We start from the raw sequence: 131,995 nt of genomic DNA, 5'->3' as shown, positions 1-131,995 counted from the left end.
GTTTGAGGACCAGGACATCCATAGGGATACCACGGTGCTTGTTTATAAAGCTATTGTTCTCCCAACCCCGCTATATGCCTGCGAGACGTGGACTGTCTACAGACGTCACATGCAACTCCTGGAATGATTCCATCAGTGCTGCCTCTGAAAAATCCTGCAAATCTCTGGGAAAGACAGGTGGACAAATGCCGGCGTGCTAGAAGAAGCAAAGACCACCAGAATTGAAGTGATGGTCCTCCGCCATCAACTCCGCTGGATCAGCTACGTTGTCCGAATGCCCGATCACCGTCTCCCAAAGCAGTTACTCTACTCCAAACTCAAGAATGGAAAACGGAATGTTGGAGGACAAGGAAAGAGATTTAAAGATGGGCTCAAAGCCAACCTTAAAAACTATGGCATAGACACTGAGAACTGGGAAGCCCTGGCTCTTGAGCACTCTAATTGGAGGTCAGCTGTGACCAGCAATCGTGTAGAATTTGAAGAGGAACGAATGGAGGGCAAATGTGCCAAGAGGAAATGTGCCAAGAGGAAGGCATGTCAAGCCAACCCCAACTGGGACCGCCTTCCATGTGGAAACCAATGCCCTACTGCGGGAGAACATGCAAGTAAAAAATAGGGCTCCACAGTCACCTTCGTACCCACCGCCAGGACACCGCACTTGGAGGACAATCTTACTCAGACAACAAGGAATCGCCTAAGTAAGTAAGTACACCAGGCAGTGCTTTTGTACTGGTTCATGGTGCTCACTATAATCTGCAATGCCATTGGAGGGAGGACCTTTGATGTCTCCTGAGACTTGGGAGCTATAACTGTTTGTGGAGGTAGGAGCTTTTCTGTGTAAGTGAACACCCCAGGTACTCATACATACATATTTTCACTTTTATTATGTGTATAGATAGCTAGATATGAAAGCTGATTCCTGTCAGTTCTTTGTTTTTTGCTCAAGTCTGCTGACAACCTGTTTTCCCAGACATAGGCAATAAACTATCATTTGCACATAAAAACTTTTATAATTTCTTTCGCCCTTCTACAAGATGTGATGGGCATTTTTAAAGGCACCAGGAACAACCACAACCTTTCTGTATGCAACATATTCTTCCCTATGCCAGTTGAATTAATCTGCCTCAATGCATGAGTAGAAGTAGGTTGCTGTGGAGAAAGATAATAGGTTATAATATAAGATAACCTCATAGCTCCAGTCTGCTTGAGGAGAAGATGTAGAATATAGGCTTGTGCATTTCTGCTAAATCTCCACCTGTTCCTCTGGCTGGATACTGGTAGACCCCATATCCATTTTTTCACGACTCCCAAAAACAGGTGGGTAGCTGGATAGCCGTTTTTGGCCCATAGCTGAAAAATGTGTCTAGATCGAGTCTATTGGCAGCAGTGAGAAACATATGAAGTTCCCCTTTCCGTTCCTGCCATCCATTCCTTTTTCCTTTCGAGGGAACCTGGGTATCAGCAACAGGGTTAAGAAAGCACCCTATGTGTGTGTGAGAGAGAGGCGGGGGGGGGGGGAGAGCTATCAACCTGGAGTTATCTCCCTGGGCTTCCTTAAAAAGCCCCTCTTTTTGCTCTACTGCAAGCCCTGTCTAAAGTGGGCATGCTTCAATCTGGGTTTAATGCTTCCTTAAAGCTGTTTCTTTCTACTCCAGAGGAGACAGGGTGCAGGCTCGCATGCTCTCTCCCTGCACACAGTTTTCCAAGGCATTTAAGGTGGCTTAGACTTCCCAGGGAAAAAAGAGTAATCAACCTGGAGCTATCTCCCTGGAGGGCTTCCTTTAAAAACCCCTCTTTTTGCTTTACTGCAGGCATGCTATAGTCCCAGTTTAATGCTTTCTTAAAGCTGTTTCTACTTTCTACTCTAAAGGAGAGGTAACTAGGTCATAGTAGTTTTCAGAGAATGGGGGTTTTCTTTTTCTTTGCGGGAATTTATTATTATTATTATTATTATTATTATTATTATTATTATTATCTTTTAGAAATATTTGAAGGAGAGGAAGGGAAGGAGAAAAAAAAAGCGAAAAGGGTAACTATCCCAAGCCCTCCACCACCTGTCCCCAACTCCCAGCAGTCCCATTAAATAAAAAGAATCAAGAAAATAAAGGAAAATAAAGGAAAATCAAGGAAAATCAAAAAGATTAAACTATGGTGCTGAATAGGGGAGGAGGAGCTGATATGGCAAATGCCTTAGCATCACCGAAGCAGCCGGATTGGTTGAAGGAACTGCTAAAGACGGATCCAGGCCGTCTGCAAGGATGTTGCCCAGGAGATACCCGGGTGTTTGGTTTTTTTAATGTTTTACCATGGGGAGCTGGAGCGGACAGAGGGAGCTGATCCGCGCTTTCCCTGGATTCGAACCTGCAACCTGTCAGTCTTTAGTCCTGCCGGCACAAGGGTTTAACCCATTGTGCCACCAGGGGCTCCTTAGCATTAATAAATATTTACTTCTTTATTCTTTTTTATAACCATGTCTTACTACAGTGAAATCACTAAACCATACACCCACTAGGCCATATATGCAGGGCCAGCATGGAGAGGGGATCTGTCATGCTGTATTGTCATTTTCTTCATGTTTTTTTTCATTCTATGTAAGGTATATAATGTCTCATTTTTAGATCTCAGGTTTTGGTGTTGGAGTCTCAAGATCCAGGATATGGCAATCATAGTGGGAGCTTCACATATGACTTCGTTTCACAAATGAATAAAATAAAGTGGGGATACAGGTGAAGCACCTGGCGAAATAGTAGAAATTACTTTCTATTGTTCTACAACAGTGGTTCTCAATCTGTGGGACTCCATATGTTTTGGCCTTCAACTCGCAGAAAGCCCAACAGCTGGTAAACTGGCTGGGATTTCTGGGAGTTGAAGACCAAAACACCTGGGGACTCACAGGTTGAGAACCACTGATCTACAAAATGTTTGTTCTCTGATTTCTCACCTTGAAGCATTTCAGGCCGGAACAGGAATGTGAACATTTTTGGTATCTCCTCTCCTCCCACCCAGTTTCAGGTATTAATACAACAGGCAGTTTAAAAAAGTATCAGAGAACATTCATACTACGCGCTCCGATGGCTTAAATTGTTATCCATCCTCTTCTTGCCTCTCTTAGCCATTTACATCATCAGGGTCTTATCTCTGATGCTGAGCTAGTCGTCTGAGAGAGGTGGGGAGGAGTTTTATTTAAAGGAAAGCTGCCTTAAACATATTGGATTGCCCATCATGCCCTTTATTGTGAACTCCAATTAGGTTTCAAGGTTCTTAGGTCTGATCTTGGGTCTAAGGTCTTAATTCTAGCTTCTCCAGTTTTCTTGAAGAGTGGGGAAAAAATCTGGAAAATAGTGCCACTTAGAAAATTGTGTGTGAGAGAAAAAGTCTCAGAGAACAACAAGCTTCAATTGGTTATAGATGACTTTGTGGAAGACTTGCAGTGAAATTTTACCAGGAACATAATTCTAACTGTTGGCTTAGAAGGGTGGTCCTCAAACTCTGGGCTTCAAGGTGTTTGGACTTTCATCCCCAGAATTCATGACTGACGGTGGAGCTGATATCGGGCCTTCTGGGGACTGAAATTCAAAACACCTGGAGGACTGAAGTCTGGAGACCACTGGCTTAGAAGTAAACCCTAGTGGGGTGCTTGACTAGGATACTGGGAGACCAAGGTTTGAATACCCACTTGGCCATGGAAACCCACTCAGTGATCTTGGGAAAGTCACTGTCTCTTATCTGCAGAGGAAAGCAATGGTAAGCTTTTCTCTAAACTTTGGGATTCCACGTGTTTGGACTTTCATCCCCAGAATTCATTACTGGTGGTCAAGCTGGGATTGGGGCTTTTTGGGAACTGAAGTTCAAAACACCTGGAGGATTGAAGTCTGGGGACCACTGGCTTAGAAGTAACCCCCATTGGGGTTGCTAAACTACGATAATGAGAAACCAAGATTTGAATTCCCACTTGGCCATGGAAACCCTCTCAGTGATCTTGGGAAAGTCACTGTCTCTCATCCACGGAGGAAAGCAATGGTAAGCCCTTTCCCAAAACTTTGGGCTTTCAGGTGTTTGGACTTTTATCCCCAGAATTCATGACTGGCGGTCGAGCTGGAATTGGGGATTTGAAGGGCTGAAGTCCAAAATACCTGGAGAACTGAAGTCTGGAGACCACTGGCTTAGAAGTAAACCCTATTGGGATACTAGACTAGGATACTGGGAGACCAAGATTCGAATTCCCACCTGACCATGGAAAGTGATCTTGGGAAAGTCACTGTTTCTCAGCTGCAGAGGAAAGCAATGGTAAGCCCTTTTCAAATGTTGCTTTAAAAAACCCAAATCTTGTGATAGGGCACCACAAGAATTTAACAACAAAGACCTATTGAGGTCTGTGAAATGTAGCTCTTCATGTTTAGAACTTCACCCTTCGGGGACATCATCTCCCCGCTGTGTGTTCATCTTGATATTATAATGCTGCCTTGTTCCTAGTGACCATTTTGTGCCTGACTTGTGGCCACTTAAAGCTTTCATGCCAGAAGCAAATCACTTACATGTTTTCTATGCAGATTCTCTAAACAGCTAAGAAAGAACAATCTTCTCACTTTAACTGGAGCTGGGAACACCCACTTTAGCTAAGGCTCGCATCTTATTATCCAACATGGAAGCATTCCAATCTGTTCATCTTGCATTTGAATAATATAATTGTGGTTGAAACTTAATATATTGTTTAATTACATTTGCTAGGGCTTTGGCCATGAATTCTTGAGCCTGGAATACACCTGATTTGGCACCACTAAACTGGCAGTGTTTCTTTAAGGCAGTGTTTTTCAACCTTTCTAATGCTGCGACCTCTTAATACAGTTTTTCATGGTGGTGACCTCCAATCATAAAATTATTTTCATTGCTACTTCATAACTGTAACTTTGTCCTAAATGGTTCCGGCCCAGTTTACCTGTCCGAATGTATCTCCCTCTACGAACCATCTAGGACCTTAAGATCATCTGGTGAGCCCCTACTCTCGGTCCCACCACCATCACAGTCACGTTTGGTGGGGATGAGAGACAGGGCCGGCTCCATGGTGGCCCCTTGGCTGTGGAATGCCCTCCCTAATGAGGTTAGATCTGCCCCTTCCCTCCTGACCTTCCAGAAGGAACCTAAATCCTGGTTATGGGATCAAACGTTCACAGAATAGTTTGTTTTACTGGCGAAGACATGATTTTATTGGACCGTACTTGGACTGATTTGGACGACGATTTTAATTCTGGTGATTTTAATCTGGTGAGCGGGTTCTAATGTATATTTATAATTATTTTAATTGCATATAGAAGTATTTATTAGGTGTTTCATATTATGTTTGTCATTGAATTGTTGCCTGTTTGGAAGCCATTCTGAGTCCCTCCCCGGAGGTCAAGAAGGACGGAGTATAAATGTTTTAAATAAATAAAATTTGCTACTGTTATGATTCGTAATGAAAATATCTGATACATGCAGGATCTATTTTCATTCACTGGACCAAATTTGGCACAAATACCTGATACGCCCAAATTTGGGGATGATTGATTTTGCTATTTGGTAGTTGTAGTTTCTGGGATGTATAGTTAATCTACAATCAAAGAGCATTCTGAACTCCACCAATGATGGAATTGAACCAAGCTTAGCACATAGATCTTCAATGACCAACAGAAAATACTGGGAGGGTTTGGTGGGCATTGACCTTGAGTTTTAGAGTTGTAGTTCACCTACAGATGCTCTCACTCGCCCACACATGCGCACCATGCTACCATGCGCCAAGCACGCCTGCTTTCTCACTTGGAGTCTCAGAAAGAGCCCTCCTTTTGCTGAGAGGACAGTCAATCACAGCAGAGGAGGGCTTTTGGTTGGACTATTCACCATCTGTTTCGGAAAAGGAAGAGAAAGACAGGCGGAAAGATCTTCAGCCTTCTCTGCCAAAGGAGTCCCTAAGACCATCAGAAATATGTTTTCTGATGGTCTATGGTGACCCTGCTGAAACCCCCAGGTGTCCTGACCTCCAGGTTGAGAAACGCTGTTTTAAGGTATCATCCAAGGTTATTCACATCCAAGGACAGCTCTACCTTTAAGCAATGGGAAGCAAGTGCCTCAAGCAGAAGATACCGGATGGTGGTTGCAAGGTGTGGAAAGTCAAAGCTACAGGTTGTGTCACCTGCCTTGCTTCCTCTAAGCAACACTGCTATCTTCAGATACAAGATTTTGGCCAAATGGTAGAAGGACAACTGCAAATCCCATTCACAATCTTGCTCTTTGTTTCAGATTGCAAAATGTCGCAAGCCAGTCTTTTTCACCTTACCTGCTATTGTTCCTTTCAATATGAAATGCCAGGATATTAAGTTTCTAACACACTTGTTTGCAAAACATGTGCTCTGTCTCTGGGCTGTGGTCCCTCCTACTTGTTGACTTGTTGGCAAGGAGCACTTGGGGGAAATAGAAGTCCTGTGCCTTGCCCACAGCAGGCCTCCCTCTTTGACTAGGTGGAGCCTCAAAAATTATTTCCTCATGAATAACCGAAACGTCTATAAATCTGTTGCCTAGCCCAAATTGATTGTACACATTTTATAGCCTCTGTGAGTTGTTAGCATAGGCAACATGCAAGCCGAACAAGAAGCCGAGAAGCTTTAACCTACATATACCTCTGTTAAATATGTAACTTGCACTTTTTACTGCTGGAGTGACATTTTTTCCATGCAAACAACATTCAAGAGTTCTTGAAAAATCAGAGCTAGGAAGAATCCTAATGGATAGAGATGGAAAAACAACCACAATGAGCGAGTGGTGGTGGTGTGAATTCAGGTCAACTCTGATGGATTTTTTTTGGTGACAGGAGCAACTTGTATTATTACAATATAATAATTATTATTCTATATTTTATATTACATGTGATATTACTTACTATATTGCTGTATACTGGTATAGTATAATATAGTAATATATAATACTTTTTTTTGTCGTGTCAGGAGCGACTTGAGAAACTGCAAGTCACTTCTGGTGTGAGAGAATTGGCTGTCTGCAATGACATTGCCCAGGGGACGCCCGGAAGATTTGATGTTTTTATCATCTTTGTGAGAGGCTTCTCTCATGTCCCCGCATGAGGAGCTGGAGTTGATAGAGGGAGCTCATCTGCCTCTCCCCAGATTCGGACCTGCGACCTGTCGGTCTTCAGTCCTGATGGCACAGGGGTTTAACCCACTGTGCTACCGGGGTATATATAATACTAATATTGGTCTATGCTAATAATATAATATATTGTATGTCCAAATCACTTGTAAGATGCTCTGAGTCCCCTTCAGGGTGAGAAGGGCCGCATATAAATGTTGTAAATAAATAAACATGAGAAACTGCAAGTCGCTTCTGGTGTGAGAGAATTGGTCATCTGCAAGGACATGGTCCAAGGGACGCCCGGATGTTTTACCATCCTGTGGGAGGCTTATCTCATGTCCCTACCTGGGAAGCTAGAGCTAACAGACGGGAGCTCACCCTGTTCCCCGGATTTGAACCACCGACCTTTCAGTCAGCAGTCCTGCTGGCACAAGGGTTTAACCCATTACGCACCTTTGACTACCTTTAGTTTGCCCAGTGAGCACAGCGAGGATGGGTTATGCAACTTGATGGCAAATGCCTTAGCATCACAGGCTAGCAGCTTGATGTGGCAAGTGGTTGATTGTTGCACTGGGGCTGGAAGGAAGAAGCATGGTGTTCTGGAGAAGTGGGTTATTAAAGCCACTTCCTGTATGAAGTTTCCTTCACCTGGATGAAAGAAATTTATAATTCAGTAGAAATGACGCATGGTGACCTTATCATAGGATTTTCTTGGCAAGAATGTGAATCCTGGTCTCTCAAGAGTCATAGTCCAACACTCAAATCCCTACATTGTGCTAGCTCTTTGAAGAGAAACACGAGTGGCCATCATTTCTCTTCCAAAACAAACTCTGTCATGGATTAGAAGGTTTTTTCCTCCTACTTTTTTCAACACAGGCTGGGTGGACCAAGGTTATCTGTAGGATGATGCACCACACTGGACAGCTCAAAGTCCTTGTTATTCTGAAGTGGAGGGACACTCAGGGAAGATGCATCATCCTTGCCTGAGGGGCAACACCTTGCCTTGTCATCCTTACCATTCTTGAAGGTTAGGGTTAGCCTGGGGAGGAAGAGAAGACTGAAGGGTGGGGCAAAGGCCATCTCTAATTTTAGTCTGAGGAGAGGCTCCAGAACACCATGAGTCATGCCTGAAGTCACATTGTAACCCGATGACTACCTTTAGTTTACCCTGTGAGCACAACGAGGATGGGTTATGCAACTTTATGGTAAATGCCTTAGCATCACAGGATGGAGCTGGTTGTGGCAGGTGGCTGGTTGAAGCACTAGGGCTGGAAAGAAGAAGGCCTGGGCCTTTTGGAGAAATTATTGGGGAATTGGGTTATTAAAGCCACTTCCTATATGAAATTTCCTCCATCTGGATGAAATAAATTTATAATTCAGTGGAACTTGCAGTGTGTTTTCAAGTTGCTTCTGACACAATAAAAAAAGTGGAAATTAGCATCCAAGATGTGGTAAGATGCAAAAGACGAAATATATATAAAGCAAAGGCCAACTGGCAAAGCCAACATGAACTGAGTCCTGAATTTGAGGATCACAACTTCTGTGTTTTCTGAAACTGGAATGGGTGGGTTTCAGTCTGAGATTTCCAAGCCAAAGTCCTTAGCATTCTACGACAATGTAATAAAAGGTAAAGGTAAAAGTTGCCCCTGACGTTAGATTTAGTCGTGTCCAACTCTGGGGAGTGGTGCTCATTTCCATTTCTAAGCCAAAGAGCCGGCATTGTCCATAGACACCTCCAAAATCATGTGGCCAGCATGACTGCACGGAGCACCGTTACTTTCCCGCTGAAGCGGTACCTATTACATCAAACATTTGCATGTTTTCGAACTGCTAGGTTGGCAGAAGCTGGGGCTAATAGCGGGAGTTCACCTCACTCCTTGGATTCAAACTGCCAACCTTCTGGTCAGCAAGTTCAGCAGCTCAGTGGTTTAACCTGCTGCGCTACCAGGGAGCCTTTCAACAATGTCATAATTATTAATATTAATACTAGAAAATTATATTTGTAAAGTGGAAAGGGAATGGGTCAGGAGGTCACACAGGGATTAGGAACTCTTGATAGAGCTGCAGACATAATAAAAAAATAATAATTGTTCTTCTAAAAAGAGCCAACTAATGCAGTATCCAGTATCCTTATACTGGGCTTGGCCCCATGTAAGCTTTCCAGAGATGGAGGCGGGGTATAAAATAAAGTTATTATTATCATTATCATCATCATCATCCAACTGCACAAAAAAGTTCAGACAAGGCCAGGATTCAAATCCCCACTCAGCCATTGAGACCCACTGGTTGACCTTGGGCAAGTCACACTCTTGGCCTCAGATGAAGGCAAAAAGCAACCTACCTATAAATAATCTTGCCAATAAAATCCTTAGTATAAGTTAGAAATTGAGGGCACACCATCACCACCGTCTATCTATTCCTCATCGAATTACCAATCTTGCTTTAAAGGCATAAATGATAATGGCCATCAGTTCCCCTTTAAAACAGACCTTAATGTTTATAGGATCGTTGGCTTTCTTCCTGTTGATGCCAACATTTTTATAGTTAAACATTGAGGCAGCTTCATAGTCTTGATTATTTGTTCAAAATAACTGTTATGGGACTTTCAGGTCACTCTTGACTTACCTCCATAAAGTTTTCTGGGAAAGATTTATTCTGAGGAGGTTTGCAGCTGGAGGAGCGTGACTTGCCCAACTCCCCTTGCAGGCTTCCATGACTGAGCACTGATTCAAATCCTGGTCACATGGAGTTCTAGTCCAAAACCTCAAATCACGACATCATGCTGGCTTTCTATCTAAATAAATTAGACTCGAATAGACAGACCAGAAGCTGAGTAATAGCACTGAAGAATTCTGTCACGTTTTTATTCCACAGTTGGTCCAATGTCAAGGTGATATGCATTTAAAAATATTTTAAAGATCTGTTGCCAAATCATACTATCCACTAGAGGTGTGTGCAGTACTCATTTCATCCATTCTTTCGGTCCTTTCGGTTCATTTGGGAGCACAAAATGGAACCCCCACCCCACCCTGGAAAGAAAATGAACGCGATACGAAAGCAAGAGGGAGCGGGTACCGTTTCCTTGCCTGCTTTTTGTGAGCAGTTTAATATTTGTTATTAATCCCCTAGCAAACAAAAAGTAAACCCTTATTTACTCTCCTCTTCCAGGAGGTCATCCCTCTTCCTTATCTGGAAGTGGGAAGCCTTAAAATGTATTGTCGAAGGCTTTCATGGCCAGAATCACTGGGTTGTTGTAGGTTTTTTCAGGCTATATGGCCATGTTATAGAAGCATTTTCTCCTGCCATTTCGCCGGCACCTATGGCAAGCATCCTCAGAGGTTGTGAGGTCAGGAGAGAATGCCTCTAGAACATGGCCATATAGCCCAAAAAAACCCTAGAACAACCCAGCCTTAAAATGCCTTGGAGAATGTGTGATGACCAAGGCCTTCTTCTTCTCCCTCCTTCTAGGCTCTTGGAGCTGCCACCTTGGGTCATTACTTGCTGGGTGCCTTCCTCTCCTCCTCCTCTGTCTCTCATGCAAGGAAGGCACCTCTTAAGCGGTGCAAAGAGGAGGGGGGCTGGAGGTGCCTTCCTTGCATAAGAGATGGAGGAGGAGAAAGAGAGGAAGGCGCCAAGCCAGGCAACAGCAACAGCAATGAATGGCCCAAGGTGGCAGCTCCGAGGAGAAGAGGACCTTGGTCACTTTTTCCAAGAAGAGTGTGTGTGTGGCGTGCAGGAGCACCTCCTCTAGAGTAAAAATAGCAGATAACAAAACCTCTTTAAAACATGCACCAGGAAGGGGATCTGGATGGGAAGCCTCTATCATGGGCCGAAAGAAAATATATCTTTCGGACCCAGAGTGAAAACAGATAACTGCCCTCCCAATTTTGGGAGGCTCGATAAAAGCAGATTGGGCCCCCCCAACAAAAGCCAGGACACTAAATGGGTTTACCCCAAATGCACAACCCTACTATCCACAGCACCACAACTGAGAAGCTTGTCGTCCCTTGAATGCTGTGGCTTGCACCTCTTAGGAGCTTCACCCCCCATGACCAACTGTGGGATTTGTAGTGCAAAATATCCAGCAAACCAAATGTTTTTTCCCCTCTCTGACACACTACACCAACTCAAATCTTTTAGACTAAAATTTAATCAAACAAGTTCATTGCATATGAAGAAACAAGCAGTCAAGGACCAATTTTTCATCATTTTTAATTATAGTCAAACATGGTAACTTTCATTTCCCTGTCCTTTAAAACAAATGCAGCTGAGCTGCTGAATAAACAAGTACAATATAGAGACTTCTTTGGAAAAAAAATACTCATGCGATATTGCACATTTAGGTTTTTCTGCATTTCTTCTTCTTGTTTTTGTTGGCGATGCAGCCATATAGAAAATACTTCTGTTATGTACAGATATGTTTGGGGAGGGGAATTCATGGACCAAGGCAGGTGGAGGGGAAGGAAGGGGAATGGGAATAAAAGGGTGGGCATGGCAAAAAGGAATGGATTACTTATTTTGGCAGAGGAATCTTGGCTCATGATAGCGCAGGAAAAACACACACATACACACACACAGGATTTTCAGGGTAGTACTTTGGACCCGTTTCTCTTGGAATTACTTCTAGCCCTCAGTTTCACTTGGAAGTACTTCTAGCCCTCAGTTATAACGTTGAAAATATTTGATTGTGTGCGTGCAGGAAGAAGAATGCGGGAGAGACATGTAGAACCCCGCACAGCCTCTAGGAAAGCAGCAGCGGAGTCCAGGGAGGAGTCAAGGAAGCAGAGCTTCTGGAGGAAGAGGAGCGGGGAGTCAAAGGTTGGCAATTAGGGCAATGTCAAATGTGGACGCTGGATTTGGCCTCTGTTATCCATGCCAGACACCAGGATTATAAACATTTGGACCACCTTGCAGCTGGACTGGGTAGTGTCCAGAAGGTATAAAGAGAAAAGGGAACACTTCTTTTGGGCTTGGCCTTAGACCTGATTCTGGCAAGGAAGGAGTACAAACGGCCTCTGGAGTCTGGCCTAACGCTGGACAATTGAGGGCCAAACTCACATTTAAACAAAACAAGGTTGTGGAAAAAGGACAGGAGTCAAAGTCAATTGCCCGAGGGAAAGGAGCAACTGTAACCATACCCCTGGTTCTGTCTCCCTTCACCACAACTATGGCACTTCACACTCATCTCAGCAATTAATACTATCCCATCTGCTATTTAATGCCCTCTCAGCGCTCCCCCGTCCCTTTAGTTCGAGACAACCGAAAGGCAGACAATCACACACACCATTTAAAAAATAAAATAACAGTCAACTTGATTCTCCCTCTGATTAAACCGTACAAGGCCTCAAACAGGCTGTGGCTACAATGCCTCATACAATCACATTTCCCCACCCACCTTCCCCATCGACCTGTTCTAAGCTGCTTGCTTAGGTTTTCCAGGTCACAGACCAGTTGCCTGGCTCTCTACAACAGGGCTGCACAATCTTTGTCTTCTGCATGTGGTAACAGCTTGGAGCCACATACACACACCGATCTCCACACAAAAGCTTACATTCTCCTAAACACATCTTGGAACATTCCCATCCTCTAGCAATATTCTACCAAGATCATGGTCTATGTGGCGCTACAAGTAGCATGAAGAGAGCGAATTGGGGAGCTGGAGAACGGCACTTCTACCACCACTATCCTTGCAGCCCAATTAATTGTTACGCTACAGAGAAAAGTGGATGGAGTTCCACTCGATTTTCAAGGCTACATGGGATGTAGCCACAGGCTATGGGTTGTGCTCCCCTCTGCTACAAGTGTCATTTACTAAATGCAACCTTTGCACCCTACAACTTTGAGTCATCTGCCCTATGGCAGCATTTTATGCAATGACCAATTAATTAAGTCTTCATCATGCTGTGAGAGCTTGCATGGACTGAGTCCAGACAACCTCTTTCCCATGCCATGGGATGACCAGTGCCGGGACAATGCTGCTCTTGGGTTCAAGCCTGCAGCCTAAGGACCCTTTTCCCATTGGGGAGCAAATCATGTAGGCCAGACTGTAGGCTTCCCATTAACCCTACTCTTCGCACAGCTTCTAAAGTCTGGCCTTTTGCTTCCAGGCTGTTGTTTCACCTCCCCTATTGCCAGAGAAGCTGAACTGGATTGTGGCCACGCCACTTCTACAAGCCTCCAAAAAGCATGGCTCCTATCACCCTCACTCCCTTTGTTCACTGAAGGAAAAGCAACAAGCAAATAACATCACTGTAAGGAAGCCACAAAATAAATACTGTCTCTGAAGTGGGAAAGAGAAAAGAAAAAGGGGGAAAAGAAAAAGGGTACGTGCAAGACATTGTTTCTGATGACAAACTTGGCCTTCTCTGTAGAAAAGCATAGTTGGTGGGCTTCTGATTGGCTGATGCTTGGAAGAGCCCAAATCTGGAGTGTTTTTGGTGGCGATACAAACTTGGCTGCCCCTCTCCTCATGTATTTCTCCTGTCCCCACTGAGGATCTGGTGCGCAAGAAGGAAAGCGCAGAATTAGGCCCCACTTCATCAAGGGGCCATGGCAGCAGTGGTCACTTGGAGAGTTTGCTGATAACGCGGATAAGAGCGGCATTTTCGTCTTTGAGACGCTGGTTGTCGGCCTTCAAATCTGAAAGAGCCTGTGAGACAGAAGGCAAAATCAAAAACCCAATGGATCTGGTGCAAACCTTCATTGCTGCGCTCCACAAACAGACCGAAACAAAATACTCTCAGTTTATGGCAGCCCTCAGAACGAGACCCCAGTGTCATCCAAACAGATGGGAATTACCTTCAACTCTTCCTCTAGCTCTGCGGCTTTCCTCTCCAAAGCTCGGCGTTCCTGGCGAGGCAAGGGGAAAATAGAGTGTGTCAAAGCTTTTTAAGAAGCATGCTATGCCATACTAATGAAGCCCATCTCAACAGAAGAGAAGTAGGCTGACTTCAGTCTTGTGTAGCCTAAAATTACTTCAGTCCACCCACGCATGCAAAATTAGAAAAAAACAAGAGTGCTGAATCAGGAGCCTGTCACAGGCAAAACTTAAGACAGGGGAATCAAATGGTGAGAGCCCAGGGGCCATTTCCACCCACCAATTTTTTTGGAGGGAGTAAACAACATCTTCAATCCTTGGGGCACAATTCTGAGCCTATTTCAACTCTCCCCTGCTATCTTTTTTCAAACCTGGAATGGCTATGTTTAGAAAATACAAAACAGCTTTTTGGTTACTTCTGGCTTCTAGAAACACAATTTTAGATAGCGAGTGGGGGATTGGGCAATATAGCTTTTAAATAGCAAATCATCTCCCATTTTCCATCTGGCACAGAAAGGAGCTGCACTGAAACTTCTGGAGGTCTGCAAGCTGCTCTTTGCCCACCCTTGGCATGAACCACTCTGCTTAGAAATATGAATAGCATTCTAGAAACTAACAATCTTTACAAGAAGTTTGAGAATGAGCAGGCTGAAGTTTGAGAATGAGCATGGGAAAATGCCAGACGCCTCCCGGAATCTATCTGTAATATAGGATATTCTTTAATGACAACCTCAGAGAAGCTCCCACAGTAAAATCTCCTGAGTCCAGAAAGATCCTTAGAATGTAGATTTTGTGATGCAATATCATCTAAGTAAAGGTAAATGTTTCCCCTTGACATTAAGTCTAGTCGAGTCTGACTCTGGGGGGTGGTGCTCATCTCCATTTCTAAGCCGAAAACAGGCATTGTCCATAGACACCTCCAAGGTCATGTGGCCAGCATGGCTGCATGGAGCGCTGATACCTTTGCACCAGAGCAGTACCTATTGATCTACTCACATTTGCATGTTTTCAAACTGCTAGGTTGGCAGAAGTTGGGGCTAACAGCGGGAGCTCACTTCACTCCCCTTATTTGAATCGCTGACCTTTTGATCAGCAAGTTCAGCAGCTCAATGTTTTAACCTGCTGCGCCATCGGGGCAAAATTATCTAGAAAAGGGCAAAGAAAGAAGAGCTGTGGAATGAGGTACTTACAAATCTCTCTAGCTCAAGGAGAGCTGGCCGCTCAGCAAAACGCTCTTGCCTCTGTAGGTGAATAATGACACAAAAAGACACAACATGAGAATCATAATGACGGCAAACTAAGGGGTTGAAAAGTACTCATATTCGAAAGGATGGTCTTCGGTTAGAATGCAAGTACAGAAAGGGCCCCGTTGCTGGTGGTCTGTCTGGGCTCTAAGAGCAAGCATTTCTTTAAGCACGGTATCTGTTGAAGACCATAATACTTAGACAAGAGATTGTGGAAGAAGATTGAATACCTTGTTCTCAGGCCAAGAAGCATTTCTATTATACATTTCAAAATGCTTCTTAACTAAAGGCCCTTCCACACTGTCATATAATCCAGAATATCATGACAGAAAATCCCACAATATCCGCTTTGAACTGGGTTATCTGGAGAGTTAAAGTTACAAGAGGTGACTTAAGACTTGCCTCAGGTCACTCAGGCCCCTTCTGCACAACTAAATAAAATCCTACATTTTCTGCTTCGAACTGGAATATATGGCAGTGTGGACTCAGATACCCAGTTCAAGGCAGATATTGTGGGGTTTTCTGCCTTGATATTCTGGGTTATATGGCTGTGTGGAAGGGCCCCTAGTATGTGCTTTCCTTATTACCATATTTTATTTACTTTATTTATTTATTTACAACATTTATATGCCGCCCTTCTCACCCTGAAAGGGACTCAGAGTAGCTTACAAGATACACACACACATATATACATAGAATATATTATATTATTAGCACAGTGCAATATCAGTATTAAATATTACTATCTTGTACTATACCAGTATATTGTAATATTAGTAATATTACATGTAATATAAATATATGATTATAATATCATATTAGTATTATATTGCACTACATTATAATATTATATGTATATACAATATATTATATTATATTATATTATATTATATTATATTATATTATTAGCATAGCACAGGAGACAAGGTGGAACTGTCCCGTGGCCCCCTCTCTCTTCACTCTGGTCAAGAGCACCAGTTGGTGCTGGGGGAGGAGTCCCCAGCTGATGTCATATGCAGGAGACAAGATGGAACTGTCCCCTTCCCCCCCCCCCCCGGCCCAGAGCAGCAGTTGGTGCTGGGGGAGGGGTCCCCAACTGATGACATATGCAGGAGACAAGATGGAACTGTCCGCTCCCCCCCCCTCCCCTTCACTCTGGCCCAGAGCACCAGTTGGTGCTGGGGGAGGGATCCCCAGCTGATGTCATATGCAGGAGACAAGATGGAACTGTCCGCTCCCCCCCCCCCCCTTCACTCTGGCCCAGAGCGACAGTTGGTGCTGGAGGGAGGGCTCCCCAACTGATGACGTATGCAGGAGACATATGTCTTACTGCTGAGTTAAAATTGAAATAATATTAACTTTTGCCTAGTTAGTAGCTCATACTTTTAACCACTAGGCTATATTAGTTCACATCCAATCCTAATAGGTATACATTGGCCCGAAGATAAAATATAATCACATATATTACGGACTTCTCTGTTCTCTTTCTATTTCTTTGCCACATTAGCTATGTCTGCAAATCAGGTTATCCATGTTTGTGTTATCTATGTTTTGTTGCTTAAGCTGTGAATGGCTTTTGCAGACAAAACAAACCACAATTTGTTTTCCTCACTTTTGATCTGGTTTTCTTCCAACCTCTTTTGTTAGCTAAAGCTACCTGATGAAACAAACCAGGGAGAGACCATAATTTCATCAATCCACAGCTCATAAGACACGGTAATCATGGCTTCTAAGCTTGATGCTTGTTTTAAAAATACCCTGGTTTGTTTTCAGGGACTGATTGACAACATACCCGCAACTGGCTTCCTATTATATGTAAAATTATCACTCTATCCCTCAGTGGCCACTCCCCACCCATACCTGCCCCACCCATACCTGAGTCACTCTTTCTAGCTCCAGCTTGATTTGCGTCAGCTGCAGCTGTGCTTCTTGTAGTTGTTCCTTTAGTTTTTCATTCTCTATCGAGAGATCTTCATACAACTTAGAAAGACACAGAGGGGAAAATGAAAAGCACTGATATCACTAAGCCAGCATCCCTTTGCAACAGTCTCCTCCCAGAGGAAGCATGTGCTCCAGCTTAAATCACTAACTTTCTTATAATAGTGATCGGGTTCCTCTTTGCAACCCGATGAAGCGCTGTTCCGTCTCTGGCAGCTGTAGGGAGCTGTCCGGTTTGGTAGGAGGTTATTTAGGTGCTCACTGAAAAGGGACAAGGAAGCTAGGGTCATGGATCTCATACACCGATAAAGATTTAATAGCAAACTGAAAGGAAAACAAAAACTTGTTCCCATATTTGCATATTATTGGATTATTCAGAATTGATTTTGACTGCATGGTCAAGGAAAACCCTATTTGTAAAAATATATTTTGTACTGGGAAGACAAACTGCCATCCAACAGGGAATGCATGAATCCACACCTACTAACGTATTCTGCACAACCCAGCTTAAACTGTTGAATCCTCTCAAGGGGATCTACCTGCCATGTCCAGAGGGATCTTCATTGTTGACTTGCTCAGCATCTTCATCATCTTCACCCTGGAGGAGAGAAAGAAATTGGGAGTATATGAGCTCCTCTAGAATGTTTGCAAAGATAATGTACAATATTTTCTAAGTTCTCCATGGAGTGTAAATCACCCTCTAGGTAAGGACTCAAGGGAGATAGCATCACCCATAAGACAATGTTTTTCTGAAGAGAAAGTGGTTTCCCCTCAACATTAAGTCTAGTTGTGTCCAATTCTGGGAGGTGGTGCTTATCTACTTTTCTAAGCTGAAGAGCCGGTGTTGTCTGTAGACACCTCCAAGGTCATGTAGCCAGCATGACTGCACGGAGCACTGCTACCTTCCTGCCGGAGCAGTACCAATCTACTCACATTTGCATGTTCTGCCAAACTGCTAGGTTGGCAGAAGCTGGGGCTAATAGCTGGAGCTCACCCCACTCCCCGGATTCGAACCATCAACCTTTAGGTCAGCAAGTTCAGCAGCTCAGTATTTTAACCCACTGAGCCACCGAATAATAATAATAATAATAATAATCTTTATTTATACCCTGCCATCATCTCCCCAGTGGGGACTCGGAGCGGCTTACATGGGGCCAAGCCCGGACAACATATTACAGCAATAAAATCAAAGCATAAACAACAAACAACAACATCATCAAAATTTCATAAGAAAAAAAAGCAGTCATAAAATAACATTCTAATAAACACAATCACAGTAACAATAACAATATAAAAGATAAAACGAAATCACCCCCTGATGCTTGAACTTCACTGTGCCTTCCCTCCACCATAGCAACCCTATTTGAAGCCCTCTCTTCCATTCACCTCTGAATTTCCGCCCAATCCGGTGATGCGTCTCTCTCGACGGCCTTTCCTGCGGTCCCGAATAGCTAATCTGTTCCGGAGGTCTGAATCTGCCTCTGAACTGGTCTCATCAGCTTCGGAGCCTACAGGACACAGTGAGATGTGAAGCTTACATCCAGGTTCCTGTTCCCCTCCATGTGTTCAAACTAGTACAATATCAACTATGTTGTGTGGAAGGGAACTAGTAAGAAAGTTAAAGATTTCTCTAGAACATCATTGCAGCAAACATATGCCTAAATTTGCTTTAATAATAAAAGTTTATAGGAGGTTGTAGTTGTACATAAGTTAGTATACGTCCAAAGTTCAAAAAATTAAACAGGCAAACAAAAACAGAGAAAGATATATAAATTATCTACTTGAATGGAGCTATTACCCTTTCTGGGCTGCGAATTCACCACTAATGGATTCACAGTATAAACTGAAGCACTGTCTGAACTGGAGAGCCGGAATCTTCTAGACGAGTCCTGAAAAGGGAAGAAAAAAATTGGAAACTTGTCACAAGTGTATTAAACAAGGGTTTATTTATTATATTTACATACACGCTAATTGGAATATGCCCCCTTTTTATAATTTTAGAAGTCTAAAAATCCAAGAAAAGCAATCAAACAAAAATAGGGCCTATTTCAGTATTAAAATATTGCTTTATGAAAAATCAAAAAATAGAAGCAATAATAGCAACTAACGAATTAAAATGTAAAATGCGTTCTGGAGGAGAAATTTCTTAGTTTTGCATCTATCTATCTATCTATCTATCTATCTAGTTGCTGAGGCTCGGATTTGTGATCTGGAAAATAAAGTAATGTGAAAGTGTTGGTTTCTAATATATGTAATTTCTTCATGCTTGTGGGTAAACAGTATTTCTTGTTGTTTCTTTGTCAGTGTTGATGTGGAGAGTGTCTGGTTTGCCTATTCTGGAACATGCAACATATAATTGCCCTTCTTTTAGGGGTCCCTTTCAAATCTATGATACTATATCAGTGTGTATGTGAATCATATCTATCTATATCTATGGCTGGATGGCTCTTTGTCAGGAGGGCTTTGATTACGTTTTCTTGCCCTGGTGAAGGGAGTTGGACTCAATGGCCTAAGTATTTTCTGTTTGTTGTGGGGGTTCTGTGGGGACGTTTGGCTGAATTCTCTAGTTGGTTCAGAATGCTCTTTGATTGTAGGTGAACTATAAATCCCAGTAACTACAACTCCCAAATATCAAGGTCTATTCCCCCCAAACTCCATCTGTCTTCATATTTGGGCATATTGAGGATTCGTGCCAAGTTTGGTCCAGATCCATCGTTTGAGTCCACAGTGCTCTCTGAATGTAGGTGAACTACAACTTCCAAACTCAAGGTCAATGCCTACCAAACCCTTCCAGTATTTTCTGTCAGACATGGGAGTTCTGGGTGCCAAGTTTGGTTCAATTCAATTGTTGGTGGAGTTTGGAATGCTCTTTGATCGTAGGTGAACTATAAAGCCTAGCAACTACAACTCCCAAACGACAAAATTCATTTTTTGAGTGATGGTCACTCCTTGGGTTAGTAGGTGTCTTGTGTCCAAATTTCGTGGTAATTCGTCCAGTGGTTTTTGAGTTATGTTAATCCCAAAAATGAACATTACATTTTAATTTTATAAGATGAGGATACCAGGCAAATCCACCTAGGCTAAAGAAAGAAGAAAAGTGTATTGTAGAGGGACGACCATAAGCTTGAAATGTCTGAAAAGAAACACAATGTGATCTTCAAAACCAGAACGGATTCTTGGCCCAAATGCAAACAGCTCTAAACAAAGAACTTACATTTTATAGGCTACAGGATGGATATATCTCTCCCCTTTCCCTATTACAATGGTTAGTAACAAATGTTATGTAATTTGGCAAAAAAAAAAATTCCTAATCTTTTTCTTTCGGATGTATTTTAGGTCTTATCCTGAAATATGGGGGGCTAATATAACAAATCAATTCCATTCTAAATTAGACCACAGGACTTGTATCATGACAAGGACTTGTATCTATGTGTCAGCCAGAAGTTCCTACAGGAATGAAAGGCCTGAATCCCACCCCAGCCTCTACCGTAGTCTCCTGGGCATGCTGCTCTCCATCTTTGTCATGCTTCTCATCCTCTTTGCTTCGCTGTTCTGACACGGTTTTGGAATCCCCAGTCCGGCCCATGGTCTTCTCCGCCTCTTTTAGATCTGTGAGGGTAACACCCTTGAAGTATTGGAAAAGAGAAGCAGAGGAGATGCATGAAAAATGGGTCCAAAGGAGAAGCACAGTGACATCTATAGATTGCTCTTGGCACTACAGGTACATCTCAGATCTTGAGTAATGCATTATTTGTATAGTCAAGGGCTTTCATGTCCGGAATCACTGTGTTGTTTGTGTTTTCCAGGCTGTATGGCCATGTTCAGCATTCTCTCCTGACGTTTCGCCTGCATCTATGGCAGGCATCCTCAGAGGTTGTGAGGTCTGCTGGAAACTAGGAAAATGATATATATATATATATATATATATATATATATATATATATATATATATATACACACATATATATATAGGGTACGGTTGTTTTTTGTAATAATTGTGCATTGTAATTGCTTATTGGTAATTTATGGATAATGTGTTAAGTCAATTGTTATATGTTGTATGGAACCACTGCTGTTTCTACTGTTTTTACTGTTTGTGAACCGCCGTGAGTCGCCTTCGGGCTTGAGATACAGCGGTATATAAGCAAAGTAAATAAATAATAAATAAACCCCATTTTCCATGTTTCCAACAGACCTCACAACCTCTGAGGATGCCTGCCATAGATGAAAGCAAAATGTCAGGAGAGAATGCTTCTGGAACATGGCCATACAGCCTGGAAAACTCACAACAACCCAATACATTCTTTCTTTAGCAGAAACTCTGCTACCAGAGACAGAAACAAAATGAAAAAGATAGGGATAGATTTCTATACCACAAAACAGGTCAAAAAGCAGGTCAACATGTTTCCACAATTATTTTTTTTACTGTAACTAACATTATGAACATGTGAAATGAAAGATTTGGGTCAGGTAAACCTTGCATAAGCAAAAGCATGTTGAATCATCTAAGACCACTTCAAAGCTTCTTCTAAAATGCAGCTTGGGTTATTTTTTCTTTCTTTCACCAGGCTTCACCTTTATTATGATTTTCATTTTGTCATGAAATGTATGGGTTTTTTTTAAACCTTCCAGGGTAGCTTGTGAAACAAGTTAATCCCTTCCCTCTTTTCTTTCAGTTTTTCTCCACAAACAACTGTTTATCTTGCACACACAGGGAGTCCCAGTGATGCAATGGGTTAAACCCTTGTGCCAGCTGAACTGCTGACTGAATGGTTGATAGTTCAAATCGGGGGGTGGGGGGTGGGCATGAGGTGAGCTCCTGTCTGTCAGCTCTAGCTTCCCATGTGGGGACATGAGAAAAGCCTCTCACAAGGTGTTAAAAAATCTGGGTGTAGTGAGTAGTGAGGATGCTTGCCATAGATGCCATAGATGCAGGCGAAATGTCAGGAGAGAATGCCTCTAGAACATGGCCATATAGCCCGAAAAAACTTGCAGCAACCTAGTGATTCCAGCCATGAAAGCCTTCGACAATACATTATTGCACTGTTTCCTGCAGAAATACCGCTGCAACTGAACTGTAAAAGTCTGTCTTTGTCAAGCCTGCCATCACCACAGGCTCTATGCCAATGCTGCAAAATAAAGTATCAGCTAAAGAGAGGGTAAAAAAGAAAGATGGGCTGGGCTGGATGCCTATAAAAAGATTATGTAAAAAAGAATTCTCTTTGTTGATGCTTTGTTAATTAATGGATGCCCCGTATCACTGATCCACAGTGTAACATTTTCCAAATCTCCAAGCTCAGCCAAAAAAAAGAGGATGTCAGCATCAGTTCATGCTGCCAATGCTTCCTCCCATCTTGCTTTGAGCCGAAGCAATGGGAACTTGCTCTCTTGGGCCGGCTTACCTGCGTGGAGCGTCTGGACTGCCTCATGAGCCTGGAACGGGCCTTCCTCTGGGATTCCGACTCTTCATCTCGCACCGGCGTCTGGTATGATCTGAAGCAGATGGTTGCATAGCATTTAAATGGTTCTGATGATGCCCTTCATCTCTTTTGTGGGAGGTCCCTTTTCGTTCAGACATAGAACCTTATCTCAGATGGTTCAGTGATGGGAAGGAAGCCTTTAATTCTGCCTTTTCTCACCACCTAAAGCCCCCTTCCTAAGCCAACAAAATGGCCAGTAAAGTTTGAAGAATCATTACTGATGTTCCTGGAACAAAATGACTGTTTACCTGGACTGTTTACTTGTCTATCCTCCCACCGATGCCCTCCCTCACTTCATTGTATAGTGGTGGCTCCTTCTTTGGAGGCTTTTAAACAGAGGCTGGACGGCCATCTGTCAGGGGTGCTTTGAATGTGATTTTCCTGCTTCTTGGCAGGGGGTTGGACTGGATGGCCCATGAGGTCTCTTCCAACTCTATGATTTTACTATTTTGTCTAACCTGGCAGGGAAATATATGGGCCAATAGATCTCTAAACATGCTGAAGCCCCCTGATATCAGAAGTGGCTGGAGGTCTTGAGAATGGCTCTTTGAACAAGCTATGCTCCCTTGGCACGAAGATGTGGCTGCCTTTGCAAAGAGGCTGAATTAACAGAAATACAAAGTCATAGAAATTTGAGGCACAGAAGCTGAGAATGAGATGTGGCTGAAGAGACAGGGATTTCTCCTGTGATACCCAAATCTTCTGTATTTGATCCCTGAGACCCTGTATGGTGGTTTTCAACTGCTTTCCGCTCTAGCTGCCCCTGGCCTCACCAACCCTCACCTTCGGCGATCCTGGGGATCCATGCCAGAGCTGATGGCAGTGGAAGAGAGGGACTGGTGTGGGACAAGGGCTGTATCTATCTTCATCTGAAGGCCACCTTCTAAGTTTCTGTGGGAAAGGAGCAAGCAAAGAAAGGAAAGAGAGGAAGACAGAAAGAGACAGCACGCGCAAGAGTGTGTTTAGAGAGCCCCTCCTGAAAAAAAAAAACCTTCCAGAAAGCTTCAGCAGTCTAACCCTTGGCTATTCAGAACTCAAGAATTTCAACTCAGAAGCCTCCCAAAATTGTATGTCAGTCCTCTCTCACTGATGTTGCCTGCCTGAATTCTACACCGTCTTCCCACCAATCAGTCCAGCATCATAAGCAGAACTTACTTTCAAGCTTTTTCTCTCTAATGTTGTCATTGATTTAGAAATTACTCTATGATTGGGTTGTTGTGAGTTTTCTGGACTGTATGGCCAAGTTCCAGAAGCATTCTCTCCTGACGTTTTGCCTGCATCTATGGCAGGCATCCTTAGAGGTTGTGAGGTTTGTTGGAAACTAGGAAAATTGGGTTTATATATCTGTGGAATGTCCAGGGTGGGAGAAAGAACTCTTGTCTGTTTGAGGTAGGTGTAAATGTTTCAACTGGCCACCTTGATTAACCTTACTGCCTTTGTTGGCCCTGATTTTTTGATGTCTGGAATTCTACTGTTTTTGAGTGTTGTTCTTTATTTACTGTTATGATTTTAGAGTTTTTTAAAATACTGGTAGCCAGATTTTGTTCATTTCTTCAATACTGGGGAACATTTAAAAACAGGGGAATTCCATACAAGAAACAATCAGGGCCAGCTAATCACCACCCAACAAAGGATTCCCCCAGGCAGTAAGAAGCCAAACCTTGAAACTGCTAGACCATTAAATACTAATCAAGGTGGTCAACTGAAACATTTACACCTACCTCAAACAGACAAGAGTTCTTTCTCCCACCCCGGACATTCCACAGGTATGTAAACCCCATTTTCCTAGTTTCCAACAGACCTCACAACCTCTAAGGATGCCTGCCATAGATGCAGGCAAAACATCAAGAGAGAATGCTTCTGGAACATGGCCATACAGCCCGGAAAACTCACAGCAATCCATGAAAGCCTTTGACAATATATTATGATTTTTAAAAAATGTTCTGTCCTCATTTCACAAGACATTTTAACTTAAACCTATGAGTACAGTACATAAGTGAGAAGAAAGTCACATTTTGAAAACAACACAGCTGATATCGAAGTAGGAACATGAACTCTGATAGAAGTTGCTCAATTATACTTGCTTGCTTTTTCCAATCATGCATTTTTACTAATAAGGGAAAGAGTTACATAAAACATTGAGATAAATTAATCACTCTTAAAATACAGTTCTAACATGTCTTTAGTAGGGAAATGTAAGGGAGGGTATCACTGTAAGCTTCAAGTTACAAATACTTGGGGGAGGATCAGAAGTACTTGCTTAAGATCAACAACAAAATTCAATTTGCCCTGCAAAGCTGAACTGGGTACACTGGGACCATATACCATATTCTTAATCCCCAATAAGGTATGTGGATGTTGTTGAAACAAATTCTCTGGAAGCTTTCTGTGCTCTTTTCAAAACTATATAAGTAGTTATTTAATTTCACCTGATCCTATGCTTCTGTCCCTGAAAAAAGAAATAAGGTTTGGCTCATCCAATGTAACTGGGGATATTCCCAGGTGTTCTAATACACCATGAAGAGCGGGGAGAACACATGGACCTCCAAAGGTTGCTAAGACAATTGATCATGCCTAGCCAAAATGATCAATTGTAAGGAAAGACATCCATAGGGAGTCAATCAACATGTGGAGGGACACAAGTTAGGATGACAATTTGGCCTCTTGGTTTCCATTATTAAGCAACACCAAGGAGTTTGGGGTTCAGTATCCTTGATTCAAAATTCCAAAATCCAAAAATGTCCATATGGGTGGCTTTCTTTTCGGGGGATTCAGTATACACAAACTTTGCTTTATGCAAAAAAATATGCATACAATTACATTCAGACAATATGGATAAGGTAGATATGAAATATCAGTGAAATTGGTGTTTAGACTTGGGTCCCATATCCAAGAGATCACATTATGTATGTGCAAGTACTCAAATATTCAGGAAAATCCAAAATACAGAATGCTTCTGGTCCCAAGTTTTGGAGATATGGGATGCTCAAACTTTATTAAACTATAGCTTGCATTTTCCTCAAAATCTTGAAGCATCAATACCAACAGGACTCAAAGGTTCCATAGATTTGACATGTGGGTTTAATTCAATATATGTGAGTCTAAAGTGGTTTATTTTGGGTACTGGGTGGTCTGTAAATGTATCTGTAGTTTTTATTGTATAGGCATTGAATGTTTGCCTTCTGTTGCTGGAATCTGCCCTGAGTACACTTGACCCAGCTAATCACTTCCTAGGGCAAAATATAAATAAAGTTATTTATTTATTATTTATCTAGATATGATCATAAATTTAGTAGATTTTTATCTAGATATGATCATAAATTGAGTAGCTTGGTTGCAAGGACAGCAAGGAGTAGAGATAATAACTCTGCAAAGGATCTTATTTGAACAAAGGTGGTAAGTTATGTTTTGTGGGTAAATGAGGATTCAAACCCAAGCCTGACACTTTGGCTCACCAGTGGCAGATTACTCACGCTCTCCGGGGATCTCTGTGGGGTTCTGTGTCTGGAAGGGCAAATATCCGCCGAGTGGGTGTTGGGGTTACCCGAGCCAGGCGTGGTTCTTTGCTCTGTTAAAAGGAAACATAGGAACTGAGTGAAAATCCACATGTGGCTGATGATGGAACATCATTTCATGGAGTGGCCACGAGGGGGAGCTGCTCAGAGGCCAGCTAGAGACTCAGGAAATATTTTATTTTTATTTCAGCCCCAGTGGCACAGTAAATTAAACCCTTGTGCCGGCAGGGCTGCTGACCGAAATGTCCGTGGTTCGAATATGGGGAGCGGGGTGAGCTCCTGTCTGTTAGCTCCGGCTTCACATGCGGGAACATGGGAGAAGCCTCCCACATGATAGTAAAACACCTGGGCCTCCTCTGGGCAACGTCCTTGCAGATGGTCAATTATCTCATACCAGAAGTGACTTGAAGTTTCTCAAGTCACTCCTGACACACACAATGAACGGAGGCCTTGAGGATCTCTCTTGGTCAATAATAGTAGCACTACTCTACCACAATACTTGATACGAAGCACTTTCAACAGTGCTATATGGAATAGCTGTAAGCCAAAATATGCAAAGCCAAATAAAACCTAAAAAATAAGGTAGCCAGGGGAACAGGTGGAAATAAGAAGACGACCAAACAGAATGACTGAACAAGAGTACATTCAAGTTTTATCTTCTGGACCATGCGTGATCCCAATGGACTTCCCTGCAATATGATTCGCCCACCCCTCCGCAAGCCCCACGCAGCTCTCAAGCTAAGCTCCATACATCTAAGCCTCGAAACATAGCAAGCTAGCAAGCAAGGTAAGCAAGCCACACCCTCTGATGGGCAGAGGCTCCTACCGGGTCACTGGCTGACTCGGAAGCGGCACTCCTATGGGCTAACCCTGGGCCAATGGGGTTCTTGTTCCACTTCTGTAAGAGCTCCCGGATGTCTTGCTGCAGGTTTATGGGCAGTGGCAGGATTGGGGTTGAGGGACAAGGAGGGGAGAGAGAGAAAGAGAAGAGGGCAAAGCAGAGAGAATCTTGTGCCAAGTCCATGCCTTGAAATCCTATTTTGAAAAGCCACCCCCAATGGGATGAGACAGCCCACATACAACAGGTTCTATTCCAAGAAATCTGAGTCGGGAAAGGAAAATGTTCTGAGATGGAAAATGTGGTGATGAGAAGAAAAGGAAAAACAGACAAAAGGTTGTTCTATGAAAGTCCGAGGAGGGGCTATTCCCTTCATTATGGGTCTTCTGCATTATCTGAGATTAGGGAACAAAGTTCCAGATCTAAAGGTGTTGCTTATGGAAAAGCCTTCATAAAGGTTGTTGAAGGTTTTTTGGGTTATATGGCCATATTCTAGAAGCATTCTCTCCTGACGTTTCGCCTGAATCTATGGCAGGCATCCTCAGAGGTTGTGAGGCCTGACCTCATAACCTCTGAGGATGCCTGCCATAGATGCAGGAGAATTGTCAGGAGAGAATGCTTCTAGAACATGGCCATATAGCCCAAAAAACCTACAACCACCCAGTGATTCCAGCCATGAAAGCCTTCGACAATACAGCCTTCATAAACCTAGGAAGTTGTAGTAGAAACCCAAAGCCTCTACTGCAGGGGGTGTAAAACCTGTTGCCTTCCACATGCTGGTGGATTCCAACTTTCATCCACCCCAGAAGGGTCCATGGCTACAGATATTGTGAATTCTAGCCGAGTAACATATTGAAAGCAAAACATTCCATAACTCTGCATGACAACAAACCAAATATGAGGCCAAATTCTTCATATGAAGTAGAAATGAACCCACAATGATGTTGACACTAATCTGGCCACTGGTCTGCATAGTCTAGAAAAGTAAAGAAGCCACACGATACGCTTCAATTTATCGCTCCCAAAGTCTATGGGAGTGCCCCTTTTTGGCAAATAAAAAAGGGACAATTCCCTCTCTGGGAAAGCCTCCAGGAATGGCGATTCATCTCTTAAGTAGGTCACAGGGCCCCTCTGTACTACCTAACAGAAGAAATGCTGACTTTTCAACTTCCAGCCAACTTAAGCTTGTTGCAACAGTTTTTTTGGGACAGCTTTTTTGTTCCCAGAGACAAAAAACAAAAAACTGGAATTGGCTGGAAGTTGAACAATTTCCAAAGTTGCCCACCCAGATCAAATCAGTATTGCCTCCTCTGGATTGGCAGAGACTCACCAAGGCCTCATAAAATAGTTGGCCATTTCTTGTCCTGCTACACAAGAGATAGAACATGGGAGTCTTTGCTTGCCACTTATTATACCTTAGATTTCTGTGTCATGCTGTTTCAGCTTGCTTCACATACTATAAAGATTGGCAGAATGCTATCCAGTGCCCTTTGCACCCTGAACTCTCACTGTTTAATTGATTCTGAGATTTTTCCATCTGTTTTAAGGAATATCTATATGAAACAGTAGTAGATGAAAGTCCACACAGTAAAGAAAGAGAAACTGGACAAGGAAGGGCCTGATAATGAATTCCCCACGTAAGGGTAATTGTAAAATGACTGGACTGCAATCTTAGTTTGCTACAAAGGCTACCCGAAGGACTATATGAACCAGCATATGCAAAAAGTTGGTGACGATGACCTGATAGAGAAGAGGTCAAAATACCCCACCCCCCACCCCCAAGTCCTTCTTTGTCTCTTTAGGCACCAAGTCCAGTTTTCTCTCCTGTTTTCCCAAGATACTGATGAGATCTAATCTGAAATGTTTTCATTATTATCCGTGGCTATTCTGTTGTGCTGTTTCACCTGTTTGTGGATTTTTCTTTTGATCTTACTGGGCTCATACTGTTTTACTATTGCAATAGGAGGCACTAAGAAGGCCAATGGGTGGACAGAGGTGAAAATTTTAAATGACACAAATGGTACTGTCAAATACAAAACAGAGTCTCACCACACAGCTCCTTGTGGGATCCCTCTTTTGTCCCAATGCAACACTAGTACACTAGCTCCAGATGCCCCAAGTAGTTTAATGCTCAACATGCTATGCCTTGTCTCAACCACTGCTGCCTCCACTGGGGTTTACCTTTTCCTCTGTATCAAGGCGAGGACTTGACGCCGAACGCTTGATGCCGCTGCCTTCCTTGGCAGCCCCATCCTCCAGCTTGGCATCTTGCAACACCCCAAAACTGCTTGTCTTTCGTAGGCTCTGCCTCCAGATGGCAGGGGCTGCTGCATCCTCTGGTTCCATGGTGCGGCTGGAGCCTCCAGAGAACTGTAGAGGGGGAAGGAGGGGGAGGAACGAGAGACCGACACAGAGGGAAAGGGGAGAAGAGGAAGGAAGGGGAGTCAGGATGGATGAAGGGATTTTTAACTTGGAGCCATGGAGTTGGAACAGACGTTGGGGGGGGGGGGGGGGAGAGGTAACTGGATAGGGCTACGCAGGGGAATTCAGACCTGCACCCAGGAACTGCTGCCTCCATAGACAGAAAACAAGCCAGAAAGCAGTGCCAGAACCCAGATTCTTTAAGAGTAAGAGTAGAGACACAAAATTTCCGAGAGCTACATATCCTGGTTAAGCAATAAAAAGGGAAGGTGATAGGAGGATATATAAACGTCTTTGCACGCGACAAATTCTCTCACACCAGTAGCGACTTGCAGTTTCTCAAGTCACTCCTGACATGAAAAGAAAAATCCAGATTTTGCCTGAGAAAGAAATAACATCTACGAGCAGGGTGGTAGGGACAATCATTTAAGTACAGCGCACTTAAAAAAGAACCAGACCTCTCAGAGTTTTGTGTCTCTCAATATCTACTTTCATCGACAATGATATATTTCCTAAGATGAAAGTTGCCATCACACATGGAGTTTGAATTCAGACTCCCCAAAAGCTACATCTCAAAGAGTTTGGAGACTGTCACAGATTACACCACACATTCTCAGAGGTGGTTGACTGCTGCTTCAGATGTTCCAGGCTCAAGTCTTGGCATAATAGTATATTCTAAGGACAAACTCTACCTTGAATGAAAAGAAGTGATACTGAAGGTAGCTTTCTATATTCTTCTTAGGAGATTCTATTACAATTAGGGCTTCTTGGCAGGGGGTTGGATTGGATGGCCCATGAGGTCTCTTCCAACTCTATGATTCTAGGTGCTAGAGAACCTCTCTTTCCTGCACTATCTTGTACTTACAACACAAGTAGAGGGACACTTGGGATTCTCAAAGTTGTACCAGATGCACTTTAAATACCTGTTTTGAACCCAGGGCAAAACGACATCCCTGGAGAAAGAGGGTGATTTGTAAACAGCAGGGCCGCAATGGTGTTGGAGTTAAACCATCTCTTTCTCTGGTCGGGTGCTTCTTCACGACAAGGATGCACCCTCCCTCCCCCTGATTCCTTGCCAAGTCAACATTCCAGAGAGAAGCAGTTATGCTTTTGACAAGCAGAGCTGTTGAGATTCACATGGAGCATCCCAGAAGCAGCATTTCGGAATGTTGTCAAAGAAGAGGTCATATCAGGTAAGCAGGGCCAGCAAAGCTGCCTCTTCAAAACTGGAAGCTTTGCATCTCAGGAAGCTACAGAGCTTCAAGAGGTTTGCGTCAGCTTTCCCAGGCAAAGACATGCAACTAGAACCCCCACCCCTCAGTAAACCAGTCCACAGTGCATCCTTCACAAGAAACAATGCTTTGGTCTCCATGTGTCTCTGTTCCACTCAGGAATCAGGTGGTTACAAATGCACAAAGTCCTACAAACACAACCATTCTCTATATAGATTCCAAATACTTCCTACTCTAATGTTGTTAATTTGTTCAGTTGTTTCCGACTCTTCGTGACTTCATGGATCAGCCCACACCAGAGCTCCCTGTCAGTCATCACCACTCCCAGCTCCTTCAAGGTCAATCCAGTCACTTCAAGGATGCCATCCATCCATCTTGCCCTTGGTCGGACCCTCTTCCTTTTTCCTTCCATTTTCCCCAGCATAAATCTCTAAGCTTTCCTTTCTTCTCATGATGTGGCCAAAGTACTTCACCTTTGCCTCTACTATCTTTCCCTCCAATAAGCAGTCGGGCTTTAATTCCTGAAGTATGGACTGCTCTAATACTTGTCTATTATTGTTATTATTGTATCCTGTTTCCCCAAAAACTTGAATGCAAGGTAGCTCATGACTTAAAACTAGTACAATATTGTTAAAACATACGCAGTTAAGACATATACCAAAAAGCAACATTAAAATGGAATTCAGCTTTTTAACACTAAAAACAGCTTAAATTTTGGATTTAAAATGTTAGAAAGGAGTTTTTAAAACAGTACAATTAAAACTAGATAAACAGTGCGATGTATTGTTTGAGTTTTGGACTACGATTTTGGAGATCAGAGTTTGACTCCTTGCTAGTTCTTCAAATCTACTAGACTGCCTTGGGCAATCTAGTAACCTTACAGGAAGGTAAAGGCAAATTCCCTCAGAGCAAAACTTGCCAAGAAAGCTCCATGATAGTGTTGCCATATGTCAGAAATGACTTGAGGGCAGGCAAAAACAAATAGCAACAAAACTACATGGCATGGCATGAAAAGCCTTTTCTTTAACAACCTTCGGTTTTCAAAAGCCTGTTGCAATAAAAAAGGTTTTGCCTGGGAACAGAAGGGCAGCACAAAGGGGTCCATGCTCACTTCCCTTGGAGGCCTAAAGGCAGTCACTTTTAATTGCCTTTAATTCTATTTATAGTTTCATTATGTTTTAACTGATGTATGTCTTAATAAATGTGGAACTTTTATCTGTGCTTGTTTTAACTTTGTAGGCCTCTTGGAATCCCATGGTTAAGAAAAAAGAAAGGATATGTATGTGTAAGAAATAGACATAATACTCCTACCAAATAATGCAGTAACTCAGAATCTCCCTCTTGCAAAAACTCACTAGACTCCTTTTCTTTATTCTGGCAGCCTTAAGGTCAGGTGAGGGAAACTGCTATACCTCCTGATGTTTTGGGCTATAATTTCCATCAGCCCCACCTAGCATAGTCAATTATTTTGGATGTGGGAACTGATGTCCAAAAGATTTAGAGGGACAAAAACTCCTCATCTGCTTTAAGCCACAGGCAGCCAGATAAATCTCTCATTCTGCTAAAATACCAGAACTCCCACATGCACCAAGAAACAACAAAACCAAACTACACAATATCTTATGGCTGCACTAATAGGAAACAAACTACAGAATACTAGGGACACTAAAGAACTGCTGTCACTTTGCATCTGCTACAGATCCTATTTCAACCAGTTGCCGACTGGATGCTATAAAATTGTTCTAGAACAGCCATGGGCAAACTTCAGCCCTCCAGGTCTTTTGGACTCCAATCCCCACGATTCCTAATAGCCTATTGGCTATTAGGAATTGTGGGGAGTTGAAGTCCAAAACATCTGAAGGGCCCAAATTTCCCCATAGCTGTTCTAGAACTTCAATTTTTTTAAAATTAAAAGTAGCCAGAACAGCCAGTTAATTGCAAAAATCTGTAATTAAGCTCAGATTTAAATTGCGCTGTGGATTAAAATTGTTGGATTGCTGCTATTTTTGCCACTTCGGGGAGACTCCAACCTAAAATATAACTGTCAACTTTATTAAAGACTTGTGTGCATTTCACCTAAGACAAAGGACAAATTATTGAATTGCAGCCAACTTCGTATTTTCAGAGATGTGGACCATTTACTCACCATCTCATAGTGCAGTGGTTCTCAGCCTTCCTAATGTCATGGCCCCTTAATACAGTTCCTCATTTTGTAGTGACCCTCAACCATAGAATTATTTTCATTGCTATAACTGTAATTTTGTTATTATTATGAATCATAATGTAAATATCTGATATACAGGAGGTATTTTCATTCACTGGAACACATTTGGCACAAATACCTGATATACCCAAATTTGGGGAGATTTGATTTTGTCACTTGGGAGTTATAGTTGCTGGGATTTATAGTTAACCTGCAACTCTACCAACAATGGAATTGAACTAAACTTGGCACACAGAACTCCCATGACCAACAGAAAATGCTGGAAGGGTTTGATGGGCACTGATCTTGAGTTTTGGAGTTATAGTTCACCTACGTCCAGAGAGCACTGTGGCTTCAAGCAATGATGGAGTTGGACCAAACTTGGCACGAATAATCAATATGCCCAAATGTGAACACTAATGGAGTTTGGAGAAAATAGACCCTGACATTTGGGAGTTGTAATTGCTGGGATTTATAGTTCACCTACAATCAAAGAGCATTCTGAACTCCACCAATGATAGAATTGGGCTAGACTTCCCACACAGAACCCCCATTACCAACAGAAAATACTGTGTTTTCTGATGGCCTTTGGCGAGCCCTCTGACCCCTCCCCAGGGGTCCCGACCCTCAGGTTGAGAAACGCTGCTATAGTGTATTATTACATGTGACCTCCTATACTAATAAAATACCATAATCCCCACTTTGGGACTGAGTTCAATTGTAGATTTCATAGCAAAAATGCCTAGACAGATTAAACCTTCCATGCTTCTTCTTCCACCCACATCCCACCTATTGTTTGAAACCACCCAGTTTGATGAAGAGTTCTGTTGTGTTCAAAATCCCACACACATTTGTGGAATTTTAGCTAATTTTTTAAAAGTACATCCCATCTTGGAATTTAGGTTGTTCTAAACTCAAAAGAACTTATCTAGTCTCAAAATTTGTTTCTGACAAGACGGGTTTAGGCCCTTGGTCTCACTAGGCTACCAATGGGAGGAAGTGCATAAATGCAAACACATAAGCAAATATTCTTTCTCCCTCCTTCATATCTGAATGGGAAACTCACAGCAGCTTTTTGTCCCCCCTGGGGCACCAAAATGATCCCAGTTTTGCGCAAGCTTTGTCTCCACATGGAAGGCCCCAGGGGGCTAGGGATGGGCAGAACAGGGGTGATGAAGGCAATTGGTGGCTGCAATGGGATGGGTGGGTGGAAAGAAAAAGCAAGGAAGCAAAGGAGGAGGCATGGTCAGCAATTGATGAAAGGCACAGGCGGAAATGTGAAAAAAGGAGGAAGAAAAGACAGAAACAAAACAAGTCCAAGGTATTTCATACAAGAGAAATGACATGCAGCGGAAAGGGTGGCCAGACAGGCATTGGAATGGAGTTAAGAGAATATATGTGTGATTCAGACCCAGCCGGTGAGATTATCTCAACCGGTTCTGAGATGTACTGTGTGCCATCTCTGCAATCACATATGTCAGCAATCCAAAGAGGAGAAAGGTCAATCTGGCCCCACCCAGGGCAGCTAGAAGCAACAACTGGTTAATCAAGCATGCAGGGTGAAGGTACTGGGTGTGTTAAGAGCAGGCAAGTTATAAAAGAAGAACTCAACACATGTTGCATGGTAAAGAGGAAGGTTTGTGCAAAGATCTGTGAAAAGCTGATGGAGGAGAGGAGGAGAAAGAAAGGACAATACCCCTCAACTGAAGCTGGCCCCCTTAGACATCATCTAGGAACAAGTTTTCATTGCCTTTCTTTTTCCTTTGTATTTAAATCCCACTTCTAAAGAAACAAGGAGCTCTTGCGGCCAGGATATGCAGTTGCCTGAATTTCAAGTCATCCACTCCCTCTTCCTCCCAAGAGAACAGGCTGCCATATGGCTAGAGTCGGGATTAATTGCAATTGATGAGCTATGGCTAGATATTTAGTCCTGATGTGAACATACAACAGTGAAAACAAGGAATTAAGTAGGAGACTGTTCAAATAGTTGAATGGATTGTACTTCAGATCAGTTGGGGATACTGCTTAGAAGTGGCTAATCATATTATCAAAAAATCTATGCAAACTGAAGAATATGTGTCTTGTGGAGAAAAGTTTCAGCTTTGCCAGCTCCAAACTCTGCTAGTTTTCTACTCATGCAGAGTTTTTAGAAAGCAGTCAAAAACAATCCCTCCACTCATAATCCAAAACAGTGCAGTCCATTTTTCAGTGTATTTAGACTTCATCCTAACTTCATGGAGATGGCAGGGAAAACATGGATATACAATACCAGAACCTGTAGCCGCAATGAAAATGAAAAAAGTGCCTGGGACCAATTGTTATGGAGAATAAAATGCCTTCAACCTCCACTCTCAAACTGTGACAAAAGCTAATTTGAGAGAATATACAGAAGTTGAGTTTCAGCTGAAGGCCAATAATTGTAACTGTGCATCTAAAGCTATCATTGGAAGGGAACTTATATAATGTGGAGGTAGAGATTTGTGGAATCATTGGCTCACCTACAGAGCATCAAAGGAGTGCTAGAATAGATGAACAAGGCCTTACCTTCTGCCCTGTGGGACTGGGGGACAAAGGAGAAATGGGGGTCACAGAGACTCCATTCACTGCACTGGTATCTGTCACGGGAGTGGTCTTCACCTCTGTAGGAGACAGGAAGCAGTTAACACTTGCTGAATCCTTTCCAGTTTAGGACCAACGATGGCCATGGCCCACTGTGCATTTCTGCCCACCATTGGTTTCAGGAGCTTCCTCTCCTTCTGAGGCTGAACTGGTCTCCTCCTCGCCGACAGCGATGGTCCCTAAGGTCTTGCGTTCTTTTGATTGGTCCTGGACAGAGATCTTCTCCTTGCTGCTCATGCGGCATACAGAGCTCCTAGGAGAGACACATTACAGAAGAAGATAATGAGAAAAGGAAGCTCTGTTGGAAAGATAACCCCATAAAGGCGACCTATCACAATTACTGATTACCCAAACCAGGTTAATGGGAAGGTTTCCAAAATAATTTCCTTCTTTCTCATCAGACTCGATCCAACATCTGCTGAGACAGGCAAAACTTTTAAGTTACATGGATCTCAGTTGGCAGCTTCTGCTAAGATGGCTTAAGACTGGCATAACCACTGTTAGCTCATGCATGGCATGTTGATTATTTTGTATGAATGGCAACAGAATTTTGGTGTTTCTCAAAATGTTATTTAAACAATTTGCGTATTCTTTAGCAATATGGCTTAGACATAGTTGAAGATACTACCAGACAATCTCAGTTTAAGGACTGCATGCATGCCCACTTGTATGCAGACCACACCAGCAATGAGACAAGAGCACCACATTTAAACTCAAAGAATGATGAGAGGGAGAGAATGTAAACACCTGTTTTGCAGTTTGTATATTTTAACTGTGTGTATAGTGGAGCTGGCACAGTATGGCACAGTATCTTTATATGAGCATGTATGAGCTGGTCCACAGCTTGCTTAAAAACTTGGGAGTTGCTTCAATGATATGCCACACCGATGCACCTAGCCAACAAAATTTATGCTACTACTCAGAGGAAGGTATCCTAACACTGTCTGTGGGACAACAATACTTGTAATTTGCACGGGCTTGATGTCTAACCACAAACAGCTGGGTCGTCCAACCTGACATCTGTAAGCTGTAACTGTAAACATTTCTGTAGCAAAGTGGCTTGTCAAACTTGCTGTACACCAAATAAAGACTTCTCTCAAACTTGTTTCACAACTTGCATTTGACAGAGAAGGAGGATAGAGGGAGGGGGGAGATCTGGTTTCCTAACAATGAACCTAGTGCATACGCTGAACCAAACACACACGGTATTCTAGATTGTAAGACAGGGCCTTTGGCTTCTCTTGGGAAATCACTGCCAGTGTCTGAAAACAGCAGTGGGGATTACTGGACTCAATATCTGGCAAACAGCAGGGAATCTAATAACCACACATTCCCCACTCACCTTCGGTGCTTGGTTGTGTAAGATGGGGGCTGTTCCAAGCTGGTGTCGATTACAGCTTGCCTCAGGTGGGCTTCTTTCTTGCTGCGCAGCTGGTGTTTATAGAAGGGGGGGGGGATAGAAAAGATGGTAAAACTCTTACTCCCCACAGCAAGGCAATGGTAAAAAAAGTCTTAAACAGAGGAACTTATATGGCCAAGGTAATCAGGATGTTTGATCCCTGCATCCTTCTGAGTAAAAATAACAGGCAATAATGTTGTACAATGCCTACTGCTTTCTTCATAGCATTGTCCAAAGCTGAGAACAGCAGCAATGCTTGAGACTGAATCGTGCTGAAGCAGATTGGGTTGGTGTCGAGTATAAGTGGGTGGTAAGCTGTTTGGAAAGAAAGGCGCAGACATGCCCACTGTTGGCACTTAGGATTGTTTTGATACAGCCCAAAAGGAGCAGAATATTTATGCAGTGCCACACCATGCTGGCAAGCAGAGGATCTCTGTAAAGGTAGCAGAGGACAAGTACCTGGCATGGATGGAGCAACATCTCCTTTTCCATGGTGGTCAGCTTGCCAGGCACAAACACAGACCACAACCGCCCATAAATTTGTTTTAATCTCCTCACAAAAGTCAACGGAACTCCGTAAATTGACTATGCATCATGTGAAGTATTGAGTCAGTCTTGCACCTCACACCCAGATGTTTTTTAGGGGCAGTTCTGAGTTTTAAGTATTTGGAGGGGGGGGGGGACCCAAAGCCCCTCTCTATCTAAGCTGTGCTGGAGTGTATCTTACGGCAACCCTAATACGAAACTATCCTGAGGCTTTCTTGTCAAGAGGGAGTTTGCCTTTGCCTTCCTCTAAAACTGATAAGAAACAGCTTGCCCATTCAGTGAGTTTCCGTGGCTGAGCATGGAGTAAAATCCTGGTCTCCACACTACACCACAGTATAATACCCTCTGCATATTACATGCAATGGAAATTTCTAAAAATGTAGGTGTGCATGTCTTTTTTAAGTGCTACAACTTGAGCCTGGCTCACTTCAACTAGTTCCCATAAGGGGGAAAATTTAAGAGTTTAACGAGAAAACAGCCACACATAACACAAGCCCTGAGGCTTGCCATGAGGTTGGTTTGGTTCAATTTCCAGCTGGAAAGTGGACAAAGCAGACAGGCAGAAGGGAAGCCTTTGCTGCTCTCTTTCCCTGGGGACCCAGCAAAGAGACTGAGAGAGAGAGAGAGAGAGGAGGGCCTGGAGCAGATGAAAAGAGAGGCGTGTGGGCTTTCCCCCAACCACAGTCGCCTCAGGGAGGCCCACCCCGTGGTTTCAGAAACACAGCCCTGGGCTGGCAAAGCTCAAATTAAGTTGACAGGCGAGGTGGCCTCACTCCCTGACCTCATGCCCCCGGGGTCAACACCATTTCTTTCTACTTGCTGCTCTTATGGCTGCTGGAACGCTTTTTAAAAAAAAGGTAATGTGAGAAACTCAACCAGGATTGTGCGTATCTAAACAAAGAAGTCAGTCAAGAAACATCTGCATCCTGCGGTTTCACCAGCATGTTCCTGGAGTAGCAAAAACACTTAAGAGCAAATATGGGCTGCTGCTTGCTTTGCCCAACATGGAGGTAGCCCACAGACTTTAGCTTCTCTTGGCACCAACTGCTGGTATTTTTAGTGCAAAGTACACACAGGTCTGGAAGAGCTCAGCCAGCTATTTAAAGACATTTATGCCTTCCCCGCAATTAATTAAAAATTTCCAAGGTGGCTTATAGTCATTAGTTAGAAAGAAATAGCAGCCCTCAGATTGAACCAATTAAAACACCATTATAAGAGAATGGCAAGCAGTGAGTGGTTAAAGCAGTAATTGTAAATAAAGCCACAGAGAGCAGTAAATGGCAACTAATCATTAAATACCTGGGCAAATAGGGAATAGAGAGCTGGCAATTGAAACATATCAAAGCGAGGCACTGGGGGACTAGCAAACCTAGAGACTTTGATGCTAAGTTAGAGTTCCTTAGGAGAAAAGGTGCTTTCCTTGGCTTGTATTCACTGAACTTCTTCTGATAAGAGCCTCCAAAAACAACCACCAAACCATGGAAATTTCCCGATAAAGAATGACAAAAGGAAATCTCTTGGTCCAAATTTTATCACATTAAACTTTTGAGGGACAAACACAGATATGAGATTTATCAGTCTAATGCACAGTTGCAGCTTATGAAGAAGCCCCAGTCTATGAAAGCTTATGTTATAAATTTCTTTCTCTCAAATATGTGACAATAATAGTAATAATAACTTTCTTTTTATATCCCGCCACCATCTCCCCGAAGGGACTCAGGATGCCTTTGTGCAAAGTACAATGTGGCACAGTGGGTTAAACCCTTATGCCGGCACGACTGCTGACTGAAAGGTTGGTGGTTCGAATCCGGGTGAGCTCCAGTCTGACAGCTCTAGCTTTTCATGCGTCCATAGTTCTTTTTCAGCTACACAAATATTTTTTTCTGCAAGCTTAATGGCTCTAGATATTCCAGTGTCACAGATAGTTCAATGTAATGCCACTAAAACATGAGATGGAATAAATTGTATCTGTGTTTTGGAAAAAAGAGGATTTTTTAAAAAGGTGGTTGGAATTTGTCCAGAAAAAATACAAAGCCATTAAAGTTTTGGGACCCACTAGCAGAAACATTCTTAGGAAATTAAAGGTGCTGGGAAACTATGTTTTAATCTGTTTTATTGCATTTGTATGTTTTAACTCATTTATAATTTGATGAGTTATATTTATTATTTGTATGTATAATGAGGCATTCAATTTTGCCATAATCTGTAAGCCACTCTGAGTCCCCTTCGGGGTGAGAAGAGCAGGGTATAAATATAGTTAATAAATAATAAATAAATGCAGAGACATGAGAGAAGCCTCCCACAGGATGGTAAAATATCTGGGCGTCCCCTGGGCAACATCCTTGCAAACAGCCAATTCTCTCACACAAGAAGCGACTTGCAGTTTCTCAAGTCTTTTCTGACACAAAAAATACCTTAAATTTATAGGTATTTTACTTCTATTTGATTTTAGAAATCCCACAAATAAGTGTGTGTGTGTGTGTTACCCTACATTTCAGAGCACAAAGCCAGCCAAATGTAGCTTTCACAAAATGTAAAATTCTTAAAACATTGTCTCAATAAGTTGTCATTGCTTAGTCCAGTAATTAACAACAATCTTAAGACCTGCTAAGCAATCCTTGGATTTAAACTGTAAAGAAGCCAGCAGAAAAGTATCTATAATAACCACAAGTCAGCCCATGTGCTAAATAAAAATAAGTACAAACAACAGAAATAATGCCAAAAATAGGGAGAGCTGGAATTCTGCACATGGAAAGCCAGTGTTGGAGAGTTTCTGTCTTTAGTTGTCTTTGAGCACAAACTACAACCTGCATGTTTTCCCACAGGTGAGGCCTCTGCAGAGCCACAGAGGGCCCTTCCACACAGTCATATAACCCAGAATATTAAGGCAGAAAATCCCACAATATCTGAGCTGGGTTATCTGAACCATATATTTCAGTTCAAAACAGGTAACGTGGGATTTTATTCAGCTGTGTGGAAGGGGCCCGAGTCCAAGGAATCCTGGTGCTAGGAGCTTTCAGCATAAATACAGAAACATATCATAAGCTGTTAGGAGCAAGAAAAAACATCACTCACATCATTTTGCTTACGCTGCAGCTCCTCAAGCAAAGCCAAAGTATCTTCATCTGCAAGATCACAGGGACGCTGGCCCTAAGGTGGAGGAAAATAAGATGGGTGGAAAGAGGTCCCATCAGAGTTGCTTGAAAGACCCATTGCTCCATGTAATAAACTATGGAAATGTAATGGGTACAGCGGCTTCATCCAGAGGTCTTTTGATTGGCCAGCTGTCCCACCTCCAAGATCACCTACCCTACAAAGACAGCAATATCAAAGACTTACTTGGCCCTCATCGCTTTTGCTTATACTAGGGACCCTTCCACGTGGTCATATAACCCAGAATATGAAGGCAGAAAATCCCACAATATCTGCTTTGAAGTGGGATATGAGTCCACACTGCCATATATTCCAGTTCAAAACAGACAATGTGGGATTTTATTCTGCTATGTGGAAGGGGCCTAGGTTGCAGCTCATCAGATCCCTGAAACTGACATTTTGAAGAAGGAAACAATCAGCCACCTAAGTATAATGGAAGACTGTCTGTGATTCAAGCAAGGAAGCAATTTTTTGCCACAATACTGTAATCTGGAGTTCAGGAAACAAGGAATTAGACACCCACTCCCTCTAAAAATTTTAAAATTATGGTAATTTTAGGATAGTTTCATTTGTTTTGCCTCATCAAATTGTTTCAGGGCTTTTTCAGGCTTGTACTTCCTGTAACCATTGTTAATATAGTTATGACACAGGTCAAAGGTTTCAGATTTTCAAACTGCCTCATCTCCTTAATCCTTTGGATTTTGGTTTGGTTTGCAAGCTTTAATCAATTAATGAGGCAGAATAATTTACTTCAAGAGCTGTTTAAATAAGCGCTCCTCATCAGGCTTCTTTATTGTAAAAATAATGATGAAAATTAACATTCAGAAAAACCGCAGATGGTAGGCAGCAGCTTGATGAGGCAAGAAAGTCTCAGAGATATATAAATACGCTGCCTCAAAACAAAGGATGTCTCTTCTTTTAAAATATCATTTCAGTCAAATTCAAATTTATACAGATTCAATCACTTACTTGATCAACTAAAAATAACTTCGCTGGGTCATTAACATTTCTTTAAATGACTGTCAGCCATAGTCTTTCCACCCCTCCCAAGCATGATAATTATTTACATCTGAAGTTGCCTTAGAGACCTGGTCTACATAGATGCTGTAGGTGTAATGCAGTTTGAAACCATGTTACCTGCCACGGTTCAGTGCTATAGAATCATGCAAATTGTAGTTTTACAAGGTGTCAGCCATCTCTGCAAAAGAGTGCTGGTGGTTCACCAAACTGCAAACCCTAGGATTCCTTAGCTTTAAGCCATGGCAATCTAAGTGGTATCAAATTCATTAATTCTACAGTGTGGATGCATCAATAGCCCCCCTGCATGTCTGCAATGACTGGCAGTGCTTCTCATAGCTCTTGGGTATGGAAGGGCTAATATTATATTATATTATATTATATTATATTATATTATATTATATTATATATTGAAGGGCTAATAATATATTGTATGCACATATAATATTGATAATAATATTATACTGTAATACAATATAACACAAATATAATACTAATAATAATACAATATAATAACTATATATTTATATGACGTGTAATATTACTAATAATAGTATAGTGGTATCGTACAATATAGTAATATATAATACTAATATTGTGCTGTGCTAATAATACAATATATTGTATACAAATATATTGTTGATAATAATAAAATGTAATACAATATAATACTAGTGATAATACAATTAAATAATTATATATTTTATATTACATTTAATATTACTAATAATATTACAGTATAGTGTTATAGTACAATATAGTAATATATAATACTAATATTGTGCTATGCTACTAATATAATATATTCTTTGTAAGCCACTCCGAGTCCCCTTCAGGGTGAGAAGGGCGGGATATAAATGTCGTAAATAAAGAAATAAGGGCTCTCCCAAGCTCTACCAGGAAGATCCCCTCTATGAAGGAGGTATTGGGTAGATTTGACTTGAAGGCAGTCAATCATGGCTCAGGGAGGCTGTAAAGGGAGGTTTGAGGGTGAACTGAATGTAAAAAGGAAGCATGCATGTGTGAATATTAGGCAGGGCTTGAAGTGGCACTGGCAGTTTTTGACACTGATAGAGGCAGCACTGGAAGGCTGGGTTTAACAGAGACAGAGTTAAATTGAGGAGAGACCACCTAGCAAGTGGGTGGTCTCTCCTCAACCACCCAGCATTTAGGGAAGTAACTATGGTTTGGGAAAGCCTAAAATAATAGGTTAATATATTGTTTTACTATGTTTAATAAAACTATTATTGTTATTTTAAAACTATATCTGGATGCCCTATATGAAGCATATTATGGAATCAAGACATGGCTACAATAAAAAACCACACAATAACACAATCACAGGTCCATAATTAAAGGGGTCACCATGAAGCCCAGAACCCACCAGAGAAAGATGAGTGGAAGGATTCCAAGGGATTGGAACTGCAGAGTGCAACTGAAGATGACAGGGCTTTGCTATGTCACATCCAACCTGTGCCCCAATTTCATGCTCACCACATTGTTGAGGGCCTCCATATCACAAAAGTGCTCAGCCAAAAGGCGGCAGGCCTCTTCCACTCCCCAGTGGGCTGCCGCATGCAAGGGAGCCCAGCCATCTTTGTCCCGCACATTGGGCTCATAGCCAGCTTGTAAGAGCAGCCTGTAAGAGAACGAGAGATGCCTAGGGCTTGTTTGCTTCCAAGAGAAAGGACCCGTCTTACCATAAAATGAACTAGTGTACTAAAACCCTATTTCAAGACTAGACACTGATTAGTTAGAACAGATACACTAGTGTTCTAGGGTGTTTTGGAAGGGAATAAGGTACTCTGTTTAAAGGGACAAGTTCAAAGAACCCAGTCTCCTATATTATCAAGGGCTGGGAGGCTTATAGGGAACATACTGACAAAACTGCCTTGTAAATTCTTTTGTGTGTGCAAGCACATGTTTTGAGCCTATGTGGGGATTCTCAGGACAGTGAACAGAAACTATCAGGGTCAAAGTAGTAGTAGGGGAATTGGGACTTCAACACCTTTAAGAGAAAAAAAAAGTCATAGAAGTGGGAGGGTGCAGTTTGCTGGAACTTTTGTCCCCCATTTTGGAGAAAGAGGTCTACATAGTCAAAAGCTGGGAAGCAGAAGTTTTATATTCTCACTTTTGCCACAAAGCACTGACAGGTGGCCAGGGCGGGGACTGATAATAACTTGGCCTACGCTTTTCCCTCAGCCCTGCCTCTGCTTGGGGGAGGGATGGCATCTGGGAACCAGCCCCCAAACACATCAAACATCTGGAGAAAGAAGCATAAAAAGAGGTGATGCAATTACCCTGGGTTGGGTAAAGCAAAATTTCAAACCTGCTGAGGCAAAAAAGAATCTGAGGTGTGAGCCATTTTGAAGACTGAGATGTTTAACTGACTTCTGGCACTGAACGTCTAGCTCAAGATAGGGGTAAACCGTGGCCTGTGGACTACATACAATCCCCAGTGGCCTTTTTGAGCTGTCTAGATCCATCTATCTCCACAAATCCCTATGAAAGCCATTCAAATAAAGTCAAAAGTCACCTCTAGAAGCCTTTGGGGAAACAACCTCCAAAAATGTCTACAGCATCAGTCAAAAGTTGAAGTTGGAAGTAACTACCAGTTTCATTTAGGGCCTCTTAAAATCTCAGTTTCAGGGCTATCCTCCACAAGAGGAGCTCAAAGTTGAAAATTAGAATGTGCTTTTTCTGTAGCCACTATCCCAGCTCTAGATTGATTTGAGGCTTCTGGTGATTGTATCCTGATTATTGCTCTATAGAATGATTTCCCAAGGAGAAGGCTTTTCCGCCCACCCTAACAATAATTGAATGAGGAGGCCTCACCCTGAAAGCAGCAGAATGAGGGGGATACGGTTCTCGCCTCTCACCTCATGACCTCAATGTAGCCTTTGGCAGCTGCCACATGTAGGGCAGTGGCTCCGGTTTTGGGGTGTGACTCGTCAGATATTTTGCCAGCGTTCAGCCATTGACGAGCATCACGAAGCATGATTTCCTCCTCCTCTCGCTTGGCTACTTCTACATCTACCCCTGAAAGCAGAGGAAGGTGTCACAGGGGAGTGGAGCAAGAAAAGTATAAAATCTGAACACCTGCAGTCACATAATACAGCAGAGATTAAATACAGCTTCTCTAATGACACTGTGAAATCCCAGCAACAGGGTGTATTCACCCCTTTTCATTCTTTGAAAGTAAGTCTGTAATCCACACAGATCCGAGGAAACCACTGAAGTGGTGTAAGAAGGGAGTCTTCTGAGGAAGAGATTGGTATTTTATGATTCTATGGTTAACTCACACATGAGTCTACTCAGAGTAGCTGCAAAACATATTATGAACAATATGCAAATGTGTCACTTTGCAACTATTTTTAAATATGTTTTCACCACAGCTCTGTATTTATTTCTGAAGTCGTCCTCTTGCTTCCTATGGAAATAATTGAAAAGAATATGACGGGCCATTTCATTAGTAGTGCTAGGGTGGGGGGTAATGAAGCGACTCAGCCAGTTGGACAAGCTTGTTAAACCCCTGTGGCTTCCGGGTTACAAAAAAATAGGGCATGAACAGAGACACATTTAAGGATGAATTACCAACAGCAACCTGCCCTTCTCCTTACCTCTCTTCCCAATCTCCGAACGCAGCAAGGCCTCCATGTTGTCAGCCTCAGCAATGTCCAATGGCACATCACCATCACTGTTCACTGCAGCAATGTTGGCACCGTGGTCCAAGAGGTATCTGGACCAGAAAGTGAAGGCAGGGTCAGACCTACAGATCCCTTAAGCCCAACATGAGATCTCACATCTCTGAAATCCTGGATTAGACCAAAGACTTAATGGGGTTATCATCCCTTGCTTTCAGCCACACTTCATTTGACTAACTTCTCTGGACAACCACATATAATCCCCAACTACTTAAACATCTGCTGATACAGTGTCCCCTGATACCATGTAATAAGTCTGCACTACCTTTTATTGAATCTGGAGAGAAAGCACTGCAAGTCCCTTGATGATGCAGCCCATTATAGGTATCTTTGGCTTTCCATATATGCCCCCATCTGTAGTCAGGACCGCCCATATAAACAGAATAGAATTCACTTAGGTTAAATTCTCAAGAGATGTTACATGGACAGAGAGAAGACTTCTACTGAATGGACCCCACTAAAAACAGGACAGTTTACATATGGTAAGGAATAAAGTTTGGTCAAGGCCAAAGAAGACCTGGGACAAAACACTTTGGAGAAAATAACTGAATTAAAGGCTTGAAAATGGAACCTCTACCTGCCTTTGTCAACTACTCTTACCAGTACCTGCTTCAAGGTATGGCTTGGAACAATTACAACTACTGCAGTCTCTCTTGTGCCTTGTGCTTCATATCAAAGCCTTCAAACAATCCTGCTTCCGTGGCACTCCCACATTGCAAAAGAAAAACCATGTCTGACTGGAACAATACCAGAGAAACTCCGTACCACTGCTTAAATGCCTGGTCTCCAGCCAAACCATGCTAACTCTATTTGCCTGATTCCCTTCTCTTATACCTGGATTTCAAATGGAGAATGCCCAAGCAGCAATATCCCAGTGGCTGATGAAATAGGACTTGGCACTGAGGCTGTATCTAACCTTGCAATTTCCTCCCTCAGATGAGAAAGGAAGACAAACTACAGGCAAAGCCCCCTAGTACCCAGGTAAGTATCTGGTTTCTAGATGTTCTAGTACGCAGTTGGTTCACACTTTGCAGATAATGTAGAAAGTATGAACAGCATCCAGGGAGCACTACAGAATTTCTACAGCAAGCAAAGCCAAGGCAACGTGATGATTATGGCCTTCAGTGACTTGATCAAGGGCAGAGGTGGGGACCTTCTGGCCCTCTATATGTAAATCTGGTTACATACTGCTGGGGTTTGGAATCCAACAACAACTGGACCAATGCTACTTAAAGCGGTGGTCTATGGACTAGTGTTGGTCCACAAACCCTTGGATGCCCATGGTTAGTTCCTAAGAAACAAAGGACATAAATCAAGTGCCAGTTCTTTGTGGATTAGGAAATATCTTTGCTAGTCCCCATCATTAGATAGCTTAAGAAGCACTGATGTAGAGCACTGTATGACTCCCACTCCTATTCTAGATATTTAGTAGTATCCATCATCCCTCACCACTGGCAAGACTATCAGGGCTGATGGGATAATAATAATAATAATAATTTAACTGGACTTAAACAATCGGCGCTGACAAAATTACCATCTGCCAGCTGCAGAAGGCCACCTTACTGGGATCTACATGCATTATTCGCCGAGACATCACACAGTCCTAGACACTTGAGAAGTGTCTGACGTGTGATCCAATACAACAGCCAGCAGAGTGATCTTGTATGCTGTGGACTCATCTTGTTGTGTTTCAAATCACAACAACAACTTAATTTTTTTAAATCCCACAACCATCTCCCTGAAAGGACCCGGGGCAGCTTACATGGGGACCAAGCCCAGCATAAACAAGGATTACAAGCTAAAACACAATTAAGAACATAATAACATATAAACAGTATAATTGAAACAATTAAAACCAGAAGAGTAAAAACATCATTAAAATACATCAATCGACATCAAACAACCAGTAACCAGGAAATGGTGGGCATGATCAAAGAGGGCAGGGCAAGGACTTGTGCAAAACGCAGACTATAGGGCCAGGGCTGGGAGTAAAGTGCTGAAAAACCAAATCAATAAATTCGGGCTGGACAGACATGATTGGGGACTTAAACCGTCATTCAAAGGCACTCTGGAACATCCAGGTTTTCAAGTCTTTAGGGAAGGTGGACAGAGTGGGGACTAATCTAAATCTCCCTGGGGAGGGAGTTTCAGAGCCAGGGGGTCACCAGTGAGAAGGCCCTTTCACTCATCCTCAACAACTGTGATTGTGACGGTGGTGGGAGCGAGAGAAGGGCCTCCCTGGCAGATCTTAGAGTCCATGCCAGTTCATAGGGGGAGATATGGTCATGGAGATAAGCAAGACTCGAACAGTTTAGGGCTTTATAGGTAATAACCTGCACTTTGAATTGGGATCAGAAACTTATTGGCAGCCAGTAGAGCTCCTTCAGTAGAGGCATCATCTGCTCCCTGTAACTAGCCCCAGTTAGAAACTGGGCTGCCAACCTTTGCAGTTTCCTAAAAACATCTAGAAGGACATAGCTGCCCTATCCTGGTGCTGGAGGAGGACACGGACGACTGCCTAGTCTTTTTCCTAGATGAGCAGCACTGCAAGGCTGGCCTAAGGATCTACTATTCTAAGACCTCAAGCAAATCACATTTCTATTGCAACGGGATTACTAAAACCAACACAATGCCAATCTAAGACCTGGCACTGTTTTGGTAAGCTCATCACCATCCCAAACTCACTGTGCGATTTCAATGTAGCCGCAGGATGCAGCAACATGCAGCGGAGTCCAGCCCTCATTGTCAGCCTGGTTCACATCAGCTCCATTTGCCACCAAAAATTCAACCACCTCCATGTTTTCATCGATGCAGGCCTGGAAGGAAAGAAAAAAATTACTGAAAAAAGACCAACTCTTCTTTCTAAGTCCAAGCGATATTTCCCTTGTTCCCAGAAGCATGAGCCTAATCATTTATCTTACCTAACATTCCTCTTTCACCACCTGAAAGAAGTGTTTCAAGAAGCCACTGCCTTCTCCATATAACTCAGTGCTGACAATGATTGACACTGGCAACCCTCAGCTCAAGAGCAACACCAGAATACCACAACTACATGGGGACTGAGCTACAAGGTGCCAGTGAGAGAAATTTGAAGATCCCTGTACATGCTGTAATAGTTGCCATTTTTTCAATACAGCTGATGCCTCGAAATGAGTTGCCAACCAAAAAAGTGGAAAAATAGGAGTAAGGAGACATCCTGGACGGGAACCAGATTTAAGATAAACATCAAGAATAGCTTCGTGCCACTGAGGAACAAGCTGATTGGAAAGGCCACAGAAGGATTCAAAAGTTTTAATGTAGACTAGAACACAAATCTATCATTGCAAAATAAATCTGACAAGATGACATGGCAAAGATCACTGGCCTCTAAACGTACAAGCACCGCTAAAAATATTGGCATGAGATACTATAATGCAGAGGTGGACAACTGAAGAATATGGGGGGAAGAAGGCAATGCTTTTTTTTAAAAAAAAAAAATCATCAGGAGACACTCCAAACTAGGGAAAAGATGGCAACATTTATCCTTCAACCTCAAGCAGCAGATATCTTGTGCTGCTTCTGGTTCCACCACACAGCTATCCTTATAAACAGCTTAACAAGGATGAAAAATACTGTACTATGTTAGTTCTAACCTTGCCATTCTATCAAGCTTTAAAAACATGGTCGCCTATATCAAGGACATTCATGTGTGGACTGTACACAGCCTATTACAAGGGTTACAACAAGAGGACTTTCAAAATTTAATCGTATGGTTTCAAATTAGGGAGAAGACCTGGCCTCCAAAATATTTGAGCCAAAGGTAGACCTCAGGTCTGAAAACTACTGACCACATATGTCTTCTGCTCATATATCCCAGCCCATTTCCAATCTTACATGGAGAAATAAAACATAAGGAAACACAATTTCCTTTCCCCCCTCAATTATTGGAAACAAAGCTGTTCTGCGATTATGGCACATTCTGTGTGCCTTTTAATCTCCAGAGCTAAAGAGAGAAACAGGGGAACATGTGTTGGGTTTCTTGGGGCAGAAGGCAACAGATAAATAGCAGATGTTGTTTGCCACTTGGCTGCTCACTTGAAGGCAAACTACAAGTCAGCCCAGTCAAGCAGTTTATCTCGGCAATCATAACAATGATGATCATTGTGATAAGAGCAGCGTTTGCATACAGTATTCAAGACTTCAAAGAACTTTACATGCATCACCTAGGGCAATCCTTCCGCTCCTCTTGTAAAGGTTAATGAGACCTATGATCATACCTGCTGGAGGTGGTAAGGAGGAGCCTGAGAACAAGTGGCCATCCAGTAAATTGACATTATTTGCAAGATGTGAACCAAGGATGTTCTGTTTTCTTGTACAGTATGACTCCTGGATCTGTAGGAGATGCATTCCTGGGCTTTGGGTGAATAAGTGGAATTGTATATCATAGAATCATTGAGCTGGAAGAGACCACATGGGCTATCTAGTCTAACCCCTTGCCATACAAGGAAAAGCACAATCAAAGCACCCCCGACAGATGGCCATCCAGTTTCTGTTTAAAAGCCTCCAAGGAAGGAGCTTCCAGCACACTCTGAGGCAGAGAGTTCCTAATGTTCAGGTGGACTCTCCTTTTCTGTAATTTGAAAGCATTGCTCTGAGTCTTAATCTCCAGGGAAGCAGAAAACAAGCCTGCTCCTCCTTCCTTATGACATCCTTTCACATATTTATACATGGCTATCATGTCTCCTCTTAATCTTCTCTTCTGCAGGCTAAACATACCCAGCTCTTTAGGACGCTCCTCATAGGACATGGTCTCCAAAACTTCGATCATTTTAATAGCCCTCCTCTAGACACCTTCCTGCTTGTCAACATCTCTTTTAAACTGTAGTGACCAGATCTGGACAAAGTATTCCAGGTTGGGTCTAACAAAAGCAGAGTAATAGCGAACCCTATTATTTTCAGATGGGCAAGAAGGTGTAGCTTGTACAGCAGGGTTCTAAGTAAAATTGTAGATAAGTGAAACTATATATATTGGTTCTGTGGATACGAGGATCACACGGTAATTTTTTCCTGTCCATGCTACACGTACTTGCCCTGACATGTTTGGACAATTCTGCATTAGCTGCACAGTTGAAAGGTTGCCTATCACATGGATGCAAACTAGACATTGGCTCTGCCACACTCTTAAATGGACACAAATCATTTTGGGGTGGGGCAAAAAGAAATAGGACATACCATATAAGGAAACAACCATAGGCTCCCATTCAAGTGCCATCGTCATTGCTTCAGCTGCAGAACAGCCCACAAGAGTATAAAGATTGAATCAAAATGCAAACTGTGATTTGTAATTACATCCAAGACAGCAAAGTGTGGTTTACATGCCTTCTGAATCAAGATTGCAAGCCATAGTTTCTTCATTCACATATGTCAATCATTTTAACCAGATTCAGATATGATGTTACGATGGGCTGCTTTGTAATGGAAGCTACTAGTCATGGGCCTGAAATTTGTCCCATTAGTTTGATTCGTGTTTCCGTTTCGTTCTGTCCATTTGGATGGCACGAAACAGAAAGGCCCCTCCTGGAACTAAAATGCAATCAATATGGAAGGCAGGCAGGAGCGGGCACCGGATCCAAGCCTACTTTTCAGATTGACTGTCTAGGGCAGTGGTTCTCAACCTGGGGTCCCCAGATGTTTTTGGCCTACAACTCCCAGAAATCCCATCCAGTTTATCAGCTAAACATCTGGGGACCCCAGGTTGAGAACCACTGGTCTAGGGCCTAAAAGGGTCTGCAGCCGAGTGCCAGGCCCAGGCGCATAGATAGGGCCAAAGTGTGAGGGTGCATGCAGTTGAGCGCCGAGTAAGGAGTACTTGGCTGCAGGACCTGTAAGGCCTGGGTGAGTTGGCCAAAGCCTGCATCCGTAGGCCCAGGTGCTTTGGGCCTACCGGTGAACCCCCCCCCCCCAATAATGGGCTGGGAAAAAAATGGATCTTTTGGCCCTGAAAGCAAAAAAAAAACAACCATCTGACCTCCTGATTTTGGGAGGCTCAGATGAAAACAGATCGGGGGGCCCACCAAAAGCCGGGGCAAGTAACATAGCAAGGTAAGACTCAAATGCACATGACTAGAAGCTACTATGAGGTCTATGACTGTAGGGGTCTTTCAATTGCACCATTTGGGTGAGTTACTTCCCTAGAAGCTCTCAGAAGTGCTAATCCAACCTTTTAACAGACTGCAAAAGCCCCTGCATTGTTTAATCTCAACAGTTCAAACCCAGGAGACTTCTGGTTTTATTTCTATTGTTTGGTGGGAGAACATTTTGGGTGGTTTGCACATCCCCCCCCCCCCAAAAGGAAAAATTGTCCAAGTTGCCCAGCCTCTGTTTAGAGTTAAATATTATGGGTTGTGCCAGAAAGCAATGTAAGGAGGGAGAAAACAGATACATGGGTTTCTAATCAAAACATGATTTGCTGTTATGCAGTGTGAGTGATTTACATCCACCAAAATGCAACGGAATAACCTGTTTTAAACAAACAAGCTAAGATTCCTACAGACATTCTCCTGCCACTCCATACTGAACAGATGCACTGCAAGATTTTCCATGAGCCAGATACATCATAATCACAGGAGACCTGCACTTTCTATCAAGCCCTAGCATGGAGTGGGTGGGAAGGGAGAGGATTCGGGCCAGAAACTCTTTGATGTCCCTTCCTCTGCCAAGAATATGCAGCTGTGCTACTTCTCTGCTTCTAGCACAAAAGACATCAGACTGAAGGCAGCAGCTTCAGCTAGATTTCATCTGGCTTTAATAACAGCCTTTGGAATCGCAGTCAAAGAGACCATGCAGAATAAAACTGGTTCAGGAACAAGTGACAGTAACGTGGGTGTGTTGCACTGAGCACATTTGGAATAAACATTTGAGACTACTTTCTGTTCTCTTCGAAGAAGAAATTCCAAGTGAGCTGAAGCGAAGGGAATTTCCAGATTTCTTAGGGTCTCCTAAATATCAGAATGAAAAGACTACCTGGGATGTAGAGAAGGTCAATCAGATCATCAGGACATGCTTTAGATCCATTCCACAAGCCCCGTATTTTCTATTTTATCTGTTGCATTTCAAACCTGCCTCTCCCTCTATGAACTTATATGGCTATTCTCCCAAACTCTCAACAACTCTGTGGCAGCAGTCAAGCTAAACAACAGTCAAACACAACAGCTCAATGTGAGTTTATTCTCTCACTGGTGACCTGAATTTGGATCTTTTGGCTCCAGCTTAGTATCTAATGAACTACAACATACTTTCTGCTCTTGATTAGCAACAGCTCTCCAGGACCCTGGGGAAAGATCATTGCCATCCTTGATCCCTTTAACTAGAAAATGGATCTGCACAGATAATATGTGCTCTAATACTCTGCAACTCTCTTCTGTCCCAATTCTGTCTGCATCTGCTAGTGTGATTTAATCCAAAGAAATATATACACCACATCACATCTTCTAATATGTTGTTTTCAAAGTGTCACATTTCTCAAAACTTTCTCCAGGGCAGTAAAGTCTGAGTCCTAACATGTGCAATGAGCTAAATCTCTTGGCATTTATATGCCGCAAATTTTAACATGGCAGATTTAGCAATAAGGGCAGATCTTCCAGTCATCTGACCATGTGTTTCAAAGAAAAGTCTTACCATCTTTTTCATGACAGAAGCAACTTGAGAAACTGCAAGTTGCTTCTGGTGTGAGAGAATTGGCTGTCTGTAAGGGCATTGCCCAGGGGATGCCCGCATGTTTTACCATCCTGTGGGAGGCTTCTCTCATGCCCCCGCATGAGAAGCTGGAGTTGATAGATGGGAACTCATCCTACTTTCCGGATTTGAACCACTGACCTTTCGGTCAGCAGTCCTGCCAGGACAAGGGTTTAACCCATTGTGCCACCGGAGGTTCCTGCTGCAAGCGCTAAGCAAGCATGTTACCACAAAACAAAAGTGTATACAGTCCATACTATAAAAATGCTACAAAATTCTGCACCAAGAAAAGTAGAATGGATGTGTCAAATAGAATTTGCAAATTTGGAACATATTTAGCTGATACTGTGTAATATATCCTACTGTCACCTAATCATGGAAAGGGCGAAAGGTCATCTCCATAACTATTGGGGAATGTTGTGTTTCTTCCAGGCACAATCTATAATCCTAGATTTAAGGATTCAAATCTCTTTTCTTGAAAAAATAAAATGAAATAAAGATGCTGAGATTTTGCATCTGTGCAGTACTCCTGAAAACATAATCTTGTTGCTGTGATACAGTCTTGAATTAGAGTTATTACATTCCCAAGAAGAGGGAATAATTTAAACTCTCCTTCCTACAAATATCTCAGGGCAGTTTTAGTTTTTTTTCTCCCCTGCTCTGCTTTCCTCCTTGAAAAAACCCAGACAGAGAGGCTGGATGGAGGGACAGTGACTGTTTTAAGTGAGATTGATTAAGTCAGTTTAATGGCTAAGCTGTGATTGAACCTGGGTGTCCCAGATCGAAGTCATATGTGTGATCCACTGAACTATTCTGGCTGCTCTCCATTGGGAATCAGACTGGTTAATTAACAAGGGGAGCAGACAAGGAAAGCTTGGGTGCCTGGTAAGACAACAGAAGGCTAGTGGGTTAGCTACATTTTTAGGGAACCCCAAAATGAATGGAAGAAACCACTGTATTTTCTGGCTGAGTCATGGTGGACCATTATATATTCTTTCTGGACATGAGATTAGATCCCTTAAAGAAAGAAGATGGGAACTGGACTTTCTCCCCTTTTTCCTTGGCTTATGAGACTCAATTGGGGAACCGGGCAGTGTCCTCTAAAGACCTTGTTGGGTCCCTCAGCCTCCATGTTGGGTGTGGCCAGAGGGAAAAGGGTATGAAGAAAGATGCCGGCTGTTTCATTCAACCAGCTGAGTGTTGATATTAATAGCTTCGCCCTGGAATGCAAAGATTTCATTTTCCACAAACAAGAGCAGATGAAACTCCTCGGAAACATTCCTGGACTGAGCACGGAGCAAAAGCACACTTCTCCTTGTTAGGCTTGGCTTTTCCAAATTAACCCAAGGGTCTGAGCTCTGTCCCGCCTTCCCAGCTATGCATCTTCACTGGAACCTCAGAGGACAAGGCGAGATGGAGAAAGGGGACTAGGGCCCCCCATTTACCACAGTCATGCCCCAAGCCTCTGGTCTCTGGATCAGCTCCTCCCCACCTGCAAAACCAGCTTTCGTCAGGGAAACTGAGTATATTTAGAAGGTATGTGCTATGGGAATCAGTGGCAGAGTTTGGGCTTGGGAGTTTTTTGGGCACAGGCACTTGCCTGTTCCAAAGTTTGTACTTTCTAAATATACTTTTATTCCCAAGACAAAAAGTTGTTTGTGACCCAAAATATGAGGGGCTTTTCGAGTTCTGCATATTCTGTTTGCATTATTATATAGGGCTGCCTTGCCACTTTTCTCTAGTTCATTATGTGAGAAAAACTTACCTTTATGCCTTGCAACTTTTAAGCATTATAGAGGACGAAGCCCATAGCTTCCAAGTATGGATTCATATGACCAAAAGGACTAGAAGCATCCTTAACAGCTTTGTTGAGGTTGTGTGAATTTCTGTAGTTTTCTGATTTTCTAAGGGCCTTTCCACACAGTATCTGTTTTGAACTGGGTTATCTGAGTTCACACTCAGAAAATGTGGGATTTTTCTGTCTTGATATTCTGTGTGGACTGTGTGGAAAGGCCCTAAAGTGAACCTATCACAGGGGTTTCTCTGCAAGATTTATTCAGAAGGGATCTCCCATTGCCTTCCTCTAAGTTTGCAATTGTAGGACTTGCCCAAAGTCACCAAGTTGGTTTCCACAACTGATCAGGGATCAGATTCTTTTCTCCCACGGTCCTAACCCAACACTCATACATTGTAAGAAGATTCAATTAAAGTCACAATGTTTATCATCTGGGTCTAAAGAAATCCTTAGGACCTTGGTATCTTTGGCCAAGATTTGGCCCTGTCTTGACCCAGACGTTATGTAACACAAGCAAATAAACCAATCATAATCTTGAAGTCCCACGTCTCTCCAACTATTTTTGGCTACACCTTGGAAACTGGTCCCACATCCAACTCCCAGGCTCTTTTTTCCTCCCAGAATCCAGTGAAAACTTTCCACAAACAGGTCTCACACTGTAACATGCTCTCTGCCATCCACAAGACATGTTGTTTTGTTGGTCATTCTAAATTCTACCCTGGCTAAAAGCCCGATAGGCAACCTGGTAGAGATGACAAACACCCGGTTACTTTGGGAACAGGACGCAATGAGGATATTCTGAGAAATGAGTGGAGTTTAAGGCAATCAGGGAGTCGGATGGAAACCAGGAGTCATTTCTGTTTGGAAAACAATGTCAAGCAATTTAACGAAACCAATTTCAACTGCTCTCTAATATTATGTAACCAATATAAGCAATGCACCCATATTTGTTCCCTGCAGCAGCCTTGCAGACCCAATATGGTCTACTATGATATTCAAACTCACTCTTCTAGGTATGGAGGCTTCACACATATAATCATACAGTTGGAAGAGACCTTAAAGTTCTTGTAATCCAAATCTTGCAAAAGCAGGGAAACCCTTACTACAGAACTCCAACAGGCACTCATCCAACCTCTTCTAAAAATCATCCAACAAAGGAGAGAATGCCACCTTCAGAGACCATCCATTTTAAAAATGAAACGCTTGTACTGTCAAGAAGATTCTTTTGATATTTTGCTCAGTTCCATTTTATTGTATTTTGACCCTCTGGTTTGCTCTGATGCAGGAAAAAAGCACTCACTCCATCATTAGTATGTTAATCTTTTCAGTATTACCACATCAAGTTAGACTAATTTCTTCTTCAGGTTGATTGCATTCAGATATGTTGGCAAGGTCAAGTTCCAAGATGAATGTACACAGTTGTTAGCCACATTTTGCAATTCAACCAAAGGAAAAAGAAGCACAGCATTGTTTTTTGTACTACGGATTTGGGCAGGATTTAATGGCTCTTATATGCAACACCAGGGTGGTACACACCTTTCTCATTCTATTTTATTTATTCATTTTTAATTATCATGTTTATTTTATCTTAAAAATACTGTGAAGAAAGTTTAGATAAGGAATATTGACTGGTCTCTCAGTGAATTTAAAGGTAGAAAGGAGATTTGGACCTAAATCTCTTCAACTCAAACATTATACCACATGGCCTGTCCATCTTAGCCAATCTTAACAGCATTATCCAAGGCAATGTGTAATTTTTTAAAAAAGATCTATTTACCTAAGTAGTTCAAATTCTACCTTTGGGAAAAACTGAATTCCCCAACCTACATAAATTAAAAGGGAACAAAGTGAACAGATGTTCGTATCATCTACCTTGCTTCAAAGACCCAAAAGGAGAAGCAACTACACATGGCACTGAAGAACAACACCACAGGAAATTCTTCTCAACCTTCCCATTTGTTACTGAAAATCTACAATCTTTTTTTTCTTTTTAAAAGGCAACTCCAGTAATCACAATTCTGCAAGTACAGATTTTCCATATTCAAAGTGTTTTAACATCCTCACCATTAATGTCTACCACATCTCTAAATTTCTATTTTGCAGCAATTGTTCCTGAAAGTGCCCAGGGAAATCTCAACATACAATCTTCCAACTCTCCCCCTTAAATGTCCAGAATTCCCTGAAATATCAAAAAAACTCATTATCTGAAGCCACTCCTATTATTAGTTCTTAATCCCAGGACAGCACACCTTACATGGGAAGGAACCCTCATATTCCCCACCACCACCAAATTTTCCTGCCAGCCCCCACCTCCCAACCAGAGTCTGTCAGAGTAATGTTTGGAGATGGAGGGAGGATGGGGATCATGGCAAGAAGCCAAGCAACATCATGAGAATGAAGTAATGGAAAATGAAGCAGAAGCGCGTATGTGGGGCAGACACGGGGGTGGGCAAGGAGAAGAATACAGAGGAACAGAAGCCCCAGAGCTTCCTAATGAGAAACCCAGGAAAAGGGGATTCAGTTCAGGCACAGCCAATCTGCTCTTCCACAGCTGTCCTAAACACATTTGTGGAATATTTCCGGTGTGAGTCTTGAGAAGGGGGCGTAAGCCAAAGAACCAAAAAGTTGTGTCTTTCATACTGCTCCTTTCTACTAAGTATGGCCAGACATGTTACTGAACTTCTGAAAGCAGAGGGCATACAACAGTGTTTCCATATTTGTGTGAGTGTGCATACATACCTTCCTTCAGCAACAGCTAGCTAAATCAGTGGGAAGAGATTAGAGAAGTTGAAGTCCCAAAACTTCTGAAGAAATATAATGGCTTAGTCATCAATTAAGGACAGTAACTTTAATTGGAGAGTTGATTTGCCAGTTTTCTTATGAAATATAGCCTTAAGTACCTGTTACTCCCTGGCAGTCCCCTCTTCCACTATTAACCAGGTCCAGAAACTCCTGAATTTCCAAGATCAGAAGGGATCTGTTGCCTTCAGGGGATATAATTTGACTTTTTGATACAAATGAAGTAATTCACAACTCACATAGTTTCATCAGAATACTTATACTGGCCATACTGACTCAAAATTGTAAGCTACCATGCCACGCTACATGTTAGTCTAAGTTTGCTCGCTCTCAGCAGTTCCCCCAGCAAGCATAAACTGTCATATGTGGGCAAACTGCAGGAAGCCTCTGTTGGGACCAAAAAACTGACAAACGATTTCACTCTGGAAGTCAACTTCTGGTTTTGTGCATTTTTGACAGTACAAAGGGGCAGGTCTAAAAAAAATTCAAATAGTTGGTCCTGGAGGTTTCCAAGGAAGAAATCTATATTTTTGGTTAAATAAAGGCTGGTTCAGGGAGTCTAGGGCCTCAATAACAGCCTACATATAATCTTGGGGCTATGTTTTGTCCATCCCAGACTAAACCAACTGCCAGTGATCTGAACCAGGTTTTATGGATACTGTTGACTGCCTTGGCCTTTTGGGGAAGTGATAAAGCAGGACCCCATGAATCAACATCACAATAAGCTGTCTACTGCTGATCTGTCTGATAATGTGCAACATACACCAGCATACAGAATGGTCAAAATAAGCCAAGCTTCTGGTAAATACTGGGTTATCACTTTGTATGAATGTGACCAGTGTTCAGCAAAGGAGATAGCAAGGAACTAGTGTAAAGCTGGCTATCTGTAGTGAATAAAACCATCTCTAGAAGACCAGAAAAACAAGTAAGAAGTAAACTACCCTCCTCTCTATACAGAACTTTCATCAGTGTGGTTCAAAGAACAAAACATGTTGGGGGTCAAGAGAGAGCAAAATAGATTTTTTTGTGGATTTATTTGGAAGGCTGGCTTACAGCAGAGTGCCTAGGAATTTACTAAGCTACAGGCCAATAGAGAATAACCTGGAGTCTGCTCTTCTGTTCCTAATCCAAATTTTTCAGCAGTTAAATTTGAGAAGAATTGGTATGAACCTTTCTTCAGAATCACACCAGACAGGAGCTTCCTCAGCAACCAGAAATATGCAAACATCTGGGTTCATCTTGCCAAATCGTAATGAGCTATGTGGCCCTGAAGGAAACTAGAATTTGAACAATACATCAAGCCCTTGAAGCAACATCCTGCAATCTGACAGTGCCAAAGTCCCATTTTTTTATTTCACTTGAATCTGACATAAGAGTGATGGCAGCTTGAGAATTGTCAAACGGAATATCTTTTTAGGCTTTCAATGTATTGGCTGTATCAGCCAACAATGGCATTATTGCAATATTCAACTGTGATGATGGCGATAGTGACACAAATAAGTGATGGTGACACAAATAAGCACATAACAGGCATTTTTTTCTCACACAAGTAAAAGCAAGATTGTATTCCAGGACTGTTCACCACCATCCTGTTGGCACACATAATCCAGAATGAATTCCCATCTCCAATTAAACTAGTGTACAACTTCTGTTCCTGATGAGGGCAAAATGTAGACCACGGAATGAACATGGACTTTTAAGGTTGTTTTTGTGGCCTTTGACACTTCTAAACTCTCTGGAATACTATTTTCTGGCCAAAGAAACAGTGAATTCTTTCCCCTGGAAGCCTCCAAGAGGGGCAATTCATTTTTTCACACAGATTGCTGTTTTAACATTTTTAAAAAGCACCTTTCAAAACCAGAATTGGAATTTAGGGCAAATCTTTTTTTTATGTTGCTCCTTCATTTCTGACAGTTTGTGCAGCTCCTGGAGAGTCCCAGTAGTAGAAAATTGGCCCTTGGGCCCACCACAGGTGCCCATCACCTCTGTAAATGCCCTTCCACCAGGCGAAGCAAGCATTACAGTTGGTGGGTGGTGTAGTCTATCAATATAGGGAGGATCATGTATTCCTCGCTTCTGTGGGAAAGGGTCTCATGAAGTATATGTATGTAGAAAGATTCTTGCCTGGAAGCCACCATAGGTCAAGATAGACTCTGTACTAGCAGCACACTGTGGCTGAGATGCTATTCACACGGGGGGTTCTGCATTCTCCTACCACCTTTTGTTTACTGGTGGAGAATGGAAGAAATTCAGATAATATAGAAGCAGCTGGTCTCTGTTTGTTATGAAAGATATAGGAAGAAATAACAGTACGCTCTCAAATGGAACACACATGCCTTTTCCTTGCTAAGGAGCTCAGACCAGCTAAGTCTTCATAGTCTGAATTGTCTCCCGCCCTTCTCCCTTCTGGTAAGAAGCTGCACCCTCTCTTGTGACTTGACAGCTACCAGACGTGGAAGATTTCTGGATGAAACACCAGAGCCTGAGAACAGCTTTCCAGGTCCCATTCAAAAAGGGGCATGAGCACAAATCACAAACAGGATGCTGAGCAACGTGTGCATCACAGAATGTGTGCACAGAAAATGAGAATGAGTACATTTTGGTCTAATACTGTGCAATCTTGAGGCTAGAGTGATTGAAAAGTGTTTTACTCTTTTCCCAAGGGTAGGCCCTAGAGACAACACAAACCATGCATTTACTGAGCAGCACCTTACACTAAACATTTTATTTTACAATCTCTACCTTAGCTGCATCAGACACTGCCACTCATATCAAATAAAGACCCAGATGTTCATTTTAGCCTTGTAAAATGTATGAGCTATCCACTAAGGATGCTTTAGCTCAGTGGTTCCCAACCTTTTTTTTGAGCAGGAACCACTTTGACCAGGGACCACTTTGTCCAGGGACCACTCTCCAATATTAGTACCAAAAGGGTTACGAATCAGTTTTTGGTCAACTATAGATTCGGTTTGGGGAGCTGATTCAAAAAATTGCATGGGATAGACCACATCAGCTCTAGTTTCTGATACGGAACATATGCTATGGCCAGTGACAGCGAAGGAGTGGCAGGTGGCACGAAAGGAGTGAAATAAAATAAAATAAAATAGAACAGGTTAAGAATCACTGGTTTAGTTGGAGCAGAGGGTTAGCCTCAAGGGACCATGAGGGCTCCTCCAACTCTATCATTTTATGGTATCTGGACAAATGGGACTTGGGAGAAACACTCATCTTAGGAATAGAGAATTGTCACCTGAGGATCACACCACTGTCTTTTAACTAGGAATAATTTCCTCTAAGTCCAGGTGAGTCTACACCTGCTGAAAGGAATGTGGTAAAGGTGTCTGTAAGTGATTAGCAATGAGCTGCAGATGCCCAGATGTGATCTCACCTTTAGAGACATCACAGCCCAGTTATGATGTTAAGAAAATCTGAGGGCTCAGGACTATAAGAAGAGGCTTTTCCATGTATAGAAATTCTCTCATCAGGTACTCCCGATCCTAGCTTCCTTAAGGAAATTGGGGAAGGAATCCATCACTCTAATCTATGTAGACTAACTGCTCATTGAGGTCTGGAGACTTGTGCAGTCAAGGATGAAACCCAACAGATCCTAACAACAACAACAACAACAACAATAATAATAATTTATTTATAGACTGCCCTATCTTCCTGAAGGGACTCGGGGAGGCTTCCAACAAATATGGCAAACATTCAATGCCAAAAGAAAATCATACAACATACAAGTCTCAACATGAGAAACATCGGGCTGGATCCAGACGATGCTTACTGCAGACCCAATGAAACCAACAAGATTACATTTATATAAACAGTGAGTCTTTAGTATACACTGGGAATTGATAGCAGGACTTCTTGTGGACACCAACATCCCATAGATGCCCATGTCCTATTGATGTTCTTTGTATACATAGGCAAAATCAAGCTTTGCTTTAAAAATATATTTTAAAGGCATGGATGGTGGCATGTGTGAATGCAGCATCAATGAAGAAGGAAAGCTGGCCGCAGTTTACTTTCTTCCCCTCTCCCACTGATTTAAATGGATCTAGATCAGGCAAGTCCAAGACACCGGGAGGGCCAAAGTTTGCCCATGCCTGATCTAGAGTGAACATGAGACATAACCTGAAGGCACACAACAACAACAACAACAATAACAACATGCACTACTAAGACTCAAACCATCCTACTCTTGCCAGGGCTTAGTGTTGAAATCAAGCATTCTCCACACTCAAAAATCTCCTTCATAGAATCACAATAAGTGAAAGGGACTGCAGAAGTAATCTACTCTAAACCTCTGCCCCAGTGCTAAAGAATCCCTGAACGCTGGCCATTTAACCCTGCAAAAAAGGAGAGTCTGTCACCCTCAGTAGCAGTTTATCACTCTCTTGATTAGAAGGTTATTGGAGACTCAAGTGATCATTTCAACTCCTGTAGAGGATTTATCTGCATTATTTTGGCCAGAGAGGAAAACAGCAGCAGAAGGAGAAGGAGAAAAAAAAGGAAGGGAGGAAATGGTGGTACAGACTGAGCATCCTTTATTGAAAACACTGGGAACCACAAATGTTTTAGATAGATACTTTCAGATGTTTGCATATACATGAGCTACCTTGGGATTGGATCCAAGTTTAGGTGCGAAGATTATGTCTGGTTCATCTACACATAGCATAAATGTAATTTTATACACAATGGCGGCATCTTCACTGAAGACCAGTCGTTCCCAATCTTTTTTTGACCAGGAACCACTCTCCAACATTAGTACCAAAAGGGTTACAAATCAGTTTTGGTAAACTTAGATTTGGCTTGGTTATCTAGGGTGCCGATTCAGAAAATGGCATTGGATAGACCACATCAGCTCAAGTTTCCGATACAGAACATATGCCATCCAGTATTTGCCTTCTGCTCAAGAAACCATATTTAACAAACCTCTGCATTATAAGAGGGTTTCGTGAGACCAGTTGCTCTTGCTGCAACAGTGTAGTAACTGTGAGGCCACGGACCATACTTTAGTTCTTGCGGGCTACTAGTGGTCCACGGACCACAGGTTGGGAACCACTGATGTAGACTGAGTGCTGTTTGACACCATTTTAACTGCCATGGCTCAATGCTGTGAAACCAGTCGCTCTTGTGCAACGGTGTAGCCACAGACCATATTTTAGTTCTTATGGACCACTGGTGGTCCACGGATCACAGGTTGGGAACTACTGCTGTAGACTGAGTGCTGTTTGACACCATTTTAACTGCCGTAGCTCAGTGCCATGAAACCCTGGGAGTTGTGGTTTGCTTTTATTCCTGTCAAGAGCGAGTTGAGAAACTGTAAGTCACGTCTGGTGTGAGAGAATTAGCTGTCTGCAAGAACGTTACCCAGGGGACGCACAGATGTTTTACCATCCTTGTGAGAGGCTTCTCTCATGTCACCGCATGGGGAGCCGGAGCTGACTGTCGGTCTTCAGTCCTGCCAGCACAAGGGTTTAACCGACTGCACCACCGGGACTCCTGAGGCACCAGCATTTAGAAGGCAAAAGACCTCACCAAAACCAAGGTTACAACAACATCTGTTATAAAACCCCAGTATGCTGATAACAATGTTGTCTGTGCACATTAAGAAGAAGACCTACAAGCCACTCTAAACACCTTCACAGAAGCATACAAGAAGCTCGGCCTGTCACTGAAGATTGAGAAAAACAAAGTGCCCTTCCAGCAGTCACTAGCCAATCCCTCTCCAATGCCAGAAATACAGCTTAATGTATTTAATGGTGCAACATTAGAAAATGTTGGCCATTTCCACTGCCTTGGCAGTCACCTCTCCACCGAAGTCAACACTGACACCGAAATACAACACCGCCTGAGCTCTGCAAGTGCAGCATTTTTCCAAATGAAGCAGAGAGTGTTGAGGACATCCGTAGGGATATCAAGGTGCTTGTTTATAAAGCGATTGTCCTCCCAACTGTGCTATACACCTGCAAAACGTGGACTGTCTACAGACGTCACATGCAACTCCTGGAACAATTCCATCAGTGCTGCCTCCGGAAAATCCTGCAAATCTCTTGGGTAGATAAGCGGACAAATGTCAGCGCTGCTGGAAGAAGCAAAGACCACCAGCACTGAAGTGATGGTCCTCCGCCATCAACGCTACTGGACCAACCATGATGTCTGTATTCCCAACCACCGTCTCCCAAAGCAGTTACTCCGAACTCAAGAATGGAAAACGGAATGTTGGTGGGCAGGAAAAGAGATTTAAAGATGGGCTCAAATCCAACCTCAAAAACTCTGGCATAGACACTGAGAACTGGAAAGCCCTGACTTTTGAGCGCTCCAGATGGAGGTCAGCTGTGGCCAGCAGTGTTGAAGAATTTAAAGAGGCATGAAAGAGAGAAATGTACCAAGAGGAAGGCGCATCAAGCCACCCCCAACCGGGACCACCTTCCACCTGGAAACCAATGCCCTCACTGCAGGAGAAGATGGAGATCAAGAATAGGGCTCCGCAGTCACCTACGGACCCACCGCCAGGACATTGATCCTGGAAGACTATCCTACTCGGACAACGAGGGATCACCTAAGTAAGTAAAGACCTCATAAACTACAGTTCTCGTGACTCCATAGCACTGCCCGGGGCAGTTACAGTGGTGTCAAACTCATTCACATTCAACAGTACAGATCCAACCAATGTCCAGTACAGATCCAATATGGCCTTATTCTTCCTACCAGTTACCCAGATTCCTTCCTCTAATTGGCCCCGGAATGAACAGTCACAGACCCGTACCTAATATTATTGTTGCCTGCCATAGCACTGCACTTAATTCCCCTAGAATTTTTTGGGCTGGCACAAATCTTGGCCCGGCCTCTTAAATTTTTAAATTGCCTTGAACAGGCAGGATTACTTTTAATATATGTTATGGTGACAATTTTTATGCTTATATTTTGTTTTGTTAATCTTACAGTTATGTTGTTTTTACTCTGTATGTTTTGTGAGGGAAAAACCCAGCAACAGGTTTTTAAACGTTGTTGTGTTACTGTTACTGTTTATTTATTGCTTATTTTCTGTTATGAGTTTTATTTTTTATTGTTTTGTATTATTTGTTTTTATTATTGTTGTATTGTGGGCTCGGCCTCATGTAAGCTGCACCGAGTCCCTTGGGGAGATGGTAGCAGGGTATAAATGAATTATTATTATTATTATTATGAGTTTTATTTTTATTGTTTTGTATTACTTGATGTTATTGTTTTTATCATTGATATATTGTGGGCTCGGCCTCATTTAAGCCGCAACGAGTCCCTTGGGGAAATGGTAGCGGGGTATAAATGAATTATTATTATTATTATTATTATGAGTTTTATTTGTATTGTTTTGTATTACTTGTTGTTATTGTTTTTATTATTGATGTATTGTGGGCTAGGCTTCATGTAAGCCGCACCGAGTCCCTTGGGGAGATGGTAGCAGGGTATAAATGAATTATTATTATGTTACTTGGGAACCGCTCTGAGTCCCCTCGGGGAAATGGAGCGGTATATAAATAAAGTTGTTGTTGTTGTTATGATGATGATGATGATGTATTTACATTGGCCTTCCTCTGTCGGTGATCCGGAAGCTCAAGTTGGTACAAAATGCAGCTGCTCGGCTTCTTGTGGGAATTCTGATGAGATGCCACATAACACCAATCTTACTACAGCTGCATTGGTTACCAATTGAGCACCGGATCACTTTCAAAGTGATGGTACTCACCTTTAAGGCCTTGCATGGTCTGGGGCCGATGTACCCGAGAGACCGCCTCACCCCCTACCAACCCCAGATATCCCTCCGTTCTGAGGACCAAGATCTATTGGAAATTCCCAGTGTCAAGACCTTGCGTCTAACAGCAACCAGGCGCAGAGCCTTCACAGCAGTGGCACCATCACTCTGGAATACTCTGCCACCTGAAGTCCGTGCCTTGCGGGACTTACCAGCTTTCCGCAGGGCATGGAAGACATACCTGTTTCGACAGGCTTTTAATGTTTGATACTGCTGTTTTTAAATTGCTTTTACATTTTGTTAGATTTTAGCCATTCTTGTGGGCCGCTCCGAGCCCCAGGGGAGTGGCGGCATATAAGTTCAAATAATAAATAAATATCTTGCACTTGAAGCAAAGTTTGTATATTTGTTATTTATTTATTATTTATTTCGAGGTTTTATATACCGACCCTCTCACCTTCAAAGAGGGATTCGGACTGCTTCACAACATGTGTTAACATACAAAAAATATACAATAACAACACAATGCCACTTCATTACACGATTAAAATATCAGCACTATACACATTAAAACATTATCATCCCAGTTAAAAGAGCCAAATCGTCCGACACCATCACAATCCCATTCATCATCCTCCTTTCATGTGGGCAAAGAATTAAACTAGTTGTCGGATAAACAGTGCAATGAATACGATGAATATAGGAACGGAATTATGGATGACGAATTGGATCATGACTCTAGTTACGAGACGTTAATGTGTTGTTATTGATGTGCCATTATTTTGTATACTATGCTGTTAATGGTTTTTAAATTGTATGTTGTTATGATTGACTTTTTGCTCTTGTTGTGAACCGCGTTGAGTCGCCTACGGGCTGAGAAACTGCGGTATACAAGCAAAGTAAGTAAATAAATAAATGCCGCGTTCCACAACCAGGTCTTTGTTAGTTTCCTGAACATCATGAGGGAGGGGGCAGTTCTGATCTCTAATGGCAGGGAGTTCCAAAGTCGAGGGGCCACCATCGTGAAGGCCCTGTCCCTCGTCCCCACCAGCCGTGCTTGTGCAGGCAGAGGGACCCAGAGCAGGGCCCCTCCAGACGATCTTATATATATATGCCGAAGCCATCTAAACGCAGTTTAGGATGCGTAGATTGTAAAGCGTTTATTTTAGAGCAGGCATGGGCTAAGTTGGGCCTTCCTCCAGGTGTTTTGGACTTCAACTCCCAGCATTCCTAACAGCCTCAGGCCCCTTCCTTAAGCGGCTGAGGGGGGGAAAGGAAGGGGCCTGAGGCTGTTAGGAATGCTGGGAGTTGAAGTCCAAAACACCTGGAGGAAGGCCCAACTTAGCCCATGCCTGTTCTAAAATAAACGCTTTACAATCTACGCATCCTAAACTGAAGTCCAAAACACCTGGAGGAAGGCTCAACTTTGTTTATGTCTAGTATCCACTTCTGATGCAGCCTAGGATCGCATTGGCCTTTGGAGCTGCAGCATCACACTGCCGGCTCCTTCTCTGTACAGCAAGCCCTTTGGACTCCCTTCCCTAGGCGCCTGGCCAGTCTGAAGGCCACTGCAGAGGAGGAGGAGGAGGAGGAGGGCTACCTGGTGGAGGGCGCTGATGCCGTCCGCGTTGGTCCCGTTGACGGCCCCGGGGTCTGCGCCCAGCATCTCCCTCGCCGCCTCCAGCTCGGCCCCGGCGCAACACGCCAAGAACTCGGCCGCCGCCTCGAAGCGCACCGCTCTGGCCCTCCGCCGCTGCTGCTGCTGCTGGGAACCCGCTTCAGGAGAGGCCTTGGAGCCGGCGGGGAGAGGAGGAGGAGGAGGCGGGGCCGGGCCAAGAGCAGCACTCGCAGGAGCATTCTCCACCGTTGTTGCCTCAGCTTCGGCCTCAGCCCAGGCTCGGAGCTGCTCCCTCCGCCGAGCGCGGGCGCCTTCCCCCTCCGAGAGGGACAGCAGCGGCGTCGCCATCTTGTTCGCCTCCCTCCTCCTCCTCCTCCCGCCACTGCCGCCAGCCCGGCTGGGCGGCCCTCCCGGCCCAGCTCTGCTCTCGGACTGAAGGAGGAGCAGGAGGAGGAGGAGGAGAAACCAACGCCTCTGGGCTTCCGTAGAGGAAAGGGGAGGAGGAAGAGGAGAAGCCAAAATAGAAAAAAAAAGATGGAGGAGGGAAATTGGCGCGTGGCAGGACGGGAAGTGTAGTCCGGCTGCAGAACGAGGAAGAGGAGAAACAACGCCTCTAGGCTTCCGTAGAGGAAAAAAAAAAGATTCATGGCTGGAATCACTAGGTTCTTGTGGGTTTTTTCGGGCTATATGGCCATGTTCTATCTAGAGGCATTCTCTCCTGACGTTTCGCCTGCATCTATGGCAAGCATCCTCAGAGGTAGTGAGGTCTGTTGGAATTAGGACAATGGGTTTATATATCTGTGGAATGGCTGGGGTGGGGCAAGGAGCTCTTCTCTGCTGGAGCTAGGTGTGAATGTTTCAGCTGACCACCTTCATTAGCATTGAAAGGCCTGGCTGAGCCTGGGGGAATCTTTTGTTGAGATGTGCCTGGTTGTTTCCTCTCTGCTGTTTTGCTGTTGTAATTTTAGAGTTTTTTAATACTGGTAGCCAGATTTTGTTCATTTTCATGGTCTCCCCCTTTCTGTTGAAATTGTCCACATGCTTGTGGATTTCAATGGCTTCTCTGTGTAGTCTGACATGGTGGTTGTTGGTGTGGTCCAGCATTTCTGTGTTCTCAAATAATATGCTGTGTCCATGGGAGAGCTCAGTTGAGCCCAGTTGATGTCCTAGTCATCCGCAAACCAGATCAACAATTGGGTCACGCCGTTTACAGAAAACCGACACACACGGATAGATATCTACATAAAAACTCCAACCATCACCCAAGTCAAAAAAGAAGCACCATTAAAGCCTTGGCAGACTGTGCAAAAAGAATCTGCGAACCCCACCTTCTCCAAGATAAACTAAACTATCTCCACTGGGCTCTCCAGGCCAATGGGTACTCCACCTCAGACATCAGAAGAGCTGCAAGACCAAGAACAAGCCACAAGAGTAAAGATGAAGATCCACCCAGAGGAAAAGTGTTCCTGCCATACATCAAGGGAACCACTGACCGCATAGGGAAGCTGATGAGGAAACACAACATACACACAATCTACAAACCCACCAAGAAAATCCAACAAATGCTACATTCAGCAAAGGACAAGAGGGATCCTCTCTCTTCTGCAGGAGTCTACCGTATACCATGCAGCTGTGGACAAGTCTACATAGGGACCACCAAACGCAGCGCCCAAACACGAATCAAGGAACATGAAAGGCACTGCAGACTACTCCAACCAGAGAAATCAGCCATAGCAGAGCACCTGATGAACCAGCCTGGACACAGCATATTATTTGAGAACACAGAAATGCTGGACCACTCCAACAACCACCATGTCAGACTACACAGAGAAGCCATTGAAATACACAAACATGTGGACAATTTCAACAGAAAGGAAGAGACCATGAAAATGAACAAAATCTGGCTACCAGTATTAAAAAAAACTCAAAAATTACAACAGCAAAACAACAGAGGGGAAACAAACAGGCACATAAAATCACTCTCAACAAGAGATTCCCCCCAGGCGCTTCCAGGCCATTGAATGCAAATCAAGGTGATCAGCTGAAACATTCACAGCTAGCCCCAGCAGACAGGGGTCCTTTGTCTCACCCTGGTCATTCCACAGATATATAAACCCATTTTTCCTACTTCCAACAGACCTCCCTACCTCTGAGGATGCTTGCCATAGATGCAGGCGAAACGTCAGGAGAAAAATTGCCTCCAGAACATGGCCATATAGCCCGGAAAAACCTGCAACAACCCAGTGATCCCAGCCATGAAAGCCTTCGACAATACAACGTCTCCAGTCTTACGTAGCACTTCCACACTGCTCCTTTATCCCAGGATCTGATCCTAGGTTATCTGTTTATCCCAGGTTATTTTAGGGGGAAGGAGCCCCCGGTGGCACAGTGGGTTGAACCCCTGTGCTGGCAGGACTGAAGGTCGCAGGTTTGAATCCGGGGAGAGGCGGATGAGCTCCCTCTTTCAGCTCCAGCTCCTCATGCGGGGACATGAGAGTAGCCTCCCACAAGGATGATAAAAACATCAAATCATCCGGGCGTCCCCTGGGCAACGTCCTTGCAGACGGCCAATTCTCTTACACCAGAAGCAACTTGCAGTTTCTCAATTCACTCCTGACACGACCAATATGCCTGCGAAACGTGGACTGTCTACAGACGTCACATGCAACTCCTGGAACGATTCTATCAGCGCTGCCTCCGGCAAATCCTGAAGTCAAACATGACCCCCCCCCCCTTATAAGAGATAGTAACTTATAGTTTTGCTAAGGGCAAGGACACCAGACTGGATAATAAGGGTTACGCCTTGGTCAATTTGGTGTGTATCATTTAATCAAGTCTTTATGCCCTATTTTAATATGTTTATAGCAGCAGGTAACCAATTTGTTACTGAAAATCATGCCACAAAAGTATTTGACTTTTTCCATCTGAGACACACCTGGGCTCCTGATAGTCCCCCATCTCACAAACAAGGGACTCTCTTTCCCCCTCATGGATATATTTCCCTTTATGGCCCTTCCTATGAATAATATGAACTATGGACACTGGGGGAGGGTAGTTGGGTTTACTCTGACATGTATAACCCGGGAACAAACCAACATAAAAAATCCCGTTTTCCAAGTGTAGGAACATACAGAGATTCGAATATCTGAATTTTCTGGCCAGAACAGGGATATTCCTGCAACTGAACAGCTTGCGTTTTTAGTGCTTTGTAGTGATTCCTCCCGTGTTTTCAGGGGACGTCATTTGGCCACCTACCATTTTGAACCGGGAGCTCCTGAGATAAAGGTACTGTGTGGATGGGCCCTGGGTTATCAGAGTCCAAACTGCCATATAATCCAGTTCAATGTGGATTTTATACAGCTGTGTGGAAGGAGCCTTAGATAATCCAGTTCAAAGCTAATATTGTGGATTATTTGTCTTGATATTCTGGGTTATATGGCTGTGTGGAAGGGCCCTTAGGAGGCCTGGCAGTTCAAATGGTGTTAGCGTCAATTCTACAGTGTAGATCAGGCATGAGCAAACTTTAGCCCTCCAGATGTATTGGATTTCAACTCCCACAATTCCTAACAGCCGGCGGGAGTTGAAGTCCAAAACACCTGGAGGGCCAAAGTTTGTCCATGCCTGGTGTAGAGGCATCCTTTTACAAAGTTGGATTATGAGGCAGCCTTTTAAAAAAACCCACAAAGCCAGAATTATTTTCTAAAAGCATTTTAAGCCTGAGGCCAGAAGCGATGACATTGGTGCCACTTTTAATGGATGTCTCAAAACCTGTATCATTTCTTGTGAAAATACCTAGGTACTCGTTTCCTGGTTTCAACAGGGTTGTGGCCTGTGATCCGCTCACTCCAATTCATCTTCACACAATGATCCCTGTTCTCTTGAATGGCTCCACCTGCTTTTCCTTTATGTCCTCTTTGCTCCATTGAATGTGAGTCAGGTTTTTCTCTTCTTAAAACACTTCTCAAAACCCTCCCTTTTATTTGAAGGCTGTGAGTGGATTCCTTGAACTGCATGGCCCTGTTATTTCAGAAGCACCTGCACTATAGAAATACAGGCAGTCCCCAAGTTACAAACAAGATAGCATCTGCAGGTTTGTTCTTAAGTTGAATTTGTTTATAAGACGGAACAGGTGCATTTTGTAAGTGTAGGTAAAGGTTTTCCCCTGACATTAAGTCCAGTTGTGTCCGACTCTGGGGGTTGGTGCTCATCTCCATTTCTAAACTGAAGAGCTGGTGTTGTCCGTAGGCACCTCCAAGTTCTCATGGCCAGCATGACTGCATGGAGTGCCGTTACCTTCCTGCCAGAGCGGTACCTATTATCTAATCACATTTGCATGTTTTCTAACTGCTAGGTTGGCAGAAGCTGGAGCTGACAGCGGAAGCTCACGCCACTCACCGGATTCGAACCTGTGACCTTTCAGTCAACAAGTTTAGCAGCTCAGCAGTTTAACCCACTGTGCCATCGGGGACTCCCGGTGGAATTTTAAGTGTAATTCCACTCAAATAAATGTATCTTAGCTTTGGATAGTCTAAGGAAGGGTTAACACCCTTGTGGAGTTCATTTTGCTATTTGTGCCCCTGTTCAGAAGGCTTCACCTCACTTTCTGTCCCTGTGATAATTGGATTTTGAGAAAATTAGCTTGTTGTGCAAACAAGGATTGGTGAGAAAGCTTCAGTGAGACCCCTTTCCCCCATGATAGCTCTTTCAGGAGTGAATTTCCCTTCCTTGAGGTAGATGCATCTCACTTCCTGTTGATGCACCTCCTGTTCTTAACTAGGAGTCGTTAATATGTTGTCAAACAACTCACCCCAACCTGAGATTTATAGTTCACCAAGAACACTTAAGCCAAATAAGATGGAATAATTTCTTTTCCCTTTTCCGCAAGGTCGCCGTGACCCCCCGCAATGGACCAGCAGCAGCAGATCTCCCTCATTTCTCATTAGATAGATAGATAGATAGATAGATAGATAGATAGATTTGTATTAGAACATGTACAGACCAGATCTGCAGTGGTGAGTCTCTTGCAAAGGCAAAAGCACCCCAACCTTTTATTAGGATATATCTTTCCTTACTGCCTCTGCCTCCATTATATCAGCTTCTGCTCATATTGTATCTTTATTGTTTATTCCCTATATATATATATATATATATATATATATATATGGCATGGTTAGGTACCATCGGAATCTTCGTAATTCAGAATGAAGTCGGAAAAATTACCTTTTTGAAGCGATTTCAAAGTTTTTAAGAAAACCAGAAGTCTCTTTGCCCTTCCTAAGATTTTTCCACCATTTTTGTTACAAGTCATGAAGTGAGTCAGAAATGATTCAGCTTTTGCCCGTTTCTGGTCCCTGGCCTCGGTTCAAGCCAGAGAAGCCAGTTTTAAACCAGAGAAGGAAGGAATTTCCCCTGTTTGCTTTTCCTTGCTTCTGGAGTAAAACAACTACTTTCAAAGTAAAGACCACCCAATGAATCAGGAAATAACACTTTCAATCATTAACAAAAGGATTTGGAAGTCTCGGAAGATTCGAAAAGTTTTGAATATTTTTTCCCATGAAAATTGGAATCGACTTTAGAATTGAACCACCAGCACCCCCTACATCCGAAACGAGTTTTGAACCATTTTTTTTTTTGGGATCAACCAAGATATATATATTTATATATATATATATATATGGAATAAACAATAAAGATACGATATGAGCAGAAGCTGATGTAATGGAGGCAAAGAGCCCAGGCTTGGATGCTGATCTTGGGTACTGACAGGCAGGACCGTAAGCCAGAAAAAAATTTCGGGGAGGTGTGAGATTGATTTTTCTTTTTAGCGAATCATGAGAAGTAGTTCCATAACACAAAATAATTTAAATAGTTTGATTAATTCTATATTTTATATAGACTTAATTAATTTTCTCATCTCCTTCATGGGGGGCTTCAAATCCCTCCCATATCTTAGGCTTTGCCTACCAGTTGTGAGTGGGCCAACTTGCTGGCTTCCACTATATTAGCTATTTCTGCAAGTAATGACTGTGAATTAATTGTCAAAATTTGCTTGAGATAGTGCCAGCAGTTCTGGTTTAATTTTTGCTTCTCATAGACTTAGCAGGGGATTTGGTTAACCCAGTGGTTCTCAACCTGGGGTCCCCAGATTTTTTGGCCTACAACTCCCAGAAATCCCAGCTAGTTTACCAGCTGTTAGGATTTCTGGGAGTTGAAGGCTAAAAACATCTGGGGACCCCAGGTTGAGAACCACTGGGTTAACCAGTTAAAATTCATGAGTAAACCAGTTTTTTTAAACCTTGGCTACAGCCCTGCTGACAGACATGTGTTAAAATATGATTTTTTGCCAGAGTCAGCCACAGGGTCATCACCTTCCCTTAACCTCATAGAGGAATTACCTGGACAGGAAGGTTTGGCAAACTTTGGGCCTTTTTCCAAACCAAAGCAATTAGCCAAATCCACTGTTTCAGAAATAGATTATCTCCAGCCAAGTCCAAACCTGTTTGTTTGTCAGTACCCAAGATCGACACCCAAGAATGGGCCCTTTGTTTCAAGAGAAAGCCCCTAAGCTCCCTAAATATGGGCAGAGACTTCTTTGGCTTGCCTCCTCCCAGGAGAGATGCCCCCTGGACAGCTGATTGGCCTTCCTTGGACCAGTCCTCCTCCTTCTCCTTCCACTTACCAAGCAAGCCCCTCTACTGACCAATCAGAAAAGGGATCAGACGGAGGGCTAAAGCTTGAATAACGGATATATATATATATAATGTATGAGCAATGTATAGGCTTTCTTGTATTTTTGGCACATTCATTTCCGGGCGGATCGTAATTAAAGCCTCTGTCGCCTGTCTTCATCTCCGGTAAGTGTGTACTTTAATCTGAAACTTTGGGTGTTAGTGTAAATGCTCACCAGGCACGACCCTCCTTAACTACGGTCCATAGTCTAAATTCAACTTCATATGAGTCGGATGTATGTATCTCGGGGACTGCCTGTAATGCAGTTTGACATGACTTTAATTGCCATAGCTTAATGCTGTGAAATCATGGAAACCGTAGTTTTACAAGGTCTTTGGCCTTCTCTTGCTGAGGAGTTTGTTTTGCTGTTTGTGCCCCTGTTCAGAAGGCTTCACCTCACTTTCTGTCCCTGTGATAATTGGATTTTGAAAAAAATTGGCTTGTTGTGGATTTTAATTGCATTGTTCTAATGTTTTAACTATTTATAATTATTGACTGTTATGTTTTTATTATGTATATATTGAGACATGGAATTGTTGCCGAATTGGAAACCACCCTGAGTCCCCCCCCCCCCCCGAGGGTTGAGAAGGGCGGGGTACGAATATTCAAAATAAATAAATAAATAAAATCAAGGATTGGCAAGAAAGCTTCAGCGAGACCCCTTTCCCCCATGATAACTCTTTCAGGTGTGAATTTCCCTTCCTAGAGGTATTTGATGCATTTGTTAACCGCCATTCTCAGCCCTTTGGGCGACTCATGGTAGATGTATTTCACTTTCTTAACTAGCTACACATCACATAGCATTGAGCCATGACAGTTAAGGTGGTGCCAAACTGCATTAATTCTACAGGGTAGATGCAGCCCTCTTCCAACACTCGAACCACTAAGCTCCACTGATTCTACCTCCTTAGCTGTGTGTGCAAACTCAATTGACTTTGATGGAATACACCTTAATAGGTCTACATTGGAAATGAATTGGTAATTGAATCAGGAGGATGAACCATCTGAAAGAGCAGACCCAGTGAGTTCTTATGGCTTGGAAATCTCTTCTCCAGAGTTGAGTCCAATGCTCAAATCATTATACTTCACTGAGTCTGACTTCAGGTATAAATTTCAATAGAGAGAAATACTGCAGTAGGAAATGTAGCCAGTAGGTGGCACTGTAGAGCTACTATATCTCCTGTCTCCACTAGAGGTCAAGAGATGGACCAGATATTTTGGACAGTGACAGAGAAAGAAACTGAGTCTGAGCTGGGTTTTGTGCCAGCAGAAAACAAAATCATAAAGTTGGAATAGACCACAAGGACCATCCTGTCCAACCCCTTGCCATGCGAGAAAACACAGTCAAAGCACTAATCTGCCTTGCATTTTCATCTGAATTTAAAAGAAGCTGGGTTTTTGTAGGTTTTTTCGGGCTATATGGCCATGTTCGAGAGGCATTCTCTCCTGATGTTTCGCCTGCATCTATGGCAAGCATCCTCAGAGGTTGTGAGGATGCTTGCCATAGATGCAGACGAAATGTCAGGAGAGAATGCCTCTAGAACATGGCCATATAGCCCGAAAAAACCTACAACAACCCAGTGATTCCAGCCATGAAAGCCTTCGACAATACATTAAAAGAAGCTGTCTGGTGAGCTGAATTCTCTCAACAAAATTGGCTAAGCAAATTGGATTTCTCTCTTAGAGGTCAGGCTAAAATCCAAAGTGGATTCAATTCTCTATTGACTTGGAAGACCTGAGCTACCATGGCCTGGATGTAGTGTCTGTTTGGAACAAAAATGCACATATTTGGTCAGTTTCAGTTTCTCTCACTTCCTCGTTTTGCCAGATGGGAGGCAGCCTCTTCTTCTTCCTCTGTGTCAGAAGACCTCATTCATTTTACACACACACACACACACACACACCACGTACACAGTATTGTTCAGAATAACAAATTACACAGAGATTTCAGTTTTTTGTTGTTCTTGTGACATGCATTCAAGTTGCTCTGACTATATGCTCAACAATGGAAAAAGACAAAAATATCAACTATAGAAAGTTGGACAGTGAAGATGTGGGAACTAAGAAATGGGCAAGTTAACAATTTTGTTGGTCTTCCCTAAAATAATGGAGACTCTTTTAATCGCCATTTATTTGGGGGAGAAGAAAAGACTTTTCTGTTTGGAGATACCAAATGTTGGGATAGTCATTTGTTAATATAGAAAACTACTAGAAGTAAAGAATCTGCAGGGTATAGGGAGGAAGAAAACATGTTAAACTATGGAGAAATGGACAAAAGGGAATCAGAAACATAAAACTGATTTATGTATATGTTTCTATTTTATTTTTATATATGTAATTAGAATATATATTCTAATTACATATATAACTATATATATATATATACATACACACACACACCTATATTACATATATAACTATATATATATATATATATATATATATATATATATATATACACACACACATACATATACATATATATACATACACACACACACACACACACACACATATATATATATGGTGGTGCAGTGGGTTAAACCACTGAGCTGCTGAACTTGCTGACCAAAAGTTCGAATCCGGGAAGTGGGGTGAACTCCTGCTTTTAGCCCAGCTTCTGCCAACCTAGCAGTTCAAAAACATGCAAATGTGAATAGATCAATAGGTACCACTTCTGCGGGAAGGTAACGGCACTCCATGCAGTCATGTCGGCCACATGACCTTGGAGGCATCTATGGACAATGCCGGCTCTTCAGCTTAGAAATGGAGATGAACACCACCACCCAGAGTCGGACTCGACTAGACTTAGGGAAACCTTTATCTATATTTATTTATTTATTTATTTGTAGGAGTAATTGTATAGTTATGTAGTTAAGTATGTTTATAAGTATGTGTATAAATATTGGCTTTTTTGCATTTTTATGTTACAATTGAATTAAAACAATGAAAAAAAGACATCAGCTCTGATTTATGTGGCTTTATCATTGCGGTTTGCAGTCAAGATATATTTGTTAGAGGGTTGCCATTGCCTTCTGCCCATTGTGAGACTTGCCCAAAATCACCTAGTGAGGCTCCATGGCTGAGAAAGGATTTGAACCCCAGTCTCTTGGAATTCAAGGCCAGCATGTAACTACTACACCACACTGTGTTTCCTTATGTTTTCCTATGATGTCCCTATTAGCAGAAAGGAATGCACTTTGCAGAGAGATTCCACAGAGGAGAGAAGTTGATTTATTGCGTGTGGTTCATAACATGCAATATGTTACAGGCACACATGACAAGAAGTGGAGGAGAATGGATACAGGGCAGAGTGGTCAATTTCAGAACAAAACTAGACAAGGGCAAGCAATGCGATGGAGTCAATAGCCATTTTTTCCTGCCAATGAAGCGTCCAGACCTGGTTTCTTGAGTTTTTTTACTTCCAGCGTCCGCCAAGTCTGGCTTTTCCGGCACCTTTTTTGCTACAAGAGAAAGATGCACACTTTATAATATGTGGACTATTTCCCAAGTCAGTTCCTAGGAATCAATGAATAAACAAAACACATCAATGAAGAAACAAAACACACATCTCTTTATCCCATCTATCTGGTTGGGACTACGGAGAGGGATGAGGTCTAAAATTTACTTAACAAGGAAAATTAATCCCAAATTTCTGGATGTAGTAGAGTGGAAGTTGGAATATCTGTCTGCCATGACTTCTTTGAAGTTATGCCATAAATGTCAACAATTGTTGCATATATACTACATGGAAACATAGATGGTTAATAGAAGACCATTTGGCTGGGTCAATAAAAGGGAAATCGGAGAATGAAGGAATTAATGAAGTTTGTTTATGGTTAAGTTTAAATGAAACGGGAAAATTGAAGCTTTCTCACATTAGTCAAAAGGACTACAAGTATAATTTATGAACTTATGAATATCCAGGTATGAAAGGCCTTTTATAAGTATAGTTCTGTAGTGATCTTCATTTCTGACAATGGATGTCATGAATAGGCTGATCCTGCTGTTTATTACCAAATATAGTACTATGTAGAGCCCCTGTTGGTGCCATGGCTTAAACTCTTGTGCCAGCAGGTCTGCTGACCGAAAGGTCGGCGGGTTAAACCTGGGGAGCAGGGTGAGCTCCTGTCTGTCAGCTTCAGCTTCCCATGTGGGGACATGAAAGAAGCCTCCCACGGGATGGTAAAACATCCAGACATTCCCTGGGCAACGTCCTTGAGATGGCCAATTCTCACACCAGAAGTGACTTGCAGTTTCTCAAGTCGCTCCTGATATAAAAAATTAAAATAAAATTGAAAGATAGTAAGACTTTTTTTTTTTGAAACACATTGGTAGATGGCTGGAAGACCTGACCTCATTGCTAAATCTGCCATGTTAAAATTTTGAATTTTGTGTGAATGTTCAGTGCCATCACTGGGTTTCTATATTTGATGAGTTTCGATTTGGGAAACTAGCAAAAGATTTCATAGCCACGTTAACACGCATGGGCAGACTTCTCATGCCATGAGTTTTGGTGGCTACAATCAACATCCTCAGGAACTGGATTGCCTCCATGAAACCTGATGCTATCTATCTTAAATATGCTTCACAGCTGTTTTTGTTATTTTCCTAAAACCCAGAAAAAGCTGGATTTGGGCTTATCTAAGATATGACACTCAAAGCATCCATTTCCCGGAACCTGACATTGCTGGATTGGAGGTGAGGTGGGCTGGACCATTGTGAAATGTTTCATTTGAACTCTTATGCCTCAGTGAATTCTAGTCCCTGCATCCACATTGCAGAGATCTATGTTTCACAAGGTACTCACAATTTCTGAGCATGGCTAATCCGGTTGTAAAGGACATTGATCTGTAGGAAGAGAGAGGGAAAGCAACACAGCGAAGAAACTGGTGAGAGTGATCATTTTTGGCATGATTTTTGATGTTTTTCTTCTTCTTTATTTTTTATTGAAAACAAAAAAACATCATATTTGAACAGATAATAAATGTCTATTGTAGGTTTACATTATGCTAAAATATTTCTATATCATCTATTCACATTCTTTACAGAATTGTTCATATTGCATTTTTTCTCCCCCCTCCTCCCACCACTTTTCTCTCTTTATCTTTATTTTTAACCACAAGCACAGCCTTTTCAGTCTTTGCACAATATATAGATGCCGACTTCACCTTCTTCTACCCATTTCATATAAACTGGCCATTTCTCTTTAATTTCTTCTATTATGTCCTCCTGTGAACCTTCTTGGGTTATACATGTAATAATATCTGATTGGACTTATAATAATAACAATAATAAAGCGTTATTTGTACCCGCTACCATCTCCCCAAGGGACCCGGTATGACTTGTTCAAATAAATATTTATTCCAATTTTCCAGATTCTATTTTTTCATCTCTCCATCCTCAGGCTATTACTGCCTTTCCTCCTAAAATCGTTGCTTTAAATAAGTCTTGGTTCTTCGCGACAATGTTTTTATTCCCTGCAATTGCCATTAACATAAATTCCATATTAACTTGGATTGCTATTTTGGAAAGTTTCCCCATTTTTGGCATGAGACCTAAGTCCAATCTCTGAGAATATCCTTTCATTTCATCTTCTTTTTATAAATATAGCAGTGGCACATAATTTAGGATGATTCTTCATACTTGTATGGCTAACTAATTCAATTTTCTCAAATGTAATGGTATAGATTAGTAAGACTTTGCATTTCCAGAGGCTAATAGGTAAACGTTAGAGGTGGCAGCTGGCCATCAGAGAGGAAAGGGGGCATAAATCTATTGTCTCTCGAGCCAGAGCATCCTTTTCCAGCATTTTCCGACTTGTAGATTTGGAACCAAGAACTTCATGACCAAAAAAGAGCACTGCTCTTTTGAGATAGAGCATGACATGCTCAAAGTTTCCCACTTTGAGAGCATGGAAGAAATGCCATAAATATTAAAAATTAACTAGTTATTTTTAATTACAAAGATATGAGTCAAGCACTGAAAGTATTAAATGGATGCAATGACTTAGAGAAGCTGCGGTTCAATATAAGCAGGCGTGCCTGTTGCTTAGTAATGCCCCAGTCTGAGGTAAACCTCAGTGGGAGAAAGGCCTTAGTCCAGTTGTTCTCAACTTGTGGGTCCCAGGTGTTTTGGCCTACAACTTCCAGAAATCCCAGCCAGTTTACCAACTGTTAGGATTTCTGGGAGTTGAAGTCCAAAACATCTGGGGACCCACAGGTTGAGAACCACTGCCTTAGTATGTGAGGTAGGCCTTCGTTTATGCGGCCAAGTGTGAGAAGGCCTGCTGTGAGAAGCGTCAGTGAAAGAGCCCCAGGTTGCAAGTCTCACGTGTAAAGCCTCATGTGTAAAGCTCCAGTATAAAGGCTGCTGTATGTAAAAAGCTACTGTGGGATGCTCCAATATTAGTTAGTTTTTAGAGGAGGCTCTGTGAAAGTGAAGCTGTTTATCTGTATGAGGAAGAAGCTCAGCATGGAAGCAAAGAAGGAAGTATAAAGGACTTTGTGTTGTGGAAACCTTATTATAAATAGTGCAACTATATTATTTTACTACCTCAAATGGAAGAGATAACATTGGTCTGTGTGTTTTTGTCTTTTTATTAGGCCTGGGTAACAACGGAAAAATTTGTTTCTAAAATCGATTCGTTTTTTGGGGTTTTTTGTGTTTTGATATTTAAAAGAATTTCGATTTTTTTTTAAAAGTTCGATATTTACGAAATTTCGTAAATGGTAAAAAAATTACAAAACAATTACAAAACAATAACGAAACAATAACGAATCGATTCGTTAATGGCGGGCGCAACCGCGCAATACGCTAAAAAACCTCCAAATGGGACAGGGGGAACTTCTGAAGCTTCCCTCTCCCTCTGTTGTTGACTGTTGGTGTGATATTATAATTTTTTTTTACTAATTAAACAAAAAACAACTATAAAACTTGCCCCAGACATGCGGAAATAATAACAAAACGACCTCAAACCAATAACGGAACGAATACATAACGAAATACGAAGCATTTACGAAACGAATTGAAAAATTCGTTTCGTTTTTAAGTTGCTCCAAAATGGTTCGTTATCGCTTCGTTAACAAAAAAAATAACGAATTTTTAACGAATTACGAATTAACGAAACGAAACCGCCCAGCCCTACTTTTTATCACTTTGGGCTATTGATGCTGGGTCACGCTGCTGCTAATAATTTACTCTGCTGTACATTTATGAGGAAGGTCTTTTGTTAATAAGCCCACTAGCCCAACAAGAGGATCACCACCTCTGTCTCACATTCTTCAGCCTAACTTCATCTAACCCAGTCGTAGTGCTGATCTAGAACTGTGATGCCAGGCATCTCTTAAACTGAGTATCTATTCTTCCTTGTGAATGATTATCCTGCCTTCTGCTACATCCCTGTGGATGGGGATCAGAAGGATATTCGTCAGACCCATTTCTTGAGATGTAGCACAGAGTGAATGGCCTCTTAAGAAAGAGGTTTCTGTCTGTAAAAGCTCGTGCTAAAATAAAAACAAATTAGTCTGAAAGATGCTGCTGCATTCTAATTTTCCTCCTCCTGCCTTCCTCCTTTTTATGCTGTGATGGATTCACACATGGATACATCACTGAAAACTGTTGTAAAGATTTTATAAACTCTTATAGTGGTCTGTAATGTGTTTTTTTTAAAACAAAGAGAGAGAGAAAGAGAGAGAGAGACTTCAAATTTAAGACAAAGAAACTTAGACAAATCACAAAGCATCTCACCAGGGGTTGTCAATAAGTTTTAGATTTTGGCCAGGAGACATCAGGGACTGGGACTATCCCTAACTGGCAACCCTACTGTTCTTCAGAACAAGCTGCACCATTCCCATGTGAAACAGTAAAGTCAGGTTTAGCCACATAACCCAGAACGTCTGAGAACACCTCCAAAACTACAGTCATTCACACATTTATTTATTTATTTATTTATTTGGAAGATTTCTATACCTGCCTTCTCACCTCAACCGAGGGACTCAGGTCGGTTTACAGCATATATGCAATTACAAAATATACAAATACAACCGAGTGCAACATCATTAAGGATTAAAACAACACAGTAAAATACAATAAAACATCATCATTACAATTACCCAGGCCAAAATGTCAATACAATTGCAGTCGTAGTCGTAGTCACAGTTCATTAAAGACTCAGTCCTCAAAAGCCACATTCCAGAGCCAGGTCTTTAGTAATTTCCTGAAAGTCAGGAGGGAGGGGGCAGATCTCCAGTGGAAGGGAGTTCCAGAGCTGGGGAGCCACCACCGAGAAGGCCCTGTCTCTCATCCCCACCAAGCGCGACTGCGAGGGTGGTGGGACTGAGAGCAGCCCCCCCCCCCGGAAGATCTTAATAGCCTTGATGGCTCATAGGGGAGAATCCGTTCGGACAGGTAAACTGGGCCAGAGTCTTGGAAACTGTGCGCCGCTGGATGGGTCTTGGGGCGCATCTACATTGTACAATTAATGATATCGCTAACTGCTATGGATGAATGCTATGGAATCATGGCAGTTGCAGCTTTACAACAGCAATGGGCAAACTTTGGCCCTCCAGGTGTTTTGGAATTGTGAGAGATGAAGTCCAAAACACCTGTAGGGCTGAAGTTTGCCCATGCCTGCTTTACAAGATCTTTAGCCTTCTTTACCATAATGTGTTGGTATCTCACCAAACTAAAACTCCCATGGTTTTATTGCCTGCATTGGCACAACCTTTTTGTCTCTTTATGGACCTGTCCCATCTGAGATCTGGCAAGCCACCTGAAAGAGGAACTAAAAGCTGAAGTTCATTCTTCTCCTTACCTCATATTTCTGGCCTTGGAGTTTCTCCATCAGGTCAAACTTTTCTGACTCAAGCTGATGGATCCAGTCATGCAGTTCCTTGGCTTTGTCCCTGAAAAGAGAAAGGTAAACAGTGCCAGACGCTTCACTTATAAATCCCTTCCCCTGAAATTATTTATTTATTTAAAAGTTTTCTATACCGATCTTCTCACCTCCAGGAGGGGCTCACAACATTTCAAATCTCATTTGAAAAATCAGCCTTCTGACCCAGGAAGTGCACTCAAATGTAGTTCTGCTCCATTACCCACCTCAGCTGTTGCTCATTCATATTATCTATGTTCAGAGGCTTTCTTCGCTCAGATAAGATCCGGATCTTCATTTCACGGCCCGTCTGCCTCTTGCCCCGCTTTTGCTCAGCCTAAGAGGGGACAGTTAAACACCAAACAGATGGAATCGGAGACAACTGCTTTGATGCACAGAGTTTCTTTTACTGATATGGGGATTTCCTCAAGAAATAGAGAAAACTACCATATTGTAACCCCCCCCCCTCCAAAAAAAGTTATGTCATCCATACTAACTCCAAGCAGCTTACCTTGACCAGGTAGCCACCAAAATGAGCACCCATGTTGGAGAGCACTTTCTTCTTCTTGGCATCATCTTCAGCTCTCTTCTTAGCCTCTTCCTCCTCCTTCCTCATCTTCTCTTCCTGCATTGAACAATAAAGGCAGTAAAATCCCTTATTCAAAACCAGGGAAAAGAAAACATCTGGGATTTCTTTTGCTGGTCCTCACTTCCCAATGAATAGTCCATTTTTGAAGCGTATGGATGCCTGAAAAATTCAGTTTTGCAATAAAACATCCCAATTTGCATCTCTTGGCTATGATCTAATCCAAGTATGGGCAAACTTGGACCCTCCAGGTGTTTTGGACTTCAGCTCCCACAATTCCTAACAGCCTACCGGTTGTTAGGAATTGTGGGAGCTGAAGTCCAAAACACCTGGAGGGTCCAAGTTTGCCCATACCTGATCTAACCTTTCCATGGATTTTCTAAATGCAATGCTTGGCTGCTTAAATGTATCAAAATATGCACCTGAAATGCCTTTTTGGAGACAAGAATATAAGCGGCGTACTAAACGTGTACTGAAAACCATGTTTTTAGAGAAAACATGCATTGAAGCATGTCTTTTGAGTATAAATGAACATTTCAATATGAACCATATCGCAAAGGATAAGTCCCAAACTGCAAAGGTTCTCATCAGACAAGGATTCTTCTTGTTTGAGTTTCTCAACATAAAAAACATGATTTTCAACTATGTTTTTAAATATTCTTTCACTCCTACTTCTTATGTTTTCTTTGTGAACCATAATTTAATCACTCCAGAGATTCACATACAAAATAAGATTAGAGAGAGGAGAAATGAAAAGAGAATTGGTTCAAGGTTATATGGAAACCGTTTATGAGCTACGTATGTGTCATAGCTATAGCAAATTTAAACCACCTTCAGATCCAGTGAGATTTTGGTTAAATGACTAATAGACTATAGGGAAGACATGTCTAGACAATAGATTAAAGGCTAATTTGTCAGTAAGAAGACTGACAAGGAAATAATCTTTCACTGGCTGTGACTTTGGGAGGAGAAAGAAGGATGGAGGGGGATAATTTTAGGTTGTGATTTGTGACTTAGTGTGTATCTATATAAATAAAAATGTAACGTTAGTTTGTGGGATTAACATAACTCAAAAACCACTGGATGAATTGACACCAAATTTGGACACAATACACCTATCAGGCCAATGAGTGACCATCTCTCATAAAAACACCTAAAACACAGGAGAAGAGATTTAAAAAGCAAAACAAAACAAAAACAAAAAAGCATTACAAAGCATTCGCAAAAGCACACATATACACAAATATATACACACACATACACACATATATACACACACAAAACACACATACACACATATACACTCGTTTGTGGGATTAACATAACTCAAAAAATACTGGATAAATTGACACCAAATCAGGACACAATACACATGTCAAACCAAGAAGTGACCATCACTCATAAAAACACTGAAAAATACAGCAGAAGAGACTTAAAAAGCAAAAAAATAATAATTAAAAATACATTACAACGCATTTGCAAAACAACATATATACACATATACACAAATATATACACACATATATACACACACAAAACACATATACACAGACTGGGCCACAGCAACGTGTGGCAGGGGATGGCAGGGGATGGCTAGTGAGTTTGTGTGTCTGTGTGTGGGTGCATGTGTATGTGTGTGGGTGCATGTGTTAAACAGAGGCTGGATGGCCATCTGTCAGGGGTGATTTGAATGCAATATTCCTGCTTCTTGGCAGGGGGTTGGACTGGATGGCCCATGAGGTCTCTTCCAACTCTTTGATTCTATGATTCTATGTGTGTATGTGTGTATACACACACACACGTTTGTGGTATTAACATAACCCAAAAACCACTGGATGAATTGACACCAAATTTGGACACAATACACAAATCAGGCCAACAAGTGATCATTACTCATAAAAACACTGAAAAACACAGCAGAAGAGACTTAAAAGGCAAAAAATAAAAAATTCATTACAATGCATTCGCAAAACAACATATATACACATATACACATATACACAAATATATACACACATATATACACACACAAAACACATATACACAGACTGGGCCACAGCAATGCGTGGCAGGGGATGGCTAGTGTATATATATACACAAACACACAAAACCATCACCCAAGTCAAGACCTGGCAGACCGTGCAAAAAGAATTTGCGAACTCCACCTCCTCAAGACAAACTGAACCACCTAAAATGGGATCTACAGGCCAATGGAGACTCCTCCACAGACATCAGAATAGCTGCAAGACCAAGAACAAGCCACAAGAGTAAAGACAGAGGAAAAGTGTTCTTGCCATACATCAAGGGAACCACTGATTGCACAGGGAAGCTGATGAGGAAAACAACCTACAAACTATCTACAGACCCAGTAAGAAAATCCAACAAATGCTACATTCAGCAAAGGGGAAGAGGGATCCTCTCACCTCTGCAGGGGTCTACCGTGTACCATGGACAAGTCTACATAGGGACCACCAAACGCAGCATTGCCCAGACACGAATCAAGGAACATGAAAGGCACTGCAGACTAACTCAACCTGAGAAGTCAGCCATAGCAGAGCACCTAATGAACCAACCTGGGCACAGCATATTATTTGAGAACACAGAAATGCTGGACCACACTAACAACTATCATGTCAAACTACATAGAGAAGCCATTGAAATCCACAAGCATGTGGACAATTTCAACAGAAAGGAAGAAACCGTGAAAATGAACAAAATCTGGCTACTAGTATTAAAAAACTCTAAAATCATAACAGTAAATAAAGAACAACACTAAAAAAACAGGGAAACAATCAGGGACAGCTAATCACCTCTCAACAAAGGATTCCCCCAGGCAGTAAGAAGCCACACCTTGAAACTGCTTGGCCATTAAATGCTAATCAAGGTGACCAGTTTGAAACATTCACATCTACTCCCAACAGGCAAGAGTTCTTTTTCCCATGATGGACATTCCACAGATATATGAACCCCATTTTTCTAGTTTCCAACAGACCTTGCAACCTCTGAGGATGCCTACCATAGATGCAAGCAAAACGTCAGGAGAAAGTGCTTCTGGAACATGACCATACAGCCCGAAAAACATACAATAGCCCAGTGATTCTGGCCATGAAAGCCTTCAACAATATATACATACAGACCCATCACCATAATCATCATCATTACATCATTATTTGCATCCTACTTTTTCTCTCTTAAAAAAGAGACTCAAAATGGCTGCAACATGGCAATGCTCACTGCAAGTTTGGCTTGTCGCTCCCGTTCTTTCTCAGTGCGAACCCGCTGTTGTTCAGCCCTTTCTGCCCGTCGGTGCTCCTGGAAGGGGACACAAATGAAGGAAAGTGGGTCAGGTCTTTTCATCTCTTACTTACTGAGACTGAAGTATCACTTACTTACTGAAATAGAAATCCACTTTCCCTTCTTCTACTGAATCCTGGAATTTCTTTATGTATATTGTTCAGAGTTTGGAAAGTTTCTTTTCTGGACTACAGTTCCCAGAAAAGATAAAAGTGAGATAATAATCATAGTGATACTAATACTAATACCATGGTGGGGGTGGGGAACTGGTTTGACTATGGCTCTGTAGAGCAGTGTCTGAATCTGCATTCAGCCAGGAAACTAGCTGTGTGACACTTCAGCCATCAGGAGAGGCAGGTAATAAATAAAATGTATTATCATCATCATCATCATCATCATCATCATCATCATCTCTCTGGCCTCATCTATACTGCCATATAATGCTATTCAATGCAACTAATCTCCATTCTGAAACTGCATTATAAGGCAGTATAGATGGAGCCTCAGAGGAAGGAATTGGCCAACCTCCTCTGGACAAATCTTGCTGAGAAAATACCATGATAGATTTGCCTAAGGATTGCCTAAGACAGTGTTTCTCAACCTTCCTAATGGTGCGACCCCTTAATACAGTTCCTCATGTTGTGGTGACCCCCAACCATAAAATTATTTTCATTGCTACTTCATAACTGAAATTTTGCTACTGTTATAAATCGTAATGTAAATGCCTGATATGCAGGATGTATTTTTATTCACTGGACCAAATCTGACACAAATACCCGATACACCCAAATTTGAATTCTGGTGGGGTTTGGGGAGATTGATTTTGTCATTTGGCAGTTGTAGTTGCTGGGATTTATAGGTCACCCACAACCAAAGAGCATTCTGAACTCCAGCAATGATGGAATTGAACCAAACTTGACACAGAGAACTCCCATGACCAACAGAAAATACTGGAAGGGTTTGGCAGACATTGACCTTGAGGTTTTGGAGCTGTAGTTCACTTAAATCTGGAGAGAACTGTGTACTCAAACAATGATGGATCTGGACCAAACTTGGCACAGATACTCAATATGCCCAAATGCAAACACTGGTGCAGTTTGGGGAAAACAGGCATTGACATTTGGGACTTGTAGTTGTTGAGATTTATAGTTCACCTACAATCAAAGAGCATTCTGAACCCCACCAATTATAGAATTGGGCCAGACTTCCCACACAGAACCCCCATGACCAACAGAAAATACTGTGTTTTCTGATGGTCTTTGGCAACCCCTGTGACACCTCCAGGGGTCCCAACCCCCAGGTTGAGAAACGCTGGCCAAAGAAATGACCTGAAGGCACACAACAACAAAGTGGAAAAAGGTGGCAGGTTTTCCAAGCCAGTTGTTGCCATTTTGATGGAACAGGTTTTTATTTTTAAAATTTTAATCATAAGCCATATCCACATGGAGTCATTTTCTGAGTGACCCACAATAGGCTAAAATACCCCAAAGGCGTTAGAACCCATCCAATCTTGGAAGCTACACAGAGTCCGCCCTTGTTAGCACTTGGATGGGGACAACCAAGTAATGCCAGGTGCCGGAGGCTATATTTCTAAGGAAGCTATTGGCAAAACCACCTCTGAGCCTGGCCTAAGAAAACCCTATGAAATCCATGGAAGTTGCCATAAGTTGACAAATGTTTGAGGGGAACATTCATATACATTATCTGAACTTTCCCCACAACTTTAATGTAACTAACCGACTAAACAACCACAAGATGGGAGTAAAGAGCAACCTTTGTCTTAACTGAGCCGTCAGGTTTTGTCATCTTTGAACTTTTAAACGTTTTATTTTATTTTAAATCATTGTTTAGTATGATGGGGAGCAAAAAAACAGTATGTATTTTTCATCAATGTAAGTATTGAGACCTCTGGGACAACTGTGCTGGGTTTGGCATCATAGGAGAGGCAGTTGAAGACATTTTGTTTGCCAGTATACAAGCAGATTGCAAGTGGAGACAGAGGATCTGCTTCACCAAAACCAGAAAGGATTGGGAAGAAGTGACATGAAGGGGAAGGCTTCTATTCGCCTTTTCCCAGTCTGGTTTGGCATTTTCACCTTTGCTGGTTAATCCTGCAGAGCTGTGCTGATGTTCACATCCCACTGCTAATTCATTGCATACATGGGTTGGGGAGGGAGAAGGGACCCACAGGGGCTAAACTGGGATAGGAAGCAAAGAAGCAAACTCATATATTGATGTGCTATAATGGTTTGAAGGTTGGACTAGGAGTGTATCTACAACACAGAATTGATTCAGTTTGGTGCCACTTTAACTGCTGTGGCTTAATGTTAAAGAATTCTGGGTTTGTCAGATCCAAAACTGGACTGGTTCAGAAAGGAACAAAAATTTGGACATTGCTATCTTGTCTGGGATTAAAATAAAAGGTAATAAAAAATCCTAGGAGTTGTAGTTTGGTGTGTTTTTGTGTGTGTGTCAGGAGCGACTTGAGAAACTGCACGTCGCTTCTGGTGTGAGAGATTTGGTCATCTGCAAAACCATCCTGTGGGAGGTTTCCCTCATGCCCCCTCATGAGAAGCTGGAGCTGACAGATGGGAGCTAATTCCACTCTCCGGATTCGAACCACCGACCTTTTGGTCAGCACTTTTTGGCAAAGAAGGCTAGAGACAGATCACACAATGGGAGAAACTCCAATACAAAGGCCAAACCAGACTTTACTTCCTGTCTGGAACTCACAATCCTTGACATGAGACCAACAAGTTCTTCCTCTTCCTTTTTCCTCTGCTCGAAGTGTACATCAATGAGGGTCTGCAACTCCAGCAGGTCCTTTTCCATACGCTTGCGGTGGATGTCCTGTCAGAGATAGTGAGAAAGGTGTTATCTTTCTGATTATTCCTAGGAACTGGGTTGTTGTAGATTTTTCAGGCTATATGGCCATGTTCTAGAAGCATTCTCTCCTGACGTTTCGCCTGCATCTGTGGCAGGCATCCTCAGAGGCTGTGACCTTACAACCTCTGAGGATGCCTGCCACAGATGCAGGCAAAACATCAGGAGAGAATGCTTCTAGAACATGGCCATACAGCCCGAAAAACCCACAACAACCCAGTGATTCCAGGTATGAAAGCCATCAACAATACATTCCTAGGAACCTTAAGGTAGGTCATGAGTGGAGTTAAAAATAGCAGAATGAATTTGATTTGTTGATACAGTGAATCCTCAGTATCTGCTGGGGTTTGGCTCCAGGACCCTGGTGGATAACAAAATCCAATGATGCTCAAGTCCCATTACATTCCATAAAATGGAGAAAAATCCAAAGAATGCAAGAGAGAGTCTGAGGATCTGTGAAGTGGCAGAAGGTTACATCAATACAGTGATATTTGGTTTGCTTTTTGGACTTTTGAGCTGTAGTTGGTTGGATCCGTGGTTCCAGAACCTTTGGATATGGAGGGCTGGCAGTACAATGGATAGGATACTACGGAGGTCTTAAAGGTTCAGGAGTGCTTATTGATGAACTCTGATCCCCTCACTATAGTTCTTCCCATTCAGTCCTTTGGTCTTTTAAAATTCAGAAACAACCATAAGAGTTAATGGAAGTATGGCATGAAGAAGGGCTGCTATAAACCCCTTCCCTTCTAGGCACTTTTCTACATAGACTTGCTTTCTTTCATCTATGTGATTCCATTCATCGGGAAGAAAGGAAAGAAGATAAAGATGCCCATCTTTTCTCCCCAAAGGTAGAAGAGCATGTGGCAGACACTTATAGTAAATAGAATACTGTCTTGAGTAACTTCCTTTCCATTGTATTGTCAAAGGCTTTCATGGCTGGAATAACTAGGTTCTTGTGGGGTTTTTTTTCGTGCTATAGGGCCATGTTCTAGAGGCATTTCTCCTGACGTTTCGCCTGCATCTATGGCAAGCATCCTCAGAGGTAGTGAGGTCTGTTGGAATTAGGACAATGGGTTTATATATCTGTGGAATGGCTGGGGTGGGGCAAAGAGCTCTTCCCTGCTGGAGCTAGGTGTGAATGTTTCAACTGACCACCTTCATTAGCATTTGAAGGCCTGGCTGAGCCTGGGAAAATCCCCTGTTGAGAGGTGTTAAGCTGTGCCTGGTTGTTTCCTCTCTGCTGTTTTGCTGTTGTAATTTTAGAGTTTTTTAATACTGGTAGCCAGAATACTGGTAGCCATATTCCTTTCCATTGCTCTGCTCTTCATGTTAGTAATCTCCTCTTGCTATTATTTATTTAAAGGTCTTATTGGGGCATTGTAACTCCTGTCCGCCATGACATTACAACCTTGTTTATTTATTTATTTATTAACTTACAGTATCTATAGTCTGCCCTTCACCCTGAAGGGGACTCAGAGCGGATCACAGAACACATATATGGAAAACATTCAATGCCGTTAAACACCGACATGACAGACAAGTATATGTGGTCAAAGTGAAACTTGTGGCTAATAAGCCAATTGATTTTATGTTAGTCTTTGTGAGAAGCAACAGCACACATATGGGAGTGTAACAAAAGTGATACACACCTCAAATATTCAACAATAATACTCACATCGAAATCTACTCTCTCTCCCTCTGGGATTTTCGGAGGAGCCAACTGTGGAACCACTGGCCTTTGTGTGGACAGACACAGACAAGGGGAAAAAGAACAGCGTCAATACCTGAAATAGCTTTGGACAAATACAAAATATTATAGGCCTCTTTTCTCTTGTCAAACCAGGGATAAAAAAGCAATTATAACTACTCTGAATTGCCCAGAGAGGAGTGGAAGGGAAGATCAGTTCCTTAAGAGTTTCTAACATTGCATGTCAACATCAAGATCTCCAAATGCAAGTTTTGAATTTTGTGTTGGGTTGCCACAGTTTTCCCCTCAATGGCTTTGCTGCCTTTTAGAACTGGGGTCCTTCATAGTTATGCCAGAGCTGCCACTTTGCTCCAGAATTGAAGTAAAATTTTGACTGATTAGTTGGGAACTGACATTTGTTCAAGCAGCTCATAAAGAAACAGGAGCCCTGAAAGAAAAATATGTTGGCAACTCAAATTGTCGGATATCTTGCCTCTCCCTCTCTACCTCCCAACCTGCAATGAAAACTACACCATTCAGTGTCCTGGTGCTCACAATCACCCTTGAGTTAAGCTCCTTCTTTCACTTACCTTGGTTTGGGTCGCTCTTCCTCTGTGAGAAAGAGAAGACAGAGAAAGGCCGTTAACAAATGCAGAGATGGAAAGAGCCTTCGGAAATGGTCAGCGAGCAATACTAAGGCACCCAGATCCATATGTTTGGAAGAGAAAAAGGTGCCATAGACCCATATGTTGATACGTGGCAAATGCTAGCATGGGAGTATTAAAATGCCTGAATAGAAGCCACAAAAGCAACTTCAAACTTTCAGATATAATTTCAGCCTTGAATGCATTACATTATGTTCTTTTTTCCTCTGGTGTTTTATGCCAATGTACTATTCCATCAGTTTCAATTGGTTTTTTCATCCTCCCCCCCCCCCCCCCCGACGTTAATTGACTTGATTATTAGCTCAGATTGCTTTGGTGTTCACTAGAGTTGGCCCTTCCATTAGAAAGGGAGAGATAGCTAACTTAGGAAGGATTTGGTGGCATCCCAAAATGGTAGCAACGCACAGGAAAATATGCTTTTCTACCCATTCTTCCATATATTTAGTATATGTCTCCTAAGTTTTCTCAGCCTAAGGCCTGAAAATGGCAGTATACAAATATAGTAAATAAATAAATAAATAAATATGTACCTTGATTGACAGTAAATAAGTGGCTTCCTATTTTTTTACTTATTTTTTCTCTGTCTCAGACAGCATAGTGCCTAAGACTATCCTGGATGTTTCTGATTTGACAGTGAGGATTGTCCATAGGTCTTCACCTCTCTTGTTCTAGACAGCAGTTTTAAGAGCAGACCCTTTAAAGCAGTGTTTCTCAACCTGGGGGTCAGGACCCCTGGGGGGTTGCAAGGGGTTGTCAGAGGGGTCACCAAAGACCATCAAAAAACACAGCATTTTCTAGTGGTCATGGGGGTTCTGTGTGGGAAGTTTGACCCAATTCTATCTTTGGTGGGGTTCAGAATGCTCTTTGATTATAGGTGAACTATAAATCCCAACAACTACAACTCCCAAATCTCAGGGTCTATTTTCCGAAAACTCCACCAGTGTTCACATCTGGGGATACTGAGTATTCATGCCAAGTTTGATCCAAAACGATCATTGTTTGAGTCCATAGTACTCGCTAGATGTAGGAGAACTACAGCTCCAAAACTCAAAGTCAATGCCCACCAAACCCTTCCAGTATTTTCTGTTGGTTGTGGGAGTTCTGTGTGCCAAGTTTGCTTCAATTCCATCAGTGGTGGAGTTAAGAATGCCCTTTGATTGTAGCTGAACTATAAATCCCAGCAACTACAACTCTAAAATGACAAAATCAATCCCCCCAACCCCACCAATATTCATATTTGGGTGTATCAGGTATTTGTGCCAAATTTGGTCCAGTCAATGAAAATACATCCTGCATATCAGATATTTACATTACAATTCATAACAGTCCCAAAGGATAAGTCCTAAACTGCAAAGGTTCCCATCAGACAAGGATTCTTCTAGTTTGTGTCTCTCCACATAAGAAACATGATTTTCAACTATGTTTTAAAATATTCTTTCACCCCTACTTCTTATGTTTTCTTTGTGAACCATAATTTAACCACTCCAGGGATTCACATACAAAATAAGATTTAACATTACAGTTATGAAGTAGTAACAAAAATAATGTTATGGTTGGGGGTCCCTACAACATGAGGAACTGTATTAAGGGGTCGAAGCATTAGGAAGGTTGAGAACCACTGCTTTAAAGATTTCTGCAGTGCGAATGCACTCAGCTATATGTCCCTCGTGATGCTTTCCAACTCTAGGATTGTATGAATATTCAAGATTTAGCCTGGAAAGGCAAGACTTTGCAATCCAGTATTAACCCAAGGTAATTGGTAGGTGAGTCTCTAGACAAATGGAAGGCAGGTTTTGTGACCTGAGATGACCTCAGTCACAGGCATGTCTATAGACTGGGAAATATCTATTATTGGGTTAGATGTATTGCTTGCCTTATAGACATGAGAGAGGTACGCATGTTCTTAACACAGATACATAGAGAGAACACACGACTGCACACTCTTCACTTGTATCCAGAACATGTGTAGCACACGGACATCATTGGGGCCTGTAGATATATTTACATTAAATATATCAAAAAGACCTTGTTTGTTAGGAACCTATGTACATCCTCCTGTTTTTGATTTTAAAAATCAATTCCAAATATAGTGCTCATTTTATAGTTAGTAAGGGTCCATTTTTTCAAATTAATTTTTAAAAATGCAGGAAAAAATATTAGGCAATGCATTTAAAAAGTTTCTTCCCTCTTCCCCCAGTCTGAAATGGTACATCCTATTCCCTTTTCTCTTTCTGTTATCTGTATGGACTAGGCATTATTGTTTTCCTATCTATGCCAGGGCTTAGGAAAGCTTCCATGATTTGGGGGGAGGGGGGTTGGTCAGGAGTGACTTGAGAAACTGCAAGTCGCTTTTGGTGTGAGATAATTGGCTGTCTGCAAGGATATTGCCCAGGGGACGCCCGGATGTTTTGATGTTTTACCATCCTTGTGGGAGGCTTCTCTCATGTCCCTGCATGGGGAGCTGGAGCTGACAGAGGGAGCTAATTCGCACTCTCCCCGGATACAAACCTCCGACCTGTCAGTCTTCAGTCCTGCAGGCACAAGGGTTTAACCCATTGCACCACCATATAGACAACAGTTCCCAGCAGTTAGCCCTGGCTAGTATAGTCAGGGCTGAGGAATGTTGAGAGTGATGCAATTCCCATCACTACTGTATTCTGTCTATTTCTTTGGCCATGCACCTGAGACTATGAGTCCTATTAAAATATATAACACTGTGATTCCACTTTAATTACCATGGCTCAAGACTATGGGATCATGGGAGCGGTAGTTTTACAAGGTCTGTAGCCTTCTCTGCCTAGGAGTTCTGGTGCCTCACCAAACTATATCTCCCAAGATTCAATAGCATTGAGCTATGGCAGTTAAAGTGATGTCAAAATACACTAAGTCCACAATATAGAGCCAGCCTTGGTCTGTGCTGGCATGCCAGGTTTTGTACAACTTCCAACTGTGCTGAGGAAGTGTACTGATTTCGTTTCTTTAGTTGCCTTTAATATGCCCCGATTTTTCACTCCTCCTCCCACTTTCTCCCTTCATCTTGGCTTATTTCAGTTGCTGCAAACTCAGTTCAAAGTGTTGTCGAGGGCTTTCATGGCCAGAATCACTTGATTGCTCTGGGTTTTCCAGGCTGTATGTCCTTGTTCCAGAAGCAGTCTCTCCTGACATTTCACCCACATCTATAGCAGGCATTCTCAGAGGTTATGAGGTCTGTTGGAAACTGACCTCAAGCTGGCCAATTACAACATTCACACCTACCTCAAATAGACAAGAGTTCTTTCTCCCACCCTGGACACTCTACAGATATAGAAACCCCACTTGCCTAGTTTCCAACAGACCTCACAACCTCTGAGGATACCTGCTATAGATGTGGGTGAAACGTCAGGAGAGAGTGCTTTTAGAACATGGCCATACAGCCAGGAAAACTCAGTCCAAAGTGCCAAAGTAGTTTGCACCAAAGAGATGAGGGGCAGAATATTGCCTTTTCCAGTAGGTCCAGGCTAAAGCAAATTCCTGTGTGCTTCATCAGTAAACATGTGCAGCACTTTGAAGCTATTTGGTCACATGCATTCTCTTTCTGTGTGGGAAATGTTGGAGGGTATGTCTTGTCTTGAGTCAAGGCAGAGCAATGTGATTTGTCTTCTTCGCTGCCTTCTTCTTCTACTTGTGTCTTCCTCCTGGGTTGGCCCCCCACCCCACGAAGGACGGAGCGAAGGAGAGTTATATACCTGGCTCAGGAGCTGGCTCAGGTTCTTCAGTCACTGCAACCAACACACATCACAGGGACAGGATGTGGGGGGAGGAACAGAGGCAAAGTCGGGAGAGGTAGGAGGAGAAGAGAGAAGGAGGTTGTAGGGGAAGGACCAAATCCAGGAAAGAAAGGAAAATGCAGTTAGAAAAAGGCATCTACAACAGCCATCCCCAACCCATTACCCTCCAGTTGTGTCTTTGGGCTACAAGTCCCATCGCCATGCTGTCTGTGGCTGATGGGACCTATAATCCAAAACATCTGATGGGTAGAAGAGTTGGGGAGACTGAGCTACAGGATGGGGGTAAAGGGGGACAGGGAAATTAAAAACACTTGTTAGCCAATGAGAAGGAAGCCCACCCACCACTTCAACCCTGGTTCTGGGGAGCAGAAGAATGGAAAGAAACCATAACAGGTCTTATCCTTGAAAAGAAGAATGCTCTGCTCAGCTTTTTCCCCTTTCTCCATTCATAGAGAGTGATTTGGTTGCATGCTTGTATGGTGTTATTATTCTTTTCCTTGCCTCCAAGAGGCACAACAAGTTTCATGCCTTTTATTCCTCATTCTCTTAATTTTTTGTGTGTCATGAGTGTCTTGAGAAACTACAAGTCGCTTCTGGTGTGAGAGAATTGGTTGTCTGCAAGGACATTGCCCAGGGAACGCCCGGTTGTTTGATGTATTACCATCCTAGTGTTAGGCTTCTCCCATGTCCCTGCATGGGCAGCTGGAGCTGACAGAAGGAGCTCAACCCACTCTCCTTAGATTTGAACTGCTGACTTATCAGTCAGCAGTCTTACCAGCACAAGGGTGTAACCCATTGTGCCACTGGGGGTTCTCTTCTCTTAAATGGTGGTAGTGAAGAATCACCCAATAGGGGCTGTGTTGGAGGGGGTTTAAAATTGGAAACCAATGCCACATTTGGACTGTGTTTTCAATAAAAAAATAATGCACATTACTCAGAATGGATATAAGACACACATCTGTTCTGTGGGTAGATATTGAGATTGGGGAAAAAAGGTCAAGAGAAGAAAAGCTTGGTTATGACTGAAAGGCGAAACAAACCACCATGACCATGGTGTGAAACCTGGTTAAAGGAAAAAAGGAAAAATGATGTTACATCGGTGAAGGACCTTCTTCAAGCACCTAAGAGATGGAATGCTGGTCATAAACATAAAAGAGTCTGAACACATATTGGACCAAGTTAATACACAGAATGGACCCTCTGGTGGTGCCACATGACCTTGGAAGTGTCTATGGACAATGCTGGCTCTTTGGCTTAGAAATGGAGCTCAGCACCACTCCACAGAGTCGGACACCACCAGACGTAATGTCAGGGGAGATCTTTATCTTTACCTTCATAACACAGTATACTCTTCCCCAACCTAGTCCCCTCTAGTTGTTTTGAGAAAACAACTCTCAACGTCCTTGTCCAATTCTAGGAGTTGTGGGAATTGTAGTACACCAAGTCAGACAATGTCAGTGATACTCGATCAGTTCAAAGGAAAATCCAGGAATATAAGAGCATGTGCATTTCTATGATTCTCCTCAAGCTGAAAACCAGAAGGGAGAAATTTGAGGAAATGAAAGAACTATAAAAGACCTGAAGAGTAAAGCCAGATCTAACCAGTTCCAACCAAAATGAATACACCTCCATGCCATAAATGTAAACCTGCTTTTTGCTCCCTTGGCCTCATTCTCTTTGGGGAGAAGAACTACAGTAGAGTCTTGCTTATCCAACCTTCGCTCCTCCAATGTTCTGTATTATCCAACGCAGTCTGCCCCCCCCCCTTCCCAGATCCACAGCTGTTTCAATACATTGCAAGGTTTTGGTGCTAAATTAGTAAATACAGTAATTATCACATAATGTTATCGTGTATTGAACTGCTTTTTCTGCCGATTTGTTGCAAAACACGATGTTTTGGTGCTTTGTAAAATCATGATGTAATTTGATGTTTAATTGGCTTTTCCTTAATCCCTCCTTATTATCCAACATTTTCACTTATCCAGTGCTCTGCTGGTCCATTTATGTTGGATAAGCGAGACTCTACTGTACTTAGAAACCAGGTTGTTTGGGGAGTAGGTATCCAGAGTTTCTTTCTTGCTACACTGTGATAGCCCACTGTCCATTTCTTGTATCCTAAGATTTCCCTTGTTATGAGAGAAGAGAGCTATAGTGCCTCACCAAACAACGAATCTTGTTCCTTAGGATTCAGGCACAGCAGTTAAGGTAATACCAGAATGCAATAACTATGAAGTGTGAAAGAGACCCTGGTTTTCTATGACGAAACCACTTCCTTAATCTATTTGATTCCAGCTGGATTTCTGTTTGCCACAAGCCTGGAAAAAAAGAAAGAAATGGAAATACTTGGGATAGAGGGATAAACAGATGAGGTCTTCTCACCTTCTTCTTCAGGTTGTTCCTCTTCTTTAAGAAACAGAGAGAAAGAGAGAAAGAGGGATTCTTAGTTTCATGTCAAAATGTAGCTCAAATGAATATGGATAAAAGTACAGGTTTTTTCCCAATCACTTAATGTTGCTGGCCGCCTCTGAGAACAAATCTAAATAGGAGGAATGTTCCCAAAGATAAGTTGGTCTTTAAGACTTTTATTTGCCTATCGTGCGGACAATAGCTCTTAAATTAAATCAGAAACAATGGAAAGTCCAGAAGAGCGAAGTAAGTTGAGCCTCCACTGTTGCTGGGCCTCCACGAAGATGGAGAAAACAATAATGATCACAGGTGTGAAAAAGAATACCATGGCTTTTTGTTTGATCAAGTTGATATTGTCATGTGCAAAAATACCTGGCAAAAAAATCTACACCATTAAAGCTTAAACAGAGGTAGATTAGGCTAAGTTTAGAGGAAAGAAGCAAATAACAATGACAACTTTCATTCAGACCTTTCAGAACGTCAACATGGGAAAATAACCAACTGATAATTGGTTACAACTATCAATCCACAGATAATACGGAGTGCACCAGCCTTCTTCAAATTGGCGACCGTCAGATGTGTTGGCCAATTTCTCCATCAGCTAAATGGCCATGCTGTCAGGGATTATGGGGGCTGTAGTTTTCCCCATTTCAGAAGGTGCCAGTTTGATGAAGTTTGGTGATGTTTAAATTTTTTAAAAATAAGCTGGAAACCAGCACCTGGAATTGATAATGAGCAAAAACAGATGGCTTAGATAGATATCCCTTACCTTCCTGCTGCTCCCTGGTGTGTGGAAAACGGGATTGGCAGGAGAAGAGAAAGAGAAAGTAAGAGAAAGAAATGGATATATACATTAGTGCATCCATCCTTCAGTGTTGACCCAAATATGTGGACATACTTATACTATATAATATAACCATGATATAGTATGAGTATGCCCACAGTCAATCAATGGCCATGGTTTGCTTACTCTAAAAGTCAGAGAATTGTTTTGGTAAATAAAACCCTTGATTCCATCATTGAAGTTTTATAGGATGGGAGCAATGGCAGTCAAACAGACTTGAATATTTCCAACATGCTGCATTTATGTCTCCTTTAAGGACCTGTTCCTAAGTAGATGACCCATGAACGGTACCTAGACCACTGAGGAACTGTTGTTGTTGTTGTTGTTGTTGTTGTTGTTGTTATGTTTATGTTTTTTTATACCTCACTTTTTCTCTCCACAATACTCAGAGCAGCATGGTTGTTGCATGTCTTCCCATCATTGCTACTCCTATGTTTTCTGCAAATTGAGACTATTTAACACTGTACAGATATAGAACTACACCCAAATACCTGGGATTCACTCTGGACCGTGCTCTGACCTACAAGAAGCACTGCCTGAATATCAAGCAAAAAGTGGGTGCTAGAAACAATATCATACGAAAGCTGACTGGCACAACCTGGGGATCACAACCAGACACAGTGAAGACATCTGCCCTTGCGCTATGCTACTCTGTTGCTGACTATGCATGCCCAGTGTGGAACACATCTCACCACGCTAAAACAGTGGATGTGGCTCTTAATGAGACATGCCGCATTATCATGGGGTGTCTGCGCCCTACACCACTGGAGAAATTACACTGTCTAGCCCAGGGGTCCTCAAACTTTTTAAACAGAGGGCCAGGTCACGGTCCCTCAAACTGTTGGAGGGCCGGATTATCATTTGAAAAAACACGAATGAATTCTTATGCACACTGCACATATCTTATTTGGAGTGCAAAAAACACTTAAAAACAATACAATAATTAAAATGAAGAATTTTTTTTAACAAATATAAACTTATTAGTATTTTAGTGGGAAGTGTGAGCCTGCTTTTGGCTGATGACATAGATAATTGTTGTTGTGTGCTTTCAAGTCATTTCAGTCTTAGTTTGACCCTGAGCGAGGGCCGGGTAAATGATCTTGGAGGGCCGTATCCGTCCCTCGGGCCTTAGTTTGAGGACCCCTGGTCTAGCCGGTATTGCACCACCTGACATCTCCCGGGAAGTAGCAGCCAATAGTGAAAGGACCAAGGCAGTGACATCCCCAGCTCATCCCTTGTTTGGGTATCAGCCAGCATGTCAACGACTTAAATCAAATAATAGTTTTCTAAGATCTACAGAGACACTTGCTGGGACACCCCAGCAAGCAAGAGTCCAAAAGTGGCAGGCTCAAACCCAGAACCTCAATCAATGGCTGATACCAAATGAGAGATTCCCCCCTGGGCACACAGAAGACTGGGTGACTTGGAAGGCGCTGAACAGACTGCGCTCTGGCACCACAAGATGCGGAGCCAATCTTAAGAAATGGGGCTACAAAGTGGAATCTATGACATGCAAGTGTGGAGAAGAGCAAACCACTGGCCACCTGCTGCAATGCAACCTGAGCCTGGCTATATGCACAATGGAGGACCTTCTTGCAGCAACACCAGAGGCACTCCAAGTGGCCAGATACTGGTTAAAGGACATTTAATCAATCAAGCTTGCAAACTTTGTGTTTTGTCTGTCTGTCTGTCTGTTTTGTTAAAAATGTAATACAACTGTCTGGTTGCTCCTGACACGAAAAATAAATAAATAGAACTACACATTCACTTTAACTGCCATGGCAACATCCTATGGATTTCTGGAATCCGCACTGTAGGGAGGGAATTTAGAATTATTCTGTAGAGAGCTCTAGTGGCTCACCAAACTACAGAGCCAATGGTTTCAGAGTGAGCTTGTTCCTGCATCTGGAATACAAACCAGTGGATTCAAATGACATATACATTAAGAAGAACTTCAAATACCTATACATTAAGAAGAACTTCTTTGCCATAAGGGCTTTCCAAATGTGAAATAGGACTCTTGAAGAATGGTGAACTCTCATGAAGGTCTTAAAACCAAGACTGGATGGGCACTTTTGTAGAGGGCTCTAGTTGTATATGGCAAGGTGTTGGGCTAGATTTGATCCATTCCAGTTCTATCATTTAATGATTCTATCAGTCATAATTAACACTGGAAAAACTTAATAAATTACAGAAATACTATAATTTAGTTGGAGCACTGTTACAGGGGGACAAAGGAATTGATAGCTAATAATGGGTTATGCCTAGCAAAAGTAATTTTCTTTTCTGCACAGTAAACACCGTGTAATTAGTGTCAATGCAAGTATGCTGAACATTCAGAAAAATGGGAGAAATGGAGAGGCCATGTCACTTCACCATCCCTGTTCAACTGTTTGGGTCAATTTCATACATTTTGGTTGAATTTCCCCAGATGTCCTTGAAACCATAACACTTAAAACTGGGCCCAGTTTCAAAATTCAAAGCTGCAGTTTCAAATGCCTCTACTTTCAAATGTGATTATTGGAATCTACATTGAAGGAGCCATTTGAATCTTATGTCTGGCAAGTCTGTGAATATGTAAAATATGACGTAGATGGAATAATTCACCCCATTATTCTAACCTCTCTGGATCTAATTGTATCTGTAAGTGGATTCTCAGAGAAAGCAAATTGATATTTCAGCTTGCTTGAATACCTCCCCCACCAAAAAATATGAAATATGTGTGGGTGCTTTCATTACCACACATTTGTGACCATGGTCCAGAGTTGGTGTTACTTACTCCTCATACTCAACTTCTTCCTCAGACATGATGACAGATTCTGTTTTTCACCTGGAAGAAAAGAAATGACAGTTCATGCTTTTGTGGAAAGGGCATACTGTTGCACTCTACATCAGGAACACCTTTTCACCCAGCATCAGAGTCCAGTATTGGCTAACTAGGTAAATGGTAAAGGTGTCCAAATCTGGGGGTTGGTGCTCATCTCCATTTCTAAGCTGAAGAGCCAGCCTTGTCCATAGACACCTCTAAGGTCATGTGGCCAGCATGACTGTATGGAGTGCCATTACCTTCCTGCCGGAGCCATACCTATTGATCTACACACATTTGCATTTTTTCAAACTGCAGAAGCTGGGGCTAACAACGGGAGCTCACCCTGCTCCCCAAATTCGAATCAGTGACCTTTCGCTCATCAAGTTCAGCAGCTCAGCAGTTTAACCCACTGCACCACCGGGGGCTTGTAGTGGTTAACTACAGAGGTTTATCTACAAGTTTATTTACAAAAGGCATATACAAAAAAGAAAAATGGCATTCCCAAAAAGGCAGTACAAAAGGTGCTATAAAATAGCAATAGTCCAAAGATATCAAGATCAATAGTCCAAGATTGTAATGTCCATGAAATCCAAGGTTGAAAGATACATGAAATCCATACAAGCAAGGTGCATAAAGTCCAAAATAACAAGGTACATGAAATCTAAAATCACAAGATACTTGAAATCCAAGAGTCAAAGCATAGGCCAAAAATCTATAGCATGAAAACAGGAACTTAAGCAAGGCAAATGCCTATTCAGGAATGTAGTCAACTTGACACTTATTTATGAACTTGATTATAAAACGAAGTTGTCTGCTCTAAAGAGCCCAGGAAACCGCATCTAATTTAAGCTCAACCCTGACCAAACAGACATTAGATCATCTTTTCTGCACCTGTGTTTCAAGGACTGTTTCTCACAAATTCTTTCTGACCTTCTAATTAACCTCTCCTTAGCTCATTCTCAGCAGAACTCTAATCTCATATCACAGAACAACTCCCCATCTTCTGAAGGCTGAGAAGACCGGGCAGGCTGATTCTCAAGAGAAACATCCTTTATCACTTCTGCAGCTGATGGCCCTAGACTGTTTCTGTGATCAACGGCCTGCATTTCTATCTGTGTTTCAACCAGAGGAACAGACACAGATTCAGTGAAAATCTTATCCTCTGAATCAGAATCCCCAACATCCCCAGCATCTTGCTGCTGAACCCCAACACATACTATGGAGTTACCCTATATACTCACGTACAGGTCTAGAAATTTTGCTCAAAAATTCAGCCCAAAAAACCTGGGTCCACTGATCCATGGACCAATGTGAGTACTATGGCTTTACTCTTATCAAAAAAGAGTAGCGGCAGTGGCCAGGGAGGTAGTATTGATGCTGTCCCCTGTTTGTGAAAAGACCCTCGACGTATCCATCAGTCATATCAAAATCCATAATTTTGGCCCCCTAATCTGCCCTCGATTTATACATGAGATTAATGTATACTTAAATATATATGGTAAATTTCAGGAACTCTTTGGCAGTGATTGCTTGTGAATTAACAGCTAAATATGGATGTCTTTTACCGGCTTAAGGAAGGGGCACTTTTTATTAAAGAAATGTCATATTGGCTTATCTTCAGGCTACCCAGTCAGGACAACAATTAAATAGGATATGACGGCATGCTTAAATCACAGGCCAAGGTCTCTCATTCCACACTTTCTAGCTGATGTTCCTGAAAGCTCCTGCTAATTCCACATGGAATCCCATTCCTTTTATGGTATGGGTCGCAGGAAGGGTGCCGTGAGCAGACAAGGAAGGATAATGATCAAACTCTGCAGGCGGGATCTGTAGGAACAAGGTTAGGAGGATAATAGTTCCCTATTGTCCATCATCGTTTATTTTTAACCTTTGTAATCCATAAAGCTCAAAGTGAAAAGGAATGCAAACCCCTTCCCTATGTAGGAAACGGTGGCTGGCTTCCATCTGGATATCCTGAGGGGGAACTACAGAGGCAAACAATATTCAAAAGTATTTGGCAAATTATTCCAACCCCCCCCCCCCCCTCCCATGTTTTTCGAGTATCGAGGGCCCATCCACACAGTCATATAACCAAGAATATCAAGGCAATATCTGCTTTGAACTGGGTTATCTGAGTCCACACTGCCCTATAACTCAGTTCAAAGCAGATAATGTGGGATTTTATACAACTGTGTGGAAGGGGCCTGAGAAACCCCAATGAAAAGAATCCCTTGATTGACAAGACATTTTGTAAATCAAGACAGATTCCGCACAAAATTCACATGTGGCTATTTTGCACAGCTTTTTCTAGGAAGGAGCCATTTTTTCTGCATGGAAAATAAAATTTCTGGATTGAAATATTAGGCTCTTCTCAGAAGGAGCCGTTTCCTGCCTGGAAAGCTGGGAACATTAAGATCGTCTGGGGAGGCCCTGCTCTCAATCCCGCCTGCGTCACAGGCGCGCTTGGCGGGGACGAGAGACAGGGCCTTCTCAGTGGTGGCCCCTCGGCTATGGAATGCCCTACCGGCAGACATCAGACAGGCACCTTCGCTGCTGACGTTTCGGAGAATGGTTAAGACCTGGCTTTATGAACAAGCGTTTGGTTAAGCAGTGCAACCAATCATAGGAAGACGGTAAATGGAACATAGGAATGGCACAAGGATTATGAGAATGGATCTGATTTCAACTGAGGCGTTATGTTATGTCTGTTTTGTTGATCTGTCTTGTTGATTGTTAACTGTTGTGGATTGATGCTGTTGATCCTGTTGTTGCATTGTTATGTTTTAATTGCACTGACACTGTTTGACAATTGTACCATGTAAACCGCATTGAGTCGCCTGTTAAGGGCTGAAAAATGCGGTATAGAAATAAAGCAAATAAATAAATAAACATGCCGTGCAAAATTTGTATGTGGTTGTTTTGCACTGAAAAATGCTTTTTCTGTGTAGGAGACAGTTTTTATCCAGAAATAATATTTTTATACAGAATGACTTTTCTGTCAGAAAAAAATACATCCTGCAAAGAAAATTCTGTGCTATTGAAGGCTTTCATTGCCTGAATCACTGGGTTGCTGTGAGTTTTTGGGGCTGTATGGGTATGTTCCAGAAGCATTCTCTCCTGACGTTTTGCCCAGATCTATGGCAGACATCATCAGAGGTTGTGAGGTCTGTTGGAAATGAGGCAAATGAGGTTTATATATCTGTAGAATATCCAGGTTGGGAGAAAGAACTCATGTCTGTTTGAGGCAAGTGTGAATGTTGCAATTGGCCACCGTAATTAGCATTGAATGACCTTGCAGCTTCACTGTGAACTGCCTTGAGTCCCCTTCATGGTTGAGAAGGGTGTTATACAAATACAGTGAATAAATAAATAAAGCCTGTTTGGTTGCTGCCTGAGGGGATCCTTTGTTGGGAGGTGTTAGCTGGCCCTGATTGATTCTTGACTAGAATTCCCCCCTTTTTTAGTGTTGCTTTGAAGACTCAAGGGCATTCAATGCTAATCAAGGTGGCCAATTGCAACATTCACACTTGCCTCAAGCAGACAAGAGTTCTTTCACCCACCCTGGACATTCCACAGATATATACATAGTTTCCATAGTTTCCAACAGATCTCACAACCTCTCAGGATGCCTGCCATAGATGTGGGCACAACGTCAGGAGAGAATGCTTCTGGAACATGACCATACAGTCCAGAAAACTCACAGCAACCCACAGAAAATTCTGTTTTCTATGAGAAACAACCATGTGTAGATTTTGCTCAGATAAGTCCCAAATTGTGAATAGGCCTTGAAAACCTACGGAAGTATGAACAGTTCCACCAATGGTTAGTTGCTTCCTTGTCAGTTATGACAGAATTAGTCACTCTGAGCTTTACTCCCAAAGGAGTTGTCCAAGTTACTTGACCCCATCTCAAACTACATTTGATACTTTAGTTTTTTTAAAAAAAAAAAAATCAGATTAAATCCAGCAATGGAGGCATCATTTCACAGACAACGAATAGTTTTCTTTCTTTATCCCCAAGAATTCTAGGCTATGAGATGGTAGGATGCTTGCAAGGTGCATCTACACTGTAGAATTGGTGCAGTTTGACACCACTTTAACTGTTGTGGCTCAGTGCTATGGAATCCTAGGAGTTGAAGTTTGATGAATACCAGCACTCTTTGGCAGAGAAGGTAAAATACCTCTCAAACCTCAACTCCCTTGATCCCATTGCATAGAGTCATGTCAATTAAAATGTGCCAAATGGCATTAATTCTATAAGTTCGATGCCCCCAAAGTCGCCATGTCATGTCATGGTGACATAGGGACTTGAACATGGTTGTTCCTGTTCCTAACCACTATAACCACATTGAGTATTTTATACATAAGGAAACTAGCTTGCTTTCAAGCTGAGAAGGAATTTGTTTACACTGAGATTAAATATTCTACCAACAGCCGTGCATCTGATAAGGTATCAGCATTCATGTATGCATGTCTGACAATACATACGGTTCTTAACTGTTTATTTTGTATGGCTAGTTTCCAAAGTAAATCTGCAGTGACTGGGGTTAAAGGAGTGTCGTAATTACAGGAACAGAATACTTTATTGGGGTCTCAAACAAATAATATCACCTACTGTGATTTGCTCAAAGACAAGTGAGGCTCAGCCTGAACTGATACCTGGCAAGAGGTTCTAGGAACTGAGCCATTCCTAGAGCTATAATGCCAAACCAGGAAGCAAAATGGGAAGTATCTGATCAAAATGTGAAACATAGGGGAATGGGAGAAGGATTTCTGGGAGAGTGCCATGATCACGAATATTTCCATTTGTATTCTGCAGGATGTTTAGTTATCAGGGAGAGTCAAGATGGTCACCAGAGCATAGCGCCTGCCTATTTTGTGGGTGGTTGTCATTCTGGAATCCTATGAAAAAGATTGCCAAGGGCTCTGGTCCTCTATTATCCTGCTCAGGTCTTACAAACTGAGCACCATGATTTTTATTGACATAGGTTTCCCCTTGACGTTAAGTCTACAATTCTGGGTAGTGGCGCTCATCTCCCTTTCTAAGCCAGCATTGTCCGTAGACACCTCCAAGGTCATGTGGCTGGCATGACTGCATGGAATGCCATTACCTTCCCACAGAAGCGGTACTTATTGACCTACTCACATTCACATGATTTCGAACTGCTAGGTTGGCAGAAGCTGGGGCTAACAGCAGGAGCTCACCCTGTCCATGGATTTAAACTGCTGACCTTCCAATCAAAAACCTCAGCCTGGCGGTTTAACCTGCTGCATCACCATGGCCGGTGACAACATCCATCTTGAATTTAACCTTCTCTTTTTCCTACTTTGGAAGTTTTTGAACAGAGGCTGGATGGCCATCTCTCAGGGGTGCTTTGAATGCAATATTCCTGCTTCTTGGCGGGGGTTGGACTGGATGGCCCACGAGGTCTCTTCCAATGATTCTATGATTCTACTAACTTCCTACTGATAGTGAACACTATCATCTTTTCCAGTGAATCACATCATCTCATGATACAGAATGACCAAGGGATGATTTAATTTATCTACTTCTGACAAAATTTGTCCTCTCTAGGCATTTTGTAGATCCTCTAGCACAGACATGGGCAAACTTCAGCCCTCCAGGTATTTTGGAGTTCAACCCCCACCGGCTGTTAGGAATTGTGGGAGTTAAAGTCCAAAACACCTGAAGGGCCGAAGTTTGCCCATGCCTTGTCTAGCACTACCCTATGGTGTTCTTGTGACAGAAGTTCTTCATTTCTGTAGGACACATTTTGTGTATCCATGTGAAATTTAGGCGCGTATTCCTTATAATACTGTACTGTATATCCAAAGGTTTGTCATTCATTTGTCTTGTAAAGTAACCAGCTCATTTGTCTTGTTAGGCAGCCCATAGTATCTGTGTATATCCAGCATCACATTTCAGATGAGTTGCTTTTTCTCTTGTTAGCTTTTTTCACCGCCTAGTTTTCATACCAGTACATTGATATCAGAAATACTACACCACAAATAAATCTGTTGTTGGCATCCAATATCTTTCCACTCGAGGATCTTATCTATTTTTTTCATTGATATTCTTCCAAGTCTTCTTTTTATTTCTTGACTACAGTCTCTATTTTGATTGGTTTTTGAGCCAAGGCATCGAAAAGCTGTATTATCATAGAATCATAGAGTTGTAAGAGACCTTGTGGGCCATCCAGTCCAATCTCCTGCCAAGAAGCAGGAAAATTGCATTCAAAGCACTCCAGACAGATGACCATCCAGTCTCTGTTTAAAAGTTTCCAAAGAAGGAGCCTTCACCACATTCTGGGGCAGAGAGTTCCACTGCTGAACAGCTCTCACAGCCACAGAACATTCTTCTTAATGTTCAGGTGGAATCTCCTTTCCTGTAGTTTGAAGATATTGTTCTGCATCCTAGACTCCAGGGCAGCAGAAAACAAGCTTGCTCCCTCCTCCCTATGACTCTCCCTCATATATTTATACATGGCCCTCATCATGTTGCCTCTCAGCCCTCTCTTCTTCAGGCTAAACATGCCCAGCTCTTTAAGCCGCTCCTTATAGGGCTTGTTCTCCAGACCCTTGATCATTTTAGTCGCCTTCCTCTGGACACATTTCAGCTTGCCAACATCTGCCTTAAATTCAGGTGCCCAGAATTGGACACAGTATTCCTGGCATCTTTGTTACCAAGTTCAAAGTTATGTAAATCATTTCTGATCATTGTGGCATAACACTACTTATTCACACTACAAAATTATAGTGGTATTATTCCCTTGAACAAATACAGTTCTATCTTATGGGATTCTGGGATTTGTAGTTTGGCGAAGTTCTGGTTAAGCATTCTAAATGTCCATGTCCAACTTCAGCTTCCAGGATTCAATAGTATGGAACCATGGCAGTTAAAGGGGAATAATAGTGCTCCAATTGTGCAAAGGGAACAGACTCCAGCTTAGTAGGCTGGTAAATCTGCTCTGGATTTGAACCAACCTTGAAGAGGACCTGTCCAAGGTGCTAGACCCAATCGAGTGGCCATCTCCTGAAAAACCTGGCACACAGTTTCCCTCTGTCCCAATTTGTTGCCTTTTGAGAGAAATTTACAGCCTCTGGACTCCTATACAGGAGCTTTTGGGGGCATTGCTTTTCTGTCCTTCCCATGTCCTTCAAAGCTTTGTTTGATGGAAGAGTGAATGTTTTGTATTCTCATTCTGAGCAGCAGCAGCTGTCCTTAAAGGTCACAGATATTGTTTCTCTGTGCCCCATTTGAATCCACTCCCTCTGTACCATTACTTTAAATAACTTTGACCCATCTAGGGTGGCATCTTTATACCATGCCAATCCCAGACCCATCAACTCCCTCTCTGCTACCCTCCAGTCTCCTCCAATGGGATTCCTTGCCACACAAAACAGATTTATTTAACTACAGGAGGTTTATGGAGACACTGAGTGTCTAGAGACTGAAATGTCCCAAATTTTGCACCTATTCTTTCTGATTGGGTGAAAGTATTCTGATCTGGGGAGCTGGTATAAAAAATGTCTAATTATACCAGGATCTGATAGAAAATGTTCTGGGATAAACAAACGATGCATGAATCTACAAAACAAGATTGGAAAGAATAGTAACAAATTCTGATACTTTATGGTCTTTTAATCAGTCTATATGGGTCCAAAGAGAGAGAGAGGGGTTGCTATGAGTTTTTTGGGCTGTATGGCCAAGTTCCAGAAGCATTGTCTCCTGACGTTTCACCCATATCTATGGCAGGATACCTTACGTTCCACCTAGGACCCTAAGATCATCCGGGGAGGCCCTGCTCATTGTTCCCCCATTGTCGCAATTGCGTCTAGTGCGAACAAGGGGCAGGGCCTTCTCTGTGGTGGCCCCCCCGGCTGTGGAACTCCCTCCCAAGTGAAATTAGATCCGCTGCATCCCTCTTGACCTTCCGGAAAAAAAGTAAAATCCTCTCGAGTAAAATTAGATCCGCTGCATCCCTCTTGACCTTCAGAAACAGGTAAAATCCTGGCTATAGGATCAGGCCTTCGTACATTAGGATTTTGTAGATTAGGCTGACCTGCTAACGTGATGACATATACAGAACTGATTGACTGCCCCTTGGATGATGATTTAAACCGGTGACCTCTGACTGCTTGATTGTTTTTATACTGTTTTATATTGTTTTATATTGCTATTATGATATTGCCGTTAAATTGTATATTTATGTTTTGATGTGGTGGCATGGGGTGCCAATTTGTTAGCCGTTCTGAGTCCCTCTGCCAAGGTTGAGATAGGACAGGATATAAAAGCCCGAAATACATAAATAAATAATTGTGAGGTCTGTTGGAAACTAGGCAAGTGGGGTTTATATATCTGTGGAATGTCCAGGGTAGGAGAAAGAACTCTAGGGACAGCTAACATTTCCCCAAAGGCTTTCATGGCCAGAATCTCAGGGTTGCTGGGATATATAAACCCCACTTGCCTAGTTTCCAACAGATTCCTAAACCTCTAAGGATGCCTGCCATAGATGTGTGAGAAACATCAGGAGAGAATGCTCTTGGAACATGGCCATACAGCCCGGAAAACTCACAGCAACCCAATCACATCACATTTGTATTCATCTGAAGAAGTGGGTTCCTATTCAGAAAGCTCATGCACAAATAAACACATTTAGTCTTAAAGGTGATGTTACATTTTTAGGGTTTGCATATATGTTATGAGTGCCATTTGGCCATTGGAAAGAATTGGGCTAGATGACCCCATCGAAATAGAATCTTTCCCAAGAAACTCAGGCACAAATAAAAACCATTTAGTCTTAAAGGTGATGTTGCAATTTTAGAAGCACTGATATGATTTTGAAGAATTCCCTCTCAGCATCCGGGAAGTTAATTGCATCCTTGTTTAGCTAAGGAACCTGAACTCTTTTATAATTTGTTTAACTATGCTCCTGACTGCACACTACCAACTGTATGCTGATATGATGTTATTTCTCTTGCCAACTTCCCTGTGAGTCCAACACAAAGTGTGATGTCTTCTTTAATCTCTCCTAGCAAATCAGAGCATACAAAGAAGATATCACACTTTGTGTTTGATACGTTTAACTCACAGGGAAGTGAGTTAAGAGAAATAATAGCGTATCAGCATGCAGCCAGAAGTGTGAAGTCAGGAATATAGTTTAACAAATTATAAAAAAAAGTTCAGGTTCCTTAGCCAAACAAGGATGCAATTAACTTCCCGGATGCTGACAGGGAATTCTTCGAAATTATATCTGTACTCTAAAAATGTAAAAAATTAAGACTAAATGGTTTTTATTTGTGCCTGAGCTTCTTGGGAAAGATTCTATCTAGATGGAGTCATCTAGCCCAATTCTTTCAAATGGCCAAATGGCACTCATAAGATATATGCAAACCTATAGTTCAGTCCTAAAGTAGGAGCTCCCGGTGATGCAATGAGTTAAACCCTTGTGCCGGCAGGACTGAAGACCTCAAACATAACCTCCAATATTTCATAGATGAGAACTAAGACATGTTTGCCCAAGCAACATCAACGTGGTCAAAATGGCAAAAGTTATTAGGGAGAAATAAGTTGCAAGTTAAGAGAAACTGCTGCATTTTGCTCTTGTCCTTTCAGCATACATAACTATGCTGAAACCCATTGTGCCCAGTGGCACAATGGGTTAAACCCTTGTGCTGGAAGGATTGAAGATCAACAGGTTGGAGATTCGAATTCGGGGAGAGCGTGGATGAGCTCCCTCTGTCAGTTCCAGCTCCCCACACAGAGACATGAGACAAGCCTCCCTCAAGGATGGTAAAACATCAAAACATCCAGGTGTCCCCTGGGCAACGTCCTTGCAGACAGCCAGTTCTCTTTCACCAGAAGCGACTTGCTGTTTCTCAAGTCGCTCCTGACATGAAAAAAGCATATGTAATAATTATAACACTTCGATACCACTTTAATTGCCATGGCTACATCCTCTGGCATCCTGGGATTTGTAAACCCAGGGAATTGTAAATTTAGAGCTCCACATGATGTTGGATTGCAATGGCAACAAGCTCTAGCCAACATCATCCAGAGTGAGAATATTGGGAGTTGCACTCCAGCAACATCTTCTGGGCTGCGTGATAACCACCCTGCACTAGAAAAATAATAGAAATTGGAAGAGACCAAAAGGGCCATCCAGTCGAAACCATTCTAAACTAGAAAGTTCTACACATCTAATGAAACTGAAAATCCCAAGATTCCCTAGGATGCAGTTTAAGTGGTATCAAAGTGCCATAACAGTGCACATATGAGTATCAAACATTTCAGCATCTCTGCCTTCTAAATCTGCTCATTTCTGTATGTAGACTATGAAAATCAAGCATTAATGCTCCCCCTGCCACCCCCCCCCCCCAACCTCATTACCAACTCCAATCCATGCAGATGTTGGCCTCACCTGAAGGTGGGAAATTCAGATATCTCTTGTTCCCTGAGCAAGGGCTGGCTGTGGCAAGAGCAGAGGGTGGGCAGGATAATGCGAGACCTTATAGCAAGGTAACTGGATACCCTCCTCTTCTCTCAGCCACCCTTCACATTTGTCCAATGCGAGAGGAAAGCGGTAGCAGTGTCAGTTCAGCATTGCATTCCTGGACGAATGTGTTCACAATCATGAACCAACCGAAGAAGCAAAAGAAGGGCTCTTCTCTCTTGTTGAAACCAGCTGCCAGTGACTTTCCTCTCTTCTTTTGGCAACCTTTTCAGAAGTGCCTTGAAAAGGACTGTATGTGTGTGTGGAGGAGAAAGGGAAGCGATGTGGGATGTATCATCCTAGAACAGAAGTGGAGGAAAGAACGGCCCACTTGGACCTTTTCTTTTGTAACACTCAAAACCCTTCACCAGTCTCCCAAAACCTAGTTTTTATGTTTTTCTTAATATTTTTGGAAGGGGCGGAAAAGGTGGCAATTGTATCCAAACGCATTTTTCTCCACAAAACCATGAAACTATCTCTCACCTCCCAGAACTCCTGAAATACCTTCTGCTTTCCTGCAATTCCTTCGGCTTTCCTCTATTTGCCCTCCAAAATGGCAATCAGAAGTAACAGGATGTCAGTTCCCTGGTTGCCATTTTGGAGAGAAAGCAGAGGAAAAAGAAGACATTTCTGCATGCTTTGACAGGTATGTGTGACACACTGAATGATTGGGGTAAAACTGGAAACTTGACCCCATACAGTGGCTCATCCCTGTCCTAAAGACAATTATGCTGCCAAATGATACGCTTTTTGTTGAATACATACCCATTGAACACATATGTCAGTTGCTGTTGTGGTTCAGTCTGTGATTGTGTTTGATGTCAATGGAGATGATGATAGTTTTCCTGGGCCTGTGTCTTATATTAATGGAACTGAGGGTTTTCCTGGGCCTAAGTCCAGGCCTTGCCGAGAGGCCCAAGGTTTCCCCGTGAATGGAGTGCTTCTCCTGTAGATTCCCAAGGTCAAATTCCCGAAAGGGGCCCACAGCAGTCTTTCTCTGAAAAACTGTCATCTGAGGATGATTTGTCAGGTGCAGAATTTAACAAGATTGAAGATAGAAGACAAGACTTTGTAAACTAAGACAAAGTTCTCAAGATCACCAAAGGTCAGCCCATCTGCTAGAAAAGAGAGATAAGAAATCCTTATCTGGTTGTAAAGGCAAATGGAATGCTTTCCTTTCATTTCATGAGACAGGAAAAACTTTAAAAGAGACGAGGAACGGATTTTAGCTCACTCTCGTCAATGTTGGATTTTCATGACAGTCTTGTTTCCAAGTGGATTTCTAGTTTCATATTTCAAGTTTTGCCAGGTTCCTGTTCTGGGTATTGGATCTCCATGATGTTTTATTATTTTGGACTCTGCATCTTCGGATCTTGTGTTTTTACCTTTGTACCTTGAAGCTCACAGACTATTTGTATCCTTGTGAAATACTGTTTTGGATTATATTGTTTCTATCATTTTTATTGCTTTGCTTGCATATATCCTTCAATAAATCGCTTGCCGATTTTACTATACTGGCGTGGCGTTTAAGGACAGAGGTGTTCCTGCTCTGGGATACAACAGTTGCACTCCTTCCTATAGTTGGAGGACCTAAACACTGTTGACCTGAAGACTGGATTTCAATTAGTTCAAAATATGACAGCCAGACATAACTACAAATGTGGAACCATACTGTCCCTTGACTTGACTCTACAAAACCACCTTAACAGCCACATTGAGCAATGGAGATCTATTCTGTTGTCAATCAGGGCTCTTCAGTGTGATGTTGTTTTGGCATCCCTTGTGCCAGAAAGCTGTGGTGTGATAATCAACAGCAGGGCACCTATCACATCTCGTAGTCATACGAGTTCACAGGCTCTGGAAACATCATTTTGGAGGTCCCCCATCACCAACAGAACATACTTCTATTTCTTGATAGAGGTGCCAGCATTTGTGATTTGGCAATAGTGCCATGACCATACACATCAATACTGAACTGTTAGACACCCATTCGTAATGTCTTGCCAGGAGACTGAGTAATATGTCCAAAGTGATTATATTGTCAAGTGGGTAAACGATTTCAATTCATTTAAGGATTAATTTATGACTAAAGTTTATAAGTAAAGATAAGGTCCATTTTCCCAGCAATTGTTAAAACAAAATGCATAATTGACTATTGACCAACCTATCACAGTCTTGAAGAACAAATAATCACAAAACTATATTGATTGCCCTGGCTGGAACAGCAGTGAACAAGCAATTAACTCTGCAGGAAGTCATATTTTGAAATTATTTATTCTTGCATGTAAAAATGAGGCAAGTTAACTTGTAGATCAGGACACAAGATCAGACTCACTTGGATCTATGGTCCCTTCTACACTGCTATATAATCCAAATTATCAAAGCAGATAATCCACTGGATTATATGAGGTCCCTTCTATACTGCCAAATAAAATCCAGATTATCTGCTTTGAACTGGATTTGATGGCAGTTTAGAAGGGGTCTGAGGCCCCTTCCACATAGCTGCATAAAAACCCACATTATCTGTTTTGAACTGGAATATATGGCAGTGTGGACTCAGATAACCCAGTTCAAAGCAGATATTGTGGGATTTTCTGCCTTGATATTCTGGGATATAAGGCTGTGTGGAAGGGCCCTGAGTCAACACTGCAATATAATCCAATTCAAAGCCGATAATCTAGATTTTATATGACAGTGTAGAAGGGGCCAAAGTTGCAAAAGGGGCCGGGGCTCCTGCATCATTAGCTGTGTGGATGAAGAAATGTCAACAGGTGTCATTGATCATCAGATTTGGAGCCCAACACATATTGAGGGGACAATGGCAATATAGAGAGCCCTATCTGTTTTTGTTTTTTTCTTCATGTCAGGAGCAGCTCAAGAAACTGCAAGTCGGTTCTGGTATGACAGAATTGGCCGTCTACAAGGACGTTGTCCAGGTGACGCCCAGATGTTTGATGTTTTACCATCCTTGTGGGAAGCTTCTCTCATGTCCCTGCATGGGGAGCTGGAGCTGACAGAGGGAGCTCACCTGTGTTCTCACCAGATTCGAACCTCTGACCTGTCGGTTTTCATGCTTGCTGACACCAGGGTTTAACCCACTGCACCATCAGAGGCTCTACTGTATCTGTTACCAGGCCCATTGAAGACTGCCTCAATGTAGTATGCCTTCAAGTAGCTTCTGACAAGGTAACCCTAAGGCAAACCTATCACAGGGTTTTCTGGGGCCAAGAGTGGCTTTTCATGGCCAAGTTGGGATTCACATGGTGGTCACTCAAACCATGACATCACTTTGGCTTGCAAACAGGACATACCCTCTGGCATATCACAATTGAAAACTGGTCAAGCAACATCAGAATGTGGTTAAGATGGCAGAAATTATCAATATGGAAGAGCACAAAGGTTAGGAAAGGCTGTAGCAGTTTCCTTTTGTCGGAGCCTATTAGGAAAGAAATGATCCCATGCTTTTTCTTCTCTCCCGTTTGCTGAGTTAATTTCCACTAGGGCTCCTTCCACACTGCCCTATATCCCAGGATCTGATCCCAGATTATCTACTTTAAACTAAATTATATGAGTCCCCACTGTCAGATAACCTGGGATAAATAGATAATCTGGGATCAGATCCTGGAATATAGGAGCAGTGTGGAAGGGGATTAAGGCTCCTTCTACACTGCCATATAAAATCCAGATTATCTGCTTTGAGCAGTGCAGGTTCATATAATATAGTTCAAAGCAGATAATGTGGGTTATCTACTTTGAAAATCTGTATTATATAGCAGTATATAAGAGGCCTCAATTTGCAGCAATTGGAGGACATTAAGGACAAAGGTGGAAGGAAGAGGGAGAAAATGGGACAGCAAAGGATTAAGCAGGACTGTCCAGAACAGTTGAAGGGCCCTTGCGGTCTCTTCCAGTTCCAATACCTGAGGACCCTTCCACATAGCCCTACATCCCAGAATATCAAGGCAGAAAATCCCACAATATCTGCTTTGAACTGGGTTATCTGAGTCCACATTCTGGAATATAGGACTGTGTGGAAGGGCCCTGAGTTCACTCATGTACTTGCTTTCAGCAACTCTGCAGAAATTGAAATCCAAACTACAACTGCCATGATCCCATAGCATTGAGCCATGGCAGTTAAAGTAATGTCAAACTGCATTTATTCTACAGTGTAGATGCACCCTGGGACTTTTTAGAAGCAGCGGAAGAAGTGGAATAACAGAAGCTTAATGGGAACTTTCCCTCTCAAATCAGCACAACTGGACAGTATGAGATTTGGGACTAGCACTAATGTGGGAGGATAGGCACCCTTCCAATATGGCACCTAGTCCCGATTATTGTGTCTTTGATTATGGACGTAGGTGCAGCTAATGTCCCTGTAGTACAAATGTCTTTGCACATAGCACCATACTATTACACAGAGATTTATATTTGGAGGCCCTTGCAAGTATGAGAAGAACTGGGCAGCATTGTCAGCCAAGCAGAGAATAGAAACAGCTAAGTGAGTGACGCTCTTCTCTGCCTTCCATTGTTCCCAGGGTGGAATGCCTATGTAATGGGAGATGGCATCCCAGCTGTTCAGGAGGAAGATAAACTTAGCCTGGTGGTTGGAGTTGAAAGGGAAAAGGCAGTGTGTCGGTGCCATCATGGGGAGGGAGGCGGATTTTGAGGCAAAGGAAACATGGGATGGAGGAGAACTACTCAATATCAGTGAAACAAACTTGGGGTAAAATAAGTTGCAAGGAAAGTGTGGAAGAGAAAATGACTTCAGCTCCATGGCAGCTATTTTTCAATGAAACTTAGCGCTCCTCTTGGTTAACATCATGGAGACATCTGTGTCAGCATTCCTTTGCCCGGTGCTCTCCAAATGGGTTGTGCAGCAACTCCCATTATCCTGACATTGGTGACATTGGTACTAATTCTATTTCCTAGCCTTTATATGGACAGGTAGTGCTGAATATAAGTTTTCAAATTATCTGGGAGGGAAGGTGCAGCTTTTTCTTACGTATATCTGGTGAGTTCTGTCATTATTTCCCAGATGATTCTGTCCACAAAGCTGATTTCCTTTGAATTTTGGATGTATTTTGAATTTTGCGCCCATACCTTGAAAAGCCCGATCTGGCCATGGTATGAGGGGACATTCATAAAATACTTCCCCTGACCCTCTTCCTGTGAACTGAGAGCAATGAAACTTGACATAGTTATTAGTCCTTCTCTCCATAGGTGCCTGTTGGAGGACAGGAAAAGAGATATAAAGATGGGCTCAAAGCCAACCTTAAAAACTGTGGCATAGACACCGAGAACTGGGAAGGCCTGGCCCTTGAGAGCTCTAGCTGGAGGTCAGCTGTGACCAGCAGTGCTGTAGAAATTGAAGAGACATGAGTGGAGGGCAAAAGAGAGAAATGTGTCAAGAGGAAGGCATGTCAAGCCAACCCCGATGGGGACCACCTTTTGCCTAGAAACTGATGTCCTCACTGAGGGAGAACATGCAGATCAAGAATATGGCTCCACAGTCAACTATGTACCCACTGCCAGGACACATACTTGGAGGACAATCTTACCCGGGCAATGAGGGATCACCTAAGTAAGTAGAAAGTAAGTAAGTATAGGTGCCACCTACGGACACACATTTCTCCCATCTTTTTCAGCAACTGTAAACACCTCACTTGCAGAAGCTGACAGGTTGCTGCAAAAGTCATGTTGTAACTTCAGAATTCAGAGTCTCATCATCTGAAAAATGCTTGCCTTTCAAAAATTACTTCATTGTTGAAAAGAGGTGAAAGTCTGATGGTGTGATGTCAGGTAAATAAGGGGAATGCAGTAGAATTTGTAAGCCAGAGGAGCATGCTTCCATTTGGGCAACATGTGAGTTGTGAACTGTTGCATTGTCTTGCAGAAGGCAGACACCTTTGGTGACCATGCCATGTCTTTTGGTTTTGATGGCCTCCCGCAATTTCCACAACAGAGGAAGCATAGTATGTCCCAATAGGCCTGGGTAACAACGGAAAAATTTGTTTCTAAAATCAATTCGTTTTTTGGGGTTTTTTGCATTTCGTTATTTAAAATAATTACAAAATTTTCCTTTTAAAAAGTTCAATATTTACGAAATTTTCTAAATGTGAAAAAAATTACAAAACATTAACGAATCGATTTCCGAAACAATAACGAATCGATTCATTAATGGCGGATGCGACCGCGAAATACGCTAAAAAACCTCCAAAAACTTCTGAAGCTTCCCTCTCCCTCTGTTGTTGACTGTTGGTGTGATATTATAATTTTTTTCACTAATTAAACAAAAAACAACCATAAAACTTGCCCCAGACATGCGGAAATAATAACGAAACGACCTCAAAACAATAACGAAACGAATACAATAACAAAATACGAAGCATTTACAAAACTATTTAAAAATTCGTTTTTAAAAAAAATTGCTCCAGAATGGTTCGTTATTGTTTTGTAATTGAAAAAATTAACAAATTATTAACGAATTACGAATTAACGAAACGAAACCGCCCAGCCCTATGTCCCAATGATCATGGTACCCTTTGCTAGGAAATTCATCAGTACTACTCTGTGCTGGTCCCAAAATACTGTGAGCATGATCTTGCCTGCTGAGAACTGGGCATGTACCTTCTTTGGAGGCGGTGAGTCAGGATGCTTCCATTGCATCAACTGGATTTTAGTCTCAGGATCATAGTGACGGACCCAGCTTTCATCCTGTGTGATCAGTCTGTCGAAAAAGTCTTCCTGGTTTCCAAGGCACATTGTGAATACAGCCTGAGAGCATTCAACTCGTTCCTGCTTCTGGAATGGTGTGACCAGCTGGGGGACACAGTGAGGGGTTACCTTATGTATGTGAAGATGGTCTTGGATGATTTTTTCCACAAACCCTACACTAATCTTGACATTTTGGGCTAGGTGGAGAATGGTTACATGACAATTTTCCAAAATGATGACCTCCACTTGCTGGAGCAAGATGGGCTCACCCTGGAATTGGAGCTGTTTGCACTGAAGTCCGACCACATTTCAATTGATGATGCCAGTTCTTGACTACATCATATAATGGGGAATCATCACCATAAACCTTTTTCAATTCATCGAATGTCTCCTCTAGTGTGTGGCCTTTCGAGTAAAGGAACTTGAGGACTGCTCTGTATTCCACTGGGTCCATTATCAAACCTCATACCACTTCAGCACCTATAAAATCAAGACTGTTATCAGTTCTGAGTTGTAAATCGGCACACAACCTATAGACTTTGGAACACCCTCCCCAAAGACATTAGACTAGCACCCACGCTGGCAGTCTTTAGGAAGAACTTGAAGACCTGGCTATTCCGATGTGCCTTTCCGGAATAGGATAACCTCCAGCACTATGTCCCAGAAGCACTTTACTAGAGCTTAAGACTCTCTGCACATTGCACTTGCCCAGAATACCAACATATCACCTCTTACACCCAGCACTTTTTAACCTGTACCCTTCATTGGCCCGGCCCTGGTTTTACTGCGTAATAGTGTAATTTTTTTGTTGTTGTTATTGCTTATGTTTTTAATTTGCTTGTATTATATTGTTGTTGCTGTGTTGAGGCCTTGGCCTTTGTAAGCTGCATCGAGTCCTTCGGGAGATGCTAGTGGGGTACAAATAAAGTTTAATAATAATAATAATAATAATAATAATAATAATAATAATAATAGACTTATATCATTACACATGTGCATTTTCAGCATCCTGTGATAAATAGAAGTGGGTCAGGGGAAATCTTTAATGAACGCCTCTCGTAGTACATGCCTTAGTCACATCCAAGTTAGATTACTGTAACGCGCTCTATGTGGGCTGCCCCAGAAGAGTGTCAGGAAACTTCAGCTGGTCCAAAGGTCAGTAGCCAGACTGCTGAAAGGGCCAGGATACAAGGAAAGAACTACTCTGCTCCTTAAGCAGTTACCATGGTGCTCAGTGTGTTTCCAGGTGCAATTCAAGGTGCTGGCTTTATCTTATAAAGCTCTAAACAGTTTGGGTGCAGCCTACCTGAGAGACCACATCTCCTCCTACAAACCTGCACGAGCCCTGAGATCATCGGTCCCATCACCATCACAGGTGCGCTTGGTGGGAATGAGAGAGAGGGCCTTCCCGGTGGTGGCCCTGCGGCTCTCCAGCTCCCTTCCTAGAGGGGTGTGATTGGCCCCCTTCTTACTGGCCTTTCAGTCACAAATTAAAACCTTTTCATGGGATCAGGCCTTTCCTGATAACCTTGAATAGGCAGCGGTCAGACAGCTCTGACAATGTACTTTCTCAGTTGTTACGTGAGATCTGGCAATATTTCCATCTAGCCGAAAGGATTTGAGCTATCTAAGCGCTCAATACAATTGTTTCACGAAGAATCCCAGTGGCCTGAGGTTTGGGAATTTTTGTTAATGATGTTTATTGTAATTTATTAATCTGTTTAATTTTTGATATGTATTGTGTGTTATTTGTTTCCTGTGGTTTATGAATGTTTTTGTCGAATTTTTATGCTGTTATTTTGCTGTTTTTAACCATGTATGTCGCTTTGAGACCCAGCCATGGAAAAAAGCAGGATAAAATTAATTAATTAATTAATTAATTAATTAATTTAAATATACATTATGTCATTAGAACTTAGCATTTAGGGAATTCTTGTATTTAGGTATACATGATTCAAACAACTACTCAATAACAGTTCTACTGGGATGAATTGTGCTAAGGACTCTTGAGGTTAGAAATCCAGGTGAAGAGCCCTGTATTGTCCCACCCGGTATCTAAATAAAATATTGGATACGTATAGCTGAAATGAGACTTTTTTATTCTCTATAAAAATTGGAAGTATTTGTAAAGTTGCAGAAATACTTGAAAACCATATGAAGTAAAGGCCAAACAACAGGAGAGTAGAGGGGAAAAAATCATGGATGCTATCCTTCCACTTCTTTGTTCCTCCAAAAAAGACAAGCGCTGGGTTGCTGTGAGTTTTCCAGGCTGCATGGCCATGTCCCAGAAGCATTCTCTCCTGACGTTTTGCCCACATCTATGACAGGCATCCTCAGAGGTTGAGGGGTCTGTTGGAAACTAGGCAAAGGTGGTTTATATATCTGTGGAATGTCCAGGGTGGGAGAAAGAACTCTTGTTTTCTTGAGGCAGGTGTGAATGTTGCAATTGGCTACCTTGATTAGCATTGAATGGCCTTGCAGCTTCAAAGCCTGGCTGCTTCCAGTCAGTGGAATCCTTTGTTGGGAGGTATTAACAGGCCCTTATTTATTCTTGTCTGGATTTCCCCTGCTTTTTTTAGTGTTGCTCTTTATCTACTGTCCTGATTTTAGTGTTTTTTTTAATACTGGTAGCCAGATTTTGTTCATTTTCATGGTTTTCTCCTTTCTGTTGAAATTGTCCATGGTGGTTGACATGGTGGTTGTTAGAGTGGTCCAGCACTTCTGTGTTCTCAGATAATATGCTGTGTCTAGGATGGTTCATCAGGTGCTCTTGAAGACAAGAACCACTGGAAAACAGTATCCTCAAGTCATAACATCCTAGAATCAGAGAACTAGAAGAGACAACAAAAGCCATGCAGTCCAGGCCCTTTCCGTGCAGGAACACATAATCAAAGCACTCCTGACAAAGGGCCAGCCTCAACTCACACACTTCCAGAAAAGGAGACTCCACTATCCTCCCATGTAGTTTCAGGACATTCTTCCTAATGCTTAGGTGGAATCATTTTCCTTCTCTGCTATTTCAGTCCATTGCTCCATTGTGTCCTAATCTCCAGAGCAGCAGGAAACATAGACTTGTATTTGAGAAACCCATGTTGATTTAAGATATCTTTCAGTATCTTAATATTGTTTCCAGCATCCATAAGGGGTTTGCTGCTACCTGTAAATACTATCAAGGGTGGCAGATCATTCAGAGAAACCTGCTGGATTGCATCACCTGAATGGCAGGTAAGCCAAGACTCTCTGTGAACAAGCTAATTCATTGATGGATGTCATAAGACATTCCAGGAGGCCTTGCCCTATTTTTCTGAATAGATATTATCAGGAACATATTTTCCTTGGCCCTGGTTTGTCCTGCCTTATTGTTGCTGTGGCTTAACTTCATTAAGCATTAAGAAACACTGAATGATTGAACACCAAACGGCCATGATGTTGAGGAAAAAAATACGACAGCCAGGGGAAAACCCAGACTCAGTTGCTTGGCGGATGTAGAGTGCTGGGTGGAGTGATACCTTGTCACCTGCTGATAAGAATCTTTTGATACGTATTGGTTTCAGTGGATAAGAACTCTTTGATACAATGCTGAGGAACATCTACTTAAGCAAAGAGTGGAGAGGTAATGCATGCATGTACTTTCCATTGGGAAGTCTCTGGTAAAGAAAGGGAGGTAGGTCCATATAATTTCCTATCTCCTCCAGCTTTGTAATGTAGTAATGGTTATTGGGAACTTCAAGTGGCATGTTCTTCCTGAACCATGAGACTCAGGGCCCTTCCACACAGCCCAATATCCCAGAATATCAAGGCAGAAAATCCCACAATATCTGAGAGAGGACTCAGGTAACCCAGTTCAAAGTAGCTATTGTGGGATTTTCTGCCTTGATGTTCTGGGATATAGGGCTGTGTGGAAGGGCCATCATTAGATGTTCTTGGGTTTCCTCAGCCTGATCTATTTTACATGCTTATTCTGAGGAAGACTATTTGTGCTCTGAAGCTTTATGTTGTTGATATTAGCAAATCAACCTGGTGAAGAATTACAGGGAGAAGGATTTAATATTCATTGGTACAGAAGGACATAAAATGGATCAGAAATTACATGATTTTGCCAAAATGCATACATTCTTGGTAAATATAGAGAGCAAAGAAGAAACAATCAAATACTATATAACACTATGTAACATGATTTTTGCTCCTGGGTTATAAATGTCATTACCTAATTGGTTCTATCATAGAAACATGGAAAAGGTTTATTAAACTGCAAAAGTGTTGTTTTTGTGAGATATCCTGCAGCACATTTTGCTATAGTTTTTCAATGAATGTCTCATAGAGTCTCAAGCAATTCAGCATAGCTTGCAGAAGCCACAAAAACAAACTTTCAAAGTAACTACTGTACAATTAAACAGGAAATAACACTTTCAAAACAGGAACAGATTTTTTTTTCAAATTTTGTTACAAAGTGTAATCTGGTGGGCACAATACTAAATTAGGGCAATTGGAAAGATGGTGGGGAAAACAGTTGAAATTTACATTAAGCGGCTAAGGGTGGAAAGGAAAGGGCCTGAGGCAATTGTGGGAGTTGAAGTCCAAAGCACCTGGAGGGCCGGAGTTTACCCATGCCTGCATTAGACGAATTCTTTTTAGATCTTCCTTTATTATCCAGAAAAAATATTCTAGTTTCCATTCTAATTTTTTATCCTCTTCTTCTAGCCAATCCAGCTTTCCTTGCTTTGCTAAATTTTCTACTATATACCTTACTAGCTGTCTCCTGCCACGTGTTGCTGTCGCCAGATCATCAGACTTTGTTTTCCAGTCTGATGATCTGGAAAATAAAGTAATGAGAAAGTGTTGGTTTCTAATATATGTAATTTCTTTATGCTTGTGAATGAACAGTATTTCTTGTTGTTTCTTTGTCAGTGTTGATGTGGAGATTGTCTGGTTTGCCTACTCTGGAATTTGCAATATATAATTGTCTTTCTTTAGGGGTCCTTTTCAAATCTATGATACTCTATCTCTCTCTGTGTGTGAGTCATATTTATCTATCTATATATATGGCTGGATGGTTCTTTTTCAGGAGGGCTTTGATTATGTTTTCTTGTTCTGGTGAAGGGAGTTGGATTAGATGGCCTTAAGTATTTTCTGTTGGTCATGGGGTTCTGTGTGGAAGTCTGGCTGAATTATGTCGTTGGTGGGGTTCCCAATGCTCTTTTATTGTAGATGAACTATAAATCCCAGTAACTACTACTCCCAAATGTCAAGATCTATTCCAAACTCCATCTGTGTTCATATTTAGGCATATGGAATATTTGTGCCAAGTATGATCCAGATCCATCATTGTTTGAGTCCACAGTGCTCTCTAGATGTAAGTGAACTCAAGGTCAATGGCCACCAAACCCTTCTAGTGTTTTCTGTTGGTCATGGGGTCCTGTGCGCCATGTTTGGTTCAATTCTATCATTGGTGGAGTTCAGAATGCTCTTTGATTGTAGGTGGACTATAAATCCCAGCAACTACAACTCCCAAATGACAAAATATTTTTTTAGTGATGGTGACTCCTCGGGTTAATAGATATCTTGTGTCCAAATTTGGTGTCAATCCATCCAGTGGTTTTTGAGTTATGTTAATCCCACAAACAAATATTACAGTTTTATTTATTAGATTTGGTTGGCATGATAGTATGATTTAATACAGCCTTCTTTTTGTGGTTTATACCATTTGCTTTTATTCATTCTGGTTTTTAAAATTTTCATTACAATATATGTTTATTATAATTTACCATTTTTTAAAGTTTTGTTTTCCCGTATTTTCACATCATGATAGAGAAGCAACAGAACACTGGGATCATATTTTAATCATTTTTCTGCTGCTGTATACCAACTTCTGCAACTTTTACCTGTTAGCTGCCTCAGTGATACTGGTGAACTTTTCCAAGACCATCTCCACTTTTTGAGAAGGCCCTGCTCTCGGTCCTAGTACGGCTGGTGGGAACGAGAGAGGGGGCCTTCTCTGTGATCGCCCCCACCTCTGGAACTCCCTCCCTAAAGAAATAAAATCAGCCCCCTCCTGTATTTCCTTCAATAAACAATTAAAAACTTATCTTTGCTCACCTGCATATGGAGGGGAGGAGGATTAGAAGTTTATATATAGTTAATATAATGGAAATCATATTTGGCTCTGTTGGTTCTTTTGGTTTTTTGGTCACTTAATAATTTTAGTAATTTTAATAACTATTAAATTAATTTTAATTGTGGTTTATATAAATTTATGTTTATGTTTTTATGTTAGATGTAAATTAATTGACAGATTATGTTATTATTAAATTTCTGGTTGTATAACATAATTTTTTCTTAGATATTGATTTATTTTGGGATCTGGTTGGTTCATTATTTTGTATTTGTATTTATGAAGGCACTATAGCATTGAATGTTTGCCATTTTTGTTGGAATCTGCCCTGAGTCCCCTCGGGGAGATAGGGTGGAATACAAAGAAAGATTATTATTATTATTATTATTATTATTATTATTATTATTAGCCATCCCCTGCCACGTGTTGCTGTGGACCACATGGGGGTTCTGTGTGGGAGGTTTGGCCCAATTCTATCGTTGGTGGGGTTCAGAATGCTCTGTGATTGTAGGTGAACTATAAATCCCAGCAACAATAACTTCCGAATGTCAAGATTCTATTTTCCCCAAACTCCACCAGTGTTCACATTTGGGCATATTGAGTATTTTTGTAGAGTTTGGTCCAGATCCATCATTGTTTGAGTCCACAGTGATCTCTGGATGTAGGTGAACTACAATTCCAAAACCAAAGGACACCAAACCCTTCCAGTATTTTCAGTTGGTCATGGGAGAACTGTGTGCCAAGTTTGTTTCAATTCCATTATTGGTGGGGTTCAGAATGTTCTTTGATTGTAGGTGAACTATAAATCCCAGCAACTACAACTCCCAAATGACAAAATCAATTTTTTTTAAGTAAAGGACATACATTGGGTTGTTAAGTGTCTTGTGTCAAAATTTGTGTCCAAATTGGTGTCAATTCGTCCAGTGGTTTTTGAGTTCTGTTAATCCCACAAACGAACATTACATTTTTATTTATATAGATTATTATTATTATTATTATTAATTCTAGCTGGAGATATTTTAAGCAATTCACCCAAAATGGGAAATGTGCACTATGTAATGCATTTAGGGGCTCTTTGCCCTATTTTTTCCTCTTTGAGAGTTCTTTGCTACTAAGATATGTTTTTGGATCACATGTTCCCCCAAGATTTCACTTGCTTTTCTTCCCCTGTTGGGACTATTTTAGACATTTCGCCTAGTAACACGGTACATAGGCTGGCAAGAAAACTTCATGAGCTATAGGGTCTCCATAATACAAACATGACTTGAATGCTCATGACAACAAGAGAGGCAAATGATTTTGTGGTCAAGCTCACTATAAAGCCTCTGGGTTTCTACACGATGAATTCTACTTGTTTTCTCACTGTATCCTGATTTTCCTTTTAGGTGCTCCATTGTGGAGATATGAATCTTCCAGAACGATGTGCCGAGAAACCTTCCTTCTTTTTCTTGTACTTCTTTGGCCTCCTCTCTCTTTCTGCATTCTTTCACCTGTATAACCAGACGTCTTTCCATCAATGGAAAAGCCACTTGAAAAACACCACCTATGTCCCCTTGATGGAAAACCCTCCTTTCCTCAACAGCACCAGTGCTACTCCTATTACAACTACTAAGCCAGTAGATTCTGGTATATGGACAGTGAACTCCATTGGACGTTTGGGGAACCAGATGGGGGAATACGCCACTCTTTATGCTTTAGCCAAACTCAATGGACACAAAGCCTTCATCCTCCCATCCATGCACCAATATCTCTCCCCAATCTTCCGGATTACTTTACCTGTGATTTCTTCTGAGGTGGTTAAAAATATCCGTTGGAGGAACTTCAATCTACATGACTGGATGTCAGAAGACTATCGTCATATTAAAGGCAAATATGTCCGCTTGACAGGCTACCCATGCTCTTTCACATTTTATCACCATATCCGTCAAGAGATACTTCAGGAGTTCACCTTCCATGATCACATCAAAGAGGAGGTCAATCAATACCTATGGACTCTGAGAAAGAAGGAAGAAGAGGTGACATATGTTGGTATCCATGTTCGGAGGGGGGATTACGTCTGGGTGATGCCACATACCTGGAAAGGTGTGGTGGCTGATAAAGGCTACCTGGAAAAAGCCATGCACTACTTCAGAGTGAAGTATGACAACCCCATCTTTGTGGTGACCAGCAATGGGATGGACTGGTGCAAGAAAAACATTAATGCTTCCAGGGGGGATGTTTACTTTGCTGGGGATGGGCGAGAGTCATCTCCAGGGAGAGATTTTGCTCTCCTTGCCCATTGCAACCATACAATAATGACCATTGGGACATTTGGGATCTGGGCTGGTTACTTGGCTGGTGGGGAGACAGTGTACTTAGCCAACTACACCCTACCAGACTCTCCCTTTCTCAAAGTCTTCAGGCCTTCAGCAGCCTTTTTGCCTGAATGGATAGGCATCCCAGCGGACTTGTCCCCTCTGCTGAACAAAACAAAAGTGACACGTTAGTTATGACTCAGTGATGTGACACAGTTTTTCTTGTCTGGGATCTGTTCCTCAGGGCGATGCAGGAGACTGATATCAGGAATTCATGTCAACCAAGTGCCAGAATAATGCAATTGCATTGAGGTATATAAGAGACAGTTCCAGTTACGGTATGTTTCCATTTTGCATAAACCACATCACTGCAGCAAGACAACATATGGTGTGATTCAGTTACAAGCCTTCACATCATTATGCCCTTAGAAAGATTCAAACCTAACATATGGACTTCTCTCTTTCACATCATGAATCTTAAATATTCATATACCTCACTTATAGGAATTGTGTTCCTGAGCATTTGGTACCAGAGGGACAAATAACGTGGTGAAAACAGACATGTTCCTGCATTGTGAAAAAAGAAAGTAAGAAAACAAATAATGTTTTAGCATACCATCTATTCAAATTGAATAAAATAAGTATGTAAAATGAAACAACCAGGTCAGATAAGCCTTACATGGGACTCTTCTAGAGATCTCTTGAAGGCTTCTTGCAAAATGCATCCAGGGGTAACTTTTCTATTCTATAGCCTCTATTTTATTTATGATGTCTATTTCCTTTAATTGCTGTAGTTCCATTCTGGGAAGTGTAGTTTAGCGAGGGATATTTAGCATACTCAGCCAGACAGTTCAATTTTCTTTCTAAACTACAACCCCCAAGATCCCATAGGATGCAGCTATGGTTGCTAAAGTGGAATACAACTGCAGTAATGGTGAAGTGTGGAAAGGTCCCAGCAAATTAAAACATTTCAGGAAAACAAAGGAAATGGGCTTTATTGAAAAAAATCATTCTAGGATAGCTAGGATGCTGTTCTGTGTTACTCTTGCTTTGTGTTTGGAAGGGGAATAAGGAGGCTGGAATTTAGCACAGCAGGTTAAACTTCCAGCTGCAGAAAATCTTGCCAATCAAAAGGTTGACAGTTCAAGTCCGGGTTGGGGTGAGCTCCCAACCATCAACTCAGCTCTGCTCATCTAGCAGCTCAAAAAAGTAATGTGAGCAGGTAAATAGGTACTGCTTTGGCAGAGAGGTAATAAAAGGCAGCAATTTGATTGGGAGAGCGTCTAAAGACAACAAAGCTCCTTGACATCGAAAATGGAGTGACAGCACACTGCCCCTTCCCTAGTGGCTGAAGCCAAGCACAACCTCCAGATGCCGGAGATGGAAAAAGATGGGAAGCCTTTACCTCTGTTTATGTACTGTCTGTCTTTGTTACTTTTATAATGGCATTGAATGTTTGCTGTATATGTGTACTGTAATCCACCCTGAGTCCTCTCGGAGAGATAAGACAGAATATAAATAAATTATTATTATTATTATTATTATTATTATTATTATTATTATGGGGGCATAAATTCACCACTGAATCACATCAACACACTTGATAAAACTATGTAACAATTTTTTTTTAAAAAAATTGTTCCTGGTTTGAAAGTGTTATTTAATTGTGTGGTACTTACTTTGAAAGTAGTTGTTCTAGTCCATAAACTTTGTTTTTGTGGTTGTTACAAACTGAGTTGAATTGGTTAAGACTCTAGGAGATATTCATTGAAAACCCATAGCAAAATGTGCTGCAGCTTGTCCATCCTGAAAAAACATTTATTTTTGCAGTTAAATAAACTTTTTTCATGTTTAATAATAGAGCCATTTAAAAATGACATCCATAACCCAGAACACAAATTGTGTTACATCGTGCAATAACAGGCGATATCAGAAAGGGAGACTGATCAGATAAACAAGAGGGAAGACTCCCAGATCATCCTAGCTGTCTGCTTGTATTACGACTGACCTCTCCATGTCTTCTCCAACTTCCAAAACAGTGATCATGTGTGGTCAGACTATGACTGGAATCCTGTTGATGTCTTATGCATGTGTCAGTTCCTCTCTGGCACTCTCTCTCTCCACCTTTCATATGGCTATCTACTCATCTTGCCTTTAGGCAACATCTTCCCTCTTGCCTTTGTCCCCCAATGATAATTACCATAATACTGAAGGTGTCACCACATCAACATACCCACAAATTTTGCATTTCTAAAGCTATTCACACATACAGTCTGCTTATAGAGGTCTATCCTTGGTGACATCAATCCATAAACTTTGTTTATGAAACCTTATGCTGCCAACTTCATTCTCTCAGTTAATCTCTAAGGTGCATCAGAATCCCTTTGCATTGCGGAACTGGTTGGTCATTTGTCTTCAATGATGAATGTCTGCATTCAGTTTAGTGGAATTGTGCATTCATTGGGATGCACATTTCTAGCCAATGTGTATCCCATCTGGGTTTATTTATTTATTTATTTCTGTTGCTTATACCCCGCCCTTCTCACCCCCAAGGGGGGACTCAGGGCGGCTTACAAAAAGAAGGCACAATTCGATGCCTTATCCAAATACATACAATTATAAAAACAATTACAATAGTTAGACAATTAACGAATTAAAAACATCAGTATATAACACAATAACACAACAATAAACAGTCTCATGGTCAGTGTCTCGAGTTCCATAGGTCCAATAGGTTTCGTCATTATTTGCCCATCATTATGGTCTTTCTTTTTTAGCTGCCAGAATTTCCAAAAGCCTGGTCCCACATCCAAGTTTTCAGCTTTTTCCTAAATGAGAGAAGAGAGGTTGCTGATCTAATCTCCCCGGGGAGTGAGTTCCACAGGTGGGGGGCCACCACTGAGAAGGCCCTGCTCCTCGTCCCCGCCAGTCTCACTTGTGATAAAGGCGGGGTCGAGAGCAGGGCCTCCCCAGAGGATCTTAAACTCCGAGGTGGGTTGCTGAGAGTTTTCGGGGTTGTATGGCCATGTTCCACTAGCAAGCTTCATCATACTCAAATTCAAGCTTACTAATAACATTCAAACTTTCTTTAAACAGACAAGGGTTCTTCTCCCATTCTGGACATCCCACAGGTGTAGATACACTCCACTTGCCTCACTGCCAACACAGCCTCTGAAGATGCCAGCCACAGATGCAGGGAAAATGTCAGAAGAGAATACTGCTGGAGATACAGCCCGAAAAACTCATAGTAACCCAATGATTCTGGCCATGAAAGCCTTTGACAATGCATCCCATCTCTTCCTGCTGAAATGGCCACCCATTTCATTTGCAATCTTCACTTGCAAATTTTGTTGTGTAATATTGCTCCCAAACATGGATTTCATACATAGTACAAGGCAGAGATTCATGTTTTGCAGCCTTGCTATAGCCTTTGGTTTACACCTCCAACAGATTTCCAATTTTGGTGGCTGTTCCTAGGTTTTGAACCTCCCTCCCATTGAAAGCTTCAGTTGGCTCCTTCTCTGATCTCTCATAGTTGTTGTGGGCTTTTGAGTTGTTCCTGACTTATGGTAACTCAAAGGCAAACCTATAACTGGGTTTTATTGGCAAAATTCCTTCAAAGATTGCACCCTTCTGAACCTGAGAGTGCGTGACATATCCAGGGTCACGTATTGGTTTCCATGACCGAGCAGGGATTTGAATCCTAGTCCCTAGAGTGGTAGTCCAGCACTCAAATCACTACTCTAGCTCCCAAATATCCAGCCTGTTTTAGTTAACACATTGCTGCAAAACGGACTTATTATCAAAAGTCCCTTCTATTAAGGTACATGGTTAAGTGTGCGTATTAAGAGGAAAAGAGTCCCCTAATTAACTGCAAGCCACAAGCTGAGTAATTAAGGCTGCTGTGAGTTTTCCCAGCTGTATAGCCATGTTCCAGAAGCATTCTCTCCTGACGTTTCACCCACATCTATGGCAGACATCCTAAGAGATTGTCAACCTCACAACCTCTGAGGATGCCTGCCATAGATGTGGGTGAAATGTCAAGAGAGAATGCTTCTGGAACATGGCAATACAGCCTGGAAAACTCACAGCAACACAATGATTCTGGCCATGAAAGCCTTCGACAACACATGGAGTAATTAGGATCAATCAGTTTTGGCCACTCCCAAAGGGGAGTGTTTGTTCTATGATTTGGGTTTACTTAACATTTGCTCCTGGTCTTGCTTAGGGGAATAAACTGAAGTAGACTCTTATTCACAGTATTGGGCCAACTAAGTTTTGCATTGCATGCAGGGAAGGAAATAATAAAATAAACAGTCCAGGGCAAATAGAAAGGCAGACTGTTGGAATTTACTGCTTGGTAAATTGTAAAATCTCTCATTTACCACCTGTTGTAGTAAAGTATCAAACATGTAATTCAGTGCAAAAAAAGTTGCACAGTCATCTAATTGAGGAACAAAATAATTTTGATTGCTGAAAGTGTTCCTGCCCAGCTGCTTCTTTAGCTTTTTTTGGGCAAAGCTGCCATTTCTTCCCACATAAGTTACTTTCTTTAAAAATGTAGAATAAATTAGATAGCTAATTTGCAACAAACTTTAGCTTTGGAAGTCCCAAATAGCTGTGACTGGCTTGACCCATCCCTGAAGAATTTTCCCATTCACTTCTGCAAAGATTGGAGGGAAACTTCACCCAAGCCTTTGAAATAGGCTCTATCACAGACACGGGCAAACTGTGACCCACCAGGTATTTTGGACTTCAACTTTCACAATTCCTAACAGACTCAGGTCCCTTCCTTTCCCCTCCTCAATCATGTAAGCAGCTGTGGGGGGAAAGGAAAGGGCCTGAAGCTAGGAATTGCCTGGAGAGCCAAAGTTTGCCCATGCCTGCTCTATTAGTTGCACCATACATTTTTTTGTAAGATTGGAGCTGAACA

General features: G+C 42.1%; 3 protein-coding genes and 1 long non-coding RNA gene across 8 annotated transcripts; 1 reads left to right on the top strand and 3 right to left on the bottom strand.

Annotated features, from left to right (window-relative positions):
• Window positions 1-11,311: 11,311 nt before the first annotated feature.
• PPP1R12C (protein phosphatase 1 regulatory subunit 12C) lies at window positions 11,312-67,386 on the bottom strand. 4 transcript variants are annotated; one of them, XM_067469876.1, is made up of 24 exons: window positions 66,888-67,386; window positions 47,928-48,058; window positions 45,159-45,277; window positions 44,418-44,577; window positions 43,033-43,177; window positions 40,444-40,518; window positions 36,766-36,854; window positions 35,534-35,676; window positions 35,349-35,443; window positions 33,871-33,993; window positions 29,130-29,318; window positions 26,937-27,032; window positions 26,069-26,163; window positions 23,379-23,486; window positions 22,518-22,608; window positions 20,603-20,740; window positions 18,914-19,004; window positions 18,502-18,623; window positions 17,655-17,713; window positions 17,268-17,376; window positions 17,053-17,157; window positions 15,124-15,174; window positions 13,915-13,965; window positions 11,312-13,765 (listed from the first exon to the last, which is right to left on the bottom strand). In XM_067469876.1, exons 1-24 carry the CDS (start codon window positions 67,251-67,253, stop codon window positions 13,679-13,681), a joined length of 2,838 nt encoding a protein of 945 aa, XP_067325977.1. In that variant the 5' UTR covers window positions 67,254-67,386; the 3' UTR covers window positions 11,312-13,678. The 4 variants fall into 4 exon arrangements, with proteins under 4 accessions (XP_067325977.1, XP_067325979.1, XP_067325978.1 ...); XM_067469878.1 differs by lacking the exon at window positions 23,379-23,486 and having other exon boundaries at window positions 66,888-67,385; XM_067469877.1 differs by lacking the exon at window positions 26,937-27,032 and having other exon boundaries at window positions 66,888-67,385.
• A 9,459-nt stretch (window positions 67,387-76,845) lies between these two features.
• TNNT1 (troponin T1, slow skeletal type) lies at window positions 76,846-97,791 on the bottom strand. Its single transcript, XM_060780437.2, has 10 exons — window positions 97,771-97,791; window positions 91,550-91,571; window positions 90,948-91,008; window positions 89,123-89,239; window positions 86,330-86,407; window positions 83,021-83,134; window positions 82,737-82,846; window positions 82,450-82,540; window positions 78,445-78,485; window positions 76,846-77,098 (listed from the first exon to the last, which is right to left on the bottom strand). The coding sequence occupies exons 4-10, from the start codon at window positions 89,219-89,221 to the stop codon at window positions 77,053-77,055; spliced, it is 579 nt and encodes a 192-aa protein (XP_060636420.1). The 5' UTR covers window positions 89,222-89,239; window positions 90,948-91,008; window positions 91,550-91,571; window positions 97,771-97,791; the 3' UTR covers window positions 76,846-77,052.
• Window positions 97,792-98,547: 756 nt separating this feature from the next.
• On the bottom strand, window positions 98,548-112,152 carry LOC132779377 (uncharacterized). Its single transcript, XR_009631794.2, has 3 exons — window positions 111,871-112,152; window positions 101,421-101,471; window positions 98,548-98,580 (listed from the first exon to the last, which is right to left on the bottom strand). It is a non-coding gene; the product is annotated as an uncharacterized lncRNA (long non-coding RNA).
• A 10,032-nt stretch (window positions 112,153-122,184) lies between these two features.
• FUT2 (fucosyltransferase 2 (H blood group)) lies at window positions 122,185-128,569 on the top strand. 2 transcript variants are annotated; one of them, XM_060783070.2, is made up of 2 exons: window positions 122,185-122,269; window positions 126,154-128,569. In XM_060783070.2, exon 2 carries the CDS (start codon window positions 126,172-126,174, stop codon window positions 127,252-127,254), a length of 1,083 nt encoding a protein of 360 aa, XP_060639053.2. In that variant the 5' UTR covers window positions 122,185-122,269; window positions 126,154-126,171; the 3' UTR covers window positions 127,255-128,569. The 2 variants fall into 2 exon arrangements, with proteins under 2 accessions (XP_060639053.2, XP_060639052.2); XM_060783069.2 differs by having other exon boundaries at window positions 122,185-122,320.
• The last annotated feature ends 3,426 nt before the right edge of the window (window positions 128,570-131,995 follow it).

Source organism: Anolis sagrei, chromosome 6 (genome assembly GCF_037176765.1).
Source record: "Anolis sagrei isolate rAnoSag1 chromosome 6, rAnoSag1.mat, whole genome shotgun sequence".
NCBI classification, from domain to species: Eukaryota; Metazoa; Chordata; class Lepidosauria; order Squamata; family Dactyloidae; genus Anolis; species Anolis sagrei.
The sequence above is the reverse complement of the archived record's forward strand: the minus strand, read 5'-3'. Positions and strand labels throughout refer to the sequence as shown.

What these genes read in the sequence shown, in the direction of transcription:
- PPP1R12C (XM_067469876.1), bottom strand. Translation starts at nt 67,253, where the DNA reads ATGGCGACGCCGCTGCTGTCCCTCTCGGAGGGGGAAGGCGCCCGCGCT. An exon ending in CACAGAGATCCCCGGAGAGC is followed by an intron (nt 23,487 to 26,068) that starts GTGAGTAATCTG and finishes CCTTTCCCACAG; the next exon opens with AAACTTAGAAGGTGGCCTTC. An exon ending in CCGATCACTATTATAAGAAA is followed by an intron (nt 17,158 to 17,267) that starts GTTAGTGATTTA and finishes TGTCTTTCTAAG; the next exon opens with TTGTATGAAGATCTCTCGAT.
- FUT2 (XM_060783069.2), top strand. Translation starts at nt 122,273, where the DNA reads ATGCATGCATGTACTTTCCATTGGGAAGTCTCTGGTAAAGAAAGGGAG. An exon ending in TCTCTGGTAAAGAAAGGGAG is followed by an intron (nt 122,321 to 126,153) that starts GTAGGTCCATAT and finishes TTTTCCTTTTAG; the next exon opens with GTGCTCCATTGTGGAGATAT.
- TNNT1 (XM_060780437.2), bottom strand. Translation starts at nt 89,221, where the DNA reads ATGGAAAAGGACCTGCTGGAGTTGCAGACCCTCATTGATGTACACTTC. An exon ending in TTGGTGGCTACCTGGTCAAG is followed by an intron (nt 82,847 to 83,020) that starts GTAAGCTGCTTG and finishes GTCCCCTCTTAG; the next exon opens with GCTGAGCAAAAGCGGGGCAA. An exon ending in TCCAAGGCCAGAAATATGAG is followed by an intron (nt 78,486 to 82,449) that starts GTAAGGAGAAGA and finishes CTCTTCCTACAG; the next exon opens with ATCAATGTCCTTTACAACCG.